This window comes from Aulonocara stuartgranti (genome assembly GCF_965226115.1).
Source record: "Aulonocara stuartgranti genome assembly, chromosome: 18".
Lineage (NCBI taxonomy): Eukaryota > Metazoa > Chordata > Actinopteri > Cichliformes > Cichlidae > Aulonocara > Aulonocara stuartgranti.
This window is the reverse complement of record NC_138954.1, coordinates 18,978,298-19,100,193: the sequence shown is the minus strand read 5'-3', so window position 1 is coordinate 19,100,193 and position 121,896 is coordinate 18,978,298. Positions and strand designations below refer to the sequence as shown.

At 41.0% G+C, this 121,896-nt stretch overlaps 8 protein-coding genes and 1 long non-coding RNA gene across 16 annotated transcripts; 4 read left to right on the top strand and 5 right to left on the bottom strand.

Moving 5' to 3' along the window:
- The first annotated feature begins 804 nt into the window (after positions 1-804).
- Positions 805-34,198, top strand: per2 (period circadian clock 2). 4 transcript variants are annotated; one of them, XM_082512137.1, is made up of 24 exons: positions 805-1,005; positions 7,929-8,494; positions 17,962-18,054; positions 18,247-18,401; positions 18,892-19,013; positions 19,134-19,335; positions 20,277-20,328; positions 20,854-20,996; positions 21,478-21,556; positions 21,659-21,765; positions 21,861-22,014; positions 22,160-22,274; positions 22,510-22,650; positions 23,278-23,368; positions 23,502-23,682; positions 23,979-24,103; positions 24,284-24,490; positions 25,765-26,028; positions 26,582-27,474; positions 27,780-27,896; positions 29,788-29,983; positions 30,747-30,873; positions 32,224-32,374; positions 32,461-34,198. In XM_082512137.1, the coding sequence occupies exons 2-24, from the start codon at positions 8,046-8,048 to the stop codon at positions 32,608-32,610; spliced, it is 4,314 nt and encodes a 1,437-aa protein (XP_082368263.1). In that variant the 5' UTR covers positions 805-1,005; positions 7,929-8,045; the 3' UTR covers positions 32,611-34,198. The 4 variants fall into 4 exon arrangements, with proteins under 4 accessions (XP_082368263.1, XP_082368265.1, XP_082368264.1 ...); XM_082512139.1 differs by lacking the exon at positions 24,284-24,490; XM_082512138.1 differs by lacking the exon at positions 27,780-27,896 and having other exon boundaries at positions 806-1,005.
- A 1,137-nt stretch (positions 34,199-35,335) lies between these two features.
- On the bottom strand, positions 35,336-37,954 carry LOC309693151 (transcription cofactor HES-6-like; the record flags this gene model as incomplete). The annotated part of the gene is made up of 4 exons (XM_082512155.1): positions 35,336-36,993; positions 37,316-37,397; positions 37,500-37,586; positions 37,661-37,954. The coding sequence occupies 4 exons, from the start codon at positions 37,952-37,954 to the stop codon at positions 36,578-36,580; spliced, it is 879 nt and encodes a 292-aa protein (XP_082368281.1). The 3' UTR covers positions 35,336-36,577.
- A 2-nt stretch (positions 37,955-37,956) lies between these two features.
- On the top strand, positions 37,957-44,521 carry LOC309693152 (integral membrane protein 2C-like). The gene is made up of 7 exons (XM_082512156.1): positions 37,957-38,047; positions 39,578-39,848; positions 41,677-41,814; positions 41,929-42,120; positions 42,217-42,327; positions 42,486-42,636; positions 43,332-44,521. Exons 2-7 carry the CDS (start codon positions 39,762-39,764, stop codon positions 43,421-43,423), a joined length of 771 nt encoding a protein of 256 aa, XP_082368282.1. The 5' UTR covers positions 37,957-38,047; positions 39,578-39,761; the 3' UTR covers positions 43,424-44,521.
- Positions 44,522-45,008: 487 nt separating this feature from the next.
- LOC309693150 (G-protein coupled receptor 55) lies at positions 45,009-49,590 on the bottom strand. Its single transcript, XM_082512154.1, has 3 exons — positions 49,531-49,590; positions 47,762-48,524; positions 45,009-47,048 (listed from the first exon to the last, which is right to left on the bottom strand). Exons 1-3 carry the CDS (start codon positions 49,533-49,535, stop codon positions 46,824-46,826), a joined length of 993 nt encoding a protein of 330 aa, XP_082368280.1. The 5' UTR covers positions 49,536-49,590; the 3' UTR covers positions 45,009-46,823.
- A 5,003-nt stretch (positions 49,591-54,593) lies between these two features.
- snorc (secondary ossification center associated regulator of chondrocyte maturation) lies at positions 54,594-63,199 on the bottom strand (the record flags this gene model as incomplete). The annotated part of the gene is made up of 5 exons (XM_082514956.1): positions 54,594-55,625; positions 55,779-55,937; positions 56,035-56,533; positions 62,268-62,341; positions 63,121-63,199. 5 exons carry the CDS (start codon positions 63,197-63,199, stop codon positions 55,516-55,518), a joined length of 921 nt encoding a protein of 306 aa, XP_082371082.1. The 3' UTR covers positions 54,594-55,515.
- Positions 63,200-67,598: 4,399 nt separating this feature from the next.
- gigyf2 (GRB10 interacting GYF protein 2) lies at positions 67,599-88,021 on the bottom strand. 3 transcript variants are annotated; one of them, XM_082512141.1, is made up of 29 exons: positions 87,932-88,021; positions 86,045-86,096; positions 85,712-85,874; positions 85,426-85,521; positions 85,129-85,237; positions 81,793-81,898; positions 81,650-81,690; positions 81,519-81,551; positions 81,197-81,373; positions 80,555-80,766; positions 80,258-80,408; positions 79,237-79,476; positions 78,969-79,141; positions 77,328-77,484; positions 77,060-77,226; positions 76,604-76,698; positions 75,714-75,842; positions 75,475-75,605; positions 75,288-75,388; positions 74,982-75,122; positions 74,109-74,267; positions 73,777-74,025; positions 73,571-73,693; positions 72,306-72,545; positions 71,177-71,382; positions 70,874-71,025; positions 70,570-70,772; positions 68,432-68,573; positions 67,599-68,348 (listed from the first exon to the last, which is right to left on the bottom strand). In XM_082512141.1, the coding sequence occupies exons 2-29, from the start codon at positions 86,080-86,082 to the stop codon at positions 68,281-68,283; spliced, it is 4,002 nt and encodes a 1,333-aa protein (XP_082368267.1). In that variant the 5' UTR covers positions 86,083-86,096; positions 87,932-88,021; the 3' UTR covers positions 67,599-68,280. The 3 variants fall into 3 exon arrangements, with proteins under 3 accessions (XP_082368267.1, XP_082368268.1, XP_082368269.1); XM_082512142.1 differs by having other exon boundaries at positions 80,258-80,405; XM_082512143.1 differs by having other exon boundaries at positions 80,258-80,405; positions 81,272-81,373.
- Positions 88,022-93,474: 5,453 nt separating this feature from the next.
- Positions 93,475-95,257, bottom strand: LOC309693158. Its single transcript, XR_014272584.1, has 2 exons — positions 94,901-95,257; positions 93,475-93,901 (listed from the first exon to the last, which is right to left on the bottom strand). It is a non-coding gene; the product is annotated as an uncharacterized lncRNA (long non-coding RNA).
- Positions 95,258-100,306: 5,049 nt separating this feature from the next.
- On the top strand, positions 100,307-105,865 carry kncn (kinocilin). The gene is made up of 5 exons (XM_082512165.1): positions 100,307-100,639; positions 102,673-102,741; positions 102,838-102,909; positions 104,309-104,402; positions 105,625-105,865. The coding sequence occupies exons 1-5, from the start codon at positions 100,486-100,488 to the stop codon at positions 105,692-105,694; spliced, it is 459 nt and encodes a 152-aa protein (XP_082368291.1). The 5' UTR covers positions 100,307-100,485; the 3' UTR covers positions 105,695-105,865.
- tmem275a (transmembrane protein 275a) lies at positions 105,735-110,881 on the top strand. Of its 3 annotated transcripts, none has more exons than XM_082512159.1 (3): positions 105,735-105,748; positions 107,711-107,869; positions 108,634-110,881. In XM_082512159.1, the coding sequence occupies exon 3, from the start codon at positions 108,672-108,674 to the stop codon at positions 109,290-109,292; it is 621 nt and encodes a 206-aa protein (XP_082368285.1). In that variant the 5' UTR covers positions 105,735-105,748; positions 107,711-107,869; positions 108,634-108,671; the 3' UTR covers positions 109,293-110,881. The 3 variants fall into 3 exon arrangements, with proteins under 3 accessions (XP_082368285.1, XP_082368284.1, XP_082368283.1); XM_082512158.1 differs by lacking the exon at positions 105,735-105,748 and adding an exon at positions 107,342-107,525; XM_082512157.1 differs by lacking the exon at positions 105,735-105,748 and having other exon boundaries at positions 107,342-107,869.
- Positions 110,882-121,896: the final 11,015 nt, after the last annotated feature.

Genomic DNA, 121,896 nt, shown 5'->3' with positions numbered 1-121,896 from the left:
CAGAGAGTGTGCCTCCCCAAAGAGCCCTGACCTCAACATCATCCTGTCATTATATGAAGAGACAGAAGTGAAGAGACCTGTGTGTATGCCTACCTGAAGGAACGACAACTCTGAGAGGAACGGTGGTCACACCAAAATATAATTATCATTTATTATTTAATTTTACTGCTTGAGTTATGTGACTAGTCTGCAAACAGGAAAAACAAAAACAAACAAATACAAAAAAAGAACAAAACCTGCCTTTATATCTTGATACGTCATCGTCAGATGATTTTGCACAGTTCTGTGTTACGACATATCTTAGAAGCAGCTTCAGCGACAAGTTCCCACTTTTTTATGTAAGGGTGACTGTAATTAGGTAACAGCCGCGATCAATGAGATCTTGGGTTATATCACATTATTTTAGGAGAGTCAAGGAACTTTTCTGCTTAGGCGAATGACTGCGCACTTCAGCCACATTGGTCATACGCACACTTGTATAACCGTTTAGATAACAGTCGGCCGCTCTGAGCCGCTGTGAGCCAACCATCGCCACTGCTTCATTCACCGGCAGCTGCGTCGTAGTGATTTGCTCTCGCTTCTCTCACGCCGGCAGTAGCCGTGGGTTTCCACGTGAAAGCGGTGACACACTTATATAAAAGGAGTGGCATAAGGGGGGACCAATCACAGTGCGGAGCGGCGGTTGGAGCCCCGCCCGTGAGGGGGCGGCTGGCGCTGATTCGATGCGAGCGCTGTGACGTAGAGACCGACAGGTTCGTGGGCCAATGAGCGAAGGAGCTGGAGGATGGCTGTCGAAATGAGGTCATTGCCAGCGCTGGAGATCCAGGGCAGAGTCCCGGTGTGAGTGGGAATCAGGACGGGGTAGAGGGCATCGCTGAGAGACGAACGCAGGGCTGTCGGGACCCGCTAATCATCGCAGCACGGATCCAACCGCAGAACTACACCAGAGGCCAGCCTTTATTTCCCGGAGACACCCGGAGCTAAAGACGATCAGCCTTCTGTCAGGTTGGTGGGAGTTTCTCTTTTCTATCTTTCTTTGGTGCGTAAGACGCTGCAGCGCTTCTCCGGGTTGTAGAACGTGTAGGGGTGAAGCCGACTCCACTTTTATCCAGCTGTGCTCTGAATGTGTAAAAAGGCTCTGCTGTGGGATCGCGGGAGGTGAAAGTTGCATAAATGTGTGTTGCCGTGGGGGTCAGGAGACTCCAACGGGACACCAGCTGTGCCTATGTAACAGCGGGAGCGGAACGAAACTCGCCGCACTTTAAGGTGAAATACCGGTGGTGGCCTGCGCTCAGAGGACCTTTAACATAAGGGTTTAATCTGGCAGGTATTTCACAGCGGCGGAGATGCATAGGGCAGCGATGGCAGAGTCGCATATGGCGCACTGTTTGTAGTGTCACTGACACATGAAAACTCCTGACGACTTACATAAAGAGGCTACTGCAGCAGCACATGGCAGAAGTTCACACGCAGTTCCTATTAGAAAACCTCTGGGCTGTGCGCCACGCTTTTCTGAATAGGCAGAGTCAGGCTGCTGGTATTCGCTACAGTGAGACAATCCTTATATGAAAGCATTCATTCATCTTCAACAGCAGCAGCAGCAACAGAAGTCCTTACAAGGGAGACTGGAGAGAAAACAAAGTAAATGCTGATTTTTAATTTTGCTAAAAGAGGATAAAGACAAGTCAAAATGCGGCATGCAAATGTAGATCATAATTAATGGAAGAAGTGTCTGCGTGGAAGGCTTAATTTGGGTGTATTCACCTTGCCCTTTGTGACTGAGGAGGGAGGAGAAAGATGAGTGACGCAAATAGGGCTCAGTGGAGATCTCATTTATGCATTTTTGTTTTACTGTTGCAATAAGAACGGTTGCCTTGGCACAGCACTCCCTGCCCACAATCGCAGTGGAGCAGGAGATGAATTTGCAGATTTCTTTCTCTTTTTTTTAACCATATGTCACTCGGAGTTTATTGTTATGATAAATAGTTAAAAACATCTTAAAGCACACAGTGCTGTAGGACAGTCTAAGGGAAAGGTGCCAAAGCAAACGTGCAGCAGTTTTGATGCAGTCGTGCTGAAAATAGTTGGAATTTTCTGCTTGGACTCTGGTGGTCTACAGCAAAGAAAGTCTTAGGTGGTCTCTGCAGGTGTGCGCGCGCGCACTGCGAGTCTTATTTACCGCAAGTTTTTGAGCTGTCATCAAGGACAGATGTAGGTCAGGGAATTATGAAATAATCCCAAAGAGCGACTGCAGTCATGTCTGCACGTGAGTGGAGTCATGGTGCATACAAGTCATTGTTTTGCACTTTTTTGCATGCATGTAAGAACTGAGACGCTAAAGTAAAAACATACCATCATATTAAAGTGTGCAAGACACACCATTCACACACTGGTGGAAACCCCCACATTAAATCCATAAGACTTCAGACTCCTTGAGACTAAATCCTTTAGCCTCTCTTTTAGTACTTATAGGTAGTTTATAAATTAGGCTTTTCAGCCTCCATCTGCTAATTTAAACATGCAGTTAAATTTTGTGGTAACACAAATGATGGTGTAAGAACTTTGCCTACAAAAACAAATCATTGGACAAATATCTTGAAGTGGTGTTTATTTTTTATATTAAGCTTCTAAAGTCATTATTGCATCATTGTTTCAAGGGCAACCCCATGAATCTGAGGTTCTCAGACATCATGAGGGGGGCAGAGTGCCAGAAACACTTTGAGAAACACTGCCTGTGTGATAATAATGGAAATGTAATGGACTCCTTCTGCACGATGCACATAAATCTGCAGCTACTTCTGTGCAGTTATACGAGTTGTTTTGAGTCCAATTAAAGTGTAATAAACATATTAATTATCCAGTTGTGGTGTGTAAAGATTAATTATGAATGAATCCTTAGAACGTCTTTCATTTGGCACAGTTTTGTAATCTGGTGCTGGTTATTTCCCCTAGAAAAGATGAATTACATAAAAATCACACAAAGGGGAACGTAGTGAGCAGATGGCACAGAGTATCAATGAATGTTATGAAATAAAATTACAGCTTGATATGGAGCTGTTTGTAAAGCTAGAGCATTTTTGATCTTATGGACTTTTTCATATTCAATTTCAAGTCTAGCATGCAATATGCAGTAAGGAATGGGTAATATGGTTTGTTTTTTTTGGTGAGAGTTATTATGATATAATCTCAGGTTCCTGTATAGGTAGCAGTTAAAACATCTGGAAGTCAGCTGGTACTCACAGTGTATTACCAGTACGGTGACATTTGTACCTAACATAGTGGATCTTATTAAGTCTTATTGTTAGGATCTCAGGTTGGAAGAGTTTTGACTTTTTAAACAATGAGTCTGTTGGGTTTTTTTTTAAGTCAGCAGCAGGAGGTTTTAATATTTCTGGTAACTCTGAATAAGACCAGCAACAAAACAGAAAAAAACTCTAAGAAGGACCAAGGTTATCTGGAAATATGTTGCAGACAGTCTGTTTTTCCAGCCGTCTAGGAAAACTGCGGTGACGACTAGAGCGATGAATAGATTCAGGGGGCTGAACACATGTAATCAAATCTTAATTTGCCACCTTAATTACAACCTTAGTTTTAATGTTTTAAGCTCTAAATGGGACATTTTGTCCTTGAAGATTCAGAAAGGCCAAGTGAGCATCGTGTTCCCGGAAGAATCTGATTGCATTAAATGGATTGAAAGTGTTGGCGAAGATTTGCTAATACAGAGGCTGTAATTGCGTTATGTTTCTGATCTTACCTTGTTTGTCACCTGTTACCTCGTCTGCTTACCTCAGTGGAGGATATAAAGGCTTCCTGACCGCTTCCTTTGACAAGAACTGCATTGTAACTCAAGCTTAATAGTGTCACTGCCTGTGTGTATTGATTATGCAAAGCTGGTGAAAGATAACCAAAAGATAACCCTGCACAAATGTCACGTGAGGGACGAGTATGAGTCAAGGTCCCTGCGAGCTTACCCAGTTAAAAATGATGATTAGTTTCTTAATGGGCAACAGGAAATCCATTTCGTTCTCTCCTCTGCTTCCTTGGCAGCTCAACTGGATGGAAAAGACCCAGTTAATGACAGGAAAAAAGGAACAATCAAAAATGCTGAAGTGGCCTCGGGTAACCTTGACTACAGAGAAGAAACGGACATCCATGGGCTTTTTTGAGAAACGATTAACAGGTGGTAGGCCAAGAGTAAATGCTGAAAATGAACCACCGTTAATGACTTTTATTGCATGGGTTTATTGACTCTTTCTTGTTAATTGTCTTTTACGCAAATAAAAATTAGAGAGGGGGATCTATTTTGAGTAAGTCCTCAGCTTCCATAAACAAAATAGTGTAGTGTAGAGCAATAAATTACATAAACTTCTCAGTGTTGCCAGAGTAGCTTGGATTGTCATTGCTGGACCATCATGTACTATGTAGCCTACTTTCAGACATGTGACAGGTCTCTGTTCACATTCTTAGCCTTCCATCCAAATAAGAATTTGATGGAGTGTATTTTATGGGGGCCTTGATCCAAAAAGCAAACAAAAACAAAAATGCTTTCACATTCTTTACACCACCACCTCAGTTTCTGCTCTTAGATGACAGGAGTGGTGTTCAGTGTGCTCTTCTGCTGCTGTAGCCCATTGACTTCATGACTACTCTTCTGTATACTTTGGTTGTAACAAGTTGTTATTTGAGCTACTGTTGCCTTCCAAACCAGCTCAAAGCAGTCTGGCCATTTCCCTCTGAGCTTTGGCATCAGCAAGGTATTTTCACCCAGATAACTGCAGCTCACTGGAAACTGTCTGCTTTTTGACCACTATCTGCAAATCCTTGAGCAGTCAGTCTGGCGCCAACAATGTGTTATGCTCAAAGTCACTTAAATCACCTTTGCTCCCCAATTCTGATGCTCAGTTTGAACTTCAGCAGGTTGTCTTGACGATGTCGACACGCCGGTATGCATCGAACTTCTCTTATGTTATTGGCTGATTAGATATTTGCATTAAGAAGCAGTTGAATACCTAACAAAGTGAAGAACAGACAGTTAAAGCAGTCCATCTAGTCCAAGGAGAATATTTTTGAGGATGGATGAACTTTCTCTCTCTTAGCTTTTCTAAGTATCTGATCCTGCTCGTGTTTGGTAACCGTCTCTCTTAGTATCTTTCTCAACCGACTGTCTGCTGGTATTGAGCCAACTGGCATGATAATGAGCGATAGAGGTCAATGTTTGGTAGGTAGTTGGCAACCAGTGCGAACTCCTGGACTTTGTGACTGTTAGAAACATTGCCAGTCAGCTCTTCAACTTTGGACCAGACTTGCTTTTGCATTTTTTGCTTCTGCAGCAGCGCCTGCAAAAAACCCCATCCATTTAACTAAAACGAACTGGTCAGCGGTCAGTGAAGAATGTTCAGTATGTACACTATGTTGGGTTTAACAAACTCTTTCATTTATAATGTCCGATGTGCATCATGATGGACTTTTTGTGTGAAAGGAAAGACTGAAAAAAAGCCACAAAGCTCATCTCACTTTGCAGCGATGACAAGTCATTGCCAAACTCACTGCTCCAGTTAAGCTTGCCAAGCAGTCTAAAAACTACAACACAAGTTGCTCACTTGTCCCTTAATTGTCCCTATTATTTGGCTGTACGTTGACCCAGTTCACAGAGAGAATATGCCTACTTCACAGCATGTCAGGGATATGCAGGCTGCTGACTGCCAATTGCTTTCTGCCATTTGAAAAGGCCAACAGAGCTGCTCATTATTAATGCAAATACCTCAGTACCCTTGACAAAGTAAGGATGACTGTGTGATGTTGCGCAATCGGTGGGCCAGCCCGATTTGCAGACAATCACGTGCACACATGCAATAAAAGTTTAGTAAGTGATAACGTTTTTAATGCAAAGTCAAGAGGTCAGTGTTGCAACCTTCGCCTTGAACTCTAAACTGCTCAATGAGCCAAATTTTTCTGTTTTCTTTTCTTTTTTTTGTATCTTTAATAATATTTTTGTGTGAATTTGAGAAACTGAGTCGCGCTGCTTGTGTGGTCCTTGTGTTTTTAGTTGTATCGTGCTTTAAGAAAAGTATCAAATCCCTCTGCGCTTGCTCAATTCTTGTCAGTCATTCTGTCTAATTTGACCTGTGTTCTATTTTAAGTAAAAGACAAACAGATGATGGTCGAACTTATCGATCAGGTGCAACGTGAGTAGAAAGTAGGACAAATCTGCAGTTTTAAAAACCCATCAGAAACAACATGAAAAACACATTTTTGTCAAGCCAGCAACTTTTTTGTCACATACTGTACACACACACACCTTTCAAACAGGTCATTACCAGATCAATAGACAACAAACATTAGTGACATCCAAACACCTGCCTACGTAAAAGTCGTTGCACTTCTATGGGCTTGACGTTGAAAAGCTAACTCTGTGAGGCTAAATCCACTTCTGCTTCCGGGCTTAGTGACTTAAGGAGGGCATAGAGCTGCCGTGTGTCTTCAGGCTGAGGAGAATATAGACATTTTCCATTGCACGGCTGGGGAAAGGCATTCTAGTGACGAGGGAGATTATTCCTGGAAGGCATCCAAGACTAGAGGTTAAACACGGGCACAGTGTGGCTTTAACTTCAACATGCTGCCCAGAAACAGAACTGAGTGACTGATAAGATTTTATTTGAATGACTGTAAATCTCAAGTTTGAATATATGTTTTGGGAACATTCATCTTTCTTTGACTAAAAGGAAAAAAAAAACAATATTTGAACTTAGTTTAGTGAAAAGTACTTGCACACCAAAGCAATCATACAAACCATGGGTTACACTGCATCACTGTGCGTAATTAGTTTAATTCTGTATCATTACAGAGTGAAGCAGCACATACTGCCTTTTTAATCTGCCTTTTATACCATTTGGTCTTGCACATGTCATACACGTGACTCTCACAAAGGTTCTCACCTGACTGATTTGACTGTGCAAATTCTCTTGTAAATTTCCAGTCTTTAGCTGTGATTCAAAGTGCTGCCCTTTAGAAAGAGTTTCGCTGCTGATAAATCAATTTCCAGAAACGGCCTGTTGAGGGAAAAAACTTTTAGCCGCTTCTTCTGATCATAGCCATCACCATGGCCTTTTTCTTGTTTACTCCAAACACGACACTGTTGATGTTCTCACCGAGCTCTGCGTCACTTACTGTAACCAGAAGTAATTCCAACCACCAGTATTTGGGAATCTGGCTTTTGTACTGCATCATTATTTAAAAGAGCACAGATTTTGCACAGTTTGTCAAAAAACCACAGAAAACAGGCCAAAGCCCCTTCACTGTTGGCCTGCAGTGTATGATGGCATTCAGCTTGTCTGGTGTTTCATGTGTCCCAGAGTGAAAGATCCTTTGAAAGGGTTGGTGGGCTCACATGGGACAGGCCTGCTGTTCTTAAAGGCCACGCTGTCTGTACCACAGAGCCATTTTTACAGTACATCAGAGAAGAATCTGCAGGGCTCTTCACAGGTCAGGGGTCAAAGAGCACAATGTGCTCTGATTTCATACCAGACAACGACGAGACAGCTTTTTGAATGATGGGCGCAGCATTGATTTGTGTCTCAAAGACTTTCTAAAAATATGTTGTTGTTGTCTGCAAATGAAATGCTGGTGGGTTCTTTATGTTTTGACTAATTAAATGCAAATTGCGTATGGTTTGGAGTAATCCTGACCAATCTCGCAAGCATGTGTTTGACTGACCTTGCTTCACCCAGGCATCTATTGAATTCAATTTCTGTTGGCATTAACAATAATATAATAGCACATCAAAACTTAGTTGACTCAGGGTTTTTTTTTCCACTATCACTTCATTCCATCATATATTACCCATTTATTTACATATAATGCAGTCATAAAATGTGGAATGGACAAGTTTTACTTCATTACTAACATGTGTACTCTCTTTCTCTCCGCAGATCAGTCCACTTCTTCTTTATTTCCCTCGGCTATTACCCTTGTAAAAATGGGGTAATTGGGTTTTTTTTTTATCATCTAGTAAACTAACCTGGAACAAGGCCTGTGTAGATCTCCTGATGTCAGAAGATTCAGACTCCAAGCCCTACTGCTTCCCAGGTTTGGAAGATCAGGATGGAGCCTCGAGTTGCAGAGCGTCCACTTCATGCAATTCTATCCCAAGGGGGGACTCAGGGTGCAGCTCCATGGCACAGCTGCACCGTATGGGTGCCTTCAGCCAAGGTAGGCCTGACCTGGGCCTCCCTTCTGAGGGCAGCGACAGCAGCGATCAGGACCCTCCCGCTTCACCAGACAACCATCGCAAGAACGCTCGCTCTCGGTCACTACCCGAGGAGGATGTGGAGATGAAGAGTAGCGGATCGAGCGGGAGTGGGACCGAATCACACGGCAATGAAAGCCACGGCAATGAAAGTCATGGAAACGACAGCAACGGCCACGAGTCGATGGGAAGCTCCACCGGCAACAGCAAGGACTCGGCACTGCTTGAATCCTCTGAGAGCAATAAGAGGTCAGTGGTGGTTGTGGGAATGATAAAACCATTATGAGGGTTGCGCTTCGTCTTTGCATAGTAGCACATACAGACAATCAACCAAAGTACTGCGTCTTTGACAAGTCTTTGGCTGGTCTGACAAGCCAGCAGTAGGAGATAATAAATGGGGTCAAGACCCGAGGTTGCTATCTCGGGAATCTGCAGGTAGTTCAACAAAAAGAATGATCACAGCAGTCTGTGTCTGTGCTTACAAATTACCGTAGCAGCTGATAAATGTTTTTTCAAGACCCCATTAGATAAAAAAGAAAATGCCAAAAATGCCAATCCGAAGATAACACCAGCTTTCCTCATGGGAAAAACTGTGCTGGGTTATTTATGCTCTTTCCTTTTTCCTTTTTCCTCTTACGTAGTTACGTTTGCCCTTTGCTAATGAGTGACAACAATCGGCATAAAAATTGACCATCAACATGTCACAGTCATAATAAATGCAGTTAGCAGCGGCTGATGCATCCGCCCCCATTGGCTAATGCATGTAGATGAGTGAGTGAACCAAGGCTTCAGTGATGGCTGTCGTGCTCTTCGCCCCAGAAGCCCAATTGAAATGTAATTGTACACATCCTGTTTGTCATAAAATGTTACGTTGGGACTTTTGCCAAATGAGGATTAATTTGACATTATTTAGTGTCACCGCAAACATGTTCTCACTCCCTAAACTAGATCTCATTGCCAGCTCACATTGCATAGAAGTGAGTCATACTAGGAGCAGTTGGTGTCTGTTTTTTGCACTTTTTATAAAAGAATCCAACTTGATAAACATGAGCTGATTTCTATGTAGGACACACAAAAAACATGTTTTGGCAAGATATGTCCATGTGCTCCACGCTTCTGTTCGTTCTGGAGTAAACAGGTTGAAATGCAAACACTTGTACTGTGATGCTGTGTGGTTAGTGTTTAATTATAAAGGCTATTTTCATGAATTGTGAGGTGGTTTCAGCTTTATGTTTAAAGATGATCCTCACGAGAATTTAAAGGGTAGCATGCTGTGTGTTTTTCTGGATTTATGTTTACAGATGTGTTCTAATGTTCACTTTTCTCACTCTGAGTGAGAGTTAATGTTTGCTTACTGTCCACGGCACACCTTAAAGTTTAACTTAATGTTCAGTCACATCACAGCCTTAGTATCTGAAGAGTTGTTGGTTACGGCATTTCTCAAAGAAAACTTTAAATGACTAAAGTACGAAAAAAATTTAAAATCCCCTGCCTCTCCACAACCGTGCAGACGTGACTTCATCATGATTTAAAAAATGTTCAGACGCAGTGCAGCCTGCCCAAGGCATGACTACAGCAGTGGAAAAAATAGCAGATGGGTTGTGTCATGCTCGCCAGCTCCTTGACATTTCTATGGCAACAAAATGTTTGTCTTTGTTTACTGGGTGGCGCCGGCCAAGTGGAAGGCATTGACGTTATACTGCCTCACTTTCAGCCTTGACTGGCTTACCTCACTTGATCTTTTCACTATGGAGTTTTTTTTTTTTATTTGTTTAAAAACCGCTCCTCTTCCTGTCCATATGCGCCTCGCACGCAATAGCTCCCTCCCTCAAAAAATGCTATTACTTTTTTTTCCTCCCTCTTCTTACTCACGCCGCTCTCTTTATTTGAACTTTTAACCTTTTGTACCAGTTTTTTTGCTATTTTTTTCCCTCAGCATCTAAAAAATACTCCGTCTTTCTCTGTGTTTAGTACCTTGCTACCTGCATCTGTTGCTCTTTCTCATTCACCTTCCTCATTTAAATAGCAAAATTTAAGTGACAAAAGGGGGTTGGACATTTTGGTCCTTAGTGACACGGCGGCATCACACATTTGCTGCAGAGTTGTCAGCCTCACATCCATGATATGGATACCAACTTACCAAAGGTGCTCTATCGCACTAAGATCTGGTGATTGTGGACGTCGTTTGAGTACAGTGAACTTATTGTTACGTTCAAGAAACCAGTGTGAGATGATTTCAGCTTTGTGTATTCAGGTTGGCTGTGGTATTTAAATGATACTCAGTTGATGCTAAGCAGCCAAAAGTGTACCAAGGAAATATTCCCCACAATTTACCGTCAGCAGCCTGATTCGCTGATACAAGGCAGGATGGATCCATGCTTTCATGTTTCACTTGTTTACTCCAAATTATGGCCCAATCATCTGAATGTCTCAGCAGAAATGGAGACTTGTCAGACTGGGAGTCGTTTTCCTTCTGTTCAATTTTGGTGACCTCGTGCAAATTTGAGTCTCAGTTTCTCATTCTTAGCTGACAGGAGTGCAACCTGCTGCTGTAACCAATCTGCTTCAAAGTTCAGCGTGTTGTGCATTCATTCGCCTTCATACCTTGGTAATGAGTGCTTATTTGAGTTATAGTTGCCTTCCTATCTGCTGAAGCCGTCCTCTGACATCAACCAACAATTTTCACTCAGAGATCTGCTGCTCACTGATTATTTTCTCTTTTTTGACCATTATCTGTAAACTCTAGAGATGATTGTGTGGAAAAATCCCAGCTGATCAGCAGTTTCTGTAATACTCAGACCAGCCTAACTAACAATCATGCCACATTTAAAGTCACTTACAACACCTTTTTTCCACTTTGTGATGTTTGCTTTGAACCTCTGCAGATTATCTTGACCATGTCTGCATGTCTAAAGCTTTGAACTGGTGATTGGCTGATTAGATATTTGCACGAACAGGCAGGTTATCATGTGCACCTACTTAAGTGGCTGGTATTTCACCCCATATTTTGTGTAAAGAGTAAGAACTCAAGTCAAATCATGCTTCTAATACACTGAAGCAAAAAATTAATGAAAAGGGGACAAAAGTAAAAGCAGTTAATGAATAAATACACACTATACTCTCTCTGAGCCTGTAGCTCCAGGCTCAGGTCCATCACTGGTCTGTTAGACAGTTTCATGTTGTGAGACCTGCAGGAGTATCCTTCAATTTTCCCCTTTAATATCCCACTTTATCCACCTGTGATGCTTGAGAGTGAAGCAAGGAGGGGAATGTACTTCAAGTAATAGTGTTATATGTGTTAGAGTAGGAGCAGACATTTGACCTTTAAAAGCATAGGTGTGAAATTATTCGTACAGCCAAATCCAGAAGAGCCACTGTTATGTCACCTGTCCTTTTTCTCCTGCGACAAGTCAAAATGTCTTCTGAGAAAAAGTAAATCTTTGTCGGCTGATATAACTCAGTTAACAGCCCCACATCTTAGCGAGCGTGGGTGACTGCCACCAGTTCTTCAGCTTTTAACATTTCTGTCGAGATTTATATCTACCAGACATACAGAGATAAGCCAGCACGCAGATTTGAAGGAAGGGAAAGTCCAAAGTAAGAAACAGGTTCACGTTTTAGTCTTTAACAACTCTGGATCACAGTGCATCAAATGTGTAGGACATGTATCAAAATGCACCAATATGAAAGATATAAAAGATATATTTTATAAGTATTTATCGCTTAGTGTGGACAGGTGTTTCCATGTATGTATGCAGGATTTTAGACATAAAAAGGTTAAAAATCTCCGTTTGTAAAGATATTTACTTTCCATCAGTACTCCAAAGAAGAAGTCAGTCAGAAATGGGTCTAAAATATATTTCTTTGGAGTAAATAGTTTAACTATATAAAGAATCTGCACAGCTATCAGTGAATGAATAACTGTTTGACAAAAGGCTTTGAATAGAAAATTGCATCCCTACAATCACTCTCTGTGTAGGAGTACGTGCGTCACGTCTGCATACTCCTCTGTAGAAATAATTACCATGTAGTGCCAGAACTGGATATCACTCGTACACTGCTATTTTAATCAACTCCCTAAAAAAGAAAATCAAAATTTTAAGTCACATTTCTTGTTGTCTTTTCTCACTATTCATATAGTTCATATAGCTTTATAGTCGTCGTAGAGAATGAGCCACTGTTTTTAAGCGCACTGCAGTGTAAACTTACCTGTGTTATGGCTTCCCTGGGTTATTTATGTCTCTCAAATGCGCATAAAAACTTGTCGCTCTGCAGTTTAAACAAGACCGCCTCACCCTGATCATCACCTCCTGTCTCTGGTGCACAGTGTAAAAATTAAAGTCTCTTTGAGCCTCTTTTTTTTTTTTAACTAATTGAAATAACTCAGAGTTAGAGCCACATTGTGAATCAGCGTGTCGACACTAACGCATGGTCACTCTGTACAGTCTAAAACCAGCTGTTGCATTTCCGAAGGCAATGTTTGACAGAATTGGGCTCTAATCGTGTTTGGACAGACTCTTTGTAAATAATATGTTTTCTATTCTTAGCCAAGTGATGAGGTTATTCATAGCAGCTTGCCGAGTTATAGTTCAGGTGAGTCAGTATCGCATAGCGGATACAGTGCAGTGCACCACTGATATTTGACAGTTTATACATATTTATCTTGAACTTTTTAGCCTTCTTTGAGATATGACTGTGGAGAAAGGACAGAAAAGCTGGAAGAAAGAGCCAGAAAAGACACCGCAAATAGCAGATTCAACCCAAGGTCTCTGCGTTAGCCTTACAGAATATAGGTCATCTGCTCTACCCAGTGAGCTAAACTAGCACACAAATGCCAATATGCCCCAGTGTTTGTAGGAAAACTAATATCAGTCTCTTTGTACCCATGGGCAGTGGGCATTAAATCACTCCCAAAAACTAATTAATAATAAACATGTTGAAGTTTAAGTTAATTGTGGAATTTAATGATCCATACTCCAAGTTACGATCTCTGCTTCCTCTGGGTTGCTTTCTCCTCTCTCGCTCTCTGTCCCTTTCTTCCTCTCTGCCTTTGCCAGGATACTGTTTGCTCTGTCTCTCCCTCTCACTGTGTGTTCATCTGGAGCCTGTCCCAGATCACTTTGAGTGAGATGAGACATGGTACTCCCCTGGTCTAACACAGAGATCCAGACAATCACACATGCTCACTTTCACACCTACAGCCAATTTACAATCACAAATTAGCCTAAAATGTTTAGCCTGTGGGAGGAGGTCAGAACACCTGGAAGAAAACCTCATAAAAGGTAGGGAGAACAAAGCCTGTACAGAAAGTAGTAGTTTTAAATAAGTCTGTATGAGGTAACACCACCCACTACAACCTGTTACTAAGAGTACATGGTGTTTACCATTGCATCCCAGCAAAGACCCACCTAAAGAAAAATGATCATCCATTAAAGTGGACACCACACTTGTAATATTTTCATCACTTTACCTTGCTGCCCTTTCCGATCGGTAACTGAAGCCATTATTTTGATCTCCTCCAAGCCACAGGACTGAGTTGTCAAGCAGTTAGTTTACCTAGTAGAACATGTGAGTTGCTTCTTTGCAGCTGCCTAATCTGTAATCACTAAACTTGATTATGTTTGTGACTTTGACCTGTTAAAACAATTAATTTAACGGTGGCCAGATTTAAATTAGTCATTTTTGACAATAGTTTGGCTGTTAGTTATTCAGCAACTACTTTTTTGCTGCCTTTTGATATCCTTTTCTTTGGTAATAAAAGGGTGAAATGATTAAAAATTGACATTTCATCTGAATTAACTTTTGCCAGTATGCACATAGTAGAAAATACAGTTCTGTGGTTTTGGACCATTATGTTACATTTTAAACAAACATGCAGATAAATCTGTTTTAACACCTGCTGCAGAAATGTGACTTCTTTTTCCATTAATACTCTGAACCTTAAACAGGATTGGCTCAGTTTGGCCCAGAAAGCCCAAACTGGGGTTGTTTTCCACTTATATTCATTCACGTAAAGAACTGTTCATTTTGAAACCTGCTTTTAGGCCCACTTACGCTGGCCTTATTCATGTCTGTGAAACATAAGAAAACCACAGAGTCATTGTGCAGTTCCTAATTAAACAGGATGGCATTGCCCTGATTGTCACCTTGTGTCCCTGCTGCAGACTAGCCTCTTTGAGCACGCTCTTATTGTAACTAGTTTAAACGACCTACAGACTTACTACCACAATGTGAATTAGGCTGCTCAACGCAAATACATGGTCAGTCTGTACAGTCTAAAACCAGCTGTTGTATTTCTGAGTACTGAAGGCTATATTTGACCGGATTAGACTCCTATTTGTGTTTGGAGAGGCTGTTCGTAAAGATGTTTTCTATTCTTAGTCAGGTAAGGAGGTTATTCATAGTAGCTTGCTGAGTTGTAGCTCAGGTGAGTTAGTTTCTCAGACAGCTGTTAATAGTCTTTAGACAAGCTTATTGGCTAATACGTGCAGTGGACTGGCTGCTTTGTTTATGTTCTGACTTTGTAGTGTTGCAACAGAACAGGTGCTCTTATCTTTAAATCAAATTGGTCAAAAAAGTATCAATGAGTACATTTATTTTATTTTTTGCTGCCTTTTGATATCCTTTTCTTTGGTACAGCTTGGTGTCCTGGTGCCTGCAAATTGCACAGAAACATATTGTTGCTTTTGAAGATACTAGTGTGGTGAAATACTAAATATTTACATTATATATTTTCCTTTTTCATTCCCTAACATTAACAATACTGTGTTTGTATGTATTAATGCATATAATATACTAATAGAGTTATAGTCAAATGGGAAAATGATGGTGAGATGAACTTTTTGGTAGCTTACTCTTAAATTTATTATTGCATCATATTTGTGAGGTTTTATTACTCCTGGTCCTGCCTTAATTTCCACGTCAGTCTTCTGTGAAGTACTTTGAACTGCACTTACCTGCTTTGGAGGTACTATACAAATATAGTAGGATTGACTGATTAAGATAAGATAAGATAACCTTTATTAGTCCCACACGTGGGAAATTTGTTACTTGCTGCCTGCACTGTGGTGTGATACCAGTTAATCTGTGACAGACCAATACCAGCTGACACACATATATATATATATATATATATATGTAGGTCATTCAGAAAAAGAGGGTTTAAAAAAATGCATATATATGCAGCATCAAAGTGTAATAGGTGCATGTCGTAGTAAAAAAACAAAAACAAAAAACCCACCAAGGGTCTAAAGAATAAAATGTTATTAGGTAAATTATTTACACCAATGCTGTCTATTTCAAATATTGTGTCACTGGAAAATAACTAATTACACCTTTGAGATACTTGTACTTGAGTACTTTTTCCACAAAATTAGCTTCACTTTTTTACATTGGCATGGAAATTTGAGCACTGACTGAAATTGCAATATTACCTAGCCCAATTAAGAGACAGCTTTTTTCATTGAAAATATTTGATACCTTTGAGTCCTTCATGGAGCACGATTTGAAGCTAACTCAGAATAATAATAAAATTGCGACACAGCTCAGGTTCTAATTACTGCCAACATCTATGTGGAAACTAAAATGAACTATGTACTGCGGTGCTCAGAGAGTGGCACACAGACTTAGTAAGTGCTCCTTTGCAATCTAGCCTGCTTTCAAAAACACTTTCTAAGTCTCACACACTAATACATGCTCAAGCTGTCCAATCTAAAACCAGCTGTGGGTGCTGGAGTCTATATTTAGCAGAATTAGAGACTCACCTGTGCTTGGAGAGGCTATTTGTAAAGGTTATTTCTATTCTTGGCCAGGTAAGCTTGTTATATACAGTAAGCTGCGTGATAGTGAGTCAGTGTCCTCGAGCGCTGTTGATTTTATTGTATTAGTGTAGTGTTAAGCTTGTAGGTTAACACCTTGGGTCATACATGTACAGTATAGATGCATCAGTCGACATCAGGTTGTGCAGAATTAGGGCTCTAACACAAGATACAGAAGACGGACCGAGGAAAAAAAGCACACCGTTTTATCCAGAGTAATCACAGAATTGTGCACAGGACCGCACACTGAGAAGCATAACAGATGTTGAGCCAGAGACTGAGAGGAAGGCATGACTATTTATGCATAACGAGGTAATCGGGGAAGTGGAAACAGGAGGGCAACAAGACACAGCTGAATGAAATCAAGCCAATGAGATAAGGTGGGAAGTAAAAATAAAAGTGGGCACAGGAAATGACCAACTATCAGAGCAAAACGGGAATGAACCCAAAGGATAACTACTAAACACATGAACTCATGCTGAGGCAGGAATAACAAAGTCACAATAGAAACTCAAGAGCTAACAGAAAATTCATCACCAAGGAAACCATGAGTAAAAAATCAGACACAAATAATACAAAAAAATACATAATAATTCAAACAGACTCTTTAAGAAATAAATGGGGACATTAAAAGGTCAACAAAACAGAACTCTAATCAGAAATAGCATTTAACAAACTGGCCTAACCATATGAGACAGATTGATCTAATATACTACAGGAGTAAAATATTTTAAGTTCAAAGTTGGATACCACATGAACAATGACTAAAATACATATAGAAATGTAAAGACCCAAACCCCTTTGCTGCACTCCCAATGCAGATTTATGTAAGGTCACCACAGAGGGAAAACCAACCTTAACTATACTTACAGTTGAAGAGAGCTTCTTTTGTAACCCAGCTATTTTGAAGCTGCTGCTGGGACACCGATCACTGATTCACATTCACAAAGGCAGAAAACAGCAGGTTTCTTTAGCTCAAGTATAAAAACCCTGTTGTGAGTTTGAGTATACTTGTTCCTTTATTATAAGAGTTACATGTCATTATGTTAGGTAACTTGAGTATAGAGTACTTATTATTTTATTATTAGATATCCAATATTCTTTTGGGTGATGTAATCACTCTAGAAGTGTTTGACCCAGTATTTTGAGTTGTTAAGTTTTGGTGTGTTTGTGCATTATGGATTGTTTTCTTATTCTCTTGTAGTGCTTGTGGTGATGATGATGATGATTATTAGTTTCATGTTTCTGTTTATCTGTGTTTAAGGATTTGTTGTTTCATGAATTGTTTGAGTTGCATGTGTCTGTCTGCCTCTCTGTCTGCGTCTTTGTTTAGTGGTTTCTTGTTTCCTGTTTTATTGTGAAGGTCTGTGTCTCATGTGAGTGTGTTCAGTTCTGTTAACGAAATTGTCTCGTTAGTCCAATTTCTCCCAGCTGTGTCTCCCTCCTGTTGCCCATTGCCTGATTACCACCCTGTGTATATTAGCCCTGTGTTTTCCTCTGTTTTCCTGTGCTCAGTGTCGCGTGGTACCCTCGGATTATGCCTGTGTGTTTTTGGTCTCAGTGGTCACTTTATGTTTTGTTTGATGCCAGCAATAAAGCTGTGGTTTTCAGTTACATTTCCGTCTCCAAGTCCTGCACTTGGATCCACATCTTCACCTGCCCGCCCACAGAGCCCTGACAAGAAGTGCATATAAAATATAAAACATATGCACAGAAAGTCACCTCTTTTACAGTTAGTTTCCTGTTGTTTAGTTATTTAATTATGAGTTGGTTTGGCCCACCTTTACAGTACAAAAAGATCACTTAAAGCATATACACCAGCACTCTAATAATAAAGATGATGTCGACTTTCATTTGCAGTGTTAAACTAAACTGTCCCTGTCCTCTTTTCCCACACAGTTCGAACTCCCATAGTCCATCTCCACCGAGCAGTTCAAACGCCTTCAGCCTGCTGAGCTCTGAGCAGGACAACCCTTCAACCAGCGGCTGCAGGTAAATCCACCACCTGTTGCTGTATAACTGAAGAAGCTTCTTGTCACTTCACGGGACATTCTCACTCTTTGGGCCACAAGAACACCTTACATAATAACACAACCAGCTATTGTGCCTGTTATTTAATCGCTTTCTGAGGGACTGTTCTCCTTGTCTGACTCGCCGCTGTGCGTGTATGTGTGCAACTTGCAGTAGCGAGGAGTCTGCCAAAGCCAAGACGCAGAAGGAGGTGATTAAAACTCTGAAAGAGCTGAAGTTTCACCTGCCTGCTGACAAGAGACACAATAACAAGTCGACCACGCTGAACACCCTGAAGTATGCACTTCGCTGTGTGAAACAGATGGAAGGTGTGTACTGTCTAAAAGCGTCAGTCTGAGTTCCTCTTGTTTCTGTGGTCTGTTCCTCCTTCTTAGTAGCTACTTTTTTATTGAAACACTTAACATTCGTGTGTAAATGTTTGCTTTTGACTCCTATTTCTGCCACAAGAATGTCCTCTGCGCAATTTACAGAATTTGCTCAAAGCCAAACCCAAAAAGAAATAAAGGCATAACTTTGAGCAGGAGGGAATGTTTATGTAGGCAGTTTCCAGGTAATGATCTGTAAATGCTCACCTCATTCCTGCTGAAATGCTTGCAGATGTTAATGGGTGGGCAGATGTTTACTTGCGACGCATTTCAGCATAGCACTGAGATTTAGGATTACAGACTATTACATCAGCTCTGTCTTGGTAGTCTTATGTTGATACTATTTTGTTAGTTTTGCTAGTTTTCATCTACTCTGAGCTTATATTTTGAGCATATTCTGACAAAAATGTTCTGTGTATATTTCTTCTTTCAGCCAATGAGGAGTATTACCAGCTCCTGATGACCAATGACAGTCAGCCTTCAGGCCTGGATGTGTCTTCATACACAATAGAGGAGATCGATAGCATCACCTCTGAGTACACTCTCAAAAACAATGTAAGATCTTGAAGTAGCTTTTAAAACTGATTTGTGCTCTTAAACAATAACAAAGATGCAAAGAAAAAGTCTTGTAATTATTATTTTTTTCCTCAAACCACAATTTCATGTCTTCAACAGGATATGTTTGCAGTTGCCGTGTCTCTTATCACTGGAAGGATAGTCTACATTTCTGACCAGGCTGCCTCCATCCTCAACTGTAAGAGAGATGTGTTCAGAAACACCAAGTTTGTGGAGTTTCTTACACCGCAGGATGTCAGCGTCTTTTACAGCTTCACGACGCCTTATCGCCTGCCCTCCTGGAGCATGTGCACTGGAGCAGGTATGGTGACGACAGAGATCTCTGAAGTAATTGTTCTTATGGACCACCAGAAGGGATTTCAACGTTAATATAAGGACAGATTTCCAATACAATAGTTTCAAGAACAGTTACAGTATAGCAAAAGAAAAGCCAAATAAGTACAAATATGGGTTTATCCAAGAGGGCTTAGCTTTTGAGCGTTTAAGTTAAATTCAGACAAGTAATAAGAGGATGATGTCAGACCATCCATTACAAGTACCAGAACTATATAAAGACTTCACAGAAATAGAAAAACATCTGAGAGTCTATAATGAAGAGGCTTAGAGGTACTTTATTAAGTTTATGTTCAATGGATTCAAGTTATCCATTTAAAACCGCTGATGTTTACCCCTTTTCACTCAGCTATATGGAACAGATCGAGCTGTCTCAGTCGTTAAAGCATAATCTGGAAATTATAATGGGTTGCCAAATGGGGAAGCTTTTAAAAGTCCACAAAAGAACAAAACGTGCAAATGTCCAAGACACAGTTTGAAATCGGATAATGAATACCCTTCATTTAATTTTCCCAGAGAGACTCTGTGTAACGGATAATGGCCAGCTTCACCAGTCAGTGTGGTGCCTTAAATCTTGTTTACGCACAAAGACCCTTTTAGAGGTCCTGCATTTAAATCCCAGATGAGCCCTGTGTGTGGGGAATATGGTGCTTGTAACACAAAGTGCTCAATAAGACTAAATATACTCCATAAATCATTTACTCTTTCTCCCAATTAGGCCTGGAATTATTTTGGCTGGTGTACCATGTATGTTTAAATTCATTTAAAGTAAGTGCAGGGCTGGGCTTCCAAAGGATGTTTATTGATGGAATTAATCAACCATTGGACACCTACAGGAGACCAGACTCTCACCACCATTTGGCTGGATCGTGTTGCTTTTGAATTAAAACGTTTCTCTTCCTATTTCAGAGTCGTCCCCGCCTGACTGCATGCAGGAGAAGTCCTTTTTCTGTCGTATCAGGTGGGTGGGTGCTGGGTCAAATGCAGTGTCGGGCCATCTGCTGCTCGTACCTGCTCTTAGTTCATATTCATACTTTCTATCCAGGCTAGATGCTTTTTCAATGAGTTTGTGACATCATATGCATAAAAACCTGTAAACAGCTGCTTTTTCCAGGCCAGCGTTAAAGACCATTTACATATTAACAACACACTTAGCATTTGTTAGGATGTTCCACAGACTTCTATAGCATTCTTTAAATCTTTTATTTTAAAGAATTCTTTTATTTAACTATATTTTTTAGTATTGGTCTGATTTATGGGGTCACATCAGAGATCTAAAACCTTAAACAGAACAGCTATTTAAAGTTGTGCACACAAACATTCACTCCTATTTACTGATGGGTGGAAAATGACCACAGAGCGCCCCCATGTGTTCAGATTCTAAAATCCAAAAGCGATTAAACTAGAGGGTATTTGTGCATACTTGACTCATGTACCCAGTCTCATCTTTGTTTGGCTCACTTTACCTCTTTTGCCTAATATCCAGCAGTGGTAAGGAGTGTGAGGGTGACCTGCAGTACTATCCATTCCGCATGACGCCTTACCTGATGAAGGTCCAGGATACAGTGCACACTGAAGACCAGTTCTGCTGCCTCCTTCTGGCTGAGAGGGTCCACTCTGGCTATGATGGTAAAAATATTGAATATGAATATGTTTCTCCTAATTTGGCTTCTCTTTACCGGCTCCCTATTAAATCCAGAGCTGAATTTAAATTTCTTCTCCTCCTATAAAAGGTCTCGAGATATCAGTCATATCTTAAAAGCCCTATTAGTACAATAATATCCTAATGGAGCACTTTGCTATCAAACTGCAGGCTTACTTGTGGTTCCTACAGTTTCTGAAAGTAGAATGGGAGGCCGAGCCTTCAGCTTTCAGACTCCTGTCCTGTGGAAGTGACTCCCAGCCAGCGTTTAGAAGACTAACACCCTCTCTAATTTTAAGATTAGACTTAAAACTTCCCTTTTTCTTGAAGATTGTTGGGGTTTTCTCTCTGACACCGTAAGGTCTTCATCATACAATTTTAAAAAGTGTGTTAAGAAGACTGTCGTTGTGTTTTGGTGCTATAGAAATTAAAGTGAACTGTATCTGTATATATTTTTTTATCCTTAAGCACCCAGAATTCCAACAGACAAGCAGATCTTCACCACCACTCACTCTCCAAGCTGTGTGTTCCAGGATGTGGATGAGAGGTAAGCCAAGAATGCTTTTACTGCTGAATTTAAACTAAGTGATCTCTGAAAAAGGTGCAAACATTTGGTGATGTTGGCTGCTAACACTGCACTTTGTTTCAGGGCAGTACCTCTTCTTGGGTACCTCCCACAGGACCTGATTGGCACCCCAGTCCTCTGCCACCTGCATCCCAGTGACCGCCCGATCATGCTGGCTATTCACAGAAAGAGTGAGCCCACACAAAATTGACAGAAGAAACATCAACATCCAGTGTAAGCAGGGGAAATCAGCGCCTGTCTCAATCTGTTTGTTTTTCCTCTGCAGTCCTCCAGTGTGCAGGCCAACCGTTTGACCACTCGTCCATCAGGTTCTGTGCAAGAAATGGAGAGTACATCATCTTAGACACCAGCTGGTCCAGTTTTGTCAATCCTTGGAGCCGCAAAGTCTCCTTTGTTATTGGGAGACACAAAGTCCGCATGTAAGTATTTATTACCTAAACAAGTTGATACATACATTTAAATCGATATTAGATTAATATTTGACCACGGCATATGTGACATTATAGAAACAAGTTCTTAATTGGATGACAAAACTGCTTCACGTAAGATGTGCTTGTTTACCAGGGGCCCCGTGAATGAAGACAGTTTTATGGGCCCAGTCTCAGGCGTCAAAGAGGTGAAGACCATGGACTCTGACGTCCAGGAGATTACTGAGCAGATCCATCGGCTCCTGCTACAGGTGAGGAAAAAAACAAAACTAATATAAATTTTATAAGCTGAAAGGAAAAAAATTCAGTTGGAAGGTAAAAGAAAGAGCAACATTTCAAGACCCTACACAGACTAAGGATTGATCGAGGGAAGGAGATTAACAGTTACTGTTATTGCAGGTGCAATGTCCTCTCTGTCCCTGGAAATAATCTCTTCATTTGTTCCTGTTTAATCTTTTTCTTTTGTCTTGTTTTTTATGTAACCAGCCTGTTCATAACAGTGGGTCCAGCGGCTATGGTAGTCTGCACAGCAACGACCACTTTCTTGAAATAGGCTCCTCTAACGAGAGCCTGTCGTACAACAAGATGCATCAAGAGGAAGAGGACATGAGGGGCAAAGCCAGACCTGTGAGTAAACCCACAAACATGCATTATTTCTTAAACGCTGCATGCACTGCATTTATTGTTTGACATTTTAGTTTAGCATCCGAGTTTGAGTTCAGCAGCCTTGAAAACAAGGCACGTGTGCATGCATGTCGCAGATCAAACACAGTCCAAATACATGCACTGGCAAGGTGCACTGGCAAGTCTTACCCTGCATGTAAGGGATATGAAGCTCTCGAGTTGTATAGAAAAAAAGCACTGTATGTGTGACGAGGTAAATGTGGCTTGTAGTCTAAAGAGCACTGAGTAGTGAGTCATGCTCACTTTCTCTTTATGGACGTCTGATTATTCAACAGTTGGCAGTGAAACTATTCAGAATCTTGAACCTCAAGTTGCTGCTAACCACTAAGTAAATTATTCACTTGATTATATGGCGAAGAAGTGACTAAGGAAGGGAATTAGGTCACTGTTACAGCTCACTGCAGTGAATCCTTACCCATGTGGTCAGGGTAACAGCACTTTTGCCTCAGGATTATGAAACAAATTTAGCCAAGATTAATATGAATTTAGTCTTAATATTCTTGTATTATTATTTTGAATGAAAAGTCTGAGCAGATTGTAAATGATTGACTCTTGTTTGTCTATTACCAGCGAACTTTTCAAGAAATCTGCAAGGGAATTCATCTTCAGAAGAGAGAAGAGCAGCAGACGGCAAAGCCAGACAACAAAAAAAGCAATGCCAGTAAGTCCAGTGAATAATTATCTGCATATTTGCTAGGTTGCAGAGCTAATTTTTTGCAAATTGTTCAGTCGCTGATACAATGATGTGATTTCATATTAATCTTAGACACTAATGCCTAATTTGTCTGCTGCAGAGTCTGTACAGAAGAAGAGCCAAGCCGTGGTGCGACCCAAAGACTCGGCTGCTCCTGTTAACTGGAAGGAGGCGGGATCACCTATGGAGGAGAGCAGAGCCTCTTTCCAGGAGGACCTGGCCTTCAATGATCAGACTGTATACTCCTACCAGCAGATCAGCTGCCTGGACAGTGTTATCAGGTACAGAGATGACTCATTAGAAGAAAATGCCAGCCATTAGCATTGCCCATCCCATGTAGAGGGACTTTATATGTTCCTGTAATACGTAATGGATACAAAGAAAGTTCAGCAAGTTCTCTGTATCATATTTCTCTGTTACTGTCCACATTCATGGTTTTACCAGGGAGGAATTGGAAAGAATTGTTACTATAAAATTCAACCTTTACAGAGTTCCTAAAGTTCTTGATTGTCTTTGACTTTTACAATCGGGTATTATCAGCATAAATACTAATTTTGTGATTGAAAAATCCCTGTAGGTACTTGGAGAGCAGTAATGTTCCCATCACCATGAAAAGGAAATGCCAGTCTCTCTCTAACACCACGTCCTCAAACTCTGATGAGGACAAACAGAAGGGATCCAGCAGCATGCAGCTGTCTAATGGTATGTGGCACTACTTCAGATCATCTAAAATAAGAATAACACAAACCTCTTACCTTTTTTTATCATGCAAAGTTACAGCCTTCTAAGGCTTTCAGACTCTTCCCTTTAAACTTCTCTATCAGACTCTTCTACAATACAACTTCCTTGTCAGTAGTTCCTGTTCTCTGTTCTCTTTGGCAGAATCATCCTTGTTGAAGGATCAGTCTGGTCTCTCTGCTTTGGACGATCAAGATAAAAAGTCCACTGACGCAGCCACAGCGGTAGTGGGCACTTCGCGGCCCCTACCTGTACCAAACAAACCAGAAAGTGTGGTGTCCATAACCAGCCAGTGTAGCTACAGTAGCACCATAGTGCATGTTGGGGACAAGAAACCTCAACCCGAGTCAGGTACAGTGACGTGAAAAAGTACTGACCTCCAACCAGATTCCCTCTATTGTTGCATATTTAATATACTGGAACTCTACAGGTATCTGATTATTAAGACAAAAAAAATGTTGTTCGATGTGAATCGCACACTCTTCAGCTTATTTCTGTTTAAAGAGCACTACAGAGTACTGAAAAATCACTGATTTGGAGTGATATTGGCGACTGTAACGGATGCAACAGATTGTTTTTTTTAAACCTATTACTGTGGATATTTTAGTGCTTTTTACTTCATGTATGCAAAAAATCCGTTTCTGCCTCTTGGAGATCTGAAACGTCTCAGTGTGGAAAAATATTCAATAATAGAAGAAATCAGAGGAAAATGGCTTCTCACAGCACTGTAAATGCAGCCTGTATGTGTACGTGCTGATTTATGTGTGTCTGTGTGTTTGTGATGCTGTAGTTTATCAGCAAAACCTTCAATACAGGAAAAAAAAACAATGGCAAATTTTCAGTTCAAGTTCCAGTATGTATGAAGTGGGTTTGTGTCCTATTTGAAATAACTGCAAAGGTTTATGATGGGGGGGGACAAAGACACATGCACACACACTATGGCAGTTTAACACACTAGACTGCCATAAATATACTCAGTTACAGAGAGTTTAGACAGTCAGTAGGAAAAACTGCAAAAAGCTAAAACGGCTCGATTGTCTGCACCAAAGCCCAGTATGAATTAAATAAGGATTATCTTAAACTGAAACCATGCAAAGCTACTCTGCAGTTCAAACATGTAACATAATAATCCACCTTAGTTCAGAATAACAAAACCAACAGTTATGTCTATAGCTTCTGTTCTCTGAAGGAGAGGACTGAGGTACAACACGTGTAGTATAGGATATTGCAACGCATACTATGTGCTGTACTGAGTGAATCGACTGAAAATGAACTGAGCTATTTATGCAAAAATGCAGCAAAACTCTCACTGATTGTGCACCGCTTCATCTTAATACCTCAGCCCAATTTCTCTATATTCATTGGCTGTAACTGTTGTACTTCACTGCAATGTCTTAACTGTGCAGTTGCTTTACAGACTGTTGGCTTTGAACGTGGTTCCCAATTTGTGTGAGCCTTTCTTTCAGTGTGTCATTATATGTTCCAGTGTAGGCTACTGCATTGTTTTCTCTATGTTGCTTTTGTCTTTGTCGCTTTTAATAATAAAATGTTGTGTTGCATTAAAAACCCCACCTTCTGTTGCTTTACAGCTTATTAAAGTTATTCTCTTGCTGTCATTCATGCAGAGATCATAGAGGACGTACCGGGCGCAGGGGAAGTGGCCGAATCCATCCAGAACCTTGCGGCTCCTCCGTGTGCATTTTCACCTCCCAGTCAGGAGAGAGAGTGCTACAAGAAGCTGGGCTTGACCAAGCAGGTTTTGGCAGCACATACGCAGAAGGAGGAGCAGGCCTTTCTGTGTCACTTCAGAGAGCTTCGCAGACTCTCCCCCCTCGAAGCAAACTGCTCCGAGTACCTGGAGCGTCAGAAAGAACAGATCGGCAGCGATGGTACAACTAAACACCAACCCCATACTGACACAGGAAGGATAATTCTGGCTCACTGCAATTTACGTCCATGTCTATTTATAACCTGTTTAATCTCTATTTATAATTTATGACTCATTCCATTGATTAAACATCTTCGGAGATGGTGACACAGCTTTAAAAAAGACTAGAAATAGAGTAACAGCCACAAACTAACTTTGAAATCAATCCCAAAGCTAGAGGAGTTTTATTTTGAAGAAAAAAAAAAGTGACAAAGAAATATTATGAGGAATATTCTCTACAGTTTACTGACTGGCTCCCTGTTTCAACCTTAATCTGTTATATTTCCACTAGCTATGACTGCACAGTATATTTGTTTCGGTGCAGCAAGGATGTTTTTATGTGGTTTAGATCACCTGCTTCCAACTTTTATGATATTTACAACAATATTTTTTACTCTCTCCTATCCTATTATTCATAGGAGGAATCTGTAAATTGTCCACTCGGACAATGCGTGAGGAAAATTTTCATGAAAACTTTAAATAAAATATTTTTTTTCATTTCCTTGATCGTCTAGTTGCACCTGCTGTTCGACCCAAACAGGGTGGAGCGTTTGCAGAGCCAACCACACGGAGAAGCACGCGGAATAAGAAGACCAAATCAAAGAGGGCTAAACAGGTCGAGTCCTCCGACAGCACAGCGTCCCATCAAGGACCACAGCTGCAGCGGCCTTCTTTTCCAAACTACAGCCTTAACCAGACATCTTGGTCTCCCTCTGAGGCAACGCAGTCGGCTTTTCCCATGGCCTACCCTACCGTGATGCCAGGCTACCCTCTCCAGGTTTACCCCAGAGCTGAGTCCATAGGTCCACGGACAGATACCACTACACAAAACTTTAGGGACAGCCAGGGTGCTCAAGCCACTCCTGGCCCCTCATCCATCCATTCTGCTCCCTACACCTCCCCCATGGTCACCCCCATTGTGGCTCTAGTACTCCCTAACTACCTGTACCCTGTAATGGGCCCCGGTCCTCCACCACAGCAGCCAGTGTACCAAGCAGAGACTGGGGTCTTCCCCACCCAAACATTGCCTTTTGCTCAGGCTGCCTTTCCATTCCCACCTTCCTTCAGCGGTCAGACTCAGTTCAACGTTCAGACCAATTTCACTCCTCCTCAAGCAGCAGGCAGCTCAACTCCATCATTCTGCTTCCCACCATCCTCGGAAATCCCTAAGCCTTCCGTTGAAGGACAGTCTCGGTCCTCAACGCCACAGTCTGGAGGAGCTGAAGGCCAGGCCTCCCCTTGCTTATTCCAGTCACGCTGCAGCTCACCCCTTAACCTGCTGGAGCTGGAACTGAACGTGGACAGGCAGGACGGCGCGATGCTCCCCTCTGGAGGACGAGGAAATACTGCAGCTGAGAGGGAGCAAACAGCAAGTGCCAGCCAGCCTAAGGAGAGGGAACTGAATCAGGTAAACAAGGAAATACAACTTCCCTTTGTCCTGTTTTTTTCCCACCTGGATCCTTCTTAATCTGTCAGCAGCCCACAGTGTCAAAGAATTTTAACGTCGTGGGCTCCCTTTATAGGCTGTGGCATGTTCCCCCATAAAGTTCACTATATATGCATCTCAGTTTGTGGGCTTTAATGGCGTTATGACAGTGATTTTATCCAAAATTATTTCCACTAAATAACTTCTGTTTTGCTATTGTAAAAACTCCTCCGATTAAATGTGGCCCAGGGTGTGTTAATCATGTTATTATTCCTTACACCCTTTAGCCATCTCTCAGTCTCCTTGGTCCTCCAGGACCGTTGTATTTCGGGGGTACAGCCTGTTTCTGTGAGCGTTTGTCTTGGGATAAAGTGTGCTCTAGGCTGAGTGCTTTCAGCAACGAGGTAGGCAAATCATCGTAAAACCTCCGCACTTTTCAAATCCCATTTCTTCCCGATTCCATGTCAACTGTTCCAGTTACTGTTTTCCTTTTCATGACTTATGAGTATTATTATTGCTTGTTCAGTAGACGCTGATTTTTAGCTGAAGCATGACAATGAAAACCGCCTAAGAAGCATAATAAAACCTGGAGGCACGTGCCCTCTTGAGGAAGTTAATTACAGGATAGTATTCTGTATGTGCACCTTTGGAATAATCCAGTTTTAATAATTGGTTATAAAATGAGAACTGATCTTTATTTAACTGACCATTACAAACACCAAAACACGAACAATTTAAGTTTTCTCTGTTTTTCAATCAACACAGCCATTAAGTATTTGTTGTGCTAGAAGGAAAATAACCCAAAATGCTATGTTTAACTGGTCAGAAATGCTCTGGCAGAAGAAACTTCAAATGTTTTTGGTAGCTGTGGGTTGAAGAGCATATTTTTCTGCCAAATTTTGGACTTCTCTTCCTCAGCTTAGCCAGATTCACAAGATGTCTGAAGTGAAGCGCTCTCTTGAGTTCATTTAACTGTGTCTCTGGGGTCTGACTGGATACTGGACAGATTTTTCTCTATTTGTAGTTATTCTGCAGTGGGTTTATTTCCAGGCCCAGAAAAACTCAAATCATGATCTTTTTTCTACCGTACAGCGCACATAGCGTGTATGTTCTCCCCCAAGCAATTCAACCTAACTTTCCTCAGTTCAAAAAAAGCATTATAGAGTGTCATATTGACAAGTCGAGGCACACGGTAAGATCAGCTTCCGCTGGCGTCCTGCTGCAGATCCCATCCTTCATCTCTCACCTTTTTAAATAAGTCAATTCAATTCAATTTTATTTACACAGCGCCAAATCACAACAACAGTCGCCCTACAATAATACATACAGAGAAAAACCCAACAATCATATGACGCCCTGTGAGCAAGCTCTTTGGCGACAGTGGGAAGGAAAAACTCCCTTTTAACAGGAAGAAACCTCCGCAGGACCGGGCTCAGGGAGGGGCGGGCATCTGCTGCAACCGGTTGGGGTGAGAGAAGGAAGACAGGATAGAAAACATTCTGTGGAAGAGAGACAGAGATTAATAACAAGTGCGATTCAATGCAGAGGTCAAGTTCTCTCTTCACACATGCCAACAGTGTGGTTTGACTTACTGGATTGGATATCTCCAGTGGGGTTTTTAAAGCCTGTAGCCCATGGGTCTACTATACTGTGGGTGTTTGAACTATGTGCTTCATATTACTGAAGACGATACACTAATTTGTGTGTTAGTCCTTTAAAAAAAATGCATTTTTCAGAATTGTTACTTTGATGAAGATCAGACCACGCTTAAACTGATGCAGCTACTTCTAAATGGTTCACCTTCGTATTTTTTCCATTGCACATACACTGATTTTAGCATGACCTCCACAGCTGTGGGAACCTGATTCACAATTAAACATGTGGAAGGGGGTATTGTCGTTTGTATTGTACCGAGATGATATAATGAAGAAAGGAAAAGTGGTTTGCAGCCATCTTCTGTATTTTGCAAATGCTTTTCTAATTATAATATACATATTGCATTCATGAATTATTGACTTCCCTCACTTTAAATTAGCTGGAAAAGGATCAGGATCATGTATCTAATTTAAATCAACTACACTGGTCTCCTCGGTCCTTGTGAACCAACGAGTGTTTGCTGAGAATGACAGTTTTTTATGATTAAGCAGAAACATGCTCCCAGGTGAGTCTTTAAAATCTGAGGCAGGATGTAAAACGGCAAGAGAAACGGTGTCTGCGAGTGTAATGAATGCTTCAGTGTGAGGACCTGAATCCTGCTCCTCTGATGTGGTGTTCCTTCAATATTTGTTTTTGCAGACAAGCTCGCAATGTGACGCTAACAACAGCGATGCCAACTCTTCATCCAGTGACATGCTGAACATTATCCTCCAAGAGGACTCCTTTTCGGGCACCGGCTCAGCCACCTCAGGGTCCATGGGCTACAGAACGTCAGCCAGCGGCACTTCGAATAGCGGGACATCTGAGGGCAGGACGTCAGCCAGCAGAGTCTCAGGTAGTCCTACAGTTATAACCATGTGTTTTAACTTGTGATTGCTATACAGGTTTGAAGTTTTTGTCCAAGTTTTTTTTTTTTTTTTTTTTTAACAGAGCAAGCAATGTTTAACATTTCTAAACGCAGTAGCGTTCTTTAGAAAGCATAAATTATTTCTGTTTGCATACAATAACAGAATTATTTCAAAAGAAAGACAAAAATTACCAGAGTTAGTATTATTAGCCCACCTGAAAAGCTGACCTTTTATTGATCCATAATGTAAACAACAGCTGTGGAATGATGTGCTTTAACTTCTTACTTTGCAAAGCTAACAAAATCAAGTTAAAAACTGAGGGTTTTCTTTCAATTTACACACAGTATAAAAACTTCAGCGAGGGTTCGAGTTGTCACTTGAGAAAGCATCCTGCTAAAAAAAAATTAAATCAGTTTAGACTTGAGAAAAAGAACCGCTGATGTTTAAAGAGCAGGAGATGGAAATGCTGTGATGACTTTGTATAGCCAAGTGTCAAGAACTGAACTGAGAAATCTCATCATTAAAGAGAACCACACAGTACAGAGTGAGCGTGGTAGAGGTAGGAAGTGAAAGGTTTCCAAAACTCTGCGAAATTAATATTTAGCCTGTGTAAAATAAGCATTGTCCCCTCAATGATAAATGTCCTGTTATTAGGTAGGCCAATGGAAAGCTTTTAAAACTACATAATTTGTCATATGATCATCAACTTACTTGGCCTCTAACAATACTCTGCTCTTTGGCTCCTCTCAGAAAGCACCAACAGTAGCAAATACTTTGGCAGTGTGGACTCATCACTGCACAGCCAGAAGGTCAAAGGTCATGTGAGCGGCAGAGATGGAAGACGCGGCAGAATGGAGCAGAGCGACCATATCACAAAGTATGTACTGCAGGACCCGCTGTGGCTGCTCATGGCTAACACAGATGAGAAGGTCATGATGACCTATCAGCTGGCCTCGCAGTGAGTGGGAGAATGGGGCTCAGCCAGTGAGGAGTAGGATAAATGGCCCTGTAGACACTGTGGTGTGGTAGTTATTCACCATCTGTTTGTAATGGAAGGTTCCTCAGTAATGCACTAGTGATAAGGCTGTGTGCGTGTGCAGGAAACTTGGTGTGGGATGCCTGAAGGCAACAGCTTGCTAAAAGACTGTTTAACATGTTTAACCGAGTCCCCACCATTGGAAAGCGTATGCGCAGTTTTAACCCACCCTGTAAAACTGCTTTACATTCATCACTAGCTAGCTTTGATCTCAGGTGAACCACTGGCTGAATAGATGTTTAACTACACATTTAATCCCATTTAATATAAAAAGAAGTGCAATGTCAACAGTGAGACTCCTTTTTTTCCTGCACGATGAAGAAATGATGCTGTCGTATGATGATGCTGTCTGGTGGTGGTCAGAGGGCCCGGTGGCGCCAGTGTCCGGCAGCCTCGCCTCAGTGTGCCCCAGGGCAGCTGTGGCTACAGTGTAGCTTGCCATCACCAGTGTGTGAATGTGTGTGTGAATGACTGAATGTAGTGTAAAGCGCTTTGGGGTCCTTAGGGACTAAGTAAAGCGCTATACAAATACAGGCCATTTACCATTTAAATGCAAGAAATCTGTCAGTACAAATAAATAAATGTGTTAAATTACAGAAAAGGCCCACTGCCCAGAAAATATTCAATATAAATTCTGGCATCCTTATTCTAATAGGATTAGATTAGTGCTAGTCTACAAGGCTTCTACTGGGATGCTGACTGACTACCACATCTTCCAGAGAAAGAAGATGCGATACTTTCAATGAACCCTTTTCAGGCAGCATCACTTGATATACTCAGACTCTTTATGCATCTACCACACACTCCCTTAACTGTGGTAGCAAATGTTCATCTTCCTGTTGTGTTGCATCATCTCTGTGTAAGAGGGAGCACGGAAACTTTTTGTGTTCAGTGTTTGTAAATGTGGAGGAAAAGAGAAACTGCAATCTGTAATCATGACACAGAAGCTCCAACCCTGATGGTTGTAGTAAGACTTTTGACCACTAGATGGAATCCTCACAACAAAAGAGATCTGCTGTGTTGGGTGTGAGGAGCCTGACAGCGAAACTTTGTTCGAACATAAAAGTAATAAATTATCCAAAAGTGCAACATAAGCATGCAAATCGAAGCTTCCAGTGTTGTTTATCTGAGCATTTGTCACACGTGTGAGCTGAATCGTGACCGTGTCTGTGCGTTTCAATGTGTCTGCAGTGATATTGAAAAGGTGCTGAGAGAAGACAAAGAGAAACTGAGGCAGCTGCAGAAGAGCCAACCGCGCTTCTCTGAAGAGCAGAAGAAGGAGCTGATCGAGGTTCACCCCTGGATCAAGAAGGGAGGTTTACCCAAAGCCATAGATATCAAGGTAGAATTGAATACCCCTTCCAGTTCAGATATCCACTGTTAATGTAAACATAATGCCTCATTTACACCTGAACATGTTTTTTCCAGATGTGCTCCTGGTGTGATGACGCCTTAGAGGCAGCGACGGCGGTACAGGATCAGCCGTACCAAGACCTCGATGAATCTGAGACCGCCGGAATATCCTGCCACGGCTCTCCTTCGGCCTCCGACTGTCAAACACAGACGGCGGCACAATAAGCTTCTCAAAGTGTCCAGAGTGACTTTGTTAGCCACTGGCTTACAGGCTTTGAAGAGGGACCAGTTTTAAATGTGCTCTTACTGTTTCTCTCTTGCTGTTCTGTGAGTTCTTCTTGTGTAGGTGCCAGCAAGAAAACTGGATAAAACAGTCCAGATTTTTGTAGAATGTGAACATGTGTAGTAGATTCATTACATTATATTTTAATCTACTTTTTAATTGTTCACTGTGTTGTTGCTTGAGGAATTGCTGGTCTCTAAGACTGCGCCTGTTTGTTGCGTCATCCCTTTTGTAGCATGTTGCCACGTGCGGCTCTTAATGGTTTTTATATAGACTTGATTACCAGATGCTGAGCCCAATAAAGGGAAAGAGAAAGTGTGCTCGCATGCCAGGCACCACCACAGAGGTCAAACAAACATCAGTCAGCTGGGGGCTGCTCTCGGTGGCTCTGTGGTGTTTGATGAATTCAGTATTTCGTGGCGTTTCCCCGAGTTGCAACGACACTTCTGTCATTCATACACATCAGACACCAAATGAGCACAAGTGCACTTTGCAGTTTAGTATTTATAGTTGAAAGAAATCTGATACTAAGGTAACTTTTTGAATCTTAAATTGTATATTTCTTCCCACTGGGTTGGATAAAGAAGAATGTAAATGAGACTCCTGTGGGTCTGATATTCATTCTGCTGATGCCTGTATTCAATTGGGGGATCTCAGCTGTTAAACATAGAGGGGAAAGATGTCCAATGTAGTACAAGCATTGCTGATCAAGTGATGGAGTTGATTTAAGTTTGCACTGAGGTGGGGGTGTGAGGCACATATGCTACACTGATTCACATAATGTCATACTTTAAAAAAAAAAAAGCTCATTTCAAACTTTTTACACTTCTGTCATTTGGTGACACGTCACTAAAAGCAGCTCTAGATTATTTTTTTTTTCATTCAGCAGATTTCCTTTCATCTGTTTCTGATGAAATGCAGCATTTTTGTTTTTCAGCTGTGACACTCACTTTAAAGATTTCTTTTTTTTTTTTTTTAATATATTTCAAAGCTTGTGTTGGTGTTTGCAACACTCTCTGACTCTAGGCATATGTATAGGCTATATTTTTACATAAAATAACTGATAACTGTTTCTCTATAAATGAGTCAATGTGTTTTTAAGTTATAGTATTAAAAAAAAAAGTTTAAAAAGCAAACTGGACCAAAAGAATTAATATTATTTATTATAAGCTCTATTTTGAAAATGTGAATTCCATAATCAACACTAGGAAAGCCGCTCATCACAAACTGAAAAGTACCGAGCTGCATGTTTAGGGTGGGTGGTTATTGTAAAGAGATTATTGTGGTTTTCCCCAGTTTTGAAGTGTGCTGCATGACGCTCGACGTGGTCTGATGTTGCAATCATAAACAAGGAGAGGAACATCCTGAACAGACTGAAGCTCGTTACTGTTCAAGTTTTTTGGGGGGTGGTCTTCAAACAGACACTGACATACACATTTTTATTTTTGTTTTTCTTATTTTTTAAAGGAAATGATTCCACTATGTTTGCTAACTTTTCTCAAAATAAAATGTTGCATAACTTAAAGCAAAGTGTGTCGTGCACCTTCTTTGCCAGTCCAACAACGACGAATAAGGAAGAGACGGGATGATTTCTGCAGACTGGAAAAAAAAAAAAAAAAAAGAATGTTCCGACATCTTAAACTTAGCTTGTTACAGTTTTTCTCAACAGTGTCTGCAGAGCCCTAAATGCAGTTTAATTACAATTCTGTTAATCTTAGTGCCCCAAATCCCTGGATGAATATATGGATAGCAAAGTAACCTGATATATTTACTTGAATAAAGTACAGTTTTATTTTGGATACAAATGTTTTGTCTTGTACTTCATATGATTTATCTGCAAAATAAGTAAGGCTTTAATATAATTCTGCAAAGTGTCATTCCACACAATGAACACATTTAGTTAACTATATTTTTGTTATACTATATCTTCACTGTTAAGCTACTTAAGTCGGATGGAAATCATGCCCCATGTTTTGTACAGCATATTCCTACACTGATTTTTAACTCTGATTAAATAATCTGACTACCTGTGCCCTCCCCTCTTTGCCTTATTATGGGTTCCCCCTTGTGCCACACCATTTAAAAATCCTGGGAACGCCCCTGCTGCCGCCTGTCTTATACATATTTAAATGTTAAAGTAAAAAGACTCATGCTTCTCTCTGTCGTCACTTTTACCTTCGCAATGCAAATGTCTGTCTGTCCAACCACCGAAACAACAGACTTCTGCGCAGATCCTCCTGATCAAAGCGACCCTTGTTCACACCTTCATACTTACTTCAAACTGAGCGTGAGGTGCGAACATGCTTAAAAAAAAGAAAAAGAAAGAACATCCCCCCCCCCCCCCGGACAGCTATACCTTCGGTGATATTTTAATACGGTGATATTTTAATACGGTCTGGTCACAACACAGCGGACTACATCAAGTTTAGCAAATAATAGGACCAAAACAAGGATGTATGGGTCGTCATTTAGTAGTTTATAATTTGAATTATGATAATTTACTTGTGCTTTCTTGCACTCGAGAAAGCTTGTTATTAATTTAAGTGGTCACAGCTGGGTTTAAAACGAAATATCACCTTTTTACATAAATAAACAACTATAAAAATACCAATGCTTAAAGTTTAAAATATAGGCCTTCTAACTTTATCGTATGGTAACACCGTTTGATATTTATTATAACAGTGTGTCGATCTTGTTTCTAGCAAGGGGGATTACAAAGAACAACAAAAGCAGATCGAAATCTTACCTGATTGCATTACCTCGATGTATAATTACTACTCTATCTGCTAAATAGGAGAATGCTCCACTATTCAATGCACAGTGTATTAGTCCTTTTCTTCTCATTTCACCAGTGTCCCCTATTAAGTCGGGGGTGGGGTGTAAAGACGTGACTCACACTCCACGTGGCATATGAATAGACTTGTTTTAGGATTGCTGGCTTTTCTTATTCATGCCTAGCAGTAGGAGCTAGGTGGTGCAGATGCAGAACACTGTCTGTGGCTCTCACTGAGACCACAGAAGTGATGTCTGACATCAAGCGAGCTGTGAAAGTCAGCAGCAATGGCAGCCTAACCCACTGCTACGAGATGACATGCTTAGATTTCACAGGCCTAAAATTATGTTCACTTCCACAGGCTTGTGCACCACTCCAAACTTGCAAAAAGAAAGAAAGAAAGAAAAAGATGACTGTTTGTGGATATCACAGCGCAATACAAAGCCAAACTTATTCCAGAGTCATGACTGTGCAGGTTATGTGCCCACGTTATTTAAAAAACGAGTCGAGCAGAGTTATAAATTCCATTTGTCAAGTTCTCAACCAGGACTATATAAGGAGGGAGTGAGTGGATTACTCATTTCACACCTCACAAATGCCTACGACGTGCTAAGGGATCTTGGAGAGCCTGTGCACACAAATGGTCCACAATTGCAGAGTAATAACAAATATCTTGGAAACAGCCGTGGGTGGGTGGTTAGTGGGATTCTTGTGTGTGAAATGAGGTTTTTTTTTCTCCTGAAGAGTCTGCTGCACAAATGGAGTACAAGTCTTTTTTTTCCCCCCTAAAATATTTATTTAAAAGTTTTAGCTTAACTTAGATGAGGTAGCCTACTAGCAGTCAACTGACATGTATAAATAGAATTTTCAACAGATCCTAATTAGGAAATAATTTACACACACTCATATTAGTGCATTTCTGGTGGGGGTCTACTTTCTATACAGCAGTTATATTGAACAAGTACATATTTACATAAGTCAGCAGGCCCAAACAAGGTCACTAAGCTCTGTAAAGATATATTAGAATATCTTTACGAAGAGTTTATCTGATGCCCATTCAGGCAGTGTTGGCCTATTTCTAACCCAAGCTATTGTTTCGACAAAAAAACCCAAACTCCTATTCCACCTTAAATTGTCTACCATGGTCTCCACAGAGCTTTAGAGCAAGTTAGGCAGGGCAACGCTTCTTGACCGTCTGCCTCCTCCTCAGAAGAAACCTGGCTTTGCTCTGAGTCGGTCTCATCCAGGTCAGAGCAGAGGTCGTCGCTGGAGGTGGTGGAGGGTGCCGGGGACACCAGGGCTGTGTGAATGCTCTCAGACAGGGACCAAGTGCTGCTATAGCAAGGGCTGTCCGCTACGATGTCCGGGAGCATCACTCGGTGGTACTCGTTGTTGTTAAGTGGCATACTCTCCAGAAGGTGCTTCAACAGCTCCGCTGCCACTGTTGGGTCAATCCCCGGGTAGTAGGACACAAATGTGTGAACGTCGTGCATACACTGGATGTATCCGGCAGCGAAACGCTCACAGGCCTCCCGGTGTACAGCGTCTGCTTCTGTGGACAGACAGATGGAAACGACCGTTAAACCTTAGTTTCTAACGTGTAATTACTAACAGACACTCTGTGCTCTGATTGGCTGCGCCACGGTCGAAGCGCACCTGTGGCGGCCACAGTACAGTTGATTAAAATATTAATCCGCCAAGAGCAATGAATTAATCAGTAGTTTTACTAGTTATAAAGAACTATATTACTTGGCGGAAGAATGATTTGTAAATTGTATTACTGTTTATATGTCTCTTTTTTTTAAATTAAGCTTATGGTTAATACTGTACACTCAAGTAAATAAAGTTAAATAAGGTTTATATGTACGGTTTACCTTGAGCACGCCTTTGAAGAGTGCCTTCCACTCGTTTCACTGTCATCTCCAGCACTTCGGCATTCTCCATCTTTGACTGTAACTGCAGCAACAAACATCAGGAACACAAGCTAGCTTAGCCACAACACACTCATCAGTTTAATTGCTGTTGAGCAATGGCGCTACATAAACAACAGCAACTTACGTCTTCGTCGGCGATAAGGACTCTGAGTTCTTGTAAACTTTCATTGATGCGAGCCCTTCTTTTCTTCTCAACCAGAGGTTTTCTTATCTACAACAGTAAGGAAAACTGAGTTGTTTTTCCCCCAGTTCAAAGTAGCTCTGAATCCTCACATGGGATCTTACCTTTCTGTCAGGTCTGACCCCACCGCAATCATCCACTCTGTCCAGGCCGTGTGTGCTGCTGCTGATGGGGGCCATGTTTTTGCAGGCGCTGCCAGGAGCCGACCAGACTGGAGGTTGGTTAGTTGGTGTGTAATCCAAAGAGCCGTTAGAGGCCGTCAGTGGGACAGATGGCCGGGGCGATCCCAGCAGCAGTGAGCACAGAGTGGAGGAAACTGGGTGGGGTGGGGAATGCACTGTGTGCAGTGGGTTCATTTGCATGTGAATTGTTGAACGAGCAACGACCCCCCAACACATGTGGTCACTTTAAATTGTGTCACACACGATGTCTTAACCATGGAGCAGCATGCAGACATAAGAGTGCAAAATATGGACAAAGAGGCTGCAAAGGTAATGTCAACAACTCTGAAGGTTTTAGTTTGTAGTGGGTGAAAGAAAATAGTTTCAATAGCTTTTGACCACATTCAATCAATTTTGGTAAACATGTTACTTATATTAAATTCAGTTTTATTTATTTATTTATTTATTGATTGATTGATTGATTGATTGATTGATTGGTAATTTATTTCAAACATGTAAACAATATACAGGTACATATAGAAAAGAAAATAAGAGAGAAAAAAAATACTATACAAAAAAATCAATACATTTCAATATTGCTACCGTTCTGATTAATTTACATGTTGAAAGGGAGTGGGAAGAAGTAAACACTTATTTATATAGTGCTAAATCATAACAATCGCCTCAAAGCCACCTTTTTACTCAAATTGAGCACTCATAGTGCTTTCTACTACAAGTCTCATTCACTCAGTCTCACGTATACACATCCATACTATGCTTTTCTGTATGTGCTTTTTCTAAAATTTTACACACATTCAGATCAGCATCAATTTGGGGTTCACTCTGCCACTTGAGCCACAGCTCCTAGGGCTATAGACCGTATGTTTGCCAGTCCACACATTCATGTCTTTTGGAGCTTGTGAGGCATCACCCCATCTATAGTACTAGATGGGTCCCGGAGAATATGGACCACTCTTATGTGTAAAGCGCCTGGAACCTCTTTAAAAGTTATCAAGACCAGAAAACAGTGATGACACTGTGGAGAGTAGATCATCCCTATTGCATTAGGACTTCACTTTGCTGTGGTGTGGGTTGTAACCCTTTAAGGACACGCTTCTATCACTAACTATCAGCTCAAATTTCCTATATTGTCTAATTCATTGCTGCAAGTCTTATGTCTGTAGTGACTCATAGATGCTGTAATGATTACTGAGGCAAGGAGATGAGAGCTGTGTGTACACCATGGCTGTAAAAAATGTGCATATATTACTGATTAGCATATTTCTTGTGATGTTCACTAGAAAGAAATGAATAATTTAATGTTACTATATATTAGTAACTGTTACTGTATATTAGAATCGTATTATAGATTCTTAATCTGTCTTACAAAGTACATTTTGTGACCACATTCATATAAATTAGATTATATGGCATATTAACCAAGTAATACACCTTGTAAAATATTATATATGCATTGATGAGCCTATGGACATCTGAGCAGCATTATCTCTCTTACTACTAAGTAGTGCTGACCTATTGATAACTTTATTGCAGTGTAGTAGCTGGATCAGCCAGTTTGAAACATCACAATATTTCCGGATGGTAGTGTTGAGAACATTGAGAATAGAAGATTCAGCTTTAAATAAAATACGGAAAGCACTTCCATATTGGGCGCTTGTCTTCAAAATAAGGGCACTTGGTAGCCAAATATCCTCAAAATCGAGGTAAATTTAGCATTTTTTCCACTAAAGCCGCTTTAAATGTTTAATTATATTCACCAGGAAGCAACTAAGCTCACAGTCTGTTATTTTTAGCGTTTTTCTAAAAGTCGAAGACCGATAGCGGCTCTTATCTTGACAGCGGCGAGGCGGCTTTTCCCTGAGACCCACACACTGCTTGTTCGTCAGAGAAGACGCTCTTGTGAGGTCACCGAGGCCCGGGGGCGAGCCTGGTCCGGCGCTATATAATCTTCCCGGTCCGGTGGACGAAACCAGCGCACTGAATCAGATAGGAGACAAAGCAAGCACACACTGAGCAAACAAACATGGTGAAGATCACTTTCCAGCCAGTGTCGGCGCAGAAGCCCGAAAAAGACAACGATGAGGACAAGATCATTATACCTCAGGCTCACGTGAGTTTGCACACTTTGTCTTTGTTTCATGCTGCGGCATTTGTCTTTTGTCTCGTTATAGCATAAGTAGATTTTTACTTCTGCATAGGCTATAGCTTACAAAAAATAAAGTTTGATATAATTAGTTTCGCTTTCCTTGTCCATGCATCATGGCATTTAATGGGATTGGATTTTATGTGATTAACATGATTATAAAGAAAAGCCAGTGACTGCTTAAAGTTAGATATTGCATTTGTTTTCTTAAAAAATATAATTACACCCTTATCTACAAGCTTAAAGGTTAATAAAGGCAGTGGTAGTGTTTCTGAGCCTAAAAATGTTTTATTGTGCATTAATATTACAACAAGGGAACAGCCCCAGCATTGCAATGCAATCCCACCTATGGGATGTTGGTATTACATCACCTTGTTTAGCCACAGCTAGGAGGCACACTGCAGAAGAGGCAGTCCTGTATACATGTGGGCAATTGGCAGAAAGAGGACATCATTTTACCAAGTTGTTCATAAAGTGTGCATGTATAAGATAAAAATCTCAGGCTTCTCGCTGTCAGCGTACAGATAGCCTTGGGCTTGTTTATTCTTTTGTCGCTGTGAGGAAACAATAGAGCTGTCAGATGTGGATACTGCACTAGTCTGTAATGTCACGGTGTTATACCACGTGTGTCCTGCAGGTAGTGCCGGAGAGCAGATGAGAATGAGCGGTAGTAATCAAGCAGCAAAGTGTGTGTGTAAAGGCAGCTTAACCCTCCCGAAACTAGCAGTATAAAAAGTCAGTCTCGGTTTGACCTAGCTGTTTTATAGCTCCTGCTTTCGATGAATATATTAGAGGAGATAAAACTTGGAAAATTCAGAGTTTATTTCAAAAAAATTGAGGAGTTTAGTTCTGTCTCAATTTCAGTTCTGCAACACTTTCAGTCTCCAGTTCTCAAACATGTAATTTAACTACATAGATGTAGTTTCTCAAACACTGATTTTTTTTTCCTTGCTTGTGTAAAGTGGGGTTTGCAGAACGGCTTGTACCTGCGTTAGCTGAGTGGGAAGTCAGATCTGTCACCAGCTTTTCTTAGCCTCCTTTCTGGACTTCATCCCCAGAGTTGAACATAATTAGATATTTGGCACATAATGGATGTTCACATAAAGCTTCTCGTCTTTTTTTCCCCCCTAGCACACTGCACAGATGACGCACCTATCACTTCTGCAGACATATTTTACCAATGCTCGTTACGTCAACAGAAGGATGTGAAAGGCTGTGTGGATTTCCATTGGCTGCTATGGCAGGCTAGGCGTCAGAGCCAATGTGTGTAGATCTATTAATACGCCCGCCTCTGAGGGACTCCTGCTCTACGCAACTGTCCTCATTTTTAACTCCCACCAAGGGAGTTAAGACTTAATATCTGCAAATATGGAGCGTGGAAGTAGGCCTCTAAGAATAGACCCAGACGGCCACGTGCCAGCATCTTCGTCAGAGCATGCTTCCGCTCACCATAGCAACAGTAGTAGGGAGAGGCAGCAGATTGACTGAGAGACTGTGGGTGGGCATCTGGCGTGCTTTATTCATGTCCGTCGTACGTCTACCAGATCTCAACATGGCACTTGCTTCTTTTCAAAATTAACTCTGTTACAAATTTGGCTTTTGGGTATGAAAGTAAAGCAGTGTGAGTGTGATAGGATTAGATACAAATATTTCACACTGCACAAAGCAAATTCAGAGTTGCAGTGCATCATTTAAACTACTCTTAAAAACTTTCACACACTACTATGAAAAGAACCAGGATGTAGGATAAGATCTAAGATCTGAACTCTAACCAGTCTGCTTTTTCTTTTTACAGGGGCAGTCGGTTCACCCAGTCAGGCCAAAGAAGCCTTTTCCAACCGGCCTGTGCTGCCTTGCCTTGGGCCTGGCAGTTTTCTTGATAGGACTGGTGTTGGCGTCTGTCTTTATCTATCGCCACTACTATATACCTCAGGTTAGTCAGCAATTACCCCTCTTTTCTTAAATAACATCCTGAACACAGTGGGTAAAAATCACACAGCTGAAAGTAAACGTCATATGCTGACACAGCTCTGTTGCATCCCATTAGCAGATCCCAGAAGACAGTTTGTTCCATTGTCGGGTTATCTTTGAGGACTCTGTGTATGCTCCTCTGAGGGGGCGGCAAGAACTCGAGGAAAACGTCGGCATCTACCTTGAAGACAACTACGAGCAGATCAGCGTACCCGTGCCACGTTTTGGTGGCAGCGATCCCGCCGATATCATCCACGACTTTCAGAGGGTAGGTGTTTGTCTTTGCGTGTTTTTTCCTCTCATTACACTTGTTTGTAAGCGTTTGATTAAGGCATAACACGATTTCTCTCTTTCTCTGTTCCAGGGCCTTACAGCTTATCACGACATCGCACTGGACAAATGCTACATCACCGAGCTGAACACAACCTTAGTGATGCCACCACGCAACCTGTGGGAGCTGCTCGTCAATGTCAAGGTGAGACACGCAGTGGATTAGCTGTTAATGCCACTTGTGGTTGTAAGAGATAAATGGCTGTCTGAGAGTGAAGGACAGTGTGTTCCCACTTTCCTGTTGGCAGCGTTCCTCCCACAGACCGATCAGTCGAGTGATTCATTTTTGTCTCTTTGCCACAGAGAGGGACGTACCTTCCTCAGACCTACATCATCCAGGAGGAGATGATGGTGACGGGGAGGGTGAGGAACATGAGGCAGCTGGGCCCTTTCATTCACAGGCTCTGTTACGGCAGAGAAACTTACCGCCTCAGACGCCGCAGCCAGCGCCAACGTGAGTTGACATATTCACTTCCTTTTCCAGTCTGTTCGGAGTATATATGAAATGTTAAATAATGTAGTGACATGTGCAGGATTGCTTCCGCTTTTCGTCACCCTCTTTTTCACACCAGCTCTTGTCAGATGTTGAGTCAAGTGACGTGTGCTGGTTTGCTGTAAATTCTGTACCTGAGGAGGAAAATGTTCCTCCACTGAGTCACAGGGAATCCAGTGTCCAGAGTTGGTGTGTAGGAGTAAAGAGAGAGTGACAGAAAAGCAAATATCAACGGGGACCATATAGGGTCTTCCTTTGAACACTTGAGACAGTGCGTCTGCAGTGTAACATGCTGCTGTACCAGCTTGTGAGCCTGAATATTATTGTGTGTGTGTGTGTTTGTGTGGGCTCAGCCTGGGAACTTCCTGCTATGTGAGTCACTTGTAGTGCAGTGGACACATCCACACACTCTGTGGAGGTGTTTGTGATTCGGATGAGTGATATCTGTGTCGTCGCTGCCTTTGATTGGGTTTAGAGCTTCAGAAATGATGCAACAAACTTCCCCCTGCGTACATATATGGACGTGATTTGTGGGGATGGCTTCTGCTGATTCAAAATGGACGTTGTAGGCAGAGTAGCTTGAGAAAGCATGTGAACAAATGTCCGCTTTCGATTCTGAACAGATTTTCTAAATGCGTCGTGTTTTCCTCTTCCAGGTATTGAGAGGCGTGAGACCAAGAATTGTCACAGCATCCGCCACTTTGAGAACACTTTTGTGGTCGAGACTGTGATCTGCGACCGGTTCTAAATCTGAGGTGGAAATCACAGCCATCCAACACTGAAGCCAATTTAAACCATACCTCTTGAATTCCTTAAGCGTTAAACTGCACTTTAAGAGCAAGCGTTTGTCTCGTAGTTTTAGTTTCAGATCCAGTTGGAATGTTTTTGTTTATGCTTTTATTTTTTTGAAATGTCCGTGTACTATGTTAATGTCTTTTTAATTTAAACGGATTCCTGGATAATGTTATAGATTTGTTTCGATATATCTGTAGCTTGTCATGTCGTGCAGAACGTGTTAACCTGTGCATGTAAGTTTGTGACATTTACATCAATGGACTTGATTTCATTTCATTTTTATACTTGTCCTCGTATTTTTTCAATTAAGTTATTTTTAGTTACTTTTTTTGTTGTTGTTTTGAATGTCGGAAGATGGCGAAACATACCTCATGTAGTTAAGATATTACTTTGCTGGTTGATATCATAATGAGTGGTGTATATAACTTTGACTAAGCAATATATTCTGTACATTGATTTTCTTCTTAATTTCATATTGTTACATGCATAGATTTTTATCTGAGATCAACTTGTTTTGTGGATGATCATTTCTTTCTTGTTTGCCTTTTAGTTTTGTTCTTCTCACACTTTCCTACTCCTTGGATATAAACGGCTTTAGACTGTAATTAGTAGCAGTGCTGTAGAAGGACAGAAGGAACCAAAGTCTGCAGTCAGGGATGCTACAAGCTTGGTTTTAAGGACATATGAATTATTTATAAAGAACGCTTTATAGTCTAGATCACTTACTGTAGATGATATCAAAGGCTAAAAACTCACGTTGTCTTGCTCTTCCTCCTCTTCACTCAGATTTGCCTGTTGTCTTCAGCTCTTGCCATTTCCCAATCTTTCCTATCTTGGCATTATAATGTTCTCTGATGTTTCGTCCCAGCTTAAAAAAGGAAAAGATTTTGGGCTGTCTTTCTGATGTATAAGTTGGAGTAAATCTGATTCTGTTGAGAGAGAGAGATCTGTGATCTGTTGTCATATTTCACTGTCTTGGGTACTGTATTTCGCTGTACAGTCAATTTTTCTTGTAAAATCTTGCTGCTTTGAGAATAAATTATCAAACTTTCTTGGTCATGTTTTGAATGTTCTTCACCAACAGTTTCGGTGGCTCATAATCACTGTGTAGGCTGTGGGTTAGATCAATTGGAGATTGGCTGAACAGTACTGATAAAAGTAGGAGAAACAACACAGCATTACACTGCCTTTGTGGCATTCTCACCGAAATGGAACAAAAATACAGTGATAATATCTGAAAGTTTTCATCTGCAGCTTTGTTATCAATTAAACATCATAATCTGTTCAGGTTATTTCCCTTCAAAACTGATGAGTAATACTTTTGTGATTTGATCAGCCTACTTTACAATGTCTCATTTAATAGTGTACATTTTTAAATATTCAGCAGTTACTATAGTTACAAAAATGCAATATTTAGGTAAAAGTTTAGTTTCCGGCTGCATTTCATTAATTAAATATTTAGGATAAATATTCATAATATTCACTCATAAATCCTTTTTGTTTTTGTCTTCACATTGTTTTTATTTTGACTTTAAACTTATGAAGAAAAGGAAAACAGCCCAGACCGACAAACTCCGTGGGTTGGCTCAAGATGCAGGGATCACAAAAGTATTTTACAAGTAAAAATACAATTGAGTACAAAATGCAGAAACTTAAATTATAATAAAATAAAGTTTCAATATGCAGGTAATGCAATGAAACCAGCATATGATGGTTTCAAAGAGAGCTTTTCACACATTTTTATGAAAGATATATACATTAAATACAACATTATGGTACGGTTAAGCCACAAGTGAGGCACGCTGTCATAAAACACAAAATGACCCTTCAACATCGGCAACATATGGTCAGCGACAGCTCTGTGTGCTTCATAAGCAGCTTTCCATTTGACTTTTCATGTGACAGCATTCACATAAACCCAAACAGTAATATGAAAACAGTTCTTTCAGCAGTGACCTACGCATGGCTGGGACTACATACTTACGGTTTTTAAACATTTCAATAAAACTATTATGCACCTAAGGTTGCAATCTAAAAATAAAATACAAAGTTCAGTACAGCTAAATATGAAATGCTACAGCTAACAATATCAGTTTATAAACAAAGCAAAAAAAGCATACGAAGTATCTTTTCATCTGCAAAACTATAAACAGATCACTTAATGCAATAATCATAAATGCTTTAGTCCTCTCTTATAATAATGTCACTTTTAATATTTTTTTTATATTATATTTTTTTAGTATAATTTATGAGATTTAAAAGACAGAAAATGAATGCAAAATCTATTAACAACGCACAAAAAAATCCTCTCTACTCTTCCTCAGGCCGTGTTTATTTCTATATTTGACTGTTGCTGTATTTCTGATTAAACATTTACATTTAATTATTATTTAATAAATATAGATGATATTGTTACTTATTTTGCAGTGAGAATTTTTTACAACCATTTAGGATCCATTGTATTATTTAATGTTTTAAAAAATGAAATGAACCACTGAAATTATTGCTAATGTTTTGTTTTTAGTTTCATATGTTTAAAGCTATACCTGTGGATGTGATTTATAAACCCTGATTCATCTGTGTACTCATCAAGGAAATATGCATATTTGAATTGTAATTAATTAGATATATTGGCATAATTTCGTTTTGTTTACTTTTTATGTAAATCTGCATTTCATAGATTAGAGATTCACGACTAAAATATGCTTATTATTACGGTTAGCTACCTTTTTTGAATATAAAAAAAATAATTATGCATCTGTTAAATTCGTTTAGTCTGAAACAATTAATCTATTTTGTCTTTGATGAGAATTCTGACTAATAAGAGCCGTCTTTGTGCATGTTTGATTTCAGTCCTAGATAATATCACAAAGGCATTTTTGAACTGCCCGCCAGTATCAGTTTTTAGTTCTTTAAAATGAGTCATGCTGCCTGTCCCTGTCACTTTCTCACTCATTGTTGGTTTGCAGGTTTGAGTGACCTTTTCATGCTTTTAATGATTTTTTAAAGCATGTCAGACTGTGGCTTTTTAGTTCATGGGTTGTTTTGCAGCCTTCATTTAACGCATTAGAGCGCTTTGAGGTTAGAGAGGTGCCTACTGGCTTCCTGCTGCTGGATCAGATCATACAGCCTTGCATTCAGCTGTGTGGTTAATTTAGATTACACTCTGACCTGCTTCCTTACGAGCAGGTTAATTACTTTTAGTGCGTGACACTATGCTTATCAGCTATTGGGTCCACTATTGACTTGTCTCCAGCTTTACTGCTCTGATACAAAACAAGGTTTTAGCCTCGTTTTGCTATATTAACACAACATAACATCACATCAGTGATCCTCTAGGGACAGTTTTTGTCTCAACTTGACTCGCCTCTCTCCCGTTCAGAAGTGCTGTTGGTGGCTCTCCTTTGGCTCAGTATTGACATCCTTAAGCTGTGTCTGGTGTTCCTCACTTCATGGGCAATAAAGTAGTAGCACATGGCGTCCAGACAGCAGGTGATGTTTGACAGGCACATAGCAATCTGTATGAACAGGCTGAGATTGGCCTTGGTGCCACAGTCCTGAAATGCTCCTTGATGCACCTGCAAGTATGTGTGTTAAGGAAACATTAGTTTACCATCAAAGAATCATGTGTGACACTTTTGGTTTGTAGCAGAGGTAGCATTGCAGTGTGAAGCGCAGGTCCTATCTGTGAATTTTCCTATGAAGATCCTCTCTGTGCATATCTGCAGTACTTACACATGCTTACGCACTTGCCATACTCTCCAGTTTGATAATTAATTTCTAATAATTTCTAATAACGTCAACTTTTGAAGAAGAATTTTATTGCAAGTATCAAAATTAAACACAAGTACCCCTCAACAAATACCCCAGTGGTTACAACCATTTAGGCTTGTTTTGTCATATCATATGTGCTACTGACATAAAAAGCGCTGCTGAGTCATAACATTTGCAGCATCCTCCCCCCCCTGAATTTTTCTGATGATTACTCAACATAAATCTCAAATCAAAGTAAAAAAGCTGCAGAAAGTTAAATGTTTTTAACTGAAATATTAATAAGCTTTTTTTTTCTTTATAAAATAGGTTCAGTACACATTATATTTTTCTGATTCAGGCTACCCAGTGGATTATAAGGAGTTCGAGACTTTAAACATCAAAATTTTAAATGTTTACCTGCTGAAATAAATGTGATAAAGGACAGCTACTAAATGGACCCTAAGGTGATATGCTTTGGACTGTTGTTTCAGTTTCTTTACACTTAAAATGAGCATAAAATGAGCCTTGAGTTTCTCACCAGAAATTGCAGGAAGATGGCTAGGTGGCTCGGAGTGAAAGGCACCAGGAACGCGCACAGCCCGCTGTAGATGATCTTCACACAGGCCCGGCTCTGTGGGCTGTGCTGACCAGACTGCTGAAGTGTCCAGATGATCTGAACTGAACAGAAAACCACCACCAGTGCAGGCACAATGAACCCAAACACCTGCACACTGATGATGATGGGAGGTTTCCAGCCTTCCGGTGAAAACTCGTGGAAACAATGAAATGTGTTGCTCTTGCTTTTCCTGAAGTTACAGATGACTGGAATGACTGATGCAGACACAAGCATCCACACGGCTATACAAGTTGCCATAGCTGCTTTGGGTGAACGCAACTGCTTGGATTTAAACGGATGACAGATAGCCACCCATCTATCTACAGCTATACACATAATGATGTATATGCTTCCATATATCCCATAAAAATAAAGCCCTTCCAAAATTGAACACAGTCCGTGGAAGCTGGCGGGCCACTTGTGATTAGTGGCATGCATTTTGAAGGGAAGAATCAACAGGAGAACCAAGTCCATCAAAGCCAAGTTTATCATGTAGATAGCAGAAATAGCAGATTCAGTCTTTTTTCGCAGAAGGCCGCAGAACACCGCCAGCGCTGCAATATTGAGAATCAGACCGACGACAAATATAGGAATATAGAAGACCAGCTCCAAAACTTTCATCACTTCATCCACGTGGTCGAACTCTTTACTGCAGTTCACTGACATGTTGTTGGTCATGATGTCACTGCAATATAACAGTTGGATTCAATTTTATCTCAACATCTCTGCCAGGATTTCAAAGAACAGTTTAAGTTGTCTTTCCTGTTTTTGTTACTCGTTCCCACACAGAAACGGCAGTATGATACGCCACTATACCAAGCCACTAGAAACCTCTCAGCTGTGTGGGTACAGGAACTGTGAACTTGTTTTTTTGTTTCTGGTATAAACAACATAGCAAACAAGAGCACCGTGAACATTATTAACCTTTAGCCTCCTGATTCTCATGAAAGTAGTAGCAATGGTAGTCTTAGTAAAGTACAGGCCGGAGTAACTTTCATTTTACTTCGACATTTAGAAACAAATTGTGAATATATTATGATCAAGATTTCAAAGGAAATGACTTTCTGTTATTGTATTAGTTTTGCAATCTGCGACAGCACAGTTAAGTGGTTCTCTATTTGAGGTTATTTGTTTGGACACTAACAATATTCCCATTTACCTCGGAGTGTTTACTGATTTAATATCAGTTGAAAACAAATGAACAGGTGGTTCGTCACATGTTCTACTCTTCATTGCGTTGGTGTCAGGTTGTGATGGACAAACCTGACACCTGTTCTATTTTGAGTGATATACATCTCTGACATGACATGACACTCGACTGAAATAAACCTAATGTAAAAAAACAGGCAGATTTTGACTGCGTGTACTACGTGTCGCTGGCTGCAGAGTCCCTCCTTACAGCGAGCAAGCTGAAGGCCCTTTGCACTCAGATCAAAATAATTTGCATGAAGATAAAAAAAGCACATTATATATACAATGAAACCTGACTTTTAACGTAAGCATTAATTAGAAGTAAATAAGTAAATAAATTTTAAAAATAGATAAATAAATGAAATATGTCTTGTAATTTAAGTTCCTCACGTTTGACTCATCATCTACATGTAACTGCAGCACTTTTAACATCTAACCTGGCGTTCTTTTGCGACCAGCTAACATGTAGTGGAAAATGTGAAATCTAGTTGTGTTCTTACCTCATGCCAGTCAAGTTTCAGTGTGTCTGACTGTCTGCGCGGTGCCAGACGCACTTCTCCTTTTCAAACCTTTGTTGTTTCATCACCACTTCCTGACTGTGCCACACATCATGCATGTGTTCAAATATGCATTATAGCTGTTTAAAATCAAAGTAACATGAACCTGCCCTGCACGTCTGCTGGAACTCTATTTTTGTGTAAACATCTGAAGAAACTAGCAGCAGCACTCACGATGATTATGTTTATGTTTAAGTGGCAAGATATTTTCCTAAAATGACTATGGGCTTTATCCTGATAGGCTGCTTACCCCTCTCTATCATAATGGACTTTCTTTTTTTTTTTTTACTTTGACTGGGTTGGACAAAAGATAAAATCTACGTGCTGTGACTTAGCCGTTACATGTTGATGTTTGATTTGAGTAGTTGTAGGCCTGTAAGGCTACATGACTGGCCTATGATATTACAAATCCACTGCACCACATTGCAATTTAAGGTAAATGTGCCTTTAAGGTTAGAATTACGCAACACAGACTACTAGCTAATTTGCATTATGAGCTAATCTATGCCAGTAGCTACTTTAAGAAGTGTGGCTTTGGTGCTTTAAATCAGAAAAGTTTATTTTGTCTTGTAATACTTTCAGTTTTAGGTTTGGGTTGGTTTACGCTGTGAGAGATAACAAGAGGTACCTGTTATTGGTTCAGATATGCTCCTGAAGGCTTGGTTAAAGGTTATATAAAAAATTTAGACAGTATAAAAACATGGGCACATGACTATTATGATCTCAGTCACTCATTTTGGGTCATACTGAATAGAAGATGAAGTTTCATTTGAAAATCTTGGTCATTCCTAGTTTTAAAATGGAGGATTGTCAGTGATATGAAACTGCAAAGTCATTAGCTAACCACTTGCGAATGACAAGTCATGACCCAGGGAGAGACGGTTTCAGTCAGACCCACCCTTTCCTCATCACATCTGGGGGGAGGGGGGGTTGCAACCAAGATGGCAATGTTGCTCAAAATGGGACTTAAGAAACCAATGGGTGGCATCATGTCAGCTACATCCACCTGAACCCAAAGTGTGACCTTTCCCTAAATCAAAATAAATGGTTTTGTTGCCAGAACCTAACTAAAATGTGTGGCCTTCTTGGTATTTATTGTTTTAGTCTTGATCTGCATGTTTGATTTGGCAAGGATTTTATGACGGGCGTCCTTTCTAATGCAACCCTCTCCATTTATCCCTACTCCAGACCAGCCCTTGTGTGGCTAGGGGACATAATATTTATCGCCTAAAAATTAAAACCTAATATGGTAAATATTGTAGTACTTGCACATTTGCTCAACAAGTGAAAGATTTCCTAGTCGGATCGTGAGAGAAGTCACAAATTTCTTGACGTCAAGATGAAGTGTTATTGTTATTTATCCTTAGTAAAATCTGAACATCTGTGGCTTTTTAAAGAAATCCATCCTCGTTGTTTGATATATTTCACTAAAATAGTAGCAGTGAGCTAGTAGGACACACTGGAGAAATCCAACAGCTGTTGAGAAATTTTAAGTTGAACCAAAGTGGTAAGCCAACCTAGTGACCAGCAGACCAACTTTACCATCTTAAGTTCTGCAGTCTTAGCAAAGGATACGCTACAAGGTAGAACACATATCAGATGTAGACACAGGCTGCTGAAAATGAATCAAGCTGAGGAAACTGTTATTGATAAAAAATCTTGCCTAATACCACAAGTTTTTTTCATTCTCTTGCGGTTTGTTTCCTCAAACTGGAATTTCCATCATTATTTACAAATTGATTTGCATGAATCGTAAGAGATATGAATATCCGCTCCGAGCTCCCTGACCTGCACTCAATCTACAGCAGGCGGTGCCGGACCAAGGCCAGGAAGATCGTGAAGGACCTCAGCCATCCCAACAACAGACTGTTCTCTCTGCTGAGGTCAGGAAAGCGATTCCGCTCCCTGAAGACCAACACAGAGAGACTGAGGAGGAGCTTCTTCCCGCAGGCGATACGGTCTCTCAATCACACCACCACACAGTACTGACCCACACATACGGTTCTTACACACACACTGGACTTTCTGGACTTTGGTTTTGCACAACACTGGTCACTATATTCTTCATTTCCGGTTAATACTTGTACAGCTGCTGTTATTGTGTATATATTTATTTATATTTAGATTTCTTCATACATTCTTATATAGTTCTATATTGTGTATTTTGTTGTACAGTTATTTTATTTTCAACTTTAATTTATATATTTTATCTTATTCCTTCCCAGTTAAATTTACCCTTCATTCTAATTTGTGTTGTACAGTTATTTCATTTTTAACCATAATTTATATTTTATTCCTTCTTAGTTAAATTTACCCTTTTTAATTTTTCATATTTATTTCCTATCTTATTCATAGCCTTTTCCTTTTTTGTTTTCTTTAGGTCACGAGCAGTTGTCCAAGCATTTCACTACATATCGTACTGTGTATGACTGTGTACGTGACAAATAAAATTTGAATTTGAATTTGATTTGAATTTGAATTTATAATGTGAATGTAGATTTATATAATATAAGATGTAACATTTGATCAAAATTAAATATAATACTTTAATGCTGAATATAAAGACCAGGCCTTGTCCATGTGACTTCCCTGCATGGTTTTTCTTTTTTTTAGGTCAACAACTAGTTTGTTTACAGTCTCTCAGCAGTCACTATTAATAAAGCAAGATGCCTCCAATACTGTGATTTCAGTAGTAGTGCTGTTATTAGTAAACGTACCGCTATGAGTTGTCCTATGTGAAAGAAAATTTCTGAACACTGCTTTCAAAGCCCTTTTCCTTTTAAGTCTGTGAGAAGCTGCAGAAGCAGATTTAGACTGTGATTATGTTTAAGAGTTTCCTGGTTTCATGTACTGAGATGACTTAACTGAATTTAAAGTGTGAGAATGTGCCCACAGCTACACTTCACAGCTTGAAGTTACCGTCATCAGTCACCAGAGAAATATAGTTAAATTCAAGTACGTGAGAAGAGATCGAATTGTGCTTTCAGTTTTAAACTCGGGAAAAAAAATGCTTTCACTTTTGGGGAAATCATATGACACTTTTTTGTTTCTGTAAATGTGTTTCTTTGTATGCAGTCATGTGAAAAAAGTATGCCCTCTTCCAGTTCTAATGTTTTCAGGACATAAAAAGTCATCCGGTCATTGCCAAGTTCTTAAGAAAATACAACCACAAATGAACAACAGCGGATAACATACTACACCGTGTCTTTATTCAACACAAGCTGAGCTAGAATGCAGATACGGTGTGGGAAAAACTAAGTACGCCCCCTGATTCAGTAGCTTCAAGAATCACCTTTGGAAGCAATAACCTGAAGTAGGTGTTTTCAGTATGACTTTCTTAGCCTCTCACATTGTTGTGGAGAAATTTTGGCCCACTCTTCTTTAGTCTTGCTTCAGTTCGTTGAGGTTTGTGGGCATTTGTTTACGCGCTCTAAAAGCCTCGCCTCATCATTTCATTTGAGTTGAGGTTGGGACTTTGACTGGGCTTATTACAACTCCGTGAATCTTTTCTTTCTTTTCTCCTCAGGATATTTGCTTTGTTGCCTGGTCCAGTTTCATCCAAGCCTTAGATGTTGGAAATATAGCCACACGTTTGATTCCAGAATACTTTGGTACACAGAGGAGTTCATTGAGGACTCAGTGGCTACAGGTGCCTGTGGCTACAATATAAACCCAAATCATCACCCCTCCACTGCCGTGCTTCATAGCTGGTATGAACTGTTTCTGCTGATATGCTGAGTTTGCAACGTTGCCATGCTGTTCTGAACTGTGCTGCCATGTTCTTTTTAGAGAAAGGTTCTCTTGGCATCCCGTCTAAACAGGCAACACTTCTTCAGTCTTTCACTGATTCTGCTTTAATGGACTTTAACATTTAACATGCTAACTGAGGCATGTAGTTTTTTGCAGTTTCTCTGAGCACTGCACGGTCTGGGCTTGGGTGAATTTGCCAGGGTGTCCACTGTGAGGAAGACTGGCAACTGTCTTTAATGTTTTCTCCTTGGAAAGGTGAATTTCAAATTGTTTGAAAATGGCCTCATAAATCTTTCAAGATTGATGGAAAGCAACAGCTGTTTTCCTAAAATCATTGCTTCCTAAAATGTCCTTAATTCTTGTCACTGAGTTAGCACACACCAGCTGATGAGTTAATTTGATCAGTTTGAAAGTGTATTTGAGTTGCAGCACCTGTTATCTACTTACTCTGTTAACTCAGTATTGATTTTTTCACAAAGTACCTCTGAATTTTGGCTTTGCTTAGTTTAAATAAATTAAGACATGATGTGTGTCTTAATTCATTTATTATTTGTTTATTATTTGTTCATCTGACCCGATTTTTTTTTTTAAACATCAGAAGTGAAAGACGATATACTATAGTACAGGATGACTACTAACTACTAAAGACACATATCACATTTTAAAATTAATATTCTGAATTAAGAAGAAATAACAGTATTAGTTCTATAGTAAAAGTTAAAATTGAATAATTTCTGATGCGAGTCACTGTCTGGTTTTATGAAAAGCATTGAGCAAGGAGGTTTTTTCCAGTTGCCTTGTTTAGTTTTTGAAACTAAATGTGATGAGCAAGCAGTGAATAAGAACTGAAGGACATTGCTTGCCCATATGGTACTTATGACTTTTTAGTCACAAGGTGCCACGGATTATACCATGTTTCATCATGCTTATATATCTAAATGGTACCATAATTTACAAAGTGAATGTTTTGGTAAATATGAGCGAAAGCTAAGTACAAACCGATCAGGAAAGTGTTTACTGAAGTCAAACACAGAGGGACCAGTGGGGTCCCTTCCTTATAAACCCAAATAATTTGACTTCATCTTAGCAATCAGATACATGGCGCCCTGTTGGCCAATATAAAGAAAACAGCTTTAAAGCCCAAATGAATTGGCTTCAATTTTCAAACCCAAATGCGCATCTTTTATATACAGTCTGTAACTGTACACGAAAATGTATAATGTCTAAAAGAAAAAAATTACAGTTAATTCAGTAATCATGTGCAATCACACACACACATTAAACTATTAAAATATGATTTAATAATTTTTGACTTGATGATAAAATGGCAGCATCCAGCTGTATGACTGAGGACTCTGGGTTGTACAGAAAAATATCTCATAATATACTATACTAATTTTCCTCCTGCAAAAAAAGAGAGACAAAAAAACCCACACAAACATGCAAAGACAAAAGGCACATTCATCCAAGCACTAACTGCATATTTGCTCTGCAGGTACAAACAACACGTCTGTTTACTTTCATTGAAAAAGCCCCTTTTAAAGATGTTCTATTCTTAATTTGACTCTACAAATGTTTGTTAATGGTTTAATACAAACTTGAAAACTTTTGCACGGTGACACCTTGGAAATATTTTTGAAAATTACTCAGGTACAATTACTGAGAAAGACCAATAAAAACCTTCCATGTACGGCTAAAAAAAATTCAAATATATTTCTCACTGATTGGAAAAGTAAGACGCAGACAAACATAACCACAAACACTTCCTGCTAACATAGAAGCAAAATCATGTATTGAAGAAAGGCGAAACATTGAAATGACTGGAAAACAACATGTTTAAAAAAAAAAACAACAACCCACAAGTGACAAATGTGCTACAGCATTGCACTGGAAGAGCCAGCCAGTTTCTAAGATGGTTCCTTCAGCAACAAGTGGACGTGTTTGAGCAACAATTTGAGTATTTAGGAAACCTGCAAATAGTCAGTTAAGGACCCTGCCACAATTTTCAGCAAAGCAAAAGACACGTTTTACACAAAGGTCGAGCCTGGACTTCAAAGATGGAACTGAGAAGCAACAGAGAAACACAGGCACACAAACAGTCATGGTTTACCAACACACACACACACACGCACACACACACACACACACACACACACACATAAACCATATGTGTTTCCTCTAGGAGGCGGTGAACTTCCTGAGTGTGATGACGATGAGAGCGAGGAGGACAGATGCTCCCAGGAAGACTGCTATAACTATGGCTGTGATGGCCCCTGGCCCCATGGCCCCTGCACACAGGCATATATATTTATTTATTTTTATATATATATATATATATATATATATATATATATATATATATATACACACACACAATTAAGAAAGAAAATTTATTTGGTGGTTGTGTGCATGTTGATCAGTCAAAAATGGGACAACTTTACCTTCCTCTTCGTTGAAAACTTCTGTGGCATCATCATAGTCGATGGTGGAGGGATGGTCTGTTAAGTAGTGGGTTTTGGGGGTGGTGTCGCTGGGTGGCTCATCTCCAGACACGGTGTCTTGGTTGTCCCTAGTTGCTGGGGCAGTGTCTAAAACAGTGTCTGCAGAAAAAGGACAACAAGGATAGCTTTTATTTAAAAAAAAAAAGAAAAGACATGGCTGATGTGCTGCATCAGCTATGATTGCATGTTTTCTTACTGAAGTCTTTCACTGCTCCTCCTTGAATCGCTACCTTATCGTGGTGGAGGGGTTTGTGTGTCCCAGGGATCCCAGGGGCTATGTTGTCTGGGGGCTTTTGCCCCCTGGTAGGGTCTCCCATGGCAAATAGGGTTACCGGGGCCCCGCCCTGGAGCCAGGCCCGGGGAGGGTGCCCGAGGGCGAGCGTCTGTGGCCGGGCCTTAGTCCATGGGGCCCAGCCGGGCACAGCCCGAAGAGGAGACATGGGCCCATCCTCCCGCAGGCCCACCACCCGCAGGAGGCGCCATAGGGGTCGGGTGCATTGTGTGCCGGGTGGCGGCCAGGAGCGGAGGCCCTGGCCGACTGACCCCCGGCTGCCAAGACTGGCAATGGGGACATGGAATGTCACCTCTCTGGTGGGGAAGGAGCCTGAGTTAGTGCGTGAGGTTGAGAGGTACCGGCTAGATATAGTCGGGCTCACCTCTACGCATGGCTTGGGCTCTGGAACCAGTCTCCTGGAGAGGGGCTGGACTCTGTCTCAGTCTGGAGTTGCCCCTGGTGAGAGGCGGCGGGCTGGGGTGGGTATTCTAATATCTCCTCGGCTTGCTGCCGGTACGTTGGGGTTTTTCCCGGTGGACGAGAGGGTTTGTTCCCTGCGCCTTAGGGTCGGGGAACGGGTCCTGACTGTCATCTGCGCTTATGCGCCGAGTGGCAGTTCGGAGTACCCAGCCTTCTTAGAGTCCCTGGGGGGGGGGGGGGGGGGGGGGTGCTGGAAGGTGCTCCACCTGGAGACTCTGTTGTCCTGCTGGGAGACTTCAATGCTCACGTGGGTAACGACAGCGAGACCTGGAGGGGCGTGATTGGGAGGAACGGCCTCCCTGATCTGAACCCGAGCGGTGCTTTGTTATTGGACTTCTGTGCTAATCACAGTTTGGCCATAACGAACACCCTGTTCGAACATAAGAGTGTCCATAAGTGCACGTGGCACTACAACGCGTAGTGAGGGTGTGCTGGGAACGTCTAGCAGAGGCCCCAGTCCGCGAGCTCTTCAACGCACACCTCCGGCAGAGCTTCAACAGCATTCCGAGGGAGACTGGGGACATTGAGTCCGAATGGACCATGTTCAGCGTCTCCATTGCCGAAGCTGCTGCAAGGTGGTTGGTGCCTGCCGTGGTGGTAATCCCCGAACCAAATGGTGGACACCAGAGGTGAAGAGAGCCACCAGGCTGAAGAAGGAGTCCTATCGGGCTTGGTTAGCCTGTGCGACTCTGGAGGCAGCCGACAGATATCGACAGGCCAAGCGGAATGCGGCTCGGGCAGTGGCTGAAGCAAAAACTCGGGTGTGGGAGGAGTTCGGAGAGGCCATGGAAAAAGACTTTCGGACTGCCTCAAAGAGATTCTGGCAAACCGTCAGGTGTCTCAGGAGGGGAAAGCGGTGCTCTACCTGCACTGTGTATAGTGCTGGCGGAGCGCTGCTGACGTCGACTGAGAAAATTGTCAGGCGGTGGAAGGAATACTTCGAGGACCTCCTTAATCCCACTGACACGTCTTCCGAGGAGGAAGCAGAGTCTGGGGATGAGGGGAATGACCCACCAATTTCCGGGGGCGAGGTCACTGAGGCAGTTAAACAACTCCTTGGTGGTAGAGCCCCCGGTGTTGATGAGGTCCGCCCCGAGTTCCTGAAGGCTCTGGACGTTGTAGGGCTGTCCTGGTTGACACGCCTCTGCAATGTTGCGTGGAGATCAGGGGCAGTACCTGTGGACTGGCAGACCGGGGTGGTGGTCCCCATCTTTAAGAAGGGGGACCGGAGGGTGTGTTCCAACTACAGGGGGATCACACTCCTCAGCCTCCCTGGGAAAGTCTATGCCAGGGTGCTGGAAAGGAGAGTTCGTCCGCTAGTCGAACCTCGGATACAGAAAGAACAATGCGGTTTTCGTCCTGGTCGCGGAACACTGGACCAGCTCTTTATCCTCTCCAGGATACTTGAGGGTGCATGGGAGTTTGCCCAACCAGTCTACATGTGTTTTGTGGACTTGGAGAAGGCATTCGACCGTGTCCCTCGGGGTGTCCTGTGGGAGGTGTTGCGGGAGTATGGGGTGTCTGGCCCATTGCTACGGGCCATTCGATCCCTATACAACTGTTGTAAGAGCTTGGTTCGCATTGCCGGCAATAAGTCGGACTCGTTCCCGGTGGGTGATGGGCTCCGCCAGGGCTGCCCTTTGTCTCCGGTTCTGTTCATAATTTTTATGGACAGGATTTCTAGGCGCAGCCAAGTGGCGGAGGGCTTTCGCTTTGGTGGCCTCAGAATCTCATCTCTGATTTTTGCGGATGATGTGGTTCTGTTGGCTTCATCGGGTGAGGGCCTCCAGCTCGCACTGGAACGGTTCGCAGCCGAGTGTGAAGCAGCAGGAATGAGGATCAGCACCTCCAAATCTGAGGCCATGGTTCTCAGCCGGAAAAGGGTGGAGTGCCCACTCCGGGTCGGGGAATAGTTCCTGCCCCAAGTGGAGGAGTTCAAGTATCTCGGGGTCTTGTTCGCGAGTGATGGGAGAAGGGAGCCGGAGATCGACAGACGGATTGGGGCTGCAGCTGCAGTAATGCGGACGCTGCACCGGTCCGTCGTGGTGAAGAGGGAGCTGAGTGTAAAAGCGAAGCTCTCAATTTACCGGTCAATCTACGTCCCTACCCTCACCTATGGCCACGAGCTGTGGGTAGTGACCGAAAGAACGAGATCGCAGATACAAGCGGCAGAAATGAGCTTCCTCCGAAGGGTGGCTGGCCTCTCCCTTAGAGATAGGGTGAGACGTTCGGCCATCCGGGAGGGGCTCAGAGTAGAGCAGCTGCTGCTCCACATCGAAAGGAGCCAGCTGAGGTGGTTCGGGCATCTGACAAGGATGCCCCCTGGGCGCCTCCTGGGTGAGGTGTTCCAGGCATGTCCCACCGGGAGGAGGCCCCGGGGCAGACCCAGGACACGCTGGAGAGATTATATCTCTCGGCTGGCCTGGGAACGCCTTGGTATTCCCCCGGATAAGCTGGAGGAGGTGGCTGGGGAGAGGGAGGTCTGGGCCTCTTTGCTTAGGCTGCTGCCCCCGCGACCCGGCCTCGGATAAAGCGGATGAAGATGGATGGATGGAGTCTTTCACTGACGAGGCGCCAGGTTTGCTAACGGACCTGCTTGTCTTTGTGTTAGTTGGGATGCAAAACTGCATGCATGGGGCTTTCTGTAAGGACTCCAACAGCGTCTCTCTTGTCTCACTGGGTTAACAGCTCAGGTCTGGGTATAAAGATCTCTTTGTAGAAGATGAACATTTTATCCGTTTGAGGTCCAGGTAGAGTCTCTCAACATGTTTCTTTTCCCCCAAAAGGGTTCAGCCAATCTTAAACAGAACAAACAAACAAACATCCTGTAGGAGATGAAGTGATTTGCCGACTCTGCTCTCAACTTCAGTCGTCTCTTCTCCTTCCATCCCAAATCTTCTTTGTCTGGCATTCCTCTGCTCTGAGCATGTAGTCACCCTGAGACTTTTCACACTGCTGCAGTAGCCAGAAAAACACGATGTCTCTCTGGACTTAATTTTTTGTGTTTCCTAACCAATTTTTAGAGTTTAGGAAATGCTCACTTGGAGAGTTTAAACCACTTTAACGGCTTGGTAACAGCTTTGGCAATCGAACAGCTGTACAGATGTTTTTTAGAAGTTAGAGGGGGAAAAACTGATCATCATCTCTGCTTAAAAAATAAGCTCGATGTAGACAAGCCCACCCATTCAGACCCTCACAGATTCAATTATTCTGTCCTCAACTCTGCGCATACCAAAAAACCGTAATGCAAACATATTTACACTCAGCTATTTGACCCTACATATTTACTTTGTGGCCTTTGATGCCCTCAGGAAGCTCCTTCATCCTTATTTCAGGCTCAAATGCACCTTATTTAGTTGCTAACAGAAGGGAAAACACGACAAAATTACTGAAACTAGTGCACATCATATCATGTCTTGTTAGCGGCAGTATCTCTGAAATTCTGATACGCAGCCTGATGTCAGTATTGACTCAGAGTTGTGTGCAGCTTCCTGTCCTGTAGCTGGCTGAAGGTTTGGAGGCCCGGGCCTGTGGCCAGCTCAGGCATCAATGAGGCCTTCAGCCGAGGGCACAAAAGGCAGCTTGTGCGGTCACGCAGGGCAGCAGGCTGCAACCAGTAACAACCGGACAGGCTCTAGCCAGCCAGTGGCTGGGCACTGGATGTCAAACAAACTTGTTTATTAAATATTCTCTATGTGTGAAAGGCTGCACCTTCTGGACAGAATGATTTAATAAGAAGGTTAAAAAAATAATAACATGTTTTCCGTTGGGTTTGTTTCCATGAGGTAGGGTTTGAATCTAGTCAGGGAGCCACTAGAGAAAAAAAATATTATCTACTGTCTGTGCCTCAGCATGTTTGGACTCACAGTTCTTTCACATGACCACTCCAATGGTTTTCTTATAAATGGATTATAATCTCTATTAACGTGGTGATTGTTATTGTGATAATTAGTCAAGTTTGGATTTATATTATTAGAGTTTTTGATATTGTAACCATTCATGCACAACATTTAGCTGTTAAACTGCAATACACGAGTGCATAATTAGTTCATAGTTAATGGAATAATTCATTATAAAGCATTTATGATTTTTAAGGTATACCTACAGAGTCTCACAGAGCTGCATTTTGCAATGGCACATCATGGCACAGTTTGTACTACTCCCATTAAAAAACCAGCACAGTTCATTTTGATATATATATAATGAAGTGCCTGTGAAACAGTTCTGACGTTGGACATCTTATTTGTTGTTCACCTTTTTGTTAGAGCAAGTTCTCACTGTTTTCTGAAAGTAGCAGCACGCACCAGTGCTATGAGGAGTTTTCATTTCTAAAAATAAAAATGAGTTTTAGAAAGAAGTTATTTTCATTTTAAGCCCACAGAGCATTCAGAGCAACAAACAGCAACAGCAGCCTTGAGTTGTGTTAACATGTGTGCTATATATATAAAATGACAGTTTTGTCTGTCCGATTTAACCATGTGAAGTGTGAACCAGGAAAAGATATTTTGTTTTTTGAACCTTCTAACAAATCAAATGAAATTACATATATGAATTTTAATTTGTAACATATTTGCTGCATCTGTCATTTACGTGCAGTTTCCTGCTCACAGTAGTAGCGCTCACTGCGTGCATATGTGTACATCGCGTTTTTCAGGGTGGAAAAAAATCTTTGCTTGTTTCTCTCTTTTTAAAGATACACAACTCCAGACGTTAGCCTTTCTTCTTATATAGCACAGACTCGCTACGCGTTTGGCAGGCTGTGGGCAGGGCTGATTTCAGACACTAAAAAGCACAGAGGCCCATTTGTTGGGGCCCCTGGCCTCCTTGCTCAGGATTTCACACAAGTCAGACAGGTGACAAAGCACGCAGACGAATGCATGTGTAAAGCAACCTGGCAGAACATCGAAAACCACAAGTAATGCAGCCCAGACATGACACCGGTGGTGTTGTGTGCCCTCGCTTCGCCATCTTAAAATACCACAGTAGGTGGACACATTTTCCACAGTAAAATATTTGAAAAACAATTGGTGTGTGTTTTGGATTTTACTCTGAAACAAGGACAGCCTGAAGAGACTTTGTTTTCCATTTTCACATTACACAACTACACCACTGTCAAGGCTACGATTTTTAACACTGAGTGTATGTGAGTAATTATCACACTGTTTTTGCTTAAACTTCTTATTTGACATTTCTCTGTGTGTTTCCTATGCTGAGTCAACCAATGAAGCTGCCTGTCACGCTCATCTTGGATGATGTTGTGGTCAAGACTTGTGACAACAATTGACGACACTGCTGTATGACAATGCAGTCGTGCCACTGCAAATTTATATATGAAGTCAGCAGAGATGCAACCTGTAGCCATGACGACTTGGCCTTATTAGCACTTCTCCTGGCGGGAGTTTTTTTTTTGCTCTGTGATCCAACAAAGCATTCATTCGTCAGTGTTGGCAGGCATAGAAGACATGCTTTCACCTTGCAACTGCACCCTCCAAAGTTAGAACAGCCCACAAAATGTAAAAAGCTGTAGGCAAGTCATAACTCCTGCAGACTTGTCTTTCACAATATATGTAGGTGTTGTGTAATCGGTGACAGGTCACACATTTTTCTTTGCCTCTTTCCCATACAAGACAGGGAGGACCTTGTTGCCCCATTGCCCTCTTGACTGCTACTCTGACCTCTAGGCCTGAGAGCCAGTCTACAGTCTCCCGAGGTTTTCTCGAGTGAATCTGAGATATATTCCAAGGAAACACTGGCAGAGGTAAGAGAAAGTGAAAGAAAGAGCAGTGATGTGGCAATCTGTCAAGGGCTATTTCAGATTGTCAATCCAAAATAGCCCTTATTCAGAAAACCAACAGTTTTTGTGTGAAATGTTCTTCTTACCATCTCTAAATTCTCTTCACGCACATAAAATGCACTCCAGAGGTACCAAAATCCAAACCAGCACTACGCTGAATCACTTCAGCTTAGCTCGAGTGAGAGGGCGGCGGGTTTGAGTTTCATACGAACATCAGGCAAAGCAACTGAGTCATCCTGTTCGTCAAAGAGCAGCTTTCACAGCTCTCTCAGTTCTCACAACTGCATCATTTACATCAAGCCGCCGACACACACATCAGGCCCTCAGTGTGCCTTTGTGGGAAAAATGACATGAATACACAAAGTTTTTTGTTTGAGAGCTGTGAGAAACGCAGGCAACATTGTCTAAAAACCCTAAAAATGTACTCATATATAAGAAAAGCTCAGCTATAATAAAAGAAAATACTTTCTTCTTTATGGAGATTATGAAATTATCTCAGTGTCTGTAAAGAAATCACCTCGACCTACTTAAAAAAATGTAAGAAATTAATTTGCCCACATTTAAAATGCGACAGGCTGATGCTTTCTTTGCGGTTTTGCATGTTTCGTTCTGAAACATTTCCACCTCCATTAACTTCTGTGCAACCAGGTGATCTTTATTGTGTATTCCACAAATGTATTCCACAAATATACATACATATATATATATATGTTACTCAGAACTAGAGGTTTTACCTGCATGGACGAAGGCTACCAGGAGGCTGAAGAGTACCAGCAGGGCAACTCTGCAGATGCTGCTGCTGTTATGAACCATGGCGGCTGCAAGCGACGAGCGTCTCCAAAAACTCCTCAAGCAGAGTCTCTTAACGAATAGCTGAGTCTGTGAGGGGAGCAGGAGAAGAGTACGGGGGAGCACAGAAGGGAGAAAGGTGAGGGGAAAGCAAGCAGGAGAGAGAGGGATGGTGGGTGGAACTAGGTGTGCACAGGATTTTCTGGACAGTGTGGACCTTGTGAACACATCATCACGGGGGCCCACCCACTCCACAACTCCAGTCACATAGTTGGGGTGAGAGGTAAACATTCGGGCCTGGTCACATCACGCAGGCCTCTATTGGACATTCAATTCTTAAAGGAAATATCTGACTGCAAACTGGAGGATGTCAGTGATAAACTACGTACTGAGAAAATCTAAAGACAGTATCTTTGTTGATACTGCTTCAAATATGTGGACAGTATTTTAAAGGGGTGCTTCACCAAACTGGCACTTTCAAAGAGTTGGCGGACTCTTCATAAAATACCAGCTTCTACATGTACGCTCAGGCGGATGGCCCAGTGATATTTTTCTTCCGTTCCTGTTAAGTCACCTGCTGCAGGAATTGCTTAGGCGACCTACCAGTGAGGTCATTTTTTTATTTCTGTCGGTTTACTTGTGGTCTGCTCTATCATTTACAAAAAACAGTTTTCATGTGTATTAGGGATCATTGTCCTGTTGGAAGCCCCAACACCCGTCTAGCTGTTGGTTTGAGGTGAAGGTGAAGAATATGGAGGTAGTCCTCTTTTATTATTTCATCCACTTTGTGCAATATACCAATACAACTGGCAGCGAAACAACCCCAGAGCACCACCACCATGCTGGAGCGCTGGTAAAGTGTTATTATATTTGAAAGCCTCACCTTTACCCCTCCAAACCCACCTCTGGTCATTGTAGCCAAATAGCTCAATTTCTGTAAATACGCCTTGGCCTTGTCAAGTTAAGAGATTTTGTAGAACCTTCAGCACACTTCTTAAAAGATTTGAGAGAATATATATATATAAGAGCCAACTCCGCCATTGCCTGGTCCCAAATCCAGGATGAGAAAAGAGGAGGGTTGGGTGTGGGGCTAGCAAGCCCATCCTCTAAAAAAAAGCCATGCTACAGAAACTGCAACAACAAGTACATCCCGACAACTGCCTGGACAGGAAGACTCCTCTTCAGTGGGGCCCATGATGCGTGCCGGTGAAAGCAAGCTCGCCGACAAGTCTTCTTACGACCAATGCCAAGACCAGGATAGGGACCTGTAACATCAGAACCCTGAACGAAAGTGGGAAGTCAGCGCAGGTGGCCAATGAGATGAGAAGATACAGCATCAAGGTTCTCAGACTATGTGAGACCCGATGGATCGGAAGCGGCCAGACCAGACCGTCTTCAGGTGAAACCATAATCTACTCCGGGCACGAAGATGCGGACCACAATCACACCCAAGGACTTGCGCTACTGTTGGCGCCAGAGGCTACAAGGGCGCTGTTGGCATGGAAACCCGTCTCACCAAGACTCATGATAGCCAGGGGCAGGAAGATTACCATCATCCAATGATATGCAGACACTAACACAGCACAAGCAGAAGATATATTTAAGCCTGTATATATACTTTGACTCTGTGAGGATTAGAGAAAATACAAAACAAATTCAAACTTGCCCACCCGATTCTTGTTTTGTAAAGTCACTAAAGATGTATGTTGTCCAATCATTCTGCCCTGGAAAAAGAATAGTTCAAAGAAATCAAGAAAAGGCCAAAATTATCTTGACACGCATGGCAATGATGAGCACATATAAATTTCTGACCATGACTCATGGGTGTAGCCAACAATCTGGCAACGTAGCATGAGGACATTTCAGTTCCTATTTACCCTTTTGAAGATTGATTTGATTTTGTCACTGAGAACAACACAACAAGCCTAATCACTGCACATCTCTGTCGTTTTAGGGGCTTTTTCACAACACAGATCAGTTTCTGGCTGGATGCAAACCTGACAGGTGCTTCCTCTGGGAACTACAAAATCAGATTATCATAGAAAGCACAAACTATGATGACATCGTCAGCAGGTGTATCTCATTTAATACCGTTGAATTAAATATTAGATGCTAAGTGCTTAAATTATTAAGTATTACCAAGGGAACTATTTTCACATTTTCAGAACAGAACCAGTTTAACAACCCAAACTGTACTGATGGGGTCATTTTCCTCTTTCTCACCAGCAGGCTCCTGAGTGTCATTTGAGAACCGGCCTACATTTCCACTGGTTCGACCACAGATTATTATCTGGTACTAATGGCTGACATTGGGATGTATCTTCCAATCACTGTCCAATCAGCTTCTTTCCTATCATCAGTGCTCTCAGTAATTCTGACTTCAGGTTCACCAATCTTGTGGTGAAAGTATGCAGAACTGCTTCTAGGCTGGGTATCAGGGCCATGTAGGTGTAGCAAAGCTCACAGCATGGGAAGTCTGGCGCTCAGCATTTGCATTACCTAAATAAGCTCTTGTCACTGGAGTGTTTAGCCTGTGTCGCTTGTAAACTAGATTTTAGGCCCATTAACAAAAGAGTTCCCCTTCAACATTGCAGCTGCTCGTGAGGAAGCTGGAGCTGACTGCAAGTTTTCCAGTATTTCCTGTCTGCAAACTTACACTTACACTAACTTTAAAAATGTTTATGTTCAAAGATTTTGTGTTTATGTTAAAATCTTAGTTATCTCCTTGCGAACAGAAAAATAAAACTCTCTAGGGCTGTCCTGTGGTGTCTTGAACAAGGTTTTGGTAGCAGATCCTTTGGGGCTTGTGGGACATCATGTATGTTGTGAACAGTACTGACTGTGAAGCACTGTGGTCAACATTGTTGTTTTAATATGTGCTATATAAATAAATTTTGATTTTGATTGAACTTGTACCAGAGCACCTAACTTGAGTCTGGGGAGGTAAAGACAGTTCAACACCTTGGGTTGTTTGTCAAGTCTCTTGTGCAGTTTTTGTGTTGTGGCAGGTGCTTTAGGTGTATCTTGGTCTGTGGTAATATGTAGCCGAGAGATTCACAGCCAAAGTAACTTCTGCAAAACATTTCATTGGAACAAGATGATTGTTATTCTTTTCAGCCATAGTTTTAGTGTTGTGGCTGATCACTATAAGTCGGTGGTGTTTTGATAAGTCATTCTTGGGAAGCCCATTCCTCATCACATGTTGATTCTCCAGAGCACGTGCTAAAAAATGTTTTGTTGTTTATGGGAGAATTTTTAATTTCCCCTTTGTGGATTTAAAAATATGACTTGACCATGTAACTAACACTAGCGCCAGCACTGTGGGAAAATGCAGTTTTACTTCCTCAATATCAGTAAGCTGTTTTTGATACTGTACTTTCGAGGCTTAAGTGTTAGTTTTGATTTAAAAAAAAACAAAACAAACTGCTTATGTGGGAAAAAATTGAAAGAAATAAAGGAGCAAAAGTCTGGTTTACTGCACGCAAAATACATTAAATGGACTCTTTATTAGCTAAACCTTACTGGTACTGGGTTGAACTCCCATCTGCTTTCAGAACTGTCTTCAGTTAGATTAGTAGATTCAACAAGGTGCTGGAAACATTCCTCATATGACAGCATCACACAGTTGCTGCAGATTTGAGAGCCTCATATCTTCATATCTGCTTTTGTAACGCCACCTGGTGTGGTCTTCTGCTGCTCGAAACATCCAACCTGTAGCCCATCTCCTTCAAGGTTATTTTGTGCATGCTCTTCTTGGTTGTTTGAGTTACCGAAGTCACGCTTTCTTTTGTCTTTTTCAGATCATTCCCAGTTAATCCCAGAGATGGATGTATGGGAAAATCCCAGATGATCAGTAGTTTCTGAAATACTTAGACCGGCCTGTCTGCATCAACAATCGTGTCATGTTCACAGTTGTGCAAGTCACACTAATTCCCCATCATCTTGACCTTGTCCATGTGGTATATGTGATTGTATTAATGAACAGTTGAACAACTGTACCAAACACTGTGGCAAGTCAGTGTATGCTACAGCCTCAGCTGTTATTTTCTCTCTCTGGCGCGTAGTCATCTTTCTTCTCCCTTCTTATACTTAAACACCAGCAGGTCATCTTGGCCTTGTCTACATGGCTAAATGCATAGATAATTAACTTGTCCCATGGTTCCTAAATTTAATTTCATTAATAGACCCTCTTAATCACCTGGCACTGATGAAATTTCCATGCACACATTTCGAGCTTTTCACGAACAGGATGTCTAAAATGTGGTTTCCTGCAGTGTGACCGGGTTAATCGTAAAAAATCAGTTACACACATATTTTGCAGTTTTTCTGAATGGTTCAGACACAGGTGTGAACAGCCCACACAGACTGTTTTATTATTTCATACTGCAATAAAAAAGTATGACTCCAGCAGATCATTTTCATATATTATAATACAGATGCAGAATTGAAAGTTTATTCTTTAAACAGCCTAGTATTTTACAAGAAATAGATAACTACTTGGAACTTTTGAACTTGTCCTTAAAACAGGACATAAGTGGGCACGAATCCTTGGGCTCTACTTTGCTGTCATTATCCATGAACACCCAGCCAAAAAGAGGGAGGAGGGGAGGAAGGGGGGTGGGGAACTAAAGTGTAGGGGGGAACTCAATAAATAAAAACAAAAAACAATGGATATAATCTCCAATCTTTCCCAAGCTACCCCATTCATGTATCCACACTTCAAAATATATATAGAAAACAAAACAAAACAATGAGATACAGTTTAGGCCAAATTTTAAATTTGTTAATTTTGGATGAAGCAGCTGAAGAGATGTCAGCAAATCAGCAGACTCTCCATTAGTTTGACTTCCTTGCTCACTTGGTTGGGGGTATCCCTCGACTGTTTGCTCCAGTCTGTTTCTCTTTAGGGTTAAACTTTTAGATCAAAGGTCCATTTGCACCAGAAAAATACGCTCTGCCTCAATGGCCAGTGTACTCCTGATAAAAGGGAAACAGAAAAATAAAGGGTGAAAGTCGAGGAAGCAGTTGGGGGTTTGGGTAAAGCAGCTGCTGTTCAAATTGGATACAGTCAGTGGGGGTGGGGGGGTTTGCTTGGCTGCAGTCCCTTAAAAGTCCTCCAAAGTTTCAATCTCTCCCATATTCAATCTCTCAGATGACGCATTCACAGAAAAACCTGAAAATGTAAAAAGAAACAACTCAATTAGCACATGAAACATAAAAAAAGTAATCATTTTTCAGATGGATGTTTGTCCTAACCTAGTAGGCTGGGGTCTGCCCGGACCATCTTCTGCTTCTTTTTCTTCTTCCCTGAGGTGACTGTCTCAAAGCGCTGCTGCTGCCCACTCGTATGGTTGGACTGGTAAACTGATGAAGATCCTGTTCCACCCCAGACAGAATCCTTGGAAAGAGAGAAACTTGCACTTAAAAGACGGCTCAGCTCTCAGAGAAAAGGCTCAACGCAGTCCCACTAGATATCGCTGAACATAATGATGAAACCAGAGCTAACATTAATGCTTCGAATTCACTGTGGAGGGAAATGAAGTGTGAAATAATAGGAACTGCCACCAGTGACAGCGTTAAAACTGTCACAAACGAACTGAGGTGCTAAATAGCAGAGCCTAAAAAAAAAAAAAAAAAAAAAAAAATGCACCTTTTATTTATTTTTTTCCTCATGTCAAAGTTTCCACTTGAAGACATTAAACACACGAGGCTACTGATGCAACCTACTGTAATTGAAACAATAAACTTGGGTGACGGAAGGTGTAATGGTGTCATGTACAGCTCAGTTTGCCCTTTGTTACATATAATTGTTTCCATCAGCGCCACCTTCTGATCAAGGAACAAACTACTCCTGTAATTCTACCCCAACTACTTTTATCATCAGAATCAGCATACTTTATTAATCCCTAAGGAAATTATGTAGGTTACAGTTGCTCCAGTACAGTAACATTAACAAAAACACACTAGACTATTTAACAATACAATATGTTAAGATATAAGGAATAGCACAATATATACAAATCACCAAATAATAAATATCCAGGGTTGACAGATGTGATTATAAATAAATATCAAGAAAATTGAAAGCAACATTACCGACAGACAATCTGACTGCACAGCTGGGACAAGCCAGACACCTGATGATTGTTCAGTTAGCTTTAAAAAGTTCACTGAAAGCCTTGCATTTTCTAAATATAGCCAAAAGACATGTGTTCACTGAATGGATGCCCCACTTTTCTTCACTACTTAGAAAGAGGCTAGCTCAAAGGTGTGTTAAACAGACAAAGGTGTCAAAGTAACACATCTGTCACCACAACATAGTGTTGCATGAGCTTCATAAGTGTAATTTTACAGATTATAGTATGATTAAAATCCTGGATGCTCAAAAATAACATCTTAAAAGTAAAACTATGATATACTACACTCAGTCCACTTTAATCCACAAATATATATATTTTTTATATAAATATGAGCTATCAAACTTTTCAATTAATGGGAGTTTGCTTTGGAGGAGTGACTGTATGTAAGCATGATCATACAGTCAAGGCTTCACATATTTAACTGAATTCTCTGATGTTTTGGCTATTTGATAAACTAAATTGTATTTTACCTTTTAATAAAAAACACAACTTACTAAAATCAGCCCAACCCTGATGGTAGAAGAACCAAACCTGTTAATATGATCAAGCACTTTGACATAAATTCCACTTTTACAAAATTATGACACTGAGTTTTTAGTGCCATTGTAAACAACACTATTAATGCGCAATATTGATGTGACATTGGGAGGTGTTGGTGTTCTGGACTGCATTGCATTTAAAAGTGTTCCTAATATTCTGCCTCCCTCATTTGTGGTAATGTGGTGGAAAACAATGTGAGAGTGCCCACTGTGTTTACAGTTCAAAGAAACCACTACACTCAGATTATTCTTCCAATAAACAAAAATGATTTTCATTCGCGTGTCAGGTTTTATACAAACAAAAGGTGCAGTGCTGCTCTGACTACAGACAACATAGACGAAAGGTGGCCTTCATGTTTTAGTAAAAGCAACATGGATTAATCCTTCATAACATTGATGTAGTGATAAAATTCACCTTTTCGACAATCTCTTTTTCTATTATTTAAAAAGAGCAGGCTAAAAAAAGAAAGAAAAAAGAAGTGCCATGTCGGCACTTGCTATGACTTAAGATTTATAAATTAGCTGATTAAAAAAAAAACATTGTTATAGATGGCATCTTTCTGGGGTCATCTAAAGGGTGATGCAACAGTTTTAGTTTTTGCATACAGCCAGAAAAGCCACATAGTGAAGTGAAACATCACTTTCACCTCATTACAAGTCATATAAGGAAGTGACAATTGGTGTAACAACCCTTGTTCTTGTAAGTCCTGCTCACCTGCTGCTGCTGCTGCTGCTTGAGGGCTTGCTGTTGTTTCTGTGGTGCCTGTTTCTGTTGGTTAGCGTTCTGTTTGGCACGACGTTCTAGGAACTGCTTGGCAAAGTCCTTGGCCTCGGGAGTGTCCCCCAGGTAGGCCCTGATGTAGTCGTGCACCTCGTACGGAGAGTCCACTTCTTTGAGGAAAGATGCAAACGTAGGAACTGGCAGAGAGGAGGAGGAGAATATTTGTGTTTGGCTTCCAGAAAGGGCCCATTAATAGTTCCTGGTGGGATGACTTAGTAAATCATATTTAAAGACTCACCATCCAGGTTGTTGGCCGTGTTGAGGGTGTGCAGAGTCTGCTCACACCATTGCATGAACGTGTCCTGTTGACTCTTGTTGACACCTTGAAACAACTTTAGCAGCTTCTCCTCCTCCTCCACCTTCTTATTGGCTCGCCCACTCAAAGAGTTACTTCATGTGCACAAACAAATGAAAGAGGAAGACAAAGTAAGTCACTAAGATCTGCGTGTTACTCATCATATCCCTCACGCTGCAAATCATGCTATTCATCACAGCCCGTGACTAAGAGGGTTTGTAAAGTTTTGTCACTCTAAATAAATACCTGAGGTTGGCGTTGCCTTTATTGTTCTTCTGCGCGTTGCCTTTTCGGGTCTGTTGAGGTTGCTGGACAACTTCTTTCACAGCCTCATCCCAGAAACCCATATTTGAGTTGTGGGTGTCACCCCAGATGCTGCTGGAGTCTGAGCTCCAGTTACTGCTGCTGCTGCTGGTGTTAACAGACCCCCACACAGAGTTACTCAGAGAAGTCTGTGAAGAGAGCCAGACACGTCTCAGGTTAATTGGCCCATTACATTCATGAGATATCAGTACATTAGTTGGTATATAAAATGCCTAAAAATGGTAAAAGACAACTTAAAGTTTCCAAAGAAATTGACTGATGTGATAGTTTTGTCCATCTATCAGTTCAAGAACCCAAACAGATTGATTTCTTAAGAAATAAAAGTGTAAAACTTCACAACTTTAAAGTCAGAACAAGGATGAGTTGCAAATATTTGGTTACAAAGTAAGAAAACAAACAGATTATGCGAAGATCTGCTGATTCTGAAAATCTGCGGATTTGCCGATTCATCATAACTGGTGTAGTTGCTGGAATTCCTTTTAGCAGAAGTGAAACGTAAAACCAGAAGAACAACAATTACTGCCTTGTGGTTAAAGTGCCTCGAATAGGGAGGGAGGGAGGGACAAAGAAAGACATTCTAGCCAGGAAAGTGTTTCTGCAGATCATAATGATGCCACAGATGATTGAACACATTAGTCAAAAGAACGAATTAAAGTTTCACCCGACTGGCTTCTGAATTCTTCAGCTGTTGCTTAAACCGACCATCAATTTTTAATCAGTTCATCTCTGGTTTCAAGTAAACATCTGTGCCAAATCTGAAGAAACATCTGAGGTATACCTCTGATCACAGCTGTTGCTCGTGCAGAGGCATAAAACAGCAGATTTGTAAAATCACTAATTTAAAAACAAAAAAAACAATCAAATCACAATTTTGTGAACTCCTCCTGGGATTTAAACGAAAATTTCATTTGTCAATATTTTGGATGTTATTAATGATATTCTGCCTTAAAATGCTGACTCCACTAACGACTCATAAACAGCTCTGCTTTTCTACGAAGCTCTTATTCTGTTTCAGTCAACAATATCTTTTGTTATTGTTTGTGTCACATACAGTTCTGTTTTGAGTGCGCGTTTGTGGGGCAACAATAGGATGTTGTTGCTGCTGTTGCTGCTGCTCCTTCCGCTGTTTCATCTGCTGGGCTTCCTCCCTCTGAATCTCCAGCAAAGACTTGGTGGCAACTGGCTGTTTGGCCATGTTACCCCAACCTGACAACTTGGCATGAGGCTGCTGAGCCTGCTGCAGGGCCTGCTGTTGCTGTAGCTTAAGGATCTCTTGCTGCTGACGTCGATGCTGTGAAGTGAACACAGTATTAATATACATATAAACACATACACACATATATAGAAACAGCATCTCAATAACAAGAAACAAAGTACTGATGACAGACCATTATTGCTAAAAGTATTCACACACGTACAAACTTGAGCGATGTCCCATTCTTAATTCATATGGTTTGATATGATGTTGGCCCACCCTTTGTAGGTAAAACAGCTTCAACTCTTCTGGCAAGATATTCCACAAGTTTAGCAGTGTTTATGGGAATTTTGCACCATTTTTTTTTTCGGAAGAGCATTGGTGATGTCAGACTGGCTTGTTGGATGAGAGGGCCTGGCTTGCAAACTCTGCTCGAATTCATCCCAAAGGTGTTCTCTCTTGGGTTGAGGTCAGAATTCTGTGCAGGCCAGTGAAGTTCTTCGACGCCAAAGTTGCTTATCCATGTCTTTATGGACCTTTACTTTTTGCACTGGTGGAAGGTCTTGTCGGAACAGGAAGGGGTCATCCACAAAGTGTTCTCACAAAGTTGCAAGCATGAAGTTGCCCAAAATGTCTTGGTATGCTGAAGCATTCAAAGTTCCTTTCACTGCAACTAAGTGGCCAAGCCCAACCCTGAAAAACAACCCCACACCATAATCCCCCTCCACTAATTTTACACTTGGCACAATGTAGTCAGATAAGCATCGTTCTCATAGCAACCACCAAACCCAGACTCATCCATCAGATTGAAAGATGGAGAAGCGGAATTCATCACTCCAGAGAACACATCTCCACTGCTCTAGTCCAGTGACAGCATGCTTTACACCACTACATCTGATGCTTTGCCTTGCACTTGGTGATGCCTAGGTGCCTGATTTTATACACCTGAGGCCATAGAAATGACTGGAACATGTTAATTCAATGATTTGGATGGGTGAGTGAATACTTTTGGCAATTCAGTGTATGAAAAAATTAATATAGTGTATACAGACAGGTTACACTTTTGAAAAGCACATAACAGCAGCAGTTCACTGAAAATTAAACTGGTCCACTCTTCTTACCTCGTCCCGCGCCTGTCGTTCTCTCTCTTCCTCCAATTTCTGGATCTCAGCCAATGACAGGGCATTCTGAGTCTGGTTTATAGTGTTTGGTGACTGCTGGCCCCACTTTGATGAGGATGGAAGCTGTGGACCAGGATAAGGCATTTTGTAAACTTTAAAGTCATCTCGTACTCTGTATTTTTAATAAATAAGGGTTATGTTTATACCTTCATTTGTGCAAGCTGCTGCTGTTGCTGCTGCTGTTGTTGCAGCCTCCTGAGGGCCTCTTGTTGCTGTTGTCTCTGTCTCTGCAGCTCCTGCTGTCTTTGGGCCTCCTGGTCTCTCCTCTTTTGCTCTTCCTGTTGTTGGGCCAGGGCAGCTGCCACTGCAGCAGCTGCCACCTCTTCCTCTGCTCGCTTCTCTTCCTCACGCCTCCGCAATGCTTCCAGTTCCTCCTGCTTTCTGCGCTCCTCTTCCTGGTGAAGCAGATACAAAAACTCAATAAGCTCAGTGCTGGGTTCAAGAAGAGGAATTATTAGACACGATTTTGTACCCTTACCTGTTTGCGTAGGAACTCTTCTCGCTTCTTTCTCTCCTCCTCTTCCCTCCGCCGTTCTTCTAATCTTCGAAGAGCTTCCTCCTGTGCCATTCTTTCCTCTTCCTCCTTTTGTCTCCGATGTGCTTCTTCCTGTTCCCTTTGCCGTCTTAGTGCCTCCTCCTTAAAATTCACAATGTTGTGTCAGTTCAAGCCTCACACCAAATGAACAAATCAAAGGGTGACTCCAAAACATAAAAACCCAACTGATATCTTTTTTTTTGACTACCCAGTGGTTGTTGTCATTGGAACGCAACATGAATAAAGCCTGATTACAGCTAGTCTGTAAACAATATTACTAAGAATTTGCTAAGCAATGAATGCTTAGCAAATTCCAAGCGACACTGCTTACAAACTAGCTGGTGCCACCTTTTTTACGTTACAATGCAACTCTGACATACTGTATCTGTATAAAGCACCTGATACATCAATACTGCCCTTTGTTTTGTTTTTTGTCTCTACTACAAAAAAACGATCAGGAAATGGGTTCTACTTTACAGCTTCAACAGGCAGAAATCTAGAGGGAAAACGTCTTTCCCTCTATACAGTAAAAGTCAATTCCGCATTTCTAGCTTCATGGGTAAAAAGTCTGCTCAACCCACTTTAACATTGAATTTTGCTGCCCATGTGAATTTTTCACTCTTTACAGTACTGACCTAAGACTCCCTTCATTGGTTAGAATTTATTTAAAAGACAGAAATGAGAGGCCGGAGGTGCAGAAGAGTCTGCCCCCTCTTACACTGTGTGAATAAGAAAACCTCAAAGATTGTCTTTTGCCCAGTGCCACTAAGACATGTACTCATTCCATTTTTAAGTGCTTCTATGAAAGCGTTCCACCTGTTTCTGCCGTGCAAGCTCCTCTTCTTCCAAACGTTTCCGTTCCTCCTCCTGTCGAGCTCTCAGGGCATCCTCCAACCGCTTCCTTTCCTCTTCCTCCCTTTTAGCTCTCATTTCTGCCTCACGCCTCTCAAGCTCCAGCTGACACAAAGAAAAATAATGAACTTAAGGCATTGTTCACAGAAACGTGATCTCAAAATAATAGTCGGACATTTCAGACTTCTATTGCTGTATTCCAAACTTCTGAGATCTTTAGAGGTTAGTAGAGACACTGTAAAACACTCGTAGACCAAGATTTTTAATCACCTTTGCATTCTTTGCCTTCTCAAACTGTTGCATCTGCTCAATAGTTGGAGCCTGTGCCATGGAGTCTATGGGTAAATCCCATACACTGCTGCTATCCCACGCTGTTGAAAATGATTCAATTTTATACATTACACTTGCCACAAAAACACATTTCCATCACTTCAAGATACTAAAGTAAGAAACTCACTGCTCTGAGAAGCTTGTTGGAGGTTAGTTGTGCAGGAAGCCTGAGTAGACGGGTTCTGCATTTCCCACACAGAACCAGAGTCTTGTACAGACAGAGATCGGGTAACAGGAGGTAGGAGGCTCTCAGATGCTCTACAGTAATATAAAGCAAACACATTAATGGATTCAGTTTCCCTTGATGTCTCTAGAGGTAACATTTTTAAACACTGAAATACTTATGATAATAATGATGCTATCAACCTTATCTTAAGAGCCTGGTATTGCTGTTGAAGCAGGTTGATCTGCTGTTGGTGCTGCTGCTGCTGCTGAAGAGGAGCTGAGCTAAGAGCTGCAGCTTTCTGCTGGGCCAGGGCCTGAGCATACTGCTGCCTAAATGGAGGAAGATGGGTAGATAGTGATTAGGAAAAAAAGCAGTATAGTGGCTGGGGGTTTCGTAGTGTGGAATCAAAGCAAAAGCAGCATGGGTTTGAACACTTTCAACCCTTTCATGTGGAGTTTGCCTGTTCTCCCTGCTGTGTTGCAGGTTTTGTCTGGGAGCTCCTGTTTCTCTTGGCATTAAAAGCATTCCATAAACCTTTTTTTGGTAAATAAAACCACAAATAATGTGGACAGTTCACAGTTCCATCAAGCAAGGCAGTTATTGATAAATAAGATGACATTCAACAAAGTCAGATGCTGATATTTATGCATTGTGTCAAATCAATATTGGACCAGCTGCTTCTTCTTTCAGCTGCTCCCTTTAGGGGTCGCCGCAGCAGATCATCTGACCCTATCTTTAGCATCCTCTTCTGTCACACCACACCCTCTCATGTCCTTCACTGCAGCCATAAATCTTCTTGTCCTCACTAGCTAAAGTGGAACTTTTTTTTAAACCAACTCAATGTTTGATGAAGTGTTGAGTCAATAAAACTAGTATTTTTAATCGAAATAAGTTATTGTTGCACAGAAAGCAAGAATAAATAAGCAATAATGTCTCAACTTAAACGGGAACTCTACCAGTTTTACACACCACAGTCTGTCTGCAGGTCTTGGGCAGTAATACTTCATATGTAAACCACTTTGCCAATTTGTTGCTTCAAAGTGAGCTGTGTGAATTTGCTGATGTAGTGTTAAATCTGAGCCTGGCATACCTGAGGAGGTATTGATATTGGAACTGCTGTAACTGGTAAAGGTTAAGAGCAGTGAGCTCCTGGTGCCTCTTCAACCTCTCTTGATCCCCATCTCCCTTCAAAACATAAGAAAAAAGAATTACAATAAAAATCATGTTTTTAAATCAAGTTGGAGAAAAAGCAAAGCATTAAAAAGCTTCCGATCTCTCTTTCTAGCTGCCCATCTAATTCAGCATCACAGGGAGGCTTGAACTGTTGCCTCTCACTAGGTGAGAGGCAAAAAGAGTTCATGTTATATTGTGCTTTAAAAGATAATACAAGGAGGTTTCCTTGCGTTTCTATACACACCCTTCTATTTTAAAAAGGGACTACTACACCACCTACAGGATAAAAGGTAGTACTGATTCTACTTCTGATTTGAAAAACAGTCCCTCCACATTTAAGAATCAAATGGAGAACACTTTGCAGGATCCTTACCTGTAGAGGTGGAGGTGCAGAACCTGAAGTAAATGGTACCCTGCCCCAGATCTTCACGATCTCTCCCAGAGGCTGAAATACTTCATCACACCCTCTTTTGACCAAAAGGTTCATTGTGAAGTACCCAGCCTGAAACCACTCTGTCATCTCATGGTTACTGAATGGACCTAAAGGAGCACAAAAAGACAGCAGAAAACATTCAGGAGTCTGTTTTTAAGACAAAACTACAATCTAAGCTACACTCTGACCAGATGAAGTCCAGGCTTACCCTGTATCTCCCCCTGGGGGTCTTTGTAAAACCACTTGAGAGCAGCTTCATGGGTCAGGGGCAGGCCTGCAGGCTTGGGCTTCTCTGAAGTCTTTGCTGCAAGTCTGTCATCATCCACCCCACTGTCCTGTAGGTACGCTACCATCTTTTCCGCCTCCTGGAAAGGATTTTTTTTGTTTTTTTTTTAAAGAAAGGCATTAAAATTACTCCTAAGCCAAATCAAAACTGACACAAAAGACTGCCTTGTCTCAGATGATTAAAAAAAACCCCAAAACATAACAGCTTCTTTCTGAGCAAAGAGTTGCTTTTAAAAACCTGATCATTATCCCTCTGGGGTCCAGGGAATAATTGGCCGTTTTTGATTACTTTTGATTTTACCTATATTTCGCCTTCAAAAACCTTTTATCTTGCATTGTTTGGTATCAATATTTTGACATACTATATTAGTACAATTGATCTAAATCAAGACAAAAAAATTATCTGAATAGAAAAAAGTTATTTTTTACTGTACAAACCACAAATATGCTTAACGAATCATTTTCATAACTTGAAATGCAAATAGAAATGGCAAATTTCTAAAAATTATGCACAAGTTCTGCAAACGACAAAGTTATATGGTACTATTTACCTAAAAATGCAGCCAAGGTCTCAGGTGTTTTTTATATAACAAATTTCCCACGTGTGGGACTAATAAAGGTTATCTTATCTTATCTTATCTTATAACCATTTAAAACTATTTACAGAACAATCAGGTGTGCAACATCAAATAAGAAGGCACGCAAATTATTTATGCAACTCCAAAGTTTCTATCCACTATAAGACAGAATTCCACAGGCCTAAACCCTGCAGGTCTGACAACAGGAGGGGTATCAGTCCTCCCTTCCATGTGGAGACAGCATTTACACTGGAATCTGCCATTTGTGGCTTCTTTGGATCAACTGTGACATTTAGCAGTATAACTGACACACAAAACAAAACAATGACTACACAACACACTAACTATAGCCTCCAAACACTATTAACGTCACTAATGTCTCACATATGAAAACTTGCTCTGTCTCTTTCTTTCGCTCACCCGCTTTCTCTTGCCAGTGCCACTCCTAAAACTTCCCTCTCTTCCTAAACAACCAAGTGCCACATGTTACCATATCTTTTTTTTTTTTGATTGACTAGCATGGTACGCTTTAACACCAATAGGGAAGGGGTGATTTTTCTTTTTTCACTCACAAGCGGAGCGTGTTTGGTAGCGCTGTCCTTAGAAAACGCTGTTTTTACAGTTTCTTCCTGCCGTAAACACCACTGTTTTGTTCAGAAAAAAACTCTTCATAACTCTGGTTCTACGTGGCCCATCGACACAATTTAAAAACTGGTATATAGTTTGAAGTCCACACTTTTGACCCAAGTTGAAATGGAGACTTTGGGTTGCTGCGTCGTCTTAAATTGGTTATGTGAATTTGACGCACCGGCGCGTCCATAGACCCCAGAGGGTTAATGAAATTAGTCAAATGTCTGGTATTATAATATTCTTGATATAGTTTCTCCTTTAGCAACAAGATTATAACTGATCTCATGACTGTGGATTTCTGGTTGATGACCACAGTCCTGCTGACACACCTTCATGATAAAAGTTTACATAATTACCTGTTCAAAGTGTTTTAATCCCTCGTCTTCATCAGTGTCATGTGACACAGTGTTGGGCCTGCCAAAAGGTGACATTATATTTGAAGGAAATGGTAAAGGATTGTTCATTGGCACAGAAACCTCTATGGGCTTTTGCTGTGGTATATGGAGAGTAGGTGATGGAGCAGAAACTTCTGTATGGAAAAAAACAAAAAACAAAATGTTTGTATTTTTGGCACATGCAGAAAAAATAAGTAATATTTACAGTGAAACTGCATAAAAGTCCCACCTGTAAGGGTGGTAGAAATGTGGGTCATAGGAAGAGATTCCAGTATGCTATTAGACATGGGGACATGCACAGGGACTTTGCAGGGCTCTGGGGGGAGTTCCAGGGGTGGCTGTCGCTCAGCTGGCCTCTCAGGGTCTTCTGTCCTGCTAGGCAGGTTTGGGGACAAAGACTGAGCAGGAGAATGGGGCTCTGAGACAGTTGGAGGAACAGGTGGGGCCTCCTCTGGTACTCTAGCCAACTCTAAAGTAAAAATTACAAATCACAATATGAAATTGTCATAAATAATAATTAGGTTTTGTAATATTAAAAAATGTGTATTAAAATGTGTGCGTTGTGTCAACAGTGATTAGTTGATATTGTATCACATCCACATAATTTTCCACATTCTTTTGTCATGTTTGAATCACGCCTTTAAACAGCCATCATTTTATTTTAGAAAAATGGTTGAAGCACAAAACAGGCCAGCATCTGCAGCGCAATCCATTGTGTTTTTTAGTGTCCTTGAGACTGTGGCTGAAAGACTCCCACAATTTCTCCTTACAGACAATACTTTGACTGAAAGTATATTAATCTAAGCAACTGCTGGGATGTATATGAAATTTTTGCATTAGTACATCTCAACCAGTTTCCAGTCAACATGCTCGTCCACTAATGCTAGGCTCATACTGCAAGACCTTATAAATCACTGAAATCTGACTGATGACAAGTATTTTTCTGGAATCTTATGTTACTGGTCATACTGCAGCACTCACACTAAAATCTGGTTCTGGAAACTGCAGACAAAATGTTCGAACTATAAGAGATTTTATTCCCCCCCTTCTGTACATTGAAGTTCATACAGTAAGAGACCGCCATCACCCTGAAGGCTGAGCTTGGCTTCGGGGAATGCCATTCCCCAAAAGTGAAACAGCCCAGTCTTTTTGTGCGCTTCATAAAAAAGACTTTCATTTCCAAAGTGCTTACAAAACTGTGAGTCTTACAGTCTATTTAGATGTACTTCTATGTAAAAACCGTGACTGACCTTTTCGGTCAGCTTCTCTTTTGGCCTCGGTTTCTGTCTCTTTGGTCTCCTTGGGTTGGCAGTCTTCGTCCTCCAGGCCCTCTTCACACACTTCCAAGGGTTTGAATTCAATCTCTGCCTCTTCCAAGATCGGCTCCTTGGAGGCTTTCTGCTATTATGAAGGGAAAAGAAAAAAAAAAAAAAAACACTTTTGAAAATTTGGCACACATATCCCTTAAAGCCATCAGCATTTTGAAGCCAGTTCAGGATAGTCAAGTCTTTCCATTTATCAGTATAATGGTTTCTGCCTGAAATCACCTTGAGTGACAGAAATGCCCCCGATGAGTCAAAGGTGCCCGCCTCCTCGTCTGCATCCTCCAGACACCACTCTGGCAGGCTGTCCCTCTCATCTTCAAGGCTGCCACTGCCTGACCTTGGCCTCCTGTAGCCACGCTCGTCTTCTCTTGCATCAAATGGGAAACGGCGACGCTGGTCTGGGTGTTCCCGCCACCCTGCTGACCGAGGCCCATCTGGAGAGACAAAATAAATACAAAAAAAACATTGGAAAATAATGAGAAAACCATTTTACTCATGATATACTTTAACTTCATGCAGATGTTCAGCAGTAATACATTTGCCTGTGCAAGTGAAATGCAGTTTAAAATAAAGAATCAATGGTGAAGAATCACTCATCTCACTCTTAGCACGCTTTGTTGGCTGGTACTTTATAGAAGCAGTAAATTACTGACAGCCAAGCTAACAAAACGCCCATGATACAGAAAGAGGTGGAGCTGGAGAATTCAACTGAATTCAACTTTGTGTGCTATCATGAATACCAAAAACCAACCAGCAGTTTGGCTGTGAAACAAAAAACTTTTTTCTCAAACAGGCAGTGGCAGTCACCACAAATACATTTATCTCTGATAAATGTATCGGTAACGTGGACTGTGCAGTGCCCACCTGGGCTTGGGGGGCACCACCGGTCATTGTCCCGCCGAGAACCTGCCGGGCGCCAACCCCCCTCATCATCCTCACCATTCTGATCATCACGAGAAGTACGCCAGTTCTCACTTTCTGAACGCGTGAAGTCGTGCTTCCTCGGGAGTCCTGCTCCACCGTCCTCATAATTACCTCGCACTGAAAACGATGGAGTGAAAGGTAAATAACGATTATATTGACAATGAGATCATAATTTGTGTTACCAAACTCATGCCTCATCGACATTCTTCAAAAATCTCAACTTCCTATTGGTCAAAAGTTCAACTTGCATAAACACACTTACTGTGATTGATCTGAAAATGTCCTGGAGCAGCATCTGTCACAAAAACAAAGCAACAAATAGATAAGCTAAGTTCATTCGCCCCAAAAGATCACCACATATTGATTATTTGAGGAGCAAAATGTGACACCAACCTGGGTCTTTTCGACCTGGTTTTTCAAACCTTCTATCTCCCCTATTGATAGAAAGAAAGTCATTATATAAAGTTATGACTGTTATGCCAAAAGGAAGAAAAAAAACTTCAAGCTTTGACAGAAAAAGATGAACATTTTAATACCTTTCTTCCCAGCTTTGGGAGCGATGCATCTCCCTTACTCCACGACCAAAACCTTCCACATCGTCAAAACTTCTTTGGTAAAACCCTCCATCTCCTCTGCCCCGACCTGAAAACAATCACAAACACTAATGAGATTCAGTTGCTCATAATCATATTCCACAGGCTTTCCTTTGGTTGGGATATTTAACACGGTTATAAAGGAACAAATGCCGCTAAGATACTCCAGCAACTCCTCTTGCAAATTATTTGCATTCAGCATTATATTCATCAGCAGGAGTACTACCATGGTCCATAAACCCAAATCTGCTGAATCATGATGGTGTACTCTCCATTCACATTTTTATCCAGAGGTGTACAAGAAAGCAGCTCCTGAGATTTTTAATTGAATCTTTTCTCTCATGACTCACAGACAACACCCTTGAACAAGGACAAATCAGTTTGGCTGATGAAGTATTCTGCAATGTTTTACTGCCATAGTAAATGGCCTGTATTTGTATAGCGCTTTACTAGTCCCTAAGGACCCCAAAGCGCTTTACACAACCAGTCATCCACCCATTCACACACTGATGATGGCAAGCTACATTGTAGCCACAGCCACCCTGGGGCGCACTGACTGCTTCTAGTGAAGAACAATAACTTACTTTCAGACTTTTTTGTGTCACTGACTAACTTTCTATTTATAATTAAACTGCCTATCTATATAGCTATAGCGTGACCTCTTGATCAAACTTTAAAGTATTAGTTCAGGAAAAGTATACCTGACATGACCAATGCCAGTAAAAACAGTTCTTTTGTTTATGAATATTAATAGCTATTTCTGATTAATATTTAACCTCGCCCACACTGTGTATGTAAAACTGAACATGTCGACAGCAAAAGATCAACAGTCCAGACATCAGGGCCTTAAATTGTTTAAAAAAAATATGTAAATAAATAATCTGAATTTCAAGACCAAACTCTGGTAGCTGGTAACATAGCAGTTTCTATAAAAGACGTTTGTTTCTTAACACGTTATATTTTAGAAAATTATTACAGATAAAAGGTTAAGTCTTTGAACTAAGTCAAAGGTCAATGTGAAATCATAGTGACATACTGTTGCCACACACTTAACATGACCTCTGTCTAACACTGCAACTTTACTGGAGTGCATTAGCATGCAAGAATCTTGAAATATTACACCGATCCTTATTGCAGCCTACAGTTTGCAAGCAAGCCATGCCATCATTATGTAAATGCCTCATCTTATTATTTACAATTTCCAAGAATGATGAGCGAAAGAAGAGGTAGACTGATTTTGTGAAAAGCCATGTAGATGGAAAGCTGAGAATTACCAGCAACACCCACCTCTCCAGTCAACGGTTTACACCAGGAAATTTTACAAATTTCCTTTGGAATAATCTGGGATTCACAGATGAACACTTTATGCTCAGCAGAATGTATATCCTTTGCTCCAAGGCTGACTAACAGTAATTTATTTTACTCTGGTGTGAGAAAATACTCATTTTTTTAATAGATCTGCATCGTGACTACGCCTAAACAAACGTCCGTCTGCTTTCAGAGACAATCTTCCACCTTTAGGGCACATCAGTGCGAGGCAACATTTTGCTGAGTAAGCACATCACCTACGGGATACTAGTATTACACTATACTGTCTCAAACTCTGGACACACTGCCAGGCTGTTTTAAAGGCACTTTAACTGTATCCAGTTGTCATGACTTTCCTGAAACTGCATACACACATCAACTACACACAGATGTGTCTGTTATACTATGGGGGCACTTGGTTCTGTTACTTCCTTTATTTTATAGAGGGAAATCAAATAAAAAGTTGTCAAGAGGGATCACTTTTATCTTGTGACAAAACATTTCTATACTGATTCACTGATTAAACGTGTGGGAGCTTCTGGACTGGCATCTAAAGGCCTTTAACTTCCCTGGACAAATTTGCAGGATTTATTTTTTGAACCAAGCTCAGTTTTTCAGCTCCAAATAAACCGATCTGACCAATCAGACCACTGTAGGGCTGCTCGATTATGGCAAAAATGATAATCACGATTATTTTCACTGAAATTGAGATCACGATTATTTGACGATATTTATTTAACCCTTTAAGACCTACTATAGAACAAAGTCCACCAGAGCTTTTTTTTTTTTTTTTACATGCTGTAGTGCCATTTGTGGGAGCATTTCAAGTTGCTATACATCATTACAACTGTTATAGCCCATATTTTAATAATATGTATGCATTAAGTCCATAGTAATTACATAAATTGCAAAAAAGTGCAATAAACTACAAAAAAAATTGAAAATCGCTTTTGTTTTGTTTACATATATTTCTACTTGGAGAAATTTAAGAGGTTTATCCCTCAAAACTTTAAATACAATAAAGTTGCAAAAAATAGTTTCCCACCACAGGAAATTTATTTTGAGTGTCTTCATAGTTTTATTTTGGAGATACAGCAATTTTTATATACTGCAGGAAAAACAAAAAACAATCCTATGATGCAAATTTGCAAAGAAAACAGCATGTGCATCATTTCACTGTGGGAAGTGTTACGAACAGCTGATAGGAACGGCAAAGCGTGTTTCTGGAATATTATGTTTTTGTTCCTGCAAGCGCTTTTTATGCAATTTTTGCAAAGCTATATGTGGAAGGAAACCGTGACCGAGGACAAGCTGATGGCATAAGATGTAAGTACAGCTCCTCCGGTTTCATATGCAAAACAAATTATTGCGCTAGCTTACACGGTTCAGGTTCTACAGGGATTTAAAAATAGTTACACAAAACGGAGCATGCTGCTCTGACCGGCTTTAAAGGGTTAACAATGACTTTAAAAAAATAATATAAAATAGTGTGCAACACCACTGAAGTTTTTTTTTTTTTAAACTCTCTTTTCAACCAACGGCAGTCACTCTCCAAATAACTTCTGCTTAGCTTTCCGAGCTTCCCTCGGGTCCTCTTAATCAGCGGTCTCCAACCTTTTTTGCGCCACGGACCGGTTTATGCCCGACAATATTTTCACGGACCGGCCTTTAAGGTGTCGCAGATAAATGAGGGAGGGGCTAATAATCGGCTCAGTCATTTTTAATGATCGTTGAAAGCCCAGATCGTAATCGTGATTAAAATTCGATTAATTGAGCAGCCCTAGACCACTGCATTTGGTAACAAAGCAGTGGTAGCTCAAAACACTCTTGTTGGAAGAACACAGCCTCATTTCTCCAACAAAGAATTAAACCTGTCTGTCTAGAGATTAGATCCAACATATTACTTCTCCTTGAAATTATAAAAGGAAACACAACTTACTCATGTATTCATGAGCTTAGATACATTCTTACCTCTACCCCTTGAAGTACTTCGGCCTCTTGGTGCCCCTGCTATCAGCCCACCTCCACGCCCTGTGAGCCGAAGTACAGCTGCACTGTTTACAGACATGGAAAAATTTCTCTGCAAATACAAACAGAAGGGAGGGGAGCAAACGGAGGGGAAGCCAAGTCTGAGCTCTTGTCTTTGTATCCGCTCTGTATTATAAAGCTAAATTAGTAAATACAATGCATATGCCATTAAAATAATAATATTGCAATTGGCCTCACGCCAGCTTGACATTAATGTCATTGTTCTGATCTGGTTGATACCTGTTCCTCCTCTGTAAAAGACACGAGTGCCAGAGGTGGCAGGGGCTCCTCTTGCAATATGGGCAGAAACTCCTTATCGTGTAGGTCTATAGGGATCTGGACAACACAAACGCACAGTACGAGTTTTCACAATTAAGATACATTTCATTCAATTTTCAAAGACTATTATAGCACAACAAAATATGGGGGATGAAATTCAATCTTGGCAGTCACACACTTTGTATGAAAATCCCAATGGCTACGATCTTGCGTCAACATCTAACGCTGACGTTACGGACGTACCCACCTTGTTATCCTTTACATAAAGTGCTAACATTTCTTCTCTCCCGTAGCGATATTCTGCAAGTTTATACTTTGGCAATGCAGGTGAGAGGGGTGGAGAGGCAATAGCATTGCTGCTTCCACCACCACCACCACTGCTGCCTCCTCCTCCAGACAGGGCACGCAGCCTGCAGACAGAGACAAAGCAGTAAAAACATAACGGACAGAGAAACATCAATCAAGCAACAGGTCTCAACATGAACGAGAAAACCTGCACTAGGCCCACGCAGAAAACCAGTTTCACAACCTAAAAATCACTTCATCCACACCAATTATTAAATCACGCCAGTTCAATTACCATTCTGGTCCAAAGTTAAGTGTCTGGGTTTCGGCCATTCTCCCTTGAAGTTCTGCAAATGTGGAAATGGAGGTAAAGGATTAGTGCCAAACATCTGCCATCCCCGCCCCCCAAAAAAACAACAGCAAAAAAGAACACATAGACAGTCATGCAGCCTAATACTGCTTATAAGTGTTACTGCATCCATTCAAAATTGGATGTGTGCATGTCTTGACTTGGAAATATAAATGGGTATTCCAAAATTGCATGTGGCATAAACAGACAGGGGAACTGCAGTACTGGTCTGCACCTGTATATACAGTTTTTACTTTAATTGCTGAAAATCTTGAAAACTAAAACTCAGGCATGTCAAACACATTAGGGGTTTGTCCCTGGCTTTAATGCATTTCAACTCCTCAGGCTATGTAGCCCATCCCACAAGCACACAACCAGTGTACAATTTCAATGTGCTAAAGCTATTTTAGGACATCTCTCAGCCCGCAAGGAGGCTGTGGCAGACACCTGTAATTGACGACTGAGATGGACTTTCTTTCAGCAAAAACAACTCTCCCCAAAATAATCATGTTATGCCAGCATCATTAGTTGTTTGTTTATGCTAGTGTCCCTACTACCAAGACGTTCCCTTCACCCTTAACCTGGAAGCACAGATCTAAGGCACAGGCCTTCCTCAAACATCAGGCACAAAAGGCGACAGCAGACTTACAATAGCCTTGACCATATGGAAGCCTGAATAAGCCACGTGTAAGTTGGTAGTTACAGCAATAAATACAGCAACCGGAGGGGGGCTTGCGATATTTGTGGTGTCTCTTCTGTGAGTTTAGGCACACTTTAAAGCTAGACCTTTGATTGGCCGGCTTTATATAACGATACGGCGTGTTTGAAATTATTAACGCGTAATCTGTACACAGCAATATAACTTATCAGTTTTATGAAGTCAATGTACCGTTACAATTTTGTTAAGCAGCTTAAATGGTACAAAATACGAGTGAGCGTTAAACTCCTGTAAAGTTTTCGGGAAAGTCACCGAGTCCATCGTTTAACTCCTAACAAAACTCCAGTAGTCAAACTCCAGCCTTGATTACGTACTAAGTGAAGTTAATGTTGCTGAATAATGTTAAAGCTGGCTTTGCAATGCTCGCTGTGATGGTCACTGAGGAAGGTTCAGCAAATCACCCTCAGCTGCCAGCACTGCGTTAGCCAACGCAGCAAACTAGCAAGTCCTGTAAACACCTAACGTGGATATTTAAAGCATTCACTGCACATTCGTGACTGTCATTATCCAGCATGTTTTGCGACTGTTAAATGCTCATAGTGGGGTTATAGACGTGCGGAAAGGTGGCGGCAGAATTGTAGTTAAAGAAGCGCTTTACTGCCTGGTGCAGAGTATTTTTTGCTATCCAGAAAGACGATGGCCAACGGTGGTTATCCCAGCGTGCTAGCTAACTAATTAGCCAGCAACGTTTAATCCCAACCTAGCTATCGTATATGTGTGACAAGTAAAGGCAGACGCGTGTACTGACACTGTTTTAGTTTATCACAAGAGAGTAGGTAAAGCTTATAATTCACATAAACTGTGTAACACTGCTCCGGAATAAGTTAATCCCCCCCTCCCATCCAATCACCAATGCTTATAGCTAGCATGCTAACGGGTTAGCCAACTAGCTCCACGCGGCCTCCCGAGCAGCCTGGATCGACGACTACCTTTCCTTGTCAAAACGGCCCGCACACGGAGGCACTGGGGCCCGGTGCTGCAAGGCCAAGTAAACATGGTGGTAGAACCAACAACCCCAAGCGCCCCAGATCCTCGCAATTTGCCCCCCTGACGTGGCGGCTACCTAACGCGAATGATTTTTTCCTCGCTAGTGTGTCAAACTTTGGCTGTCTTACCTCCGCTTGTTCTGACAGCACAAGGTTTGTATACGAGCTGTGTGGCTCTCTCTGGGCTCTCTCTCTCTCTTCGTTTTCCACAAGATGGCTGAGCGCAGGTCACATGACAGCAGATATATAAACCCGAATGCCGAGGACAGATTTGCTGACTGCTACACACAGTAGCAGCCTGTGGTAATGTTCTGGCTCATAATGTTAATTTTAAATAAAGTGAACTTTGTATTTATCCCTTAAAAACCTTGAGAAAAGGACGTGACACGGGCCTCTCCGCAATAAGCCAGTAAACTCAGTATAATGCAAACTTTGCATATGTAACACCATATACGAAACATGTATAAATGGCTCACTGTACAGCAATAATTGTATAGACTACTGCCATAAATAAATACAACTGTACTGGAATACTATAAATGCCATTAAAACAGCCCTTAACATTTTGATTTCTGTTTTCTTTATTAATTTGTAGAATGATAGGAAAATAGCGCTGTTTTTGATATGATCCCATATTAAGTAAGTACAGGCCCAGTATTACTGATATCACTACCGACACGTTAGGTCGGTTAGTTAGTCAGAAATTTCGAGTTTTTCCGAGTTCGCAGTTGGAATTTTTATCTGATTTCGAAAGTCAGAGAAGCAGATAAACCAATTTAGCAATCGAAGATGGCAGCACTGAATATAATCAAACATTTTAATGCCTATTAAATACCTGCTTGTGTTACCTTCCACAATAATTAGTTAACACAACAAAACAAACAAACTTTTCATTGTTTTGTTTTTGGAAAGGCACCACTAAAGCACAATAAGAGAGAAGGCACATCTTGCTATATACAGCTGTGTTAAAATATGTTATTATTGTTGGCTGCTTGAGGTAACTTGTGTTTAATTGTATCCCCATGTATAAAAAGGTACTTCTCAAAAATTTGGAGTTGACACTCTAAACAGAGAGCTAGAGAGAGTGAAATGAGGGGTTCAGTAAAGGCCAAATTTGCTTTGTGGTCCTCCAACTCAGAGTTGTAACACAGTCATGACAAAGGTGACACAGCCAGACAAGGTTCCTTTTTTTGGTCAGCTTTGAGAACTACCACATTTTACAGTGCAAGGCTGAATATGGTATCCAAGACTCCTTAGACAATAAACAATTCAGTTCACTTACATTCAGTTCAGCATTGATGTGTCACTCTTACATAATGCTTAACTAACAGGTTATACCAGTAGGCCTGGTCACTGGTTAATGCAGGCTAGTGCTTAGCCAAGTGAGACCAGTGAGTGTTAATATTGGCGCTGTCGACCCTGCAGGGCAAAATAGCATGGTGGATTTAGGTATGTGATTTTCATTTTTGGATTCAATGCACGGATTTCTCCACCCCAAGACCCGAAATGCATGTGGTGCTGAGTAATTATAAAGTTTATGTAAGAGTGTGAGCCAGCTGCTTGCAAAAACTTCGAGGTAAAATAAATCAGGTAAAGTTAGTCGGACTGGTAAACACTTTTTAATGAGCCTTACTTATCTGTATTGAGATGAATCTTCCCGTGGCCCTAGCATTACACTTTCTGTATCCATTTTTACTAGCCAGTCGGCCGAACAATAACGACAGTTTGTTATTTGTTTGTTTGCTTTATTTTTACCAACTCATGTAGAGATCTATAGCTAACAAAAACAACTGCAGTTACACGTAACATAAAGATTTTTAATTTTTAAACTACTACTAATTGTGAGCTCAGGACCTGTTGTTGGTTTTGTTGGATTACGACGATGCTGCATTTCGAGCTGGCTCGTTGGTCTAGGGGTATGATTCTCGCTTAGGGTGCGAGAGGTCCCGGGTTCAAATCCCGGACGAGCCCACTGTTTTACTTTGTTATTTTGAATTGCTATTAATAATTCTCCTTGTTAACGTTGCCAATATCGCTTTCGCAGATACGTAATTAAATGCAAATGCGATGATATTTAGGATTATAAGACAAAGCTTCTTCAGAGTGAGACTCTTCACCGCTGCAGCACTCAATCTAATGTCGATAAAAAAAACTGTATTCATATTTACCACGCGTGCAAACGCGGTAAGTAGCAACTTGTAAGACAGAAGATTACAATTTAAGCGTGCGTTTTACTGTGGAACAAAAAAAGGTTTGACCCCGACGTGATTTGAACACGCAACCTTCTGATCTGGAGTCAGACGCGCTACCGTTGCGCCACGAGGTCTGTGGTATAAACCTTGTATATGCCTATCATAAAGGTGGGCATGCTGTGCTGTGGCTACATATGGTCTTTAGCTTGTGTCACTAAGTGATATTTTATGAAAAACGTCGAAATGTGAAAATTCTGACTTTAATCTCAGAATTCTGGAAAAGAAAGAGTGCCCACTTTTTTTTCCAGTGGCCCTAATCCTCTTCCGTAATAAGTCCTAATCAGAAGGCCTGTTTTTAAGTAAGACAGTAAAAACCATGGGGCTGGCTGTCCACACTGGTATTGTGTTGTGGGCCCAGCCATTAGTCATTTGTATATAGTATATATTACGGTGGCTGGGAAGTGCAAAGCGCAACAAATTAAAAAACGGCAACAAATTAAAAATCCGCAACAAATTAAAAAACGGCAACAAATTAAAAATCCACAACAAATTAAAAAACGGCAACAAATTAAAAATCCACAACAAATTAAAAATCCACAACAAATTAAAAAACGCAACAAATTAAAAATCCACAACAAATTAAAAAACCACAACAAATTAAAAATCCACAACAAATTAAAAATCTACAACAAATTAAAAATCCACAACAAATTAAAAAACCACAACAAATTAAAAATCCACAACAAATTAAAAAACCGCAACAAATTAAAAATCCACAACAAATTAAAAATCCACAACAAATTAAAAAAACGCAACAAATTAAAAAACCGCAACAAATTAAAAATCTACAACAAATTAAAAATCCACAACAAATTAAAAATCCACAACAAATTAAAAAACGCAACAAATTAAAAATCCACAACAAATTAAAAAACCACAACAAATTAAAAATCCACAACAAATTAAAAATCTACAACAAATTAAAAATCCACAACAAATTAAAAAACCACAACAAATTAAAAATCCACAACAAATTAAAAAACCGCAACAAATTAAAAATCCACAACAAATTAAAAAACCGCAACAAATTAAAAATCCTTGACGGAAAGGGATTGTCTGAAATACCGGAAGTCGAGAGTGATGTCACGAGAGGGGGCGTGGCCAGGATTTTTGGTTGAGGCGCCATGTTTCTGGGCCGAACAAAGCGCTAGCGAAAGTACACGGATAACACCAGCTATGGTTCGTACTTGCTGTGCGGTCGGTTGTAAAGTTAGATCGCACGACCGGCAAGGGAATAAGGTTGAAAATGGTTTATCTTTTCATTCTTTCCCCACCTGGAAGCAACATGAGGCAGCTCATGTATCGGATGTTACCAAAAGAAGGCGTCTAGTCTGGATAGCAGCTGTGAGACCAGCTGATATCCAGTTCTCTTCCATCTCCAAATATCTGTTGGTGTGCTCCAGACATTTTCATTCCGGTAAGTTATAGATATGTTCATATCACTCTTTATCGGTCTTTTAAGTCTGACATCACTAGCCGTGTCTTGGCTCAAACTCCCAAGAGCACCTGCAGGTCCATAAATCACACGATCACTGTGGCATCACTGAGTGTTGGAAAAACTATCTAAAGTCTTTCATCTGTAATAAAATGATCAGCGTTCTGCTCTACCATGTGTAACAATTGAGTTTATCATCCAGGCATCCATGAAAACGAAATTAGCAGGAAGTTAGCTCGCTAGATTCCATCTAAATACAATATAGCATGTCCTAACTGAGGGATTTTGGAAACAAAGTCAAACGTACAGCTCTGCTATCACTTCCAACATAAATGAAGACAGAAAACTAAACAGCAGTGACGTTTGTAGGGTACTGAAGTTTGGCTAGCTGGTGTAAAACGATGTGCTACGTGACCGTTAGCGACACAGCTATGTTAGCATAATATAAACACTAACTTTTTCCACTTGATAAAAGTTATCGTGAGGATTCTCGGTGGTCAGGAACAACGGCGCTTCGTGTCCATCCCGTGTAGATGTTAGTGAAACTGTTGGGAAGACAACATGAACATTTTATTTATACTGTATAATCTGCAGATTCTGACAGAAATCTGCATATCCTTTGAAGCACCGCTCCTCTCTAAAATGGCAATAAGGATAATTATTAGGCCATATGTAAATAACAAAATAACTTAAAGCAAAGTCTGAAACAAGTCTTTATATTTAAGGGCCATCAGTCAAACAATACTGTTTGGTCTGGGTCTAAACAGAGCGTGTTGTGTGTGACATCTGCTTTTGCATATGTGGGCCACTTTGAGGGTTCACAAAGGAGCGCGTTTGCTGTCACATTTTATTTGTAGTGTGAACAAGCAGACAAAAAAATCGGAATTGAGCATTAAGATTTGCAGTGTGAACGTAGCCATAGTGAGTTCAGTGCATTGATGTGACATTGTCCTGAAGGATTTAGTTATTCTCAGTGGTTAAAGAAATTGCAATTATTTATTCATATTTATTAGAAATAATCCTAATTACATATCTTGCTTCCGTGTTTGTGTCCTTTGTCACAAAAATACATTTTTTACTATAATACATTGATTAATGACCTGCAGAATCTCCTTATCATATTACGTGTCCATAATTGTCACCTAAAGTCAAACTTTATGCTTTCTCCATAAAGTGATTACATACTTTAGTTTCATTTTCTGAAGTCAGGTTTCTGAAAGAGAACAGGCAGATTTGGAATATAACATGCAGCGTTCTATAGATGGATACATAAAAAAAATGGAAAATTACATGTATGTGCTAACTTTCTAAACGCTTTGTTACATTTATGATAAATGGATTTGAAAGTAGATAAAACACATTTATGTTGGCCTTAGCTCATTAGAGTCTTTGTCTTTAAATTAACTAGTAACTTGTATGTTTCAGGTACTGCACTCTCAAAGACTGAATGAACCAGCATTGCAGCCATGGGTCATTGTGAGCATCACAGGGAAGGTTGAAGCCGCCCACTGCACCTGTATGGCCGGAGTCGTGGAGACCTGCAGCCATGTCGCTGTTCTTCTTTTTAAAGTAGAAGCAACAATGCGGATCTGTGGCACAAGGGCTGTTACAGATGAACCTGCATACTGGGTTTTGCTGGGTAATATGACCAAGATACAGCCAGAGGTTGGCCATAAGATAGACTTCTCCTCTTCAGCTGCCCAAAAATGGCTCTGGATCAAAACATAAACAGACCATCCGTATTGACAGGTAAAAGGAGTCGTCCTCAAAAAAGAAAAATCCCACCTGCTACTGTGGAGGAGTTGTCACTGCTATTGGATACTTTGCTGGAGCACAGTAAAGCTGTGGGTTGTGGGAATGACCCATAATGTTTTATATAAGGGTCTAGATTTATGCCTGAAGTGCACTGCCATGTAAATAATTTGCATTTACTGAATATGTACTGACTGAGTACCACTGTTCAAAAGTTCAATAAAGAAACAAACTAATTTTTGCCTCTTTTTTATTATAGAACATCACATCAGTTACAATGTAGAATCCATGTCATTTATAGTTTATAAAAGACAAAATGTTTACACAAAATCATGACAGCATTTACACGATATCACCCACTACTAACACTACTTAATTTACTATCAATTACTTCAATTTATCTTCTGAAAAATTACCGCTATTTATACAGCACAAGACTTAAGAATATTTAACAGGAGCAAGTTTCATTTTCCCCTGGTTTTACTACCACACTGTTCATCAAAACGGCAGCAAACCTTCACCATCTTATCCAGAAGGGTCACCTCTTCACCCTCACATGGAAGAAGTAATCTGATTGGCATGGTGGTATGTTTGAAGCAGGTCCCTTGTGTAGCGCTGGAACCCAGTCACGATGTTTCATCCATTTCATTGGCTGGTCTGCTGCAATAATGCCAAATAATTAGCAAGTCTATAAATAGCACGTAGTTCTGCAAAATCACTCATTAGGATGTTTTTTTTTTTTCTAATTTGCTATGACCTCAGAGTGCATTGAAAAGAAAACTAATAGGCTATCTGGTCTTTAAGTGATGGCGTGACAAATCCTGCTTCCAGGCCTGAAGTAGTCTGCGTTTAATATGGGTTTTGTGTTGTTAACATGTTTAATGTTTTGTATTGTCTTCTATTTAATCTCAAAAAACTCCTAAAAACAGTAAGTGACCACTGTTGGCCTCCCACTGCTTCTATCACCACTAATCATTTGAAAGCTCAGTTTTTAAAACCTTACGATGTAGCTACAGCCCAGCCCATGCAGCAGTATATGAATGACTAATCCTATTCATCCTTGTGGATGGATTATCTCAGTTGTTCTCCTGGCTGAAGTTTGGTCCGTTTACAGCATCCTGCCATGCGATTACATTTGTTCCTGACCACCGAGAATCCTCACGATAACTTTTATCAAGTGGAAAAAGTTAGTGTTTATATTATGCTAACATAGCTGTGTCGCTAACGGTCACGTAGCACATCGTTTTACACCAGCTAGCCAAACTTCAGTACCCTACAAACGTCACTGCTGTTTAGTTTTCTGTCTTCATTTATGTTGGAAGTGATAGCAGAGCTGTACGTTTGACTTTGTTTCCAAAATCCCTCAGTTAGGACATGCTATATTGTATTTAGATGGAATCTAGCGAGCTAACTTCCTGCTAATTTCGTTTTCATGGATGCCTGGATGATAAACTCAATTGTTACACATGGTAGAGCAGAACGCTGATCATTTTATTACAGATGAAAGACTTTAGATAGTTTTTCAACACTCAGTGATGCCACAGTGATCGTGTGATTTATGGACCTGCAGGTGCTCTTGGGAGTTTGAGCCAAGACACGGCTAGTGATGTCAGACTTAAAAGACCGATAAAGAGTGATATGAACATATCTATAACTTACCGGAATGAAAATGTCTGGAGCACACCAACAGATATTTGGAGATGGAAGAGAACTGGATATCAGCTGGTCTCACAGCTGCTATCCAGACTAGACGCCTTCTTTTGGTAACATCCGATACATGAGCTGCCTCATGTTGCTTCCAGGTGGGGAAAGAATGAAAAGATAAACCATTTTCAACCTTATTCCCTTGCCGGTCGTGCGATCTAACTTTACAACCGACCGCACAGCAAGTACGAACCATAGCTGGTGTTATCCGTGTACTTTCGCTAGCGCTTTGTTCGGCCCAGAAACATGGCGCCTCAACCAAAAATCCTGGCCACGCCCCCTCTCGTGACATCACTCTCGACTTCCGGTATTTCAGACAATCCCTTTCCGTCGAGGATTTTTAATTTGTTGCGGTTTTTTAATTTGTTGCGGTTTTTTAATTTGTTGCGGTTTTTTAATTTGTTGTGGTTTTTCAATTTGTTGCGGATTTTTAATTTGTTGTGGTTTTTTAATTTGTTGTGGATTTTTAATTTGTTGTGGATTTTTAATTTGTTGCGGTTTTTTAATTTGTTGCGGTTTTTTAATTTGTTGTGGATTTTTAATTTGTTGCGTTTTTTTAATTTGTTGTGGATTTTTAATTTGTTGCGGTTTTTTAATTTGTTGCGGTTTTTTAATTTGTTGTGGATTTTTAATTTGTTGCGGTTTTTTAATTTGTTGTAGATTTTTAATTTGTTGCGTTTTTTTAATTTGTTGCGGTTTTTAAATTTGTTGCGGATTTTTAATTTGTTGCGCTTTGCACTTCCCAGCCACCGTAATATATAGTGTACCACTGTATTTTTGGTAAGTGGCCGGTTAGCTCAGTTGGTTAGAGCGTGGTGCTAATAACGCCAAGGTCGCGGGTTCGATCCCCGTACGGGCCACAGTTGCGTTTTTTTCTCCCTTCTTTGGGAAAATTATTTTGCTGCTCGATTTTATTACGGTGTGAAAACAAGCCGTGTCAGCAGTATGGATGTATTTGGTTCGGCGAAAAAATAGAATAAAATAGCCCCATGTTATGGCCAAATATAGACACTTCTAGAACGGCAAATATTTGTAGACAGACTACGAAAAGCCATAATATGCAGTACATATAAAATATAAACATACATATAGTTCATATAAATCGATATGGATTGAAGTGAATTTGAGTAGCCTTCCTCTAAGGAGGCGTTGGTGGTATAGTGGTTAGCATAGCTGCCTTCCAAGCAGTTGACCCGGGTTCGATTCCCGGCCAACGCAGGCTATTTTCTTTCTTTTTAAAAAAAATAAATTTCTTCCAAATCCATAAAAATACAGTAGTTGAAACTGTTATCGTAATGTTGTTACTGCATGTGCATATGTTAACATTCATATAACACATATGACAGTCTGGGTGTGACTCATCTAGCTGGCTGTTCCTTTCTGTGTGGAGTTTGCATGCTCTCTTGTGTGAAAGCTTGTGTGGATTTACTCCGGTTTCCTCCCACAGTGCATGGGTTAGGTTAGCTGACGTGTCAATATGACCATGAATGGTTTATCTGTCTCCCTGTGTTAGCCCTGTGATAGATAAAAGGGCAACATTGTTCATGGTCAGTGTTGGGAAGGTTACTTTTAAAATGTATTCCACTACAGAATACATGCCCCAAAATGTATTTTGTAACGTATTCCGTTACGTTACTCAATGAGAGTGACATATTCTGAATACTTTGGATTACTTAATATATTATCATGCTTCTTTACAACTACATGAATGTACTATTGCTGTGTGATTTATTACTATTACTGAAGGTTACTCGCCATACCAATACCAACTAGATTTTTAAATCTTAATATAAAATGAGTAACAGTAGGGTGGACAATAGGTAAGGCTGCGCTTTTTGCAACGATCTCATATAGAAAATTATTCCGAGGCTCAGAACCGTAGTAAAGACACCTCTGGCTAATACGGTCAACTTTGCTAGCAAGAGACAGAGAGAGGAGTTGAAAGGCTGCTCCAGCGGAACTTATTGTTTCGGAGGAAAACAGGAACACAGCGTACAGTCGAGTTTTAATAGCTTACTTACAACTGGGCTCGTCAGGCACTCTTCTTGGCTGCAGTGGTTATTATTATATTTACATGTTTCCAGCTCCCGTTTTTGCTCGATGACAACTTGTACTTTTCGACTCTCCTTTTTCTCCCTCCTCGCGCTCACAGACACATAACATAACGCGCTCTCTCACCCAGGAAACACGCAGAGCGAGAGCGTCACCCTGTAACCATGGCAACCGCAACGCTGCCGCCTGGAACTACAGAATGTAGCTGTCAAACAAAACCGAAACAGTCCTGACCCGCCACAATATGAAACAGGAAAGTACCGCCGTGTAATCCACAAAGTAACTGTATTCTAAATACCACCTTTTTAAACGGTACCTGTAACAGAATACAGTTACTCATATAAATACGTAACGGCGGTACATGTATTCCGTTACTCCCCAACACTGCATGCTGGTGGAAACCCAAACAAAACACACATTGAGAGGCTCAAATGTCTGTGTCTCAATCTCGTGTCTCATAATGACGTGAAGAAATATTTTTTAAAATGAAGGCAACAGGCAGAGTGTTACAGGCATCGCCTTAAAGAATGTAGCCTCATGGGCAGTGTAGAACGATGGATTGGATTTATATAGCGCTTTTCAAGGCACCCAGAGCGCTTTACAATGCCACTATTCATTCACTCTCACACACTGGTGGAGGCAAGCTATGGTTGTAGCTTGGGGCAGACTGACAGAAGCGAGGCTGCCATATCACGCCATCGGCCCCTCTGGCCAACACCAGTAGGCGGTAGGGTAAAGTGTCTTGCCCAAGGACACAACGACTAGGACAGAGGGCCCGGTGATCGAACTGGCGACCTTCCGGTTACAGATACGCTTCCCAACCCCCTGAGCCACGGTCACCCGCAATGGACTGCCATACCCGTTATGTGTCTGTGAGCCTGAGGGAGGGAGAAAAAGGAGAGTGGAAAAGTACAAGCTGTCAACGAGCAGAAACGGGAGCTGGAAGCATGTAAATATAATAATAACCACTGCAGCCAAAAAGAGTGCCTGGCATTTGAGCCTCTTAATGCTGTTTTGTTTGGGTTTCCACCAGCATGCAGTGTTGGGGAGTAACGGAATACATGTACCGCCGTTAAGTATTTAAAATACAAAATATGAGTAACTGTATTCCGTTACAGGTACCGTTTAAAAAGGTGGTATTTAGAATACAGTTACTTTGTGGATTACACGGCGGTACTTTCCTGTTTCATATTGTGGCGGGTCAGGACTGTTTCGGTTTTGTTTGACAGCTACGTTCTGTTGTTCCAGGCGGCAGCATTGCGGTTGCCATGGTTACAGGGCAACGCTCTGCGTGTTTCCTGGGTGAGAGAGCGCTTTTTTGTTGTTGTTGTTGTTGTGCTAAGCTAATAGGCAGAATGCAGAATGTAGCTTCATGGGCAGTGTAGTCCGTGCTGCAGGGAGAATGGACTGGTTATGTGTCTGTGAGCGAGGGAGGGAGAAAAAGGAGAGTCGAAAAGTACAAGTTGTCATCGAGCAAAAACGGGAGCTGGAAAATTGTAAATATAATAATAACCACTGCAGCCAAGAAGAGTGCCTGACAAGCCCAGTTGTAAGTAAGCTATTAAAACTTGCTTTGTTGGTGTTTTCCTCTGAAACAATAAGTTCCGTTGGAGCAGCCTTTCAATGCCTCTCTCTGTCTCTCGCAAGCAGAGTTGACCCACACAACAAAGTAAAACAATTTTTCGGCTACGAGCCCGACACGGAACTGTATTAGTCAGAGGTCCCTTTACTACGGTTCGGAGCCGCGGACCTTCAGTAATAGTAATAAATCACACAACAATAGTACATTCACGTAGTTGTAAAATGCATGATAATATGTTAAGTAATCAAAAGTATTCAGAATACGTTACTCTCATTGAGTAACGTAACGGAATACGTTACAGAATACATTTTAGGGCATGTATTCTGTATTCTGTAATGGAATACATTTTAAAAGTAACCTTCCCAACACTGCCAGCATGGAATTACAAAAAATAGCGAGGGCATAGCCTGACATATGAAACAGGAAAAGACCACCATGTAATCCCTTTATTTCAACAAAGTAACTGTATTCTGAACACCACCTTTTTAAACGGTAACTGTAACGGAATACAGTTACTCATATTTTGTATTTTAAATACGTAACGGTGGTACATGTATTCCGTTACTCCCCAGCACTGTCCATAGTGTATGGCCTTGCACCCTCTAAGAGCTCAGTTGACTCCAACCTCTCTGTGAATTGTATAATCAGAAAAGAAATACATGGACAATTGTGGTTATTTTCCCTAATGAATGATCAGATGTATACAGGACTCTGTATTATTATTCAGTTTGTTAGCCCATCAGAATCTGTAAACATCAGGAGGTTCAGGACTTCTAGTGCTTCTCTTTCTGCTGGGGGACAGCAAGAAAAAACAAATACCTTGAGCAGAAACTACATCTCTGTCCTTCAGAACTGCTCCTTCACTTTCTGCGACACCATGATGGGGATGTTTCATGAGTCTCTGGTGTAATGTGGCATTTTTATGTTCTGGTCTGCTGGGGGACGGATGACCCCAAAGGACTTGATAAATCTCTTTGGAAGGCTGGTTCACTCCTGGGGATTTGCAGCCCCTTGCAAGTTAGCTTGATTTTAAAGGTTGACATGCCACAAAGGCTGTCAAGAGTCATTATTGTCAGCCATTAATTGCTGTGTCACTAACACACACACACACACACACACACACACACACATAGGACCCGCATTACCAGCATTGATTAAAAATACATGCAATCATCCAGAAAAGATGGAGTTTACTTTCTTAACAGTAAATGTGTCACAGTTTCTCTTCCACCCAGTATGCTCATTTGTTACCCTACTCACCGGTGTTAATCCTTCTAACCCCCTACCCACCCTTCCTCCCCCGTTGCCATGGATATGCTATTCCTATGGCAACTGCATGCCTTTGTGGATGGCTTCAGGCCCCCACCACATGGAGAACTCTCTGAACCTTTCATTACACATTCCCTTCAAGCTCACAGGCAAATCAGAAAAGTAGCGTAATCTAACTGTCTCTCTGTCACAGTTTCCTCTGTGCTGCCTTTGTAGTCATGCTGCCATACCTCGCCTTTAAGTTTCAGCATATTGCAACTCTACAAGACTTGTTAACAGTTTGAGAATTGCAATTAGGGTATTTGCCGCAGCCCTGATACTTGATGCCGGAGGACTATGATCAGATTTGTAGCATGGGTTTCACAGTCAAAAGAGTCAGAGCCACTAGTTTTCTAATTTTCTATGTCAATGGAAACCAGAGCTCTATCTTTAAAGATGCATGAGGTATCTTAAGAAACAGAATATAGTGACTGAGGCTTAACTAGAGAAAGTGTTTCTGCATCATTGAGAGTGAAAGACGAAGCGGGGTGAGGCTCGGGGACATTAAAGTTGAGGGCCCAAGTTAAAGCAGAGCACAGTGTCGGGGCTCCACAGTGCATGTGGTGGGGGGAGCAGGCGGGGAGCATCCACGTGCTGAATGAACCCTGTCAGCACCGGAGAGTACCACGGGCTACGGGTAGGCTCAGCCCTGCTCAGCATTGTGGCGGGCTGCATCATCATTGGGGTATCCAGGGAATGCGATGCTGATGCAGTCGGAGGTATCTTCCTGGGAGCGGGGGGCCTCGGTGAGTGTGTCTTAAGATTTTATAGGTGATGCAGTTATAGGGAGGGTAATAAGCCGATTCTGGATATTTGGATTACATTTGTTTATTAAACCTGCTTTTTGCTATTGCTGTGTGTAACTTTTAACTTATGACATTTTTCAGGAGGTCATGACAGATCTGTTGTCTCTCATGCACTGCAGCCCTGAACTTTCATACAACAGAGGTTCATGCAAGAAATTTATAACTGAGTACAAAGTCCGTGTGATGTCCAACTACACACTTTTGAGAGAGCCCATATGATATGTTTGGCCTTCTCTGTGCCCCCCAGAATAACATATTATACACATCATTTGATACATATTAATACACATTATTAATACAATAATATTGGCTAAGGTTTTGCAAAATTAGTAGTTTTACTTCAGGTACTTTAAGCAGTTTTTGATGCTAAAACGTCTGCTATTACCACACAGTGTATTTTATTATGCTCTATTTCTGTGGCTTTCACATTTTTTTTAACCTTTTAACAGCCACCTGGTCATCTGGTGACCCATGTGGTGTTAGGGGTAGAGTCCAATCGATATATTGGCCAAGAGGCTCAAGTGGGAAAAGCCGTTAAAAGAAAAACTGTAGTGCCAAAATTTAAAATGCAACATTTCAGACAGTTTTCTGATTTAACATGTAGCATGTAGCTAAAATAAAATTCAACCCTGGCCCGGGAGGGTTTACCAGTGATACGTTGTATATTAAGAGGTTAAACAGAAGGTTTTAGGTAATAGTTGTATCTAAACATTATGGTGCGTCACCGGAGAGATTATTACACAGTGCATTTCTTTGTGAGTGAGTTAATTTGTTAATTCACTAAAAATCCAATTCAAGAAGGCCAAAAAAGTGAGGGAGCGCACATTTATATCTCGCTGGAATATCTATTTTAAATGAAATGTCAAAAACTCAGGTGAAAGATCAGCGGTCAGTGTCAGTTTTCCATCCCTCATTCATTTGATACAGCGCTGTAACTGGAGCCAGCTGATAGCCAGAGGAACTGGGCTGCCAAGATAAAGGAGTGTCTTTACCGGTTTCCTGGAGAGAAGGAGCAAAAGGGCAGGGTTTTCAATCACAGGACGATGGCATCAGAGTGCATGCATAGTTAATGCAAAAAACATCCTCTCTGATGAGTTGATCATCTTTCAGTAACTAATTTGACTTTGTAATGTGCACTAAGAATCTGACAAATCAACACTGCGCACAGCCGCTTGACAGAAACATTCGCTTTGGCAGCATTTGTGCAGCTGAGTAGCATCTAATTATGTGTTTTGGGGCTTGTGTGCTGCGATGCTGCCTCCAACACATAGGCTGACTAATGAGTATGAACAGAGTGTTCTCAGCAGATTGTTTTTACTCCTTCCGCAGTTTCATGACATTTTAAGCACAAACATGCATCACAGCCACCCTCAGGACTTGCCGGGGGTGTAATGCCAGATCTTTTGGCTTATAGAGGGAAATCAATAACGTTTGAATTGGAGCACAGTGCCACAGAGAGGCACATGAGCCCAGCGGTTCAGATATTACTTTGTACTTTGAGTCGAACTGAACGAAACATCGCACACTGTAGCTGCTGCACTGAGAATAATCTGAAGGCTTTGTCGAGTGGATTTCAGTTTGGGAATAGATATTTCATCAAACAGCCTTATTGTTTCTCCGCAAAGTCTCCAAGTATGGAAACTTCTATTAAAAACTGTTATTTTTATGAGCCGTTAAGGCTCACGGGAGCAGGAGGCAGTGAGATTGCATTTCAAACAACTGAACAAAATAAATTACACTGATTGGTGTGAATTAGTCCATGCAGGTGATTGAATTTGTATTTTTTAATACACTATTACAATTTATGCCCATTTTTAATGAGGCTTCTCATTGCATCTGCAGCACCAAATGCTTTCCTCTCTCGTGGTGACAGTTATCTGCACTAACACTGCAGTAAATCTGCTGCTTTTCAACCATAAGGGAACTAGAGTAAAGCCAGGCCTTAATTAATAAATTTATTGGACTGTTATGCTTTCCAGGCCTGCTAATAGCAATCTACCCCTTCATAAAAGCTTGGCTGAACGTCAACCACATCCTTCCATCCTTTGGTAAGCAGTTTGATATATACCTGTATATTTTTCGATGCTATTATTTGTAAGTGTGTTCACGATAACAATAAAAGGCATTTTGGCTAAAATCCTCAGCGAACTTCAGAGTGCACCCCGCGCCTGCCAATCCTGCTCCTGATCAGCCAGTTGAGACACTGAGACGAGAAGGTGGGTGAAATGAAGGAGCGAGCCAGTGAGTTAATAATGCTATCGTATAACACTCAAAGGCACTTGATACTGATCTGCATTGAGTCTATGCGCCTTATTTGTTTGATAAAAACTCAGACACCTGTAGAAACACTGCAGTTGACAGCAGCGAGGCAGATGTTGTGCTCAGGCTGTTATCAGAGAGAGCGCTTCAGCCATCTGTCTAATGTCTCACTGAGTGCGCTTAAAAAAAATAATATAATTTCCTTCTTTCCTAACTGCTTTTTTTTTCACTTAATTGTTAACAAATATGAGCCAGGGGAAACGTTTGTCTGCATACAGTTTTTGCGCTGTGCAGCCAACTGTGCATCTGTGCATGTTTGTGCTCCAGTGAAAGTAGGTTCATGTTTTTGACATGCTGACTTCAAACATGGAAACTATTACCAGACTGAGTGAAACATTTGCAAATTATGTGTTTTTGTTTCGTTTTATCAGTTTGAGTTAAATGTTGCATATTAAAACTTATTGAAATCATATGTGAAGGTCAAAATCACAGGAAGATTCAGGAGTGCCTGCATTCCCGTCCTAAAATTCCCTCTCTGAAGCTATATTCTTGCACTTAGATGAGCTGCTTATACCTACGCTTATGATCATAGGTTTACATGCGCACTGTCTTTTAACTTGACAAGGCCAAGGTCCGTTTACTTCTCAGTAGTCATCGCGATCACGATCATCTTTGCCAGCTTAAAATTTTTTTGTTTGATAGCACTCACTCCAAAGTCCAAAGGACTCCGTGAAGATCTAAGAAGGAGAATTGTAGATTTACACAAGTTGAAAAGGTCTCTTGGAGTGATTTCTAGACAACCACAGATTCCAACATAATCAGTTCAAGCAATTTTCATAAATGCAAGTTATTCGGATGTGTCAACATTGGAACTGGAAACTGCTGGAACACCAGTGTTACTGTTCAGTGAAGTGAGTGTTACGAGAACATGGACTGAGAGAGTGGTGACCAAGAAAGAAGCCCCGGGTCCAAAATCATCAACTTCAAGCTCGACGGAAAAGTACATGTACGCTGTACAATCATTCCAATCTGGAAAAAGAACAATTCAAAGAAATCATTAAAAGCCCAAACTACCATGATATTCATGCCCATGAGGAATGAATGATTGTATGTAAACTTTTAACCACACCTGTATCTGTTATTATCTTTTTAGTTTAAGTTAAGCGTTCATTTAAAACTATCTGCCTTAATTGTTAAGGCCCATGTTATATACATATATGTGACTATACAATCCAAATAAGTGTTTTCCCCTCTGTATAACCCTTCTCAGTATGATCTAGTGCTCATTGTTTCACATGCTAGTTAAACATGTACTGTTACACTTAATGCTTCCATGCTCTCTTGTTGTCTTGCCAGGGACTCACAGTCAGATTAATCTGGAACGGTCTAAGAGTCGTATGGGAACCTTTGTGGAGGCTGGAACAATAGCTGAAGCCAACCCGGATGAGGGGTCTGTCTCCTTTGATAATTATACATGATCAAAATAGGGATGTGAATGGTACCACAGTACAGCAGAAAGGCATTTCAATATACCTTATCTGTAATATAGTTCCTGTGACTGTAATGCTATGTTTCCTGGATATAAGAGTACTTTTAATTTCCTAAGCTTTGCAGTATGAATCACATTTTGCAGAAACTAGTCAGCATGTTGATAGACTTATAAGAATCTAATCTGGGCATGAATGGATCTTGGAAAAACTACAAAAACCTTTGAGAGCTGTGATAATACACAAGCCAGCAGCTCCATAGTAGTGCAGTATATCTCACATGCAGTACTATCGTGGGCTTTACTCAGAATCTTGATATGTACAGATCTGCTGTGTCGCCCGATTGGTAGTTCTTGTTGCTCTTTATGCCTTATATTAATTAACTGTTTGCTATTTTTAAAAATTATAATATAAACACTAAGGTGTTAAAGTAAGATCGAGAAAAAACACTGAAATGTTACTATGTGACAGTCTCACTGATGACATGCGCTACTTAGAGAATGTTGACTTCCTTTCAGCACTTCAGTCTCTACTTTTCCATTTGAATGACTTTCTAACTAGGTTTATCCAGACAGGTAAGGGTTACCTTTATTATTTCTGAGAGTTAAAGACATTTTTTTTTAAACCATAGCCAAACTGTCAAGAAAAGAATCAACAAAACGCCTTACATAATGACGTGGGGCTTTTTGTTGGCTGACTACAAGCAATTTAGAGGAGAATGGGGGGTTTTTGAAAGTGAACATTACCAAGTATCACCTCCTTTTCAAAGTCACTCACTTTTAATTTTGTTACTATGGCAATGGCGCTACCACATATATTTCAATCATGTCATCATGCATTTCATGCGCTGTCCTGTGTGACAACAAACAGACAGCAGAGTCTGCACTGACCTTCAAAACGAAGCAGTTTTTCAGGTCTTCACTGACATTTGTGAAAGAGAGTACTTTTCAATGTGTAGCATCTTGAAAGACAGACAACTGAAGTCACACTTCAGCACTATAGTCTCATTTAAACAAGAAAAACAAACCAGATAACACACTGATGCACTGTTTGGCTCAGTTATTTAACAGATGAGGAATTACGTAGTGCAGATCATCTAAAATCTCAGTTATATCAAGGAAAAGGTTTTAGTTCAGCGAACACAACGCAAGCCTCCCTCATGACTGATCCGTCTGTCTTTTGCAGGACTTCTGCGGACATGCCGGATGTCTTATCGAGACGGAAACTTAAGCCTTCAGATCAAGATCTGCCATGAGGTCATCACGTAGCAAGACTGGCCGCTCCATGTGAAGGAAGCCGGATGCAGAAGGTTGCAACTTCTGCAGAAGAAGTTTAATTTTTCTGTATTGATCTTCCTTCACACTTAGTACAAAAAAGTACTGCTGTGTAAATCTCTCTGCTGTGTAGATCTTTATAAATCTCGTTTTCCTGTTCATATGTGATATCAGCTCATCATGTTAGCTGAGATCACCTCATTATATATATATATATAAAACAGCATGTCATCTAATAAACATCCAGAGATTGTGATCATTAGTGGAGTTTTTTTTCTATTTTACATCCTGACACTGAGTGAAGCAAATTAGGCCCAATAGTCCAACTCCTGTGCAGCTCCTCTAATCATGGTAAAATGCTCTATGCCACCAATTATAAAATTATGACAGTCATTAAGCGATGATGGGTTTTGGATATTATTCAATTCCCCTCCTAATGTGATTTCCATGAGTAGCACACACACAAATAAATGAATGCACATACACACACGTGGCAACATCCATGGCGTGCACACAGTGACCTGCGACCCACCCACCCCCTCCGCAGTGAAACGTAATACATTGATATTCAGGACAGCACCGGCAGAAAGCGCAACAAAAAAAGTGTAACGTGCTGTGAGGCTGAATAATGCCGAGCTGTGTTCATGAGCTGTGCACAACAGGAGCCCCGAGGAGTCTGCGGTGCAGCTTGATTGTCAAACCTCAAATCACAACACCACAATCCCCCTGTGTCTGGGAGTTAGACAGTGGAGGAGCACGTAATGAACTGCATATACAAATATAGTCCATATTTTACAAGATAAGTAAATAACCTGGGTGGCAACAAGAAGGTTTAAACCCTTTTAAAACATTTAAAGGACTGTTTTGTTACTAACACACTTTTGCGGTCATGTATAGATTCAGTAGCTGCAAACTAGCTGACTTACTGCAAAGGTCGTGACCCTTTTGAGTTTTGATGACTCATCTTTTACCACAGCAAGCCAAAAGTTGGTCTAATAATAGCTATCCTCGATTTATTACCAGTTAATTTAGCTGATAGCCAACAATGTAGACACTGGATCATTATCATCATCATGAGCTACATGATCAAAAAAAGATCAAAATGAATAAACAAGTAAATATTTTAATAGAAAATATTCATATAAATAATATACAATAACAAATAGTCACGTAAAGAAATACAATATTTTTGCCTATTAAATTATAATATAAAATAATAGATAAACAAATAAATAAATATTTTAATAGAAAAATATTCTTATTGAATTATAGTAAAATAATAAATAGCTACATAAAATAATACAAAATGAATGAATATAATATTTTTTCTATTTTTCTATTAAATTATAATATTAAATTCTATTCTATTAAATTATAATATTAAATAAATAAATATTTTAACAGAAAAATATTCATATTGAATTATATTATAAAATAATACACAGCATAAATAAATAATAATTTTAGATAAAACATTTTTATCTTCGAGAGAGCTGTGGAATAAATTAAAATCCTTTGCCTTTTTCAAGAATCAGCAACATTGCGGTGTGGGCTGAAGGCAGAGAGCAACAGCTTTCACCTTCATCACTCCCTCCTCCACTTGCACACTCGCTCGCGCACACAGGGGTGGCTCGGGAACGAGCTTCGCATCCAGCGGTCCGGCGACGGAGGGAATATGCTCAGTTCAGATATGAATGAATGAAAATATGACAGCTTCACACAGACAGAGATGTCTGGAACACCATTTCCGGTTCGGGCTGACCTGTCAGGTGTTACGTGCTGCTCGGTCCACATCTGGAGCAGCAGCGCGCGGTGTGTCTGCTCCTAAGAAATGCCATTTCACCTAAGTGATCTTCTGCCTGTTTCTTCTTCTTCTTTTTTTCCACTCTCGGATTTTATCTTGTCGGTCGCCTTGAATCGTGTGTGCGCGTGTATGTGTGTCTGTGCGTGTTTGCTTGAGCCAGTGATTGAAGGGCTTTCATGACTTGTGCCCTCAGGACTGTGAAGCCACGAGAACAGGATGAAAATCGTTTGTTTGGTGCTGATTCGCCCTTTCAGCGTCTCAGTTATTTCGCCCCTTAATTAGAAGACCGGTAACCGCGGTGAAAATCTGCTGATCAAACAATGGAAAGACCTTCAGTGCATCAACCTAAAGGGTGAGTGTCTCGCCCCTTCTTTCATGGTTTAATTTTTGCAGAAATGCAACATCAGTGGAAGTAAAGGCGCATTTAAACGCCTCTCAAGCAAAACCCGTTTTATAAACGTGCCAACTGCGATATATCACACATTTACAGACACATATTTACAAAAATATATTTTTCACACATCCCCTCTGCTTAGGTCTCCTGTCTGCTCTTGAATGGGTGCATGCTGGAATGAAAGGGCTCATTTGATTGCAACTAAACACTCACAGCCTTTCCTCTAGTGGCTTGGGTGGCATGAATGAAGCAGCTGCACGGTGACTGTACACAGTTTAAGAGAAAATAAATAGAGATGCCATCTTAAAGACATGTTATTAAGTACCACTGAGGATTTTTCTTAATGGGCTCATGCTTCCCTTTTTTTTAACGGAGCTTATTTTAGGCCATCTAGAGTGAATTGCCCGTCCATGCGGCTGTTGTACAGGTGCTGTTTAGATCCTTTTTTGTTTTTTAAACAGTGTAATTGATTTAGGAAGATTTCAGTGGCCAGCTGTCTTCACATGTTATGCAGGTGTCACCAATAGATGACCACTACCTGAGTGCTGCTCACTCAACTTTTTACAATCTGTTCTCATGTCTGTATTCTGTAGGTGTAGCAGCGCAATGAGGTGACAGATCAAAGCTCACTGATTGACAGAGCTTTTCTACATGTGCACACCAGTGCCATTGTAATGACTTAAAAAAGCTTATTTTCCTTTATTTTGTGTATCTACAAAAAGATAGAAGATAGAAAGCCAGAGAGCCTGGAGGGGAAAACATGGTCATCGCTGATAGAAACACCGGCACCCCTGTGCCTAAAAAGGAGCCCCAGAAGAAAAGGAAGTCTCGCCCTCATGGCCTGCCCTCTCCGGCACTCTGCTGTGCTTGTGGCCTATGCATCATGCTGGCTGGACTCAACATCACCCTGGTGGGAGCATTCGCCTTCAGCACACTGATGCCTTCTGCCAACCCCCCAATCATCATTGGACCTATCCTGCTGCTGGTGGCCTTTTCCTTTTTCGGAGCGTGTTGCGTGTGCAGTCGACTCCCGCCTCCACACAGCTCACGAAGGTCCAAGGTTGGGGGCAGAGGGGCTGGCTTGATGGGACACGGCGGGCAGGCTGGCGGGGCAGCGTTTGAAATAGAGACCAGCGAGCACACGCTGCAGGACACTACAGCTGTGCAGCTGAGCCCCACATCCTCCCCTGCATCATCCCAGGCATCCAGCTCAGAAAAAGAGGCTCCTGATGCTGATGCAGCCCTGCCGGGACCTTGCAAGCTCTTCACCATGGAGACAAACGGCCCGTCTTGTGTTTCTGCCACCGCAGTCTACTCAACCTCCGCAGCAGCAGGAGGGGAGGTGAAGCTCAACCTACCACGTGAAGAAGTGGTCATCTAGCAGGGCAGAAACTCTTAGTCTATGCTAGTAGTGTAAATATCCTTCTGGGCAGAGGGGCTGCTGGGTGTGATTGTATTCTCTAGTTTACGTACTGCCATATTTCTAGTTGTGAAAAGGTGTCAAAAGTTACACTTTTATTTATTCATTTATTTACTTTCTTGCCGTGCCAACTGGTAAATAGCATGCAAGTATTTGTGGATCAAAGGTTTCGGAATTCAAATTCCTACCTCTCTCGTGTCGTTTTCTTACAGGTCTTTGTTTTTAACGTGGGGCATTATGAACTGATTTCATGAAGAAGTCAAAGAGTCTGAAACCTTAAACACTCTTTTTCACTCTTGTTCTGATTAATGGAAACCTCAACTCTCAGCAGTGACTTTAGAGGGCTAACTAACAAAAAAGACTAAACATCTGATTATTTATTTCTTCTGAAAACTTTACACGTGAAAGGTCAGTAGCTAAACTGGACGGAAACGCATTTAATGACATTTGGCATTTTGTGTGCCATGCTCAGTGCTCAGCTTTTTTTGGGGGTGTAAGCTATTATAGGTCATACATGTGCCAAAGCAATATTCCCTTGAAATGCAAAGGGATTGCACCACACAATAGCCAATTGCAATGTATACAGGTGTAACTATATACAGTGTCGTTCGAAGTCATTATTTCTGTAGTTTGATGTAACGAATACCATCATCAATGCTGTGAATATTATGTTTCTCTCTTTTCATCTGGCGGTTTATAACATGTTAAACTTTTAATCGAAGGCAACCCCATCAGTTTAAGGTCATGTTGATCAGAGCTTTACTCGGTAGTTCCTAATGCAGTCGGAGCAAGGATTTCTTTCTCCTCTTACTCAGCGTGCATTTCATTACTTTTTTAGAGTGCTATAAGAGCATCTTTTCTAAATGTGAACAAAGGAATTTCACAGGAGATGTTTTCCTCCTATGGACCTAACATTGACAGCACTGGAAAGCCAAGAAGTTTAGATATTCCAATTATATAAAATGCATCTGTTCCCCGTCACTGTGATGGCTTCATGTCAGTTTAAATCTGCCTAGTAGACATTCAACCCCTGATTTCCTTTGAAAGGAAAAGTTGCCTTAGACTGAGATATCAGGATCAAACTAATGAGGGCTATAAAAAAGTGCACAACAGCAGTTTTCTGCGGAAAGCCTTTGTTTGGCTCCAGATTTCTATTCAGCATTGATAAGAAAGACTCAGTGATTTTGTGTTTTTTTGTGTTATAAATGCATGCAGGATGTGCTCAGAAGTCTGTATGAGGTAGCAGTTGCATACATACAGACAAACAGACACTGTTTGACATTTTTAAAAAAAAGCCAGTTGGTGTTTCTTCAGAGTTCGCCTCTGATGCTAAATTAGAGTGTCAAGCTTAATTTTGCATGCTCAGAAAATGGGTTACGGGAATGCAAACACCCTGATGTGAATGATTAATGTTGTCTGTGTGTTTTAAATTGTGTAGCACCTATAGAAAATGTGAAACAAAAAAAACATGTAAAGGATAGAATATTTTTGTCAAGACTCTAATTTAAAGGACCCTAACCCAATGTGATTTCTTTAAAAGGCATAAATAAAAAGGCTCTTTCTGTAAAAAATACTTTTCAAGTTTATATTTCTTGTGTAGTCTTCTTCCACTAAAAATGACCTGCATTACTGTTAATATAGTAATTATAACAATTGGGTTTTTTTTTTTAAAGTTTATGGCACATTTGAAAATAGAGGTGAGTGTCCACCCCAGTTTCCTTGCTTGTTTTATTTTTCCCAGCAGCAGTGCAAAGCCTGAAGACACCCAAATTACGCTGGTAAAGAACAGGGGGTCAAATCTGCAAGCTTTTGCGTTATTTACCTTTTTTTGTGGTTAAATTCTGTCAGTTGACTAATTGATTGAATAACTGAGTGTTTCAGTCAGGCAGCCTGGCTGAAAATCTGCTGTGAAGAACCAGAAATGTTGCATCTACCCAAACACATTAGATCAAGATGGCCTTGAGTGAAGAACTCCATATGAGGTCCATCTGGCTCTTCTGCTAAGTGTTTGCGTATGCGCTCAAAGCTGCTACCACTGGAGGTCGCTACAACCACATGTGTGCGTTTCAGTGAGGTTACGGAAAAGCGGCTGTCATTTTACAACAAGCCAAGAGATGTCAGTCGCTCATAACAAGCCTCTCCTGTGGAAATCACACTAACCAGTCTTATAGTGGGTTATATTTAAGTGAATTTGAATCCACATAAAAATTACTGGCATTCAAAGATCAGTAGAGGAAGCTGTCACAAATGTCTGCAGTCTCCATCATATTCCTAGAAAGAGTATGAAAATGTGACAAGAAACTGTTTTTGGCAATCTCACCTGATAATCACCTCTAATCAGGGTAGCAGACCATCGCTTGCCCCCACTCCCGTTTTGTACATACAGGATGATCAAGGCACAAATCTGGGGTGCTCTACTTTCCGTGGAAGCTCACAGATGACAAAATAGACCCAGGATGTTTTCCTCAGACTCCAAAAGCGACTCAATACCTCTGCTAAATTCCTGATACAGTGAGTCTTGGGTTGTCAGCACCACTAATGAAACCCTAAAGAGATTTTGAGGCATTAGTATGTAGCAAAAATTAAAAAAATCTCATTATACTTTGGTTTTCTAATAAATGCATTTCGAATGATGCACCGACACATACGTTTACAGTGACAGTGAAGTAAAGTGCTGGAAAGAGTTTGAAGCAGCAGATGCTTGGTTGAGGCTGGTCACAGTTACTGGATGAACCAGACGAGGACTTCGGCCAAGACGTCGTGTCAGTCATGCATCGACTGCGTATAATGGGATTCTGTGATTAAACCTGCGGCAGAACAGTTGGTATATTGCAAAAACATGAAAACCACTCCAGGTTTATGTTGTCCCAAACATTTCCCTCGGACCTCTGTCAAACATGTTCCCAGCATCTTCTGCCTCTTGGGCTGGAGTGAAGAGACTTGTATAACACGTTAAACCTTTATCCACCTGAAGGCTGGAAGATTTACCACCTTTTGAAGGTGAATGGGTTTGTGGCAAAGCTGCAGGCTGAGTAGAAATATTCACATTTTTATGGCCTGTGGGGGCAAAGTTCAGGAATGGGACGGTCACGTTAACTGCACTAGTTCAGCTTACATGCCATGAAAAAAACAAATGGATATCGCCCTTTGACCCTTGAAGTCACCTGTGTCCACACAGACTGCTTTTAAAGTCATTTTTATAGTGATTAAAGCCGTGATTTCCTCAACATAGTCAATGTCCACTGTAATATGGGGAGGCTATAAAAAGTGGATCATTTTCGTTTGGGGTTTTCATCACCAGCCAGATAGTGGTTTTACAGCTCCACAGTACAAGAAGGAAGTCTTCCTTATTGCTGAAATCAAGATATAATTCTTGGACAGATTTTGCATCAGTGCTTCGTACCAGATTAGGGGTAATGATAAACACCCTTAGCAGACACACCGCCTTCAGCCTGTGACCTGGATTTCTTTCTTCTTCTTTTTTTCCATCCTGCATGTGTACCTTGTGACTGCTGACTTTTGCTTTATCAGAATAAAGCAGTATGTCTAAAGTCTGTCAGAAAGCTGAAGTGAAAGAACATTCATAGAAGCAGAGGCACACAGTAAACAAGTGGTAGTAAATGTTGACACATTGTGAAACATTGCTTTGTTTCCACTGTGATAAACTGTGAGAACACATCCATTGCCAGCTGCTTTCTTTCAGCTCCGCTGTGTGTTGGTATGTCAGATATTAAGCGTGCACAGTAAAAATGTAACTGTTTCCCCTCACAAACATCAACCAGACCAATACTGATTGTTAGTGATGCTAAAACGAGGCAGGACTGCTGAGCATACACAGCTGACCTCAGACGAAGCCTTCGTCTTCTTCCTCATCATGACAAGATGTGGCACAGCGACAAAACAGCTTTTGCACACACTCGTGCTCACACCTGCAAAACACAAGCGTCCCATCCGCTCCAAACCGGAGCGTGGCGGATCCTGATGCACTGCTCGTGCGCTCCCGCGTGGATGTGCTTGTGCATGGGAAGGCTCTCAGTTGAATGAGTCGGCAGAGGAGAGGGAAAGGAGGGTGTAATCAAGCTGAAAAGATTAGGGGAAGACGAGCTGCTGAGGATCTATGAGAACAGACATCGGTTATATAACCCTAACCCAGTTCGCTCCGCTTCCAAAAGACAGACAGGGAGGGAGGAGAGGGAAGATGGAGGAGCTGGGTGAACCCTTGTGTTTAGACTAAAATGAACCAGGAGGGTGGTTATTTTCATAAGGATGAAAATGCATGTTGAATTCTTATTATTCTCCATGTCAATAATGATATCACAGACTGCTCTTTCAGAATATAAAGCAATCAGGTTTAATGCAGGAGAAAATGATGACTTTTGCTGCTGGCCACCTTCAAAGGTTCAGTTAGTCCACTTGAGAAAATACTTCAGGCCTTGTGCAACCTTGCAAGTCAAGTGTTTACTGAAGATTGTGCACTGAGTACCTTTCAGCATGTGATTTAACGTGAAAACATATCAAAGTTGACTTTATTCTCGGTGCTGATAGGATAAGGTTGTTTTGGTTCTCCAAGTGCGTTGTATGGGCGGGCCTCGTGACTGCCTGGCTGTTTCAGTTGGTCTCCAACAGGAATAGTCCGAGGGCGACACGGAGAAGAAAGCGCCTCACAGATCAGGGGGCAAAGATACAGCAGATTTTCATCAAAACTGACGAGGGTCCTAATAGTAATGCCGCAGTGTTCTGCATACCAATGACCCTGACAATGGCTCCATTGCTGTTCTTAACTCCTCCATTCACCCCTCAGTAAATGGCAGCATATTCAAGTGGCCGGGGCTGTTACATAACCTGGCTTTTCACAAATCTACGTGGGCCCTGGCAAAAAGGAAACGTACACAGTAGTAGGAGCACGGCGCAGTACTGGGAAGAAGAACAAAACAAAGCACAGCAACTCTAGTGACGAGCAGAACGCGCGTGAAAAGCATCAGTGCAGAAGCAGTCAAATCAATCATTCTCTCCTATATCCAGCCATTAACAAAGCCAATCAATGCTGCTTTCACTTGCTTCAGTAATGCTTGGCTGCTATGGTAAAATGGTAAATGGTCTGTATTTGTATAGCGCTTTACTTGGTCCTAAGGACCCCAAAGCGCTTTACACTATACACAATCATCCACCCATTCACACACTCACTGTCCAAGGTATGCACACAGCTTGGACAGTGTCTCTTTACCTCCGGTATGGGTCTTTGAACTGTTCTGTGAATGTTATCCTTTAGCCTGCGATCGACTGTTTAACCAAGCAGATCAATAGACAAACTGAAAATAGAACAGTGCTGTGTGTGCATGCTGATATTTAAGGCTGATTACTCTGCAAATATTCAACTCATGGGTCATGCAAGTCAAAATAACACACTGTGGTGATATTCACGTGCTGTCTAGAGCTCTGCGAGCACTGCACCCCCGGTGTCACGTGAGAATACAGTCTGTATTTAAGGATTATGTTTAATGAGACAGCTAACATGCTCTGGTTACAGAACAGAATGGGCCAAGTGAATACTGTATTGGGATGTCCTGGGGTGCAAAAAAAAATGGCTGGTAAACAACATGTGGTACCGCTTGTTTCCAGCAGAGGCCCCTCTTTTTAAAAGAAATGCAGACGATGAAAAACACCACTCTCCCCAGCAGACTGCTTCAGACCGGTTTCTCTGCTCTACATTTGAGTGTCACTGTCAAACTCCAGAAATCAACATTAGACTGATGTCAGCTTATTTTTTCAGTGTTTGCCACATCTTATTGTTTTATACGCAGCAGTTAAGGTTGCATAAAAGGGAACTGCCCTCATGGCTTTCTGCAGTACAGGCAATCTTCTGGCCTTAGAGTCAGTGCAAACTGCTACTTGTACATTGATCGCAGCATGTTGTTAGGTCTGTTTTGTGGCTTTGTAATGCTTTGTTAATGAGGGTCATTTCACCGGAGAAAGGATGAGAGGTATTTTTCTGATTACCTGTGCAATGTCTACTGTGCCACTTAATTATATATTGCATGAAATAATGATGACATGATTAGTGAGAGGACACTTTTTGTTTGGGGGAGGGGGGGGGGAATCATCCTTGTTTAAATTATAAATTAGAGTCATGTTTTGGGTATCAGATATTCTCTTGATCATCTGTAAATAAATACTGACAAGCTGATCTTTGGAGCACATGGCACAGTACTGACCAACAACCACCACCTCAGCGAGTCAAAGACACTTTCCTGAAGGAACAAAAGGCCTGATTTAGTAGCTTGCTGGTATATGTAGACACTGGCCACCTGTGGAGGAGTTGAAGCCATTTTCAGTGAGCGTCCGGCAGGCTGGTTTTTCTTGCAGAGAATCCGTTTGCCATGGCAGCGGCTATCGGCACACACGGCACTGTGGGGGTGGCCGATCTGTGTCAGCACTCATTAACATCCACCGCCTTAGTGGAAGCCTCTTCCAGGACTCCTTTAGAAAGAAATAAAAGAGAGATGCTTTACACTTTAATGACTTTCCCACAGTGGCTCTCCAAAACAACAGCTTCCCTTAAATTGCTGGGCACTGGCTGGAGGAGAGTCCACACTGCTCAACAGAGAAAAAAAAATACAGAGTCCACTGTCTGTCCACTCTGCAAAGCCAGCCAAAAGGAGGGAATAATCAGATCTTTATCTGGTATGAGGCCTACAGGGGACAGCCTCAGTATTGTCCCTACTGCCCTCCCTCCATTCGGTTGTTCCTCTGGATCTATCACAAGATCTTGTTGAGATACCCTCACAACCCAGACTAAGGTTTGTGCATCTACTTGTTCCAACCAAGCAGCTGGTGGCCGGCCACTTTAAAGCAAATATTTGAGGCATCAGTGTGTTCTCAGTTTTAATTTAATTACAGTCTTTTACCAGGTACTTGGCCTCATTTGGATCTTTACTTGGCAAGTTTGTAAAAGTAAATATGATTTACGTGGCTTCCTTTGCTCACGCGACCACTCTGTCCTTCCAAAAAATGCTGTTCTGTTTTATTGGAACTGACTGTTGACAAAGCAACTGATTACCAAGAGCGTGATACTGATAGTATAACACTGCGAACAGACTATGAATATTGACTGTAAGTGGGAACGGTAAACTAATGTCAACCATAGTTACTTCAACAGAATTCACATGTCAGCTTCACAAGATCACAGTTGTTTTCAAAGCCAGTTACGTAGCCACTGAGATGTGTGAAGTTATGCAGTCTTGGTTCATTTCTCCAGGGACTTAATGAAAATAGCATAAACAGGTATTTTTAAACTATTAAAACATGAGTCTGTTGACAGCGATTATGCTGATCTCGTCACATATTTCCCATAATTATGCAAAACCCTCCTGACACTCTGAAACACTGATATATTAGTACGAATACTGCATGCCCAGTTCCTACACTGCTGAGAAAAGATGTGGTTCATATTGTAACTAAGTGGCTGATAGAAATGTACATTACATTTTTTTCATCCATAAATGAGATGTTTTTGCTCTGAAATTAAAACTATAGAAGTTATAAGGTGTTATAGATGCATGAAAGTTAAAAAACAGGCCATGTTACCCCATGGTTAGGTGGTTGCTAAGCAATGTGAAGCGATCAGTATGTGTCATGCATAATTCAGCGTTTGCTAATATAAATAAAATGCTACTGTCATGAAATCAAACACAATATGATGCTTTTATAAGGTGATACAAGTGGATAAATCCAAAGAATGTGTCCTTTTAGCTCACTGCTAGTTAGTTGTATAACATCTCAACATCTGATATAGACAAGAACCCTGCAGAGGCCTAAGATGTACCTAAGATTCCAACTTTGGGAGTTCAACCCCTTATCATTATTATCATTGTAATAAAAAGTCAGTAAGATTAGTCACTGGCTGATTAAAAGGACAGAGAGTAAGTGGTTGGAGAAAGAGAGGTTTTTCTGCTTCTGTTAAACTGTTTTACTTCTCGTTTGTTCATTCCCATAGTTACACTGTTGATGATTCAGCTTCAAAATCCACATGGTCATTTTTGTGTGGTCATAACTGACGCATGGGCTAAAGTTTAACAAGTTAACAATGTTAATTTTAGGCATGACTTTGAGTGGATAGTTTCTGTCTTTCAGTTGTGTGCCCTATCTAAAGCATGTCAGCAAGCAAAGCCCTGTTAAAGTGGATTACAGCTAGTGATGGCATGTATAATAAAACATAATCTCCTCCCCTCCCCCCATAGCTGTAACTCCTTGGTCAGCTTGTGGTGTGTATCTGTGTGCACTACAATCTATTACATATGTGCTCTCTGCAAGCTTTCTTTTAAAACAAGGGGAGTCACAGAACATGCAGGGCACTGCAGTGAAACAACCTACAGCTACAAAGCAACCTTACATCTGCCACATCATTAAGTAAGCTGCTGGTGAGTCACCTTTAAATCTGTCATCCAAAACAACCTATGATGGACAGCTGACGTGTCCAGGACATTGCAGGACAAGACATCTAACGCATACTGAAAAGAAGTCCAGCTCCAGCCTTGAACTTAGAGACGAAAAAGAAATAAGACAGAATGACAATGATAAACAACAACATGCTGAGAACGGATCAAGTTCAGGTTCAAACGTGGGTAAGAGGAAAGCAGCTGGTCCATTAATGGACTGATGCGATAATGAGAAGCAGGTGTGGATTATTAGAAAACTGGAACAGGTGATAAGATAAATGTGTCAGGTGACCATGCACCTGGTGGACAGGTGCTCAATGGCAGTGACTATGAAAGACCTTATAGCAGATATTTTGAGGCATTTATCGAGGGAAGCACAGGTGTCACTAATCACGTTAACAATGACTGTTCAATTCAGGTAATTCAATGAAGCCTTGTCATTGAGCCACAATGAAAACACAGAAACACGAATGCTGCATACCCTAATTAAATAGCCATTATTTACACCTGTTTGTCCTGATTAAACAATTCAAAAGATCTGCTCTAAAAGGCTGTTACACACTGAACACTTTGTGAATAAAACAACATTAAATTAAGAATTTTCTGGATGCAAACATAACGTGAAAAATATATTTACACCGAATGTGTTGCGTTTATGCAGCAAATTCATCCTGAAAAACTGTGGGGGAAAAATGAAGTCAACATTAAGCCATGAGGTGCTGGTCGCCATGTTTCTAAACAAGAAAAGGGAGATATGGATATTCTGGGTTCGGCGAGTTGTAGCAGTATCACAACCACACAAACATATTTCGGGGTCAGTTTGAGCTCTTTTTGTCATTTTAGAGAGCCAACTGACGTGCAGCAGCGTGTAGCTGCGTGTCTGAGGTTAAATAAGATTGTTTTTATTATCATATGTACAATTCCAGTTAAGCTTTTTGAGTTATTAGTGCGCTTGTTGCCAAATGCAGTGATCTGATTGGTCAGCTCCCTTTATCTGAATGCGAAAAATCGAGTTTGGTTGAAAAAAAAAATTGTCCAGTGAAATTATGTGGCCATTGTGAACAGCTGCATTAAAAATTGGCAAATCTGAAAAATATTTTTAATGCACGAAATAAGATTAAGCACGTCCTATAAAAGCCTTGAGACAGAAATCATTATATAACGGTAATCACCAGTATCTTAGCAAATACAACATAATGTTTATTTCGTAGATTATCATCCCTTTTTGAGTTAAAATAGATGATAAAGAAGAATATGAATTACTGTGAGACTTACAAGTTGCTAGTCAACGAGATTACAGGGGTCATAAATTGTAACCTGAAATTGTTGGTCCAGTCTGGTGCAACTGGCCTGTTTCATTAAGCCGCACATGCTAGGATTTGGTGTCCTCCTTCATCATCAAGGTTTTCCTCACTAATGTGCTAAAGAACTTACAAAAACTCCTCTACACACATGCTGGCTAAGATGACTAGTAAATGGAAAATTATCTTGTAGAAGAAAAATAACACACGCATTGTTTACTTGCTAATATTGCAAAGTTGCTGGCTTTTCAGCTTACCCAGATTCAGACCTCATCAACAGGACTCAGACACACCTTAAAAACAATGCAAACTACAGATTTCAGAGGAAGTGGAGTTAAGCTTGCTTTCAGAGACAAAAGGCAACTGTGACAAAAAGATGGCAGCAATTAAAAGAATGGACACAAAACCATGAGAAGCTTAATGACAATTCTGTTGGACATACAAGGAAAGAGATTGCTTTAACTAGAGTTCTTTTAATTGATAACTATTTTTAGTTTTCTTTGGACAAGCACTGCCTGCACTGATTGCCCTCATATGCTACTGGTTTATGAGTACAATATCTGCCCAAGATAATAACATAGTCACCGTGAGCATATTAGTAGTTAATATTAGATTCTAGCTAAAATCATTGGCTACCAAAATTCTCAGTTACCAAATGTTTTTTACCCGAATATATTAAGTTTTTTATCCAGACACAATTAGAGCGACTGCTTTGCTAATGTTTTGCTCACACTGGTTGTTTTGTTAGTGCAGAGTTATGAATCTTAAAAGGAAGCACAAATTGGAACGACACTTTTTTTTTTGCATAGATTTTAATACCACAATCACAATGGAGCACAAATAACATGAAGTAGAAGGAGAAATGACCTTGATAGTTAATATGTTCAAACCTGAACAGCAGGCAGTGAAATCAATGCTGTCCCTGTTCAAATTTGCTTTCAGTGCAAGATAGTGGTAGATAGTCACGTAAAACAAACAAACAAAGCAACTTCTCTCTCTCTTCCGATTACCTGTGATTCACAAGCACGTGTATAAGATGCGGGAATGAAGGGATGAAGAAATCCCATGAAATTAGAAACCAGTCACTATAAGGTGTCCAAACAATGAACCAAAAAAACCCAAAAAACTACTGTCATCAGAGTTCAAACCCAGCACTCCACTTTTTTTCTGTCTTCATGAATTTATCTTCCTTGATGCCTCATATTTAATTTTGTGTCTGTATCTCATATCCTCATAGCACTTTATTTTATTGTTGATTTATTCTGTTTGCACATTGTGCAAGGAAACAACATTCTGATCTTGCATTTGTCCTGCACATATTTCAGAACTGAAAAAAACAGTTGTCTTGTAAATAATGCAGCTTGTGGTTTTCCATGTGTGAATGAAGTCAGTGCAGACCTCAAGTGCTTACAGCTTCACAAGAGCAATAGATGGTTGTCAAATTTTCTGCTGCACAGTGGGAGAAAAAGAACAGTCGGGTGACACAGGGAAGCAGCTGTTTCCTTCATTTGCCCTGACTCATGGCATCATCACAGCTGACTCATGAATTCAGGCTGCTTTCAGCATGTGCACATAGTGCTTACTTAGAAGTCTGACGCTGTTAGGACAATGGAGGTGGCGGACTTTTGCCTCCCAAGTTTGTACTGTTAAAAATGTATCAGCACGAGAAAGCCAGCTTCAAATGAGAGGATGACCTGGTAGACCAGCGGTCCCCAACCTTTTTTGCGCCACGGACCGGTTTATGCCCGACAATTTTTCACGGACCGGCCTTTAAGGTGTCGCGGATAAATACAACAAAATAAAACTAGTACCAGTACCGAAAAAAAGAATATTTATTCATAACACACGTGAAAAGACCCAGGAAAACCAAGTTAACGACAAAAACGATAACAAAATAATGCTGAAAACCGATAAAAACCCTGAAAACCATACATTTCACACCTGAGCCTCAACTCTCGCGGCCCGGCACCAAACGACTCACGGACCGGTACCGGTCCGAGGCCCGGGGGTTGGGGACCGCTGTGGTAGACTATACCTTATGTCTTACAGGATAGGCATTCAAATGTTATTGTTAGCTAGGACTGACTCAGAGCAGTGGGTTTAGAATAGGGTTTAGTGTTATATTTACATTTAATTACAGAATGAGCAGCTTTTTCATGCTGCATATGCTCAATTTCTGCCATGGTCCCTCTTTCTGCCCCTTTAGCGCTCATACTTGCTAATTTGTTAGCAAACAACAGCACATTCTTAATCTTTGCTGGTTTGGTTCCAACCAACAAACATCAACATTTTTCTCTGTGCAAGTGCTTGACATTCTAGGATTTAAATCATTCTCTTTTTTCTGTTTTCTATCAAAATGGGATCCTTGACTTGTTAGACGAATCTGTAAACCACTACACTATAGTTAGCTGTCTTTTGATTACTTCCTGTTTTACATTAAAAGCTATTTTCTCTCATTTCAAGTTCTTTTTACTATTGGCCTTTGTATTCATTGATTATCTTAACCTGATATTCATGGCTTTCACCTGTGTGTGACTCCCCACCTGTCTCTTATCACCAATTGTTCTTGTGTGTGATCATGTTTCCCCGTCTAAGCTAATGCTTTCTTTTTGGATTTGTCTTTACTTATGAATTCATTTTTGCAATGTAGAATGAAGGCAACATACCTCACTGACTGCTCAGGAAAATTGTTTTGCCTCGAGGTGCTTTATATTGTAAGGTAAAGACCCTACAATAATAAATGTAAAACACAGGAAAACCCCAACAATCATTCCACTTTTAAATATTCTAGTAACCACAAGTAAGCCCACAGTCTGAGAGGGAGGAGCT

Bases quoted from the DNA above. Each gene is read 5' to 3' on its own strand.
- per2 (XM_082512137.1), top strand. From the start codon at position 8,046: ATGTCAGAAGATTCAGACTCCAAGCCCTACTGCTTCCCAGGTTTGGAA. The intron at 27,475-27,779 runs GTAAACAAGGAA...TACACCCTTTAG, and splicing joins AGGAGAGGGAACTGAATCAG to CCATCTCTCAGTCTCCTTGG. The intron at 32,375-32,460 runs GTAGAATTGAAT...TGTTTTTTCCAG, and splicing joins CCAAAGCCATAGATATCAAG to ATGTGCTCCTGGTGTGATGA.
- LOC309693152 (XM_082512156.1), top strand. From the start codon at position 39,762: ATGGTGAAGATCACTTTCCAGCCAGTGTCGGCGCAGAAGCCCGAAAAA. The intron at 39,849-41,676 runs GTGAGTTTGCAC...TTCTTTTTACAG, and splicing joins TCATTATACCTCAGGCTCAC to GGGCAGTCGGTTCACCCAGT. The intron at 42,328-42,485 runs GTGAGACACGCA...TCTTTGCCACAG, and splicing joins AGCTGCTCGTCAATGTCAAG to AGAGGGACGTACCTTCCTCA.
- LOC309693150 (XM_082512154.1), bottom strand. The intron at 47,049-47,761 runs GTGAGAAACTCA...ACATACTTGCAG, and splicing joins CCATCTTCCTGCAATTTCTG to GTGCATCAAGGAGCATTTCA.
- gigyf2 (XM_082512141.1), bottom strand. From the start codon at position 86,082: ATGGCCGAAACCCAGACACTTAACTTTGGACCAGAATG. The intron at 85,522-85,711 runs GTGGGTACGTCC...TGTGTTGTCCAG, and splicing joins TTTATGTAAAGGATAACAAG to ATCCCTATAGACCTACACGA. The intron at 80,409-80,554 runs GTGATTTCAGGC...CCTTCATAATAG, and splicing joins GGGCATTTCTGTCACTCAAG to CAGAAAGCCTCCAAGGAGCC.
- kncn (XM_082512165.1), top strand. From the start codon at position 100,486: ATGAACCCTGTCAGCACCGGAGAGTACCACGGGCTACGGGTAGGCTCA. The intron at 100,640-102,672 runs GTGTCTTAAGAT...TATGCTTTCCAG, and splicing joins AGCGGGGGGCCTCGGTGAGT to GCCTGCTAATAGCAATCTAC. The intron at 102,910-104,308 runs GTGGGTGAAATG...TTGTCTTGCCAG, and splicing joins TGAGACACTGAGACGAGAAG to GGACTCACAGTCAGATTAAT.
- tmem275a (XM_082512159.1), top strand. From the start codon at position 108,672: ATGGTCATCGCTGATAGAAACACCGGCACCCCTGTGCCTAAAAAGGAG.